The sequence below is a fragment of the Ochotona princeps genome, chromosome 5 (assembly GCF_030435755.1).
Source record: "Ochotona princeps isolate mOchPri1 chromosome 5, mOchPri1.hap1, whole genome shotgun sequence".
Classification (NCBI taxonomy): Eukaryota; Metazoa; Chordata; class Mammalia; order Lagomorpha; family Ochotonidae; genus Ochotona; species Ochotona princeps.
In genome coordinates, this window is record NC_080836.1 from 20519455 (window position 1) to 20622275 (window position 102821).

Here is a 102821-nt window from a genome sequence, read left to right on the forward strand (position 1 = left end):
CTGACATATGCACTCCATCTATGATTTTCAACATGGTTGGGGTTCTGAGTCCAGTTTCTCACCTCTAAGCTACCCAGACTCAGCCTCCTCGTTTACCTACAAGTGCAGGAGCCTGGATGATGGAAGTGCCCCAAAAGTCACTCCTCACCTTTCATGTGAGTCTCCCTCAGTAGTCCTTCCTCCCACACATTTTTCAGACAAGCTTCCCTAAATAATCTGCAGCCTCCATGCCTACTAGCCCACAGACCCTCAAGCCCGGTCTTCCAGCAGTGTGCCGTGGCAGCCTGAACCCTACCTGCTTACCCAGAGCCCACACATGCTTGCATGCATGCCTGTCAGCACCTGCCCCAACATACCTTTAAAAAAAATAGAATAGGCATAGAATAGAATAGAGATTTCTGTGTTTCCTTTTAGTTAAGCATGTGTTGCTTACTCAGTGGCACATTATTTTATCAGGGTGCTACAATTTGTTGTTGATGTTGTTGTTGTTATTGTTGCTGTGATCGATGTGGCTGTTATGAAATGATGTCAATCCGAAAAATAGTAAAAAAAAAAAAAGTAATTTTCTTTGATGGTTTAATCATATTATGTCCCGTTAATAAGAGTATTTTCTTTTTCTTTTTCTTTTTTTTTTTAAAGATTTATTTATTTCATTACAAAGTCAGATATACAGAGAGGAGGAGAGACAGAGAGGAAGATCTTCCATCCGATGATTCACTCCCCAAGTGAGCCGCAACGGCCGGTGCGCGCCAATCCGATGCCGGGAACCAGGAACCTCTTCCGGGTCTCCCACATGGGTGCAGGGTCCCAAAGCTTTGGGCCGTCCTCGACTGCTTTCCCAGGCCACAAGCAGGGAGCTGGATGGGAAGTGGAGCTGCCGGGACTAGAACCGGCGCCCATATGGGATCCCGGGGCTTTCAAGGCGAGGACTTTAGCTGCTAGGCCACGCCACCGGGCCCAAGAGTATTTTCTTTTTTAAAAATGATGTGTTCAAATTGTATGAAAGGCCCTTTCTTTGATGATGATGGTCATGGTTTTTATTTGCCAATTTGGTTATGATAATATTTTTGCTGATTAGATAGGTATTAGAAGATGAACTAACCTTCCATTAAAGGGATATAAAATATATTGTCTTGATGTATAATCATTTTAAGTTTTGCCAGGCAAGACTTAACAATATTTTGTCAAGAATCTTTCTATCTTTATTTATGTGTTAAGCTGCTTTATAATTTTACTTTGTATGTTGCTTCTATCATTTTTGGTATTTGAGGTATAATAATAAAATATGTTAAATAAAAAAAACTTATTCACATTTTTAAAGTCAAAAAAAAATAGAATAGGCAATTATACTGGCACACTGCCACTGGTATAGTTATTATAAATTTTGCATTAGCCAGGCCTAGGATGTCCATTAGCTATTAACTGTTTTTCTCCCAGCAGTGTAATACTTACCTAGGTACGGTGCAACCTAGGCAGTTGCCTATAGTGGGGGTACAGCACTCATTCTTACCATTATTAGTGTTTTCTTGTGTTTTTGTTTACATAAACATTAATACATAATTCTGTCTTCGTATAAAATGTGTTTACAGAGCTGCAGTCATACTGGAACTACAGCTTTGCATCCTACTTCTTTTTCTACAACATATAAAGATGCTCAAAAACATAGTAAATTGCATTATATAATTTCTCTTAAAAAATTATTAGTTTTGCAGAAGGTATTTAGTTTTCAGCTTTCTGAAAAAAGATTTATTTATTTGAAATACAGACAGACAGAGACCGATCTTCCATCTGCTGGTTCACTCCCCAAACTGCTGCAAATGACGTGTGTGGGTGTCTAGCTCCTGGTGTGCCCACAGGGAGACAAACATAGGAGATCAGATATTGTACACAGCACCCTTTTTATTTTCTGGAAACAATGTCTGAGGCTTGAAGGAAGCTTGAAGAGAGCAGGAGATGAAGGTATAGTCCATTTCCCCGTACACTTGATTTCTTCTTCTTAGGAGAGATTTCTGTGGTGTTTAGTCAGGATTTCACCTTCTGAAATTCTGAGACTTAATCAGGCCTACTTCATTTAATTAGGAGGTTCACAGCCCATCAGACAAGCTCAGTACCTGCACATGTCCAGAAGGGCCTGCAGCAGGTCCCTCAGAGGCCTTAGAGAGCTCCCAGTACTGGGGCAATGTGCAGATATTCCCATTTCCACCAGAACTCAAAACCCTTGAGATCCAAGTCATCTCTAACAAGGGAACACAAGGATGGAGGTGTTTTGTGGCCGGCACAGTGGTGAGACAGAAAGCAGGTCTGCGTGACTTCAGAATGTAGTCACAGGGCTCAATTCCTGTTGGTTCTGTTGTGCTTTCTTGCTCTTGGACCTCCTGCAGTACATGTATGACAGACATGCCAGGCCACAGACTCCAAGCAGCACGAGAGCAAAGAGGACGTACAAAGCCGTCTCTGCTTCCGTGGAGATGAGTGACAGCCCCAGGAACTGGACCACATCCTCTGTGCTGGGGCTCTCGGTGGGGCCGGAGTCTAGGACAGGACAACAGAGGGCAGTTAGTGCTCTAGTGCTGAGGCAGGGACCCCTCTCAAGCCCCCTCGAGCACTTGGGGTTCTCAGGGTCAGATTCACACAGATGGGGTGAGGCCTTGCTGAGGTGACGATGCCTGTCCCCTGTTGGCATGTGCCAAGAGCCTCTGAGTGAATTTTTGATTCTAATGGCCCATGAAGCAGTTGGAATATAATATAATATAATATAATATAATATAATATAATATAATATAATATAATATCTGCATAGTCATTTACACTTCCCACCTCTCAGCCCATGTTGGGCCCCTCTCTCTACAGGCCCTCAGTGCACTTTCCCAGTGCTTGTGTTTGCCCCTTCCCACTTCCCAGAGGCATCTGTCTAGTTTTTTCCTTAAGCTCACACAGCAAGTCAGTGGAGAGGGGGGTGACTGGAAGAAGAATCTAGACTTGCTTGTCCCCACTCCAAGGCTCTAGGTTTGGGGCATAACACGAGACCAAGTGTCCACGTTGCATCCCAGCAGTGTCTCAACACTGGTTGAGGGACTGAAGGCGCTGGCGAGGAAGGTAATGAGTTGGAGAAGAGAGGCTGAAAGAAGCCCTCGGCCAGGCCCCTCAGCCTTGGCCTTTTGTCCCTCCCACGGCCCCTTCTCACCTTCTGGCTGCAGGAGACAAGGGTGGGGCCCCTCTGCAGGGTCAGGGAAGCCGTTGCACCGGACTATAGAGGCATATAACTTGGACGACTCTCTGGGGATTCTTGGCAGAGAAGGATCGGTGTAATTCACAAAATGCACACCAAACTTTTCTGTATAGCCATAGGCCCACTCGAAGTTGTCCATCAGAGACCACACTGTGTATCCTCGAAGGTCTACCCCATCCTGCACGGCTGCGCAAACAGAGGCCAGGTGTGAGCTGTCCTTGTCTCTACAGTCTCCTCTGCCAGGCCCCCGGTGTCAGCTCAGCCCAGAGCTGAGAGCTGTCACCCCTTTTTGGATTACAGTGACACCAGCATCTTTCTAGAAACGATTTATCTGGCATGTGAGTCAGGACACAGGTTTACCAAGCTAATCCTTTTGTGTCTTGATTCTGGCAACTGTACGAGAGTGTCAGTGCTTCATCCTACATTAAATATGGTGCCCTAGGGATTGGGGTTGTAGAACCATGAGCTGCAACCTGTGACACTGGCATCTTGTATCACAGCACTGGGTTCCGAAGCCTCTACTCTGCTTCTGACCCGGATCCCTGGTTTGTATCTTTGCAAATCCAACCATGCGGTAGATTCAAATGGAGGTTCAGTATTGAAGGACTGAAGAAGAATGGAAAAAGAGAAGCAAAATGGAAGATATGAAATAAAAGAAAATAGGAAAGAAATGAAAATGAAAGGAAGGATAGAAAGAAGGAAGCAAAGAGGAAGAAGGGAAGGCAGGAATAAGGAAGGACGAAGAAAATGAATTGAAACAAGGAAAGGCAAAAAGGAAATATCCTGCATTTGAAAGAGAAAATTTTCACAGAACAGGGTTTTCTAGCCCCTTCCTTTGCTGGTGTGTGGCTCACAATGTGTACTCAGCTCTGCTTTCGGTCAGCTTACCCTGGGTCACATCCCAAGGTGCTAGTGTTGGGCTAGAGCCCGAAAGCTGTGCTTGGGAACACAAGAAGCTACATGTGAACACCACCCAGCTTATTTCTTCTGACCTCTGCCCAGATCCACCTGAGGTGGAGCCAGGACAGCAGGAGATTCCAGCTGGGAGGAAACACCTGCCTGGTGTGAGGCGGTGGGTTAGAGGAAGGAAAACACCGGGTATGTGTTATGGTGGGTGGGGGTGAGCACTCCCCTCCTGCAGATGCTGGTGTGTGTTTCCAACAGGGAAAGGAGAGTGTAGAGGAAGGGCTGGGCTGGCCTACCTTTGAGTGCCTCATTGATGTAACTGCGCAGGTAGTAGATCCTGCTGGTGTCGTTGAGGTTTGAGTCTTCCCTATGGGACACTCCATTCTCTGTCACATAAATTGGAGGGTTGTTGTACTCCTGCTTTATCCAGTTCAGGATCCTTCTGAAGCCAAAAGGTGTCATCTTCAGCCAGGAGGAGCCAGATTCTGGCCAAGAGCGATCTGCGATGGAGGCAACTCCCCTTCAAGTTCAAAAACTAAAGATTAGGTTTTGCTCTGTTATTTCTAAGACACCCTTTTCCCACAACAGGATTTACTCCAAAGGAGTCTCAAGTTCATTCCAGACTCCGAGTCATAGCACCAAGTTGCCTCAGAGTCTCCTCTTTTCCCTTCCAGTTGCCCTCCTCAGTGCTACTGTAGTTTAGGAAGCCCTGGAAGCTCTCTGTTCTGTGAGCTCTCTGCCTACAGAGGAAGGTCTTGACTGTGGTCCCTGTTCACAGGTGACACTTGACACTAGACGTGAGTGGCTGTGAGTGTCACCAGCTCCAGTCCTCCTGGGGATGCAAGTGCTGTGTCCTCAGAGAAGCAGCTCCCCTGAGTCACCTGTCTGTGAACACCCACACAGGCCACAAGTGGGACCCTCACTTGTGTGATGACCAGCTGCAGAAAGATGGGGGTGTTTAAGTGTCCCTGACACTGAACTCTCCCTCCAGTAACAGACAAAGCAAGAAACACTTACACCACAGGAATGCCTGCTGGCCAGGGTGTGTATAAATATGTGATATCCCAAGTCCCACGGTCCCATTAAGACCAGCCATTTAGCTGCTTCTTACCTCCAGATCACTCAGGAAATGTGTGATCAGTGCCTAGATTGAGCATTCTCAGCTGAACTCAATGAGACTATGAGAAGCTTTTGTAAGGTCACATGGGGTTCCTGGGGAGGGAGGTCCAGGACTGAGAGGCACCAAGTGTTGTGTGGAAGGGAAGATGCAGAACAGGGGTGTTCAGGGGCCTCTCCAGTCTCAGTGAGCCTGACTGGGTTGGTTTCAGGGTATAGTGACGCATGTGGGTATAGAGCCTTATAATGAAAGGATGAACATGGGTAGAACTCAGAGCTACTTATTGGGAAGATGCTTATGAGAAAAGAAAATGAACATACATGGAATTTTTTCAAAATTCTATTGATTTCCATTTTATTTGAAAGGCAAAGAGATATTGGTAGAGACAGACAGAGAATTTTCATCTACTGGTTCTCTTCCCAAATGCATGCAACACCAACAGATAGACTAGGTCAAACCATGGTCCTTGATATCAGTTCAGGTCTTACACATGGGTGGCAGCACATATGTGTTGGACATCTCCTGCTGCCTCCTAGGGTATACAGTAGCAGGAGGCTGGATATGAAGCAGAGAAGCTTGGACTAGAACCAGACACTGTAATACAGAGTGAGAGCATACTGAGCAACATCTTAACCACTGTTGCGTACGCTTGCCTTGCCTATTTTCTGGTGTTTCTATCACAAACATATATATATATATATATATATATATATATATATATATATATATATATATATATATATATAATTTGTATAATAGAAAAACAACAATATGAAAGAAAATAAACAACAACAATAACAACAAAAGTAAGGTTTTTAACCCATTATGTCTCTTCATTGACTATATTAAACATCCAGAAGAGCAAAAATATCACTAAGAATAACTCTGAAGTGACTGTTACGTTGCTGAAATAGTTGCAGAAATTGGGCCCACATTTTAGCACAGCCAATTAAGTAACCACTTGCTACAGCGCATCCCATTTGGTAGCTGGTTTCTGTCTTGGCTCCTTCCCTCCTGATCCCACTCCCTCCTACTGTACCTGAGAAAGCAGTGCAAGATAGCCTAAGCTGTGGGTCTCTGCCACCCATGTAAGAGACCCAGAAGAAGTTTCTGGTTCCTGCCTTCCACCTGGTCTAGCTTTGGCTATTGGACCAATTTGGAGAGGAATTGTGGGTGGAAGGGAAGGTCTTTTTGTATCTCTCCTGCTTTCTCTATAACTGTGCCTTTCAAATAAATAAATAAAATTACAGAATTGAAAACTTGGAGCTTAAGAAGTTAAAAAACGATAAAAGAGGGCTTGGCATTGTTCTGTAGTAGGCAGAGCCACTGCCTGGGGTGCTGGCTTCCCAAATGGAAGCCAGGTGGTTTCCTAGCCGTTATATCACAGATCCAGCTCCTTCTAGGAGCTTGGATCCTACCACCCTTGTGGGAGACACAGACTGTGTTCCAGGCTCTTGGCTTTGGCCTTGCTCACTCTTGGACAACTGGGAAGTAAACTAGTAGATAGAACATCTTTATCTCTGTGTCCTCTCTCTGTGTTACTCTTAAAAACAATCAAAATAATGTGCCTGTGTGATGACACAGAGCATTCAGCCACTGGCATCCTAGATTAGAGTGCTGTTTCAAGTCCTACCTGCTTTGCTTCTGATCCAGATCTTTGTTAATGTGCTTGGGAGAGCAGCATTAGATTTCCCCAAGTACTTAGGTACCTGATAACTGTGTGGGAGATCAAGATGGAGATCTCAAGCTTTTGATTTCAGCCTGACCCAGTCCCAGCCATTATAACCTTTGGGGAATGAACCAGCAGATGGAATATTTCTGTGTCATTCTGCCTTTCAAATGAATAAAATGATTTTTTTTCAAAAAAGAAATACACTTGTTTCTTGTATAATAAATCAAGAGTTAAGAAATTTGGTTTAAAAAAAAAAAGACAACCAACAAAGAAAAGCTGTTTTTTTAAAAATATTTTAAAAAAACCAAGAACATCTGCCTTAACGGAAGTCACTGGGAAATCCTACCATTGTCTCAATGTCAGCTAGGTGGAATATTGGCTGATGAGCATCTTCAAAGCCATTTTGTAAGGCTGTGCAGGCTTCTGTGTAAGAACTGAACTAACGGACACTTTCCTTCTGCTCCTCTCCAAAGTTTGCTCCAAATATTCTATTGGCAGACTTACCTGTCAGCATCAACAGAGGAGGGAGTGATGGGGTAGTCAAGGTTGTAGGCGAGGACAGTGGTGTAGTGATTGAACCCAAAAAAGTCATAGGTACCGTTGATCCTCCTCTTCTCTTCCTCTGTGAACTCTGGGAGCCTGGGCAGAAACAGCCAGTAAGTGGGGCTTCAGGAAGAATCAAACGCTTCAGGTGACAATGTCAGGGGCAGGGTGGGGAAGTGACTGGGGGCCCTGGGAGGAAGGAGGAGGGACCTTTCAGGTAGTGCAGTGTGCACCTGAGGCTCTGTCCACCGATGTGACTAGAGCCTAACTTCCTGTCTGCAAAACGAAACTAAGAGTTGACCTTTGACAACCTCCTCTCCCCAAACACATACACTTTGTAGTTCCTTCCAACACTAAGATACAAAAATCCTGATATTCACCCTCTAAGGAGTATTTTAAAACCACAAACACGTCTTCATGTTCAGAAAGTAATGAGATTTTCTGAGTTCTATTGCAGGTTTTTGCCTTTGTAAGTCCCTCTGGTGCTGGGGGTGATTTGGGCTTCCTTCTCTCCACAGTCCACCCTTCCTAATAAGGGAAGTGTTTGCAAATTGAGTGTCTGATGCTTGGATGCTGTGCTCTCAAGATTTTCCTGAGCTTTGTTTTCTTAATGTGTGGGTGGAGTATGCCCATGAACTCTAAATGAGGAGGTTTTTTTTTTTTTTTTTTCTAAATCTTGCCTATCATACACTTCTGGCATGTCCCATGAGGCACATGTGTGGACAGTAGTCTCTGGTGCTTCTGGTGTAGATGTTAACAGGAACCACCAAGCTTAACTTTTAGGAGAGCAAGGTGTCAGAATAGGGTGAGGACATGTTAAAATTGATGGAGTAGGATTAGTCAAGGAGAAGCAGAGAAGGCATGATCCTGGGAAATAGGAGAGGACAGGCTGACAGCAGAGAGATTTTGGAGACCTGTGGACATGGGGAGACAGTAGAGAGAACAGAATAATGCTGTAGCAAACAGATACCACAACAATGATCAGAGCTCTACTGGGGAGGGAGTAGAGAAATCCCAGACACTATGGAATTGTACCATAAAATTAGAAATGAAATCAAAGGAAAAAAAGAAGAATTGGATGTGGGATGGGCCAGGCCACAACATCCACTAGCACATACAAAGGCTAAGACTGTGGGGGCAGACAATGCCAGATAAGGGCCTAGCATCTGCTGGCATGCATGGCATCTGGGTCTGGGAGTGCGCCTGGTAGGGGAACTTGTAGAACTCTCCTGGTGAACTGTAGCTCTTGCTGGTGAGCATGTGGGTCAGGGCTGGGTTTTGGTCAGCCTAGGCAAGGTTGATCCACTTGTTGGCAGGTGTGTGGGTTGGCTCTTGGAGGAGAGAGGAGCGAACTGGAAAGGGCCAAACCAAACATTAGCATACTGGCATGTGCAGGAGCCAGGATGGATTATTGGCCAAGCTGGGCTAAGCAAATACCTATCTGTTTGCATGAAAGCCAGGGATGGGGGCAGGCTGGGCAGGGTTAAGCTGCAGTACCCACCAATGAGAGTTGGGACTGCAAGTGGGCTGGGCCAGGTCAGGCTGCAGTATCCAATGGCAAACTCCAAGAGGTGGGATGGGCTAAGATGAGCTGAGTCAGAGCAATCAACTGCACACACAAGATCTGTGGCTAGGAATTGGCCTAGTAGGGGATTTAAGGGGACGCTCCAGCTGTTTGTGCTTCCTAGTGGTGAGCACCAGAGCCAGAATGGAGGCAGCAAACTGGGCTGGACATGGCTGCAGTATCCCTTGGCATGGGTGTAGACTGGATCTGGGGTGTGCCAGACTGCACTATGCTCCAGCACCTGCTGGTGCTTGCAAGAGCCAGAGTGTGTGTAGGACAGGCTGACCTAGGTCTCTGCACCCACTGAACCTAGCAAGAGCTGGGTTTAGGGGTGGACCAGACACAGCTGGGCTGCAGAATCCAACACTAAGAGCCAGAAGGGGTATGGGCTGGTTGGGGAAGGCCACTGTACTTTCCATGACAGGAGGTGGGCCATGTCAGGCTGGGCTAAGAACCCAGTGGCAAATGCCAAGGTGAGATAAGAGTATGCCAGAATGGTCCGCAGCCCCCATTAACACATGAAATCCTCAGGGAAGGGGGCTGAGCCTGGTAGAGCGACTGCGGTGGCTCCCTGTTGGGCCAATGTTCCTGCTGCTGAGTGTCGGAGCTGGGACTTAGGGCGGACCAGGCTGGGCAAGGCTACAAAACCTGTTGGCCTGCATGTGAACTATGTTGGGGGAGAGCCAGGTTGGACTAAGCAAACATATTCATTGGTGTATGCATGAGCCAGAGTAAGTGCAGGCTGATTGGATTTTGCTGCAGCATCAGCTTCAAGCTCTGTCAGGCTAGACTGCAGTACCACCTGGAAAGTACAAGATCTTTGGCTGAGTGTGGGCCTGTTAGGGAAACTGTGGTGACCCCTCTGATGGGCTGCAGCTCCCACTGGTGAGCTTGAGAACCAGAGCTGGAGGCTTGCCTGGCCGGACAGCAGTAGCACCCACCAATATGAATGTGGGCTGGGTAGTGGGGTCACTCAGGCTGAACTACACTGTAGAATCTGTTGATGTGTATAAGAGCCAAATGGGTTACAGGATAGACTGGACCAGTTTGCTGCATGTAGCACCATGTGTAGGAACCAGGGCTGGGGGCAGGCCCGGTGAGAGTTTATGGGGGTTGCTCCAACTAGGCTGCAGTTCCCCCTAATGTGTGTGAGTGCCAAGTGTGATGGGCAGGGTTAGGCTGGGCTACAGCATCCATTGGTTTGTATGAGTTAGAGCTGGGGACAGAACTGACCAAACAACTGTAACCACAAGTGTGTGTCTGTAGACTGAAGTGAATCACAGGTTGGGCCAGACCTCACACTGGATGATACATATAGGAGTCAGGCTGGGATCACCTCTAGTGAGGTTTATTTGGGAGTCCCCCCACCTCAAATTGCACCACTGGACTCAAAACTCCAACCATGGGGACAATCACAGGATCTGTTGTCTGACCATAAAGTCAGAAATGGTCCTCCTTGGTTGCTGAAGCCTGGGTAGTGCATGGCTTGCCCAGATGCACATAGGGCATATGACAGATCATTGAGGTCTGCAGAGAACATCTACTACCATGGATGGCAGAACAAATTGGACAACTCTCCAGGTCAAGTTTCAACAGTGAGTATTTGGGCGAGTGGAGACTTTAAGATGGAATATGTCAGCCAATGGACCTTGGAAGGATTTCCTCAACCCTTGATCCACGAAATCAACAGCATCTCAGGACTATTAAAACCACTTAAGCAGTACCCTCAAGCATGTTCCACATCAGAGACCTGAGGATGATATTGAGTGGCCAGCCCATCAGTACCCAATCCAGGGTACTGATGCAGTTAGGCTGCTTGGAGCAGTCCTCTTCCCTTCTCTTCCTCTTACCCCCAGACACAGGAGAAAAAAAATCACAAGCAATTGCCTCACCCACTTTCCCCCATACCTCAACCATTCCCACTCTAATCAATACTCCATGTGGACATACTCCTTCTCAAGTAAGTAAATATCAATCATAAAATAAATTCAACATTTAGGAGGCCAATGCCTTATCCATTAGACCACTGAGGCTTCTTAAATTCAATATTTAAAAAAGTTCTCAAATCAACAGGGGACTCCCAATGAAACAAAGATCTCGTGACAAAATGATACTAGATTTTCTACTATTGACTATAGCTATAATGCCATATTACACTTAAATCACAGAATGTTGGACTTGTGACTGTTGTGTAAGCATTATACTATTGTATTAATATGGAGGGAAGTTGTAGTGGGGAGAATAGGGAGGGAGGCAGGGAAGATGCAGGAAGGAATCTCTGATTCTACAAAACCATAATATGGAAAAAAAAAAGAAGAAAGGACCACCAAGCTGCCAAGTTTAGGCCTCCCACACCTCCATCAGAACTTTCTGTTGCCATTAACTCTCTTCCGGGGTTTCTGAAAAGCTGGAAGGGAAGAAAACCACTGTGCTCATATGCTCCCTACTCCGTGGGGGGGCCAGCAGTGGCCCTCAGGGCCTGTGGCTCAAAGGCCCTCTGGTGCCCAGCTGGTTCTCAGGTGTTGGGCAGCTTGTCCCACATTAGGCTGAACATGTGCCCCTTACTGTTCCCTCCAGGCTGCACGCCTGTTCACACCTTGGATGAAATGAACTCCAGTTCTCTTTATGGTTAAGTCTCAGCTCACCTGATGATCTGCTCTGTCCGTGAGGACTCCTGGTCTGCCCAGCACCCCCTGATCCCACTCTGATGAACTGGGGATTGAATTCTGAGGAGCATTATCCTCCCTGTGCAGCATTAGCCTCCCTGTGCATCTGTCCACAACCTGAAGGAGCCAGACTTGGGTTTGGCTCTGTCCTGGTACACAGTGGGTACTCAGCAGAGGGATGTGGAGCTATCTACTCACCAGCAAGCTAAAACCAGAACCAGCACATCTTGTTCTCAGCTGGATTTGCCTTAACTGCATCAGGATGGGAGTTTAAGGTAGGGATCTGGGTTTTCAATCCTCATGTCTAGGAATTCATACATTCAATGATTTCATCAGAAATCCATATCTTCTGATTTCCTTCAGCACTAAAACATGCTCATATAGGATACTTTTGGGGCCAAGGATGTTCCCACAAACCAGGACTATTGTCTGCACTTGGACCCTTTCCCCCAAAAAACATGTTGAATAACAGCTAGGTGATACACAAACCAGAGTGTGGGCCCTGGAGGCAGACAGCCTAGCTTCAAATCCCAGCTTCATCTCTGACTAGGGCAGGTACTCAAGCCCCAAGCTTACTCATCCTTACATGAGAATACAACAAATACTCACAAACGTGAGCTGTGGATGTTCTCATCTCTTCCTGCATAGGAAGGCCTGGTGAGTCAGGATGGGGGGGTGGGGGGTGGGGGGGGGTGTGTCCTGGTGCACACCATTGCCCCCTACTGCTGAGTGATCAGAAACACATTTCCGGCACTCCGTGGAGGCTCTTTGGATTCCCCAATGAGGGATGAAACTGCCAAGCATGGGCTGGGGAAATCATGCTTGGAGTGGTGGGTGCTCTCAAAACCAATGTCCTGGCTGTACTGCAGCAAGGTAACAGTCAGCAGCTGCCTGTTGTCAGGCACACAGGAGAGCTGGGCGCTGGATACAGCCCTCCACATATGTGACCCTGTTTACCTTCCAGCACACAAAGACACACACACCTCTGACCAACAACCACACATGCCCTGTTTGGTACTGGCACCTTACCGAGACTCAGTAAGGCCTGCAGCCAAGCTCCTTTCTAGAATCCGTGTCTTCATCACTTCGGGGTAGTCTCCATTCTTGAAAATCGGATTTGAAAACCAACCAGCCATGAACTGCAAGGTAAGGATTGGGGGACAGTCAGCCATGGCATCCCAACAAAGCCACCAGGGGACAGTGATGGCCCAGTTCATGAGCTGCTGCTCTCACAACCTCCTGCCTTGCTCTCCTACTTGGGAACATGATCTTGCCTCTCCTCTGTGGCCCTGTGTAGGCTGCAGCCGAGGTACCAGCAGGTCTTACCACCCAGGTCTGCCTGTAAAGCTGCCATCTCACTGAGGGCCCTGTCCTGGTCTCTATGGTTACAGCTGGAGGTGAGAAGACTGGATACTGGCCCTGCACTGCCGTCTTCCTGGGCCTCTGTCAGAAAGAACCTGAGATGCAGAGGAACAGACTGGAAGCTTCTGGCCCCCTGAGTTGCTCTTTTAACCTAGAGCAGCTAAAGTAACAATATGGGTCCTTCCTCATCACGGTATAGGGAGCAACTAGAATTTTCAGGAAATGCCTGAACTGCAATTATTTCCTGGCTTCCCAAGCCCACTATGATACTTCAGTGATATCGTGATGTGACTACAGCATCTCTTTCACAGGAAAAAAACACCATAGGAATGTGAATTCACCCAGCTCACAAAAATCACAGAATCTTAAATATTTGATTCCCAAACTAATTCTATTTGCATTAGACCCTGAAAGGAGTGGAAGAATGGACAAAACTCAAAATGTGCTCAAAGGAAAACAGACCTGAACGTATCTCGTGGCTGCCTCCACGTCCTCTTGATTGGCTGGGTCTCTGGGCTCAGCCCAGTCACTGTTGATGGTGATGGAAATCACACCTCCTTGGCTCGCACGGTACATGTTATTGTACAGATGCCAGGCCTCAGCATGAGCCTTTATCAAGTTGTGGCCAACAATATAGGGGGCAGTGCCAGGGCTTGAGGAGAACCCTGGAAACATGTAGATGATATCAACACAGAATGGATGAGGGGTTGAGTGCTACAGCTCCCAATCGACAGATGTGCCCTGACTGCATGGGAGAATGAGTTCAGGTTTTGGTTTGAGCAAGAGTGGAACTGAAATCCTACTGGTCTTACTACTGGCTGTAAGACACAGCCTTGCAGTGTCTTCCTCAGTGAAATGGCCACAGAGACTGTGTGTAAGAAGAAAATGAAATACAGTGTATGTGCCTGCAATAGAAGCCAGGTGATAGAGTTGGATTGTTGTTCCCTTATACACAAGGATGATTATATATATATATATATATATATATATCTCAGAAAAAATACCTGCATAATGTACCACAGGAGTTAGATCCTAGAACTGCTGGTTGGCCACCCACTGTGAGAATTGAGGTTGGAGAATAAAGCTGACGCTAGCTGAAGCACCTGACACTGAGAATCTAGGAGAGCAAAGGCTGTAAGGGAAGTCACCTCTCATCTGTTGAAAGAATGTAACAGAGGCAGCAACCCAGACAGATAAGAAATGCATCAAATGATGATATAAGCCACATTCCCTGAGGTTGGTCAGTTGCTCATGATCCCGAGGAATGACTTGGTTGAACACAAACCTACTCTCAGAAAGCTGAGAGTGAGAGAAAGGGGAAACCAGATGGCTCCCAAGGGACAAAGACAGGTTCACAACACTTCATTCAGAGCATGTCTGGTGTGATGGGTGTTTGGCCTAGCAGTTTGACTGTCACTTAGGATGGCACATTCCTTGTGAGTGTCTGGATCTGAGTTCCCTGTTCTGCTCACAAATCCAGCATTCTGCTAATGAGCACCCTGAGAGAGAACAGCAATAGTTTAAAAGAGCTGAGTCTCTGCCCCCCATACCAAAGACCTATACTGAGTTCAGGGCTTCCAGTTTGAAAGATTCCAGCTCCCCGGGCACTGTGGACATTTGGGAGGTAAACTGGTAGATGGGACTTCCCTGTGTCTCTGCCTGTCAAAAAAATTAGTATAAAATTTTACAAGAATAAGTAAAAATCACTGTGCTTTTGTTTTAAATAAAAAATTTTAAGAAGCCCTTAGATATGCCTTAGATTTACTTTTTTTGTATTTTATAAAGTAATACTACCTATCATGCCAATAAGGGCTAACACCCTTGCCTGCAACAGGCCTTAGTGCAACACTGCACCTTTGCCACCTGGCACACAGGGGATGTGCAGCGTCATGTTGGGACGTCAGGCTTCATGGTTACTCAATGGGCTCAGTTCAGCTAAATCAATTACTGTTACCTTTGGGATTTTTGGAATTAAGAACACAGAATGTAAACTCACACAGCTCGACCAATTGTCCTTTCCTACATGGGTTCAGTCACTTTCCTGATCTCACACATCTCAGAGGACTTCTGAAGCAAGTCAGAATCACATAGCAAAGAAATGAAGACCTCTTGAGGCACTGAGAGGTGAAATCCATGTTTAGCAAACGTGTCAAAGAGGAACATCCAAACCCTGAGCAAGAGGCAGGCTGTCTGAGGTTCTTCCAGGGGGCTTTCTTGGCCTGCCCCTCCATTGCCACCTAACTTTCATGTCTGTAAGATGCAAAGCACTAAGTAGTCAGGACTGAGACCTTACCTGGGGCATATACTCCATTATTAAAGCCATGGTATGCAATGACAAAGGGTTCATTGAGCGTGATCCAAAACTTCACCTTGTCTCCCAGCCTCTGGAACAGCACGTTGGCATACTCCCTGAACCGCTGCACAATGGTCTCATTCTCCCAGCCTCCAACATCCTGGAGCGCCTGGGGCAGGTCCCAGTGATACAGGGTCACCTGTGAAAAGGTCAGATTTGCAGTTATCCACTGTGCCTTCATGGAAAGCACAAACATCTTCTGCCAAAACTGAGAATGGTTTATAAGACAAAAATTCAAAGACTTTTTTTTTTCCTCTTGGGGTGGAACAATGAGAGGCAGGATAAGTTACTTCAAAGGAAGGGAACTGGTCAGGATGGGGAATAAAACTATTATGTTTATTTAATCCCACAGCATAAAAACTTTTAAAAAATTTTTATCTTTAGTTTTGACAATCTTTACACAGTTAACAAAGGCAAAAAGGTTCAAGGGCTATAGGAAAGTCGGTAAGACTATTATTTCCACATTGTGTTTTTCCTGTACCTGGGGTAAAGGGGGAGATAAAGGGAGAAGCCCCACCCAGTCTTCCATCCATCCCAGGTCCCTGATGTGGGGCATGCTCAGAATTTTAATGATTAAGTGTGAGAGCAGCATTTGGCTTTCAGAGTAAATGTGCTCCTCAGCCCCACAGCCTGTGGACTTCCCTGAGGCCTGGCCAGCGCCCACCCTCACCTGGGGCTGGATGTTGGCAGCCAGCAGTGCATCAATGAGCCGCACATAGTAGTTCAGGCCTGCTTCATTGATGTAGTTGGTCGTTCCATCAGGCAGGATGCGGGACCAGGAGATGGAAAAGCGGTAGTGGGATACGGCCAGGTTCTGCAGGGCGACCACGTCCTCAGTGATCTTGTGGTAACTGTTACAGGCCACATCTGCGATGTCATCATTCTGAATCTTCAATGGTGTGTGACTAAATGTGTCCCAAATACTAAGACCTTTGCCATCTGCTCTCCATGCACCTTCGACCTTAAGATGACAAGACATGGTTAAATTAAATTCTCAATCAAGTCTTCAGAGAGTCCCTTTTCTCTGTGAGTGAGGACCAAGTCAGGATATTTCCCAACCTTACCACCTCGAGAGCCCTTTCTGGTCACTCTTCTCTTTCTGAACTCCCCAGATTTCTACACACCTATAACTCCATTATACTGCATTTCACATTTGTGCATACATAGGTTTACTGTCTTTCAACCTTGTGTCCCAGTGATACATGCTACAGTGTCTGGTGTATAGTTGGTGCTCACCAAGTTACTCAATACCATGTCAATTAATTACATAATGTTGTAAATTGTCGTTTATGTTATGTTGTGGCTTTAAATTGATCAGGATGCTATTCTGCCAGCTCTGCCTTCAGACCAGAGATGGTCTCCACAAGAAACTGTTGAATTTAACTGGACAATAAGATGCTGGACCCTATGCTTGGTATATGCTTGCAATGAAAGAATCTTGATTGAATCTGAATTGTAATACAGCAACAAGGTGCAGGAATCCACCCTAGAGGGGGTATGGGGAGGGGTTGGGGGAATCCCAGAGCCTATGAAACTGTGTCACATAATGCAATGTCCTTGCTCTGACCCACAATCATGCTCAAATGCAATTGAGTGAGAAACAACTGACATTTGTGAGGACATTAGCACCCATATTTATCAACATTTGGAGAAAGGAGATACAAATGTGGAAAATAGGAAGGCTAGCATTAACCCTGTGGAATTGGTCTGGAATAGGATGTATTGGTGTGATTGTGTGGTTTTTAATGTTCATTGATATACTGGTGGGTGTTAAAATACATACATGAATATGTGTGTACATGTGTGTGTATTTGTGTACATGCAGTGAATTTCCTAGATCTTCCCCTTGAGAGAGTTAAAAATAATGACACCATATGTTCAGGAAGCACACTTAGCTAGCACACTTCAATTTTGGCTTCCAATGTTATTCGCAACCAAAAGGATCCAGAATTCAGAGAAGTTGTACAAGTCCAAAGTTGTATCAGAAACAGTCCAGGCCCACAACTAGAACCAATATAAAGAAATTCCTTGCTTGGAAATCAAGATGTCCACTGGAGACTGTTAATATTTGCGTATCTTTGCCCTCATGTCTTGCCCAGGCTTTACTTATTCTAACAGACCCTACATCACCTCTTATGGCAGCCTGTCTAACTCTGCTGGTTGGACCAAATTTGAAGCTATGAAGAAGCCAAACTGTTCAGGAACAGGAATGCCAGACAACACCTTCCAAGAGTTTCTGAAATCCCTGCTCTTGTCTGTGCCATTGCAGCAGCAATCCCGGAGCCTGAGACACAGTAGCTATGCAGTAAGTGGCGTGCACCCCCTGAACTCCTCACCTGATACGCAGCAGTAGCTGCACTCCAGACGAAGCCCTCAGGAAACTGTCCATACACAAACTCATCCTCACTGGGCAGCGGCATGCCATTGTTGGTAATGAGTTCTGTGTAGTACGTGGCTGAGATTCTTGCTGTGCGAGGCCTGTTCTCATTCTCAAAGTCAACATGATACAGGCCAAACTTGACCGTGTAGCCTCGGAGCCACTCAAAGTTGTCCATCAGAGACCAGGCAGAGTAGCCTTGAAGGTTGACCCCATCGAGCCTGTAGGCTGAGAACATTCCAGGGAGAAGAGGAGAGCATTACCCCAGCAGGCAAGAAGCCCAAGAAGCGCAAGAAGCCCAGCAATGTGCTAGTTCCTCCACCCAAAGCAATGCTTCTAAACCATCAACTTGCACACTAAGTGACCTGTGCTGTAAGAGGACTGGAGCATCATTTCTGGTAACTAACTCTTTGCCCTCTCTGATGAGCCCACAGCAAGCCCACACCGAGGAGACATGTTTCAGATTCAAGAGCCCAAGCTTGTTTGAGAGATTAAGCACAGAGGCATAAATTAGAGAAGAGTTTCTTATTGTAGAATATGAGTTCCATGAGGGCAAAAAAGTCTACATTTTATACCCACTGCTAGACTAGCACATGTTACACTGTAGTATTTTAAGAATATGTGGATAGGACCAGCATTGTGGTATAACAAGTAAAACGGTCACCTCCAATGCCAGAATCCCATATGGCCACTGGTTCCAGGTAGGGATGCTCCACTTGTGATTCAGTTCCCTGCTAATAACCTATGTAAAGATACACAAGATGGCACAAGTGCTTGGACTCCTGCCACTAACGTGGGAGACCCAGAAGAAGCTCCTTGCTTTTGGCTTTACTGTTGTCCAACAACGCCATTGCAGTCATTCCAGATGTGAACTAGCAACTGTAAGATTTTCTCTCTCTCCCCCACCTTTACTCTTGCTCCTCCTTTTTTCTCCCCCTCCTTTTCTCTCTCTCCTTTCTTTCTCTCTCTCCTCTCTGTGTAAGTCTGACGTTAAAATAAATAAATTTAAAAACAAGTGAGCAGACAACTAAAATGGTCTGTGGAATTTTGCATTGTGCATTTGTAATCTCTACTAATATACTTTCTTTTTTTTTTTTTTTGAGGGGCGACATCGGTTTAATGCACAAAGAAACTCTTTGCAGCCTTATTGTCAAAAGGTGCCAGAGGAGAAAGAGGCCTCCAGCGCGGTCTTCTTCTGTGGCATCCGGGGTGCAGTCTGTGGTCAGCAGTTTTGGGCGGAACCTGGAGTAATGAGTGGCTTGGCTTTCTCAGGTAAGGGGCTGTTACTGCTTTTGCGCTTGCACTTGCCACTCAGGGCCAAGGCTAAGCCAAGGATGCACAGGAGCCCCACGATGATCATCCCGCCCAACTGCAGGCTTTCCCAGTCATAGTGAAATGGACTGTCCTCATCCTGCAGGTCATTGGCTTCCAAGGCAGGCAGGCTTGATAGTGCCAGGAGAAGGGCCCAGATCCCTCGTTCCATGCCTGGGCTTGCAGGGTGGGGGCTGGGGTCTGCGGCTTCACACTCTCCGCAGGAGGTGGCAGCGCCTGCAGCCGGAGCAACTGGAGCGAAAGCTGAGCCACAGAGGCTGCTTGGGGCAATGGATGACCTACTAATATACTTTCACCCTTAAAGCTTGAAGCGCATTCAGGTCAACATCCAGGTGGTTATAGCTGTCAAGGGGATATTCCCAGCGGCATTGTCTCCCACACCATTCCCTGGTGTGTAAAGTTAACCCAAATACTGGCACATTCGCCATCAGCATTTCAAGACGACCATTGCTTTATTTTAAAGTTTCCTGCCTGAGGAATTCAACCTCCGGGCAGCCGCCTGGCTGCCTGGGGGCCTCGGGATGGCCGCGTCTCAAGCCTGGAATACGCCTGCTACCACGTATGTACATGTGGTGAGCGGCTCCCGGGCGGCCAGTGCGCCATTTGGCGCCAGGTTCCGTCTGCTGGCCGCTTGGCCAGGGAGTTCTGGAATTTTGGTTCTTTGATATGCTGCTTGAGTAGCTCCATGCTGAACCCACAGTGCTCTGGGGATGTGTATCAGTCCTAAAGATTCTCAATGGCAGTGAATCTTCCTCTGAAGAACCTGTAATCACTTTATAATGCAGATTACCGTACACCAGTTCATTCAAAAGCCAAAATTCCGGGCTTGTCCAGCAGGATGTCCCCATTGCCTAATAGGATGAGGGATCAGCAGAGGGGTCACAGTAGGCAGGACCATGACATTGACTGGCATTCGAGAACCATACCCGGGGGTAGAATGTGTCGGGGATGTGTGGGCCAAACCCCGTGGGAATTCTGGCTTGCTTAGGAGGGCTGGCGGAGACAAGGCAGGAGGCATGACAGTCTATGGGGTGTGCTGAGCTGACCCAGAGCAACCACTGGCATACTTAATTAACACTGGCTGGGAAAAGGCCTGGTTGGGGAGCTTGGGGGAGGCCCTGGCTGGGTGGAGTTTCCCACTAAGGGGTGCAGGAGCTGGAAGGGGGCTGAGTTCTGGTCGGGTCACAGTTGTAGTTTCCCTTGACACAAGTGTGGACTGGGACAAGACGCACCGTGCCAGGTTAGACTGCAGCACGGTTTGGTGTTCTGGAGGACCAGGGTAGATGTGGGACAGACTTGGCTAGGTTTCAACCCCAACTGAGCCATATATGAGCTATATGGTATGGACAAGCCGTGGCTGGGCTGAAATTTCCAACAGCAGGAACCAGAATGGGTTGAAGACCAGTTAAGAAAGGCCGCTGCTCCTGCTGGGGCAAGAGACGAAATGAGAGGTGCTGGCCCATGGACCTGCTGGTATGTGCGAAACCTGACACCAGGATGGGGTCTGATGGAGGAACCTGAACAGTTTCTCTGACAGGACACTGACCCTACAAATAAGCACAGGAAGCATGGAGGTAAACAGCCCAGAAGAGGCTATGGAAAGTGTCCCACTTGCATACATTTGGCTCGGGTTGGGGGTGGACCAGGCTGAGTCAGCCTGCGTCATCCACTGGCAAGTATGAGCGCTGGAGCTGGGTGGGGGTCTGGCCAGGTTCGGTTGTGATACAAACAGTACACAACATAAAATGCCAAGGCGAGGCTGCCTGTGCCTGTTAGGAACGCAGCACCCAACCAGCACACCTCCCACTGGTTTAGGTGAGGGCTGAACCAGGATGGACTGCAATACTCATTGGTTCCAGTGGAGGTCAGAGCTGAGAATAGAATCAACCCAGCAGTTGCAACCACCAGCTGATAGGGGTGATGGAATGTGGCGGGCACTGTGCTTGCTAGTATATGTAGGAACCTGGTCCGGGAACACCTCAAAGTTTCTTTGGGGATCCCCTCAATCAAAATGGAGGAATCAGAACATTAACCAAGAGAAGATGGAAGACGGAGTAGATCATCAACCACCTCAGCTGTATGTTGGAAGCGAAATACTGGACAAGGGGAGACTCTATGATGGACTATGTCAATCAGTGGACTCGGCACCAGCCTCATCGTACCTGGATTGTTGCTGATGGTATGTTGGAGCTTCTAATTGATCGGGAGGACACTCTGCTGGCTCTGCCTTCAGACCAGAGAGGGCCTCCCTAAGAGGCCGTTGAACTTGACTGGACAATAGGATGCTGGACTCTAGGTATCGTATATGCTTGCAATGAGGGAATCCCAATGGAACTTAAGCTGTGGTTATGCATCAAGATGGAGGAATCCACCATGGGGGGAGGGTTTGGGGTAAGGGGGAGAGAATCCCAGTACCTATGAAACTGTGTCACATAATACAATGTAATTAATGAATAAATTATAAAAAATTAATAAATAAAGGAAGGAAGGAAACCAAGAAGAAGGAGGAGGTTAAGCAGGGCTAACAATAAAGTCCTCATTCAGATTTTCCTCATGTATTCGCAACCTAAAAAAAGAAGAAAAAAAAAAAAGCTTCCCAAAAGGTAAAGTCTCAAGGCAAACAAAGAGTTAATGAATAGGCCAGCATTGAAGTGAGGAGGGTAAAGCTACTATCTGTGATGCCAACTATGCATTTTATACGAGTCCTGGCAGCTCCACTTAGTCTAGTCCCCAGTTAATGGCTTGGAAAACTAGCAGAAGAGGTCTCAAGCACCTGAACCCATATGGAAGTCACAGAAACTCCTGACTCCTGGCTTTGGATTGCCCCAGCTTTGGCTGTTGTAGTACTTGAGGGATGAACCAGCTGATGGAAAATCACCTTATCACTATTTCTTCCTCTCATATTGTGTAACTCGAATTTTAAATAAACAAATTTAAATAAAAGAAGAGCTATGGAGTGAGCTAAGATATAGATTATTCAATGGTTTGTAAAACACCTTATAAAACATTTCAGACAAATCACATACGGACTGATGGAGTAATTTGTAAGGAAGATCAAAATTTCACTTACCTTTCAAAGCTTCATTGATGTAGGTTTTGTAGTAAAATATCCTCTCAATATCCTCTAGAGCTGGATCTGACAGCCCTGCCCCATTTTCAGTGATATAAATGGGGATGTCACCATACTCTTCCTTGATCCAATTCAGCAGTCTACGCATTCCAAAGGCTGCAGCTCTGGTCATGGCTGTGGTAGGCCATGAGGTATCTTCCTCTTCGCTCAACTCCTGATCGGTTTGGTAGGAGGGTGGGTTGAGTGCAGGTGTGCTGTGCTGTACAATTTTGGAGGAGTAGGTATTGAGGAAGAAGACGTCAGCTGTACCCCTGATGTAGTTCTTCTCTTCCTCAGTGAAGCTTGGCAGGCGAGACGTGGCTAAGTGCTGGAGTTCACTCCTGTTCCCTACTTTCCACTTCATGGCATCAGGATAGTCTCCAGTTTTAAAAATAGGGTGCGCATACCAGCCCAGGGTGAACTGCATCTTGCGGTCAGTAGCTTCCACATCTCTCGGGACATCTGGTGACTTGGGCTCTGCCCATTCTCCAACAAGACTCAAAGAGATGACCCCGTTCTGGCTCTGCCTGTATTTCTCATCATACGTGTGATAGACTCTAGCATGAGCTTTGATGAGGGCATGGCTGATCCTGTAAGGTGCCCAGCCTGGATCACTTACCCCTGGGGGAAATTCCCCTGTGCCATAACTCCACCATGCATAGTAGGTGGGCTCATTAAAGGTGATCCAGAACTTGACTCTGTCACCAAAGGTCCGGAAACAAAAGTCTGCATAGCTGTCAAACAACTCAATCAGGGAAGCGTTCTCCCAGCCTCCTATATCCTGCAGGGCCTGAGGCAGGTCCCAGTGAAACAGGGTCACCATGGGGACGATGTTGCTCGCCAGCAAGCCATCAATCAGCCTGTTATAATAATCAACACCACGACTGTTGATAGAACTGTTTGTCCCAGTTGGGAAAATCCGAGGCCAGGACAGAGAGAAGCGGTAGGTCTGCACCCTCAAAGCTCGAAGCACGTTCAGGTCAGCATCCAGCTGGTTGTAGCTGTCGCAGGCAATGTCCCCAGTGGCATCTTCTGCCACGCCGCTCCCTGGTGTGTGAGTAAAGTTATCCCAGATGCTGGGGCCTTTGCCATCAGCATCCCAAGCTCCCTCAATCTGATAGGCTGAAGAGGACACGCCCCAGAGGAAGTCATCCCGGAAAGTGCCATGATAGAAGAAGTCTCTTTCAAACTTGGTTTGGTTGGAGAACTTCTCCCAAACCACTTTTGCCTGGGAGGGCACCTCTGATGGCAGAGAGGAGGCTCTGGTTCTGGGAGGCAGGCGCACTAAACTCAGTGGCAGCGGCTGCTTTACTGCCTTGGTGAGGAAACCATTCTTTTCAATGATGCTTGTGTAAAAGAAGGCTGATTTCCTGGGTGTCCTGGGCTTGCTGGTGTCGCTGAAGTTGACATGGTACAGCCCGAATCTCTGGCTGTAGCCGGCAGGGCCTTCAAAGCCATCAATGAGGGAAGGAGCGATGTAAGAACGAACGTCCACTGAGTCCTGCTTGATAGCTGAGAGAGTAAAGTTTCTGTTACTGCTGCTGCTTTTACAGTTTTCCTTTCCATATGAAAGTAGTGGGACGACTTGGCTGAGCCCACATCCAACCCTTTTCCCTCTCAGAACAAGGGAGAAATCTTCAAGCCTCCCGTAGCACATCATTTTACTTCTAGGACCATATATCTGAACCCAAAGGAGCACCCTTGTCATAAGAGAAGTACTAGAGAGAATGTGCTCCTTTCTCATGCCTTGGTTTCATATAGAGTATAAAAATCACCCCATTTCTTAATAATTTGAGTTTTCTTTTCATTGTCCATATTGAGCAAATCTGTCCTAAAATCTGTTTCACCTCTGATTTGTCACTCAACGGTTTAGTGAATAAAGCCAGAACCAGAGCTAAAGTAACAATGCAGACTGTGGACTCCAACTTGGCATCTGGCAAAGATTGAACTCCAGAAGTAGAGCCAAGAAATGAATCGGTCTTGATTTTTTTCAAGACTACACAACCTATTAAAAAATATGCTGACTGCATAAGAGGTAGGTAAGGTTGCTCACTCATTCAATAAATAAGTTGCTAAGCACCTACTTTTTTCCATTGTCATGCAAGGCTCTGGGGATACAAAGATGAATCACAGCTTAATGAGTAAAGTGAAGAACTGAGCCAGAAACAGAAAGGCCTTTGGGCCCCTTCTGGTATGGATGGGTGTGCCACTCAAACTTTTACAGTACCCACTTTTATGTTGTCCCATAAAGATAATTCATGCCCTTTAATTTCTGCTCAGGACTGTCTTGAGGATTGCCTGAAATAATGTTTTAAAGAAATTCCAAGGTTATGAAGATCACAAAATTGTAACTGATAGCGAGAGGAGAGCAGGTGGAATATGAAGAGTGTGTCTGAACTCAGGAACAGGTGACAGGTGGTTCTCCATTCCTTACCATAGTGCTGAAGGCAGGCAAATCTCTTTAACCAACTATTTTCTCTTAATGTGTATAAGGCCTTGAAATCTCACCACAGTTTTCTAGGGAGATGGTAAGCAGTTGTTTAAGATTGATCTGTAAGCCAAAACTTTTTTGCCACTATTTCTCACTTGAAGAGTGCAAAAGACACAGAACCAGCACGTTAGTTAAGAATGGAACTATAGCATATATTAACATGAAGAACATGGAGTACAGACTTTATATTTTGCTAAACGATATGTGTGTGGCTAGAGCAGTAAAGCATATTTCCTGTTGGAGAACCATACAAAGAAATTCCACACCACATTTTAATGTCTGTATCATATTTCAATTTTATAGACTAAGTTCCCTATATAAAGGATGATATCTAGCTCTGGTGTGATGCTCAACTGGCTAATCCTCCACCTCCAAGTGTTGGGATCCCATATGGGTACCAGGAAATATCTCAGTTACTCCACTTCCTATCCAGTTCCCTTCTTGTGGCATAGGAAAGCAGTTTAGGATGGCCCAAAGCCTTGGCACTTTGCACTTGTGTGGAAGACCTGCGGAAACTCCTGGCTCAAGGAATGCTCAGCTCTGGCTATTGTTGCCATTTGAGGAGTGAACAAGCAGGTGAAAGATTTTTCTCTCTGACTCTCCATAAATCTGCTTTTACAATCAATCAATCAATCATTTTTAAAAGGATGATGTTTGACATTCATATCCACATAGTCTTGTCCAGTTCAATGGAACATAATAGCCATTCAAGAAAGATTTACAGAATAATGAAGTGTACAAAGGTGAGCTTTCATGGCTTGACAGGATCAGATGGAAAGATGTAGAAAGGAGTAAGAACATGGACTCAAGGATCAGGGCCTTTGAGAAACAGAATTAGGAGATCAAGGTAACAGAATCCCCAGGTCTACTGCTACTATTGCCTTTGTGTCTTCATTTCTCACTAAATAAGTCTCTGAAGACTTGCACAAATACCATCCACCCTCCAGGCAGCACCAGCAGGTGCACGGTTCTTACCCTTGAGCACCTCATTGATGTACTGGCTGAAGTAGTCTACTCTCAAGGAATCATTGAGGAGATTTTCACTCTCCCCTACTGGCATGCCATTCCCAGCCAGGTAGATTGGAACTTTTCCCATTGTGTATTCCAGGGATACAAACTGCAACAGTCTCCTCATGCCCCAGGGCACCACACGAATCCAAGGAGATGAGGTCTGAGGCCATGCAGGGTCCACGTGCTGGGAGAAGCCTCCGATGGTATCATAGCTGGGCATGCAGGTGTCTTCGTGGGCCTTGCTGATGAGGCGGGAGGTGTAATGAGACAGACCCAGAAAATCAGCAGAGCCTTTCAAGAGCTGCTTCTCTGCGTCAGTGAACTCAGGGAGCTGTGCCACAGGACTGTGGCAGCGCTCACTAATTTGTTGGATCTGAGCCCTCATGGCGGCTGGGTAGTCTCCGTCCACAAAGATGGGGTGTGCAAACCAGCCCAGCATGAAGTGCAAGAAGCGCTCAGAGGCTGCCAGGTCCTCAGCACTCTCTGGGGACAGGGGTTCTGCCCAGTCTGAGTTCAGCACAATGCCCACCTGCCCCTGCTGTTGTGGGCGACAGTGGCTGTTGTAGTGGTGCCAAGTCCTGGCATGGGCCTTGAGGACCAAGTGAGCCACCTTGTGTGGAAGAAAGGAGGAAAAACAGTGCTCAGTATCAACAGCAAGGATAGCAACAGGACTAAGAAGCTAATAATAAGCTGACAACAACATAATCAAATTCATACCAATGTCAACAATATTAAGAAACCAGTAAAGATAGCAACTTGTTCAAAGTAGCTACAGCAGCAGCACTAATCAAAAGAGTATCAAGTCATGAACAAGCCAGTGATATCATCAATAATGTCAACCAGACAACCATAAACTGATGCTAGCAATAACAATAAATTAACATCACCTCCACTTTCAACAACATCAATAAGGCAATAACAATCTTAGTAAGACAAATAGTGTCAACAATTTCAATAAATCAACACTATTGACAAATGTCAGCAATTTAACACTGACATCATCCAGAAATTCAACAAATCAACAGGCCAGTAAAATCAACAAATAGCATGATATTAAAAAAAACACATAAAATATTGAGCATCTACTGCTCAGCAAATTCTGTTTTTGTTTTTTTTAATATATGTTCATCTGTGTTTGAATGATTACAAAGTTTAGGCTTGTTTGGCATATGTTTCAGGAGCCAATCAGGAGACCAAATATAATGTCTTCTGGGTTTTGCTTACAAACTTCCTACATCCTTCAAGCCGAGTTGGTATTTCATTAAAACATAACAGTCCTTAGCAGCGTTTTCAACTGGAAGAGAATCAACAATCACTTCAGAAAACGTGAAGCTAGTTTCTCTTTCCTTTGCAGTGAAGTCATTACTCCAATAAAGTGCATTCCTCAGATCATTTGTGCCATGAATTGTTCTTAGACTGTCTGGTTGTGGTTTTTTTTTTGTTGTTGTTGTCTCCAGTATTTTTTTTATTATTTATTATTTGTAATTCATTAATTACATTGTATTATGTGACACAGTTACTTAGGTACTTGGGTTCTCCCCACCCCTCCCCAAACCCTCCCACCATGGTGGATTCCTTCACTTTGTTGCATAACCACAGCTCAAGTTCAGTTGAGATTTCCCCATTGCAAGCGTATACCAAACATAGAGTCCAGCATCTTATTGTCCAGTCAAGTTCAACGGCTTCTTAGGTATACCCTCTCTGGTCTGAAGACAGAGCCAGCAGAGTATCATCCCAGTCAATTGAAAGCTCCAACATACCATCAGCAAAAATTTACATCATTATGGAATTAATTGACATAGTAATGAGTAACCAATATGTTAGAAGTAAATGCGAGTTCCTAGCCACCTTCAGTGACCACCTCACTTATATTTCAATTTTAGTTTATACACAACATATAACATTCATAACATAGTATGTTATACATAACATCATATCATCTTAAATTAAGGCAAACGTGGTATTTAACCTTTTGGGATTGGCTCATTTCCCTTAGCATTATGGTTTCCAGTTTGGCCCATTTGGCCACAAAGAACTGCATTTTGTTTTTTTTAATAGCTGAGTAGTATTCCATGGAGTAGATGAACCATAGCTGTCTTATCCAATCCTCTGTTGATGGGCATTTTGGTTGCTTCCATGTTTTTGCAATTACTGATTGTGCTGCTATGAACATAGGAGTGCATGTTGGTTTCTCGTAAAACAATTGTTCTGGATATATTCCTAGGAGTGCTATTGCTGGATCATACGGTATGTTGATTTTGAGTTGTTTGAATATTCTCCATACTGATTTCCATAGAGGCTGTACCAGCCTGCAGCCCCATCTGGTTGTGTTTTTCTTAGCTACTAAACTATTACTTGGTCCCACAAATTATTTGCAGCAAGAGATAGCTTTATGTCTAGCTAATATCATGGCAACAACAAATGGTCAAGAACTCATGTATGCTGTTAAATTGGGGAAATCTTTCTCCCATACTGTTCCACATAAAAATTACAATATTGTTCAGATCTCATGTGTAGTTTTCTTCTCTAAACAATGGTGAACCTGGATCTGAGAATAATATCTTCTATCACCTCCTCTTTATCACAACAGCTGGCTTGATGATAGCCAAGGGTTTTACTACACATACGTGAGGTTGGGACATAGATAACCTCTATTCTGGTACCTCAGGATGCAAATTCATTTCTTGACAGGTATCAACTCAGTACCCTAAGTGAATTCTTTTATAATTCTCACAACCTCCTCATATGAAATTACACTTAATAGTAGCACTCTAAAGATGAGAAAAGTACAACCTAGAGGTGTGGAAAAACTCTGTAAGGATCATGTTAATCTGTAAAGTGAAAATACAAAATCCAGGCAGTCTTGGTGTCAGATCTGTTGTTGGCATCCACAATGCTGTTCTGCCACTGTGCTTAATAAATAAGTGCTGATTGACCAATTAGTACTTCATGCATAGTATTGTTTTAAGTAACACACAAGGGAGGGGACCACTCTTTCTATCCCACCTGTTCTTCTTTCGAGTGAATGAAATCTTGTTAGAAATATAATAGCCAGTAATCTCTTCATGGACTTAACTCATGGTTTTATAAGCCAACAGCTTTTCTTGGTGGAACATTTCAGGAAAATGTGGGTAAAACAGATCTGTCAAGAATATAACAAGTCTCTTTAAATCAAGCTTGATTTTGCCCCTAACTTGGATTAAAAACTTGGAAAATCTGATCTCAACTTCAGCTTCTTTGCAGGCAGTGACTAAGGATCTGACTGGGATGATCACTGATTAGAGTGTAGATTGTACCACACCACAACCTGGAGTGCAGGAGTAATCCTACTAACTTTTAGCTTGTTTTCCTTTTTTGGCAAATTTCATACCAAAATATGCCTTACAGTAAACTCTGAGTAAAAAACTGAGTCCTTAAACGGATTCTAAACTCCAATGGCAAACTTAGCACCTTTCCAAAAGTCTGGAATACTTTTTTTTTTTTTTGAACTAGTCAGTGTCAGTTTGGGTGCTCTATGGAATATTACACAAGTCATCAGAAACAGTCACTGTGATGTTCAAATATCATCTAAAACTGCTGCTGATACAAAGTCAAGTAAATACTGAGCACTAAATTGAGGTTCATTGGGACAGTGCCTTAAACACAAGACTAAAGTTTACAATAGTTGCCATACACTGAACTGTGTCATTCATTAAAAATCCTATAAAGCCCTAACCTCCAATGTGGTGGTATTTGGAAATGAGGCCTTCTGGAAGTAATTAGCTTTAGATGAGTTCATGAGGTTGTCTCTCTCTTGATGGGCTGCTAAGACCAGAAACTAGAGCATTTGGTTTGTGTCTCTTTTTCCCCTGCTCACCTTCCCCATCATATGAGGAGACAACAAGTAGGTGTCTCCCTACACATCAGGAAAAGGCCTCACCACAACCTGACCAAGCTGGTCCTAAATCTCCAGCTTCACAAACTTCAAGTCTGTGAGAAATAAATATCTGTTGTCTCCAGGATAAGGTATTCTAACAACCTGAGCTAAGGCAATTGTGTTATATTAACCTGATATGAAGGATTCCCAAAAGCTCAAAAGAAAGACATTGGCATATATTTTAAAATTTCTGGCACCAAATAAACTGATTTTTTAATTTCATTTTTCCATTAAATTTTTGAAACATTCTCATAAATAAAAGCAAGAATGAAGTAGAGACATGATAGGACTTTATCACCAAAGCTGTCATAAAAATATTTCAGGATCAGTCAGGGCATATGAAAAACCCCTAAACAAAAAGATTTTGATGAATTTCACCATAAAGGCATAAAAAAAGAAAAGTGTGGGCAGGTGCTGTGGCCTAGTGTCTAAACTCCTTGCCTTGAAAGTGCCAGGATGATCCCATGTGGGCGCCAGTTCTAACCCAGGCAGCTCCACTTCCCATCCAGCTCCCTGCTTGTGGCCTGGGAAAGCAGTTGAGGACAGCCCACAGCATTGGGACCCTTCACCCATGTGGGAGACCTGGAGGAAGTTCCTGGCTCCTGGCTTCGGATTGGCATAGCACTGGCCGTTGCAGTCACTTGGGGAATGAATCATCGGATGGAAGATCTTCCTCTCTGTCTCTCCTCCTCTCTGTATATCTGACTTTCTGATAAAAATAAATAAATCTTAAAAAAAAAGTGAGAGAGAAGTTCAAACCATCCATCAAAAACAACTCTAAGGCCTGGCACTGGCCTAGCAGTCAAAGTTCTTGCCTTATATGTTCCGGGATTCCATATGGGCTGTGGTTTTAATCCTGGCGGCCCTGTTTCCCATCCGCTCCCTGCTTCTGGCCTGGGAAAGCAATAGAGGACATGCCAAAGCCTTGGGACCCTGAACCCATACGGGTAACCTGGGAAAAGTTACTGGCTCCTGGCTTTGGATCAGCTCGGCTCCAGCTGTTGGAGCACTTGGGAAGTGAATCAGCTGATAGATTTTCCTCTCTGTCTCTCCTCCTCTCTGCAATCTGACTTCTCATAAAAGCAAACAAATCTTTAAAAAAAAATCACTCAGTTTTCAGTTTCCTGAAACAATGAATTCTTTCCTTGCTGAGAATCAATTAGGACTGTTGAGCTGTTTTGCCACTTACACCAAAAGTCCCAACTGACATGTGACTCCTGCTTCAGGACCGAGAAGTCTTAGGTTTGGATGCTTGGCTTCTAACTGGTGACCTGCTAGTGTTGTCTCTATGATCACATGGTTTATCCTCCTAGCCCCACCCTTCAGAGTTGTTCTGAGGATGCAAGCATGGCGTCAGGACAAAATAATGTGACCAACAACTTGCGGTTCTTTCCCTCCCTCTGACTGCTTTAAAAACAAGTTAAGACTTGTGGATGGGAAGGGGAAACAGATAACCGACTTTCTTCCAGCCATATACCCCCTCTCCTTGCATGAGTGGAACAGCAGAGATGGAAATACCTGAAATGAAGCAAGTCCTGGGTCCGAGATGCCCGGTGCGTGCTGGCCGGTGCCATAGCCTGCATAGCTCATCACCCACGGCTCGTGGAAGGTCACCCACAGCTTCACACGGTCTCCAAAGGCAGAGAAGCAGAAGGCGGCATAGTCCACAAAGGCATCCACCACACTCTCGTTCTGCCACCCACCCTGATCCTGCAGGGCCTGAGGCAGGTCCCAGTGGAACAGCGTGGCCATGGGCTCGATGTGGGAGTCCAGCAGGCTGTCGATCAGCTTGTTGTAGTAGGCGACACCTCGGGGGCTGGGGCTGCTCCCGCGCCCACTGGGGAAGATCCGCGACCAGGAGATGGAGAACTTGTACACCTGAGCCCGGAGGCCACGCAGCAGGGCCACGTCAGAGGCCCACTTGTAGTAGCTGTCACTGGCCACCTCCGCTGTGGCCCTGTCCTTGGCAGCCTGCTTGAGCCCAAATCCATCCCAGACACTGGGCCCTCTTCCACCCTCAGCCCAGCCTCCTTCCACATTAAAGGCTCCTGTGGAGACGCCCCAGAGGAAGCCTTGGGGGAAAGCATCCTGCAGGAACTCATCCCTTTCTGCCCTGGGCTGCTTAGCAAACATTTCCCACACTCTCTGGTAGGCTGAGCCTGGGGGTGAGGGGCCAGCAGATCTCTTCTGGTGCTGATGCTGCTCAGTCTGAAGGGCCAGGCTGTCAGTCAGAGAGCAAGACATGCTGTGGACAGAAGGGACATAAAGCAACATAGTGATGAATGATCTTGTGAGTGACAAATGTCCCTACACTGATGGACAGTGGCAATGTGATTAAGAAAGATTGCAGAAAAAAGCAGTCAAAAAACACGCCCCAAAATGTCATAGCTGAAAAGTGATTAGTAAATGGAATATTAGAATTATTACTTCTTTTTTTGTCATTACTCTCGTATGAGTAAAAACAGTAACAATGCTTACTGTTCTGTATATCAGATTGCCCTTCAATACTATCTTCAGTTCTGGTGCCATGCTTTATTTTCTTACATTGTTTTCATTATAAAATGTAGCTACTGATGATGATTTCAGGAGCCCATGTTCGCAGCAGTGGTTATTTACTAAGTGAAATATCTACAGCACATGCTGTTGTGCCTGGGTTGAATGAGCGACCACCCCATGTTCAAGCATCCTGCCAATGCACACCCTGGGAGGCAGAAGTAACGGCTGTGGTTGATGAAGTAGTTGGGTCTCTGCCACCTACATGGGAGACCAGATGGAATTCTGGGATTCTGGCTTCAGCTTGTCCCAGGCCTGGTTGTTGTGGGCATTTCGGGTGTTAATCAGTGGATGGGAAGTTTCTGCCCGTGGTCTTTTCTGTCTCTGTTTCTGACTCTGCCTTTCTACTTCTCATATTAATAAAATAAATGATTAAAAAAATTTGAAACATAACGATGACTTCATTTTATTGAATTTTGAACTCTGATCAGAATATGTGTATTATTGAATTTCCACTGTAAATTTCTGATAGACACTTCAACTACTTATCCTTATTCTATTTCACACAAAACAAATTTAAAGAACCAAGTAACATTTGGGCTTTAAGCAATCATCAGCTATTTATTAGCTGGTGCAGGAATATTCCAATATTGAACCTCGGGTCAATTCTACTGGTGAACAGTGAGCTAATATCAGTTCTTGACCACAAGCTCTCCTCTCTAGGCCGCTGGATTTGGGACATAACAACAGGAGCTCAAGCATCTACCTGATTCCATGAAATAGAGGGCTGTTAAGATGAGAAATCAGCAAAATTGGAGCTGCATACCTGATAATTGTGGCTAATTCCCATTGGTCACAAGTTTGAAACTGGTGGAGCCAAGTCTGTACTTTTAATCACCATGCCATCCTCTATGTGTATAGAATAATGATATTTATGTTTATGTACATATAAATAAATATATCTTAAATGAAGCACACAGAAATGTACTACCATTATATACAACATAGTCTGATAATTTCTATTTTATTCTAGTCTGCTTCTCCTGTCTTTTATTTCTGGTTTCTTTCTTTCCTCCTTCTTTTTTTTTTTTTTTTTTTTGCGGGGTGGTGGTATAAGACAGAAATGTTGGTTCCCAGCCTCTAAATTAATTGCACAATCATTAAGTCATGTTCTTGCTTTGTGTAGCCCTGGTTACTGTGAGCATTGAAGAATGAGCCAGCAGTTAGAAAATCTCTCTGTGTTTGTCTCTCATTCTTTGCCCTTCAAATAAAATAAAATTAATTAAATTTTAAAAGTCATATTGTGGCCCTGGAGTGATGGCTCAACTGGCTAATACTCCACCTATAAGCTCCAGCATTCCATATGGGCACCACTTTGAATCCTGGCTGCTCCATTTCTGATCCATGTCCCTGACTGTGGCCTGGAAAGTCAGTACAGGAAAGCTCAAGGCCTTGGGAACCTGGACTCAATGGGAGACCTGGAGGACCTGGAGGAGGTTCCTGTCTCCTGTCTTTGGCACCAGCTCAGCACTGCTGTTGAGGACATCTGGGCAGTGAACCAGGAGATATCTTTCTGTCTCTCTCTCTCCTTTTCTGTGAAATCTGCTTTTCCAATAAAAATAAACAAATCTCTTTTTTTAAGATTTTAAGTCATAGGTGCGGCCTGAGTTGTAGAGTATTACATGAAGTCAATCCTGTGATATCTGCATCTCATATGGTCACAATTTCAAATCCCATATGTTCTACTTAGGATCTCACTCCCTGATAATGTACCTAGGAAAGCAGCAAGTGTTTGGACGCCTGATACTCATGTGACAGACTCAGATGAAGCTTCTGGTTCCTGTCTTTCTTGTTCCTCCCACAGTCATTACAGTCATCTGGGGAGTGAGCCAGCAGAGAGAAGATCCCTCTTCTTCTCCCTCTCTTTTTTCTCTCCCTCTCTCTGCTTCCCTCCTCTCCCTGTAACATCACCTTTCAAATAAAATAAAATAAATGTGAATGATACCCAGTAGACGGCAGCCTTGAGCAGAGGTTAGCAGAAGTGCCTATGTTGGCCAGAAGGTAGCAGTTGGAAAAGAGGCTGGGCACAAGAACATTTCATCAGTGGACTTTAGTGTGATTAGTAAGTGACACACTCAGCTGGTTTTCCAGAGCACAGAAATGGCAAAGTAGCAGGGACAGCACCGAAAAGGAGAGAAGCCCTTTAGGCAGCCTTCCAACCTCAGCCCTTCTGGCTACTCAGCACCACTCCCCACTTCTGCTGGGACAGTGGTAAGGGGAGAAGACTATGGTGTGGCTCATCCAGAACATTCTCACCACCCTGGAGTCTAGCCTGGAGAGTGCGTGCTGCCCCAGCTGTGTGTAACCTCATTCTGAACCAATCCTCAGTCTCTGTCCTTCTGGCTTGGATGAAAAGAGGTCTCAGGACACATATAAACACCTCCTGGGGAAAGAGAACTTGCCATGCAGACACTGGAGTGGGATTCCAGGGTTTGTCTGACTTGGGAAGAGATCTGCCAAAGGAAGCCTCGTGCTCTCTGCCCAGGACTTCCCTCTTTGAGCCTCACAGCATCCCAGGCAGTGCCCTCTTCTTCTGTGGGGCTGCAGTGCTGTGTGTCCCCTGCCACACTCCAGTGTGGGAGTCATTTGAGCCTGCCTCATGTGAAAGGTCCAAAATCCCAAGAGAGAATCGATGTTAGCCTTCTCTGAAGCCCCTCCCTGCTGTGCCTGTGCCCTGCAGGTTGTCCACCGACATCCCCTTAGTAAGGGCCCGTGTGTCACTATCACTGTGAGTCAAGTGGGCCTTGGTGACGCACTGAGGTCAAGGTGATAGAGAGGAATCCCCAGGATGGGTGCCACTTGTAGTTTGTAATCACTGAACTCTCAGAAAACCCATTTTTTCCTGGTTTTCAGTTTCTTTCCTGGGACATAGCCCAGCATCCTTGGCTGGCCCTATGAGTGGGGAGGGGGCAGTTCCAGCTGTGGGTTCACTGCTCTGCTTACACTCCCAGCAAAAAGCCTCAAGAACAGCAGCTGCTCTCAGTCTGCTGTCCAGTCAGAAGAGAGCTGAGAGGACTGAAGGTGGAGAAGAGCCAGCTACCACAAGAAAATTACCACAGGAACAAAGGTGGCAGTTGTGGCAGTCATGTTGCTACACACCAGAGAGTCTGGAAATTGAGTGATGGTCTCCAGTGTTCACCCCACCTTAATGCCTCCTGTGTGACATTTATGTGTACAACATGTGCTCCCTGACTGCTGAGGTTCTATCTCTGCTCTGACTCCTCTTGGGGATAAGGATGACATCCCCAAGAACTCAAGTCACATAACTTAGGCAGAGTTGTCAGATTCGTCTCTAACCTGGCCTTTTCTCCACATGCTTGCACTTCCTCGAAGAGCATCTTTTTGTTGTTGTTGCTGTTTCCATCTCCGGTTATTTGAGACAGGAGGTGGGGAGGGAGAGACACACAAGGAGAGAGTTATGTCTTCAATCTGCTGCTTCATTCTCTAAATGTTTACAACAACCAAGCAGGGCCAGGCTGAAACTAGGAGCCCATGCGGGTGGCAGGGACTCAAGCATTTGAGCACTTGTCTATTGCTGCTCAGTATCTGTAATAACAGTAAACTGAAATTGGAAGTGGAGATTAGACCTAAATCTTGTGACTCCGATATGGGTGTGAGTGTCCCAGAAGAATGTTAACAATGATGCCAAATGCCTGCCTCACTTTAACAGGATCTGAAACTAAAAGACAGAGATTCAAATTCCAGCTCTTTTAGTTGTGTACAGCTTGGTGAATATAAAGGTAAGAAAGCCATTCTGTTTGAGGCCCAGAGTAGACACAGTAAGAGATAGATTTTTCTCACTTCCCATCTGAGCTTTTATTTGTCTTCTGCTGAGTGGTTATAATAAACTAACTAGCTTAAGAGGTGATTACAGCAGTCCAATGAGATCACATGTGTGAAAGAAGAGCAGTGTATCAGACAAATATCAGTTACTGACAGTTACTATTACCTTTTTTTAGAATTTGATGAACAGTTCAGAATTGCACTGATGTCAAACCCAATGGTGAGCACTTGTTCTTTATTTATGGCTGTAAGAGAAGACGTTTGGTTAATCTGAAGCTCAAGCAAGAACGTGCACATTTGAAGTAATACAACATAACCAAATACCAAGCATTGGCTCAAGTGCCCCTGGAAAATCTCATAGGTTCAGGGTTTGGGAATTCAGATGTTCTCCTTTCTAGGACTTGAAACAGTGAGTCTCGCACTTTAGTGTAAATCATCATCATTGACAGAGTTTGTGCAGACAAAGGCTGAGAAGCCCTTCTTAAAACCATGTCTGCAATTGGTACCAGGAAGATGCATTTTCAAAAAGTTCCCATGTGATGATGATGGTGCAGATGCTGGTAACCAAAACTAGGAGGACAATCAATTTAGAAAAAACTCAAACATGAGGGAGGGGCAGACATATCAAAAACTTGGGGTAAATACAGCAGGTTAGTCTCCTGCTCCACAGCCTGCCAATCAGATTCACTCTCAAGAAGAATCGAAACAGACGCTGAGAGGAAGGCTCCTGAGCTGTCAGTTGCAGATCTGCAGTTTCTTAGCATCCTGGTCATCAGCTTGTCAGAGTTAAGGTAATGAGGACATCAGCCAAGGGTAAGCAGTGGGCTGGCTATAGACAGAAAAGCACCAAGCAGCCCTGCCAGGAGGGGCAGAAATGAAGGGATCTTCCAGGGAAAGTCAGTTGAAACGGTTATGCAGGCAAAACAACTGCTGTGCTTAAAACTCACAATTGAGTCTTAGTGCTTCCATATGAAACATCCCGGGCATACTTAACAGGAACCTCTCCTCTTTCTTGGCCCTGGAGAGCTGGCTTTAAGGCACCATCAACAGAAGGGCAGGAGACACCAAACTCACAGATGAGCTCCCACACCAGCCTCTACCCTTAGGACCCTCAGACTGTCAAGACTGCTACCTACCAAGCCAGTGCACCAAATGTCACTCAGCACCTCTCCCCCAGTGGTCCTCTCACCTTCAAGAAGGCTGAAGAGCAGCTTGCCTGGGTCCTTCCTGGTGGAGGGGCAGTCCTGGAGTTTCAGAGTGAAGATGAAAACCTTCATTTTTGGCTCAATGGTCTGAAAAGATAAGGACCAGAACCCCAGTTCATTTCATGTATAGCCAAAACATTAAATGTCTAATATGCTGTCTGGGAATGTTATCATTAATCATTGACATAAAAAGCTCTCAAATTACCTGCAAGTTGCTCAGCTTCTCTGGTAGGCTCACCTCACTTTGGCATTCATAAGACAACTCAAGAGAGAAGAAATCAACTGAGTCCTAGAAATAAACAAGTCATTACAGCATAAAAATTTTCAAGACAAACATCTTCTTGATAGAATTCTTTTCCATTTTCCTTCTTATTATGAACATGTGTAGTCCAAAATGGTATTGTGTGTGTGTGTGTGTGTGTGTGTGTGTGTGTGGCATTGCCTGTGTGTTGTTGGGAATATACCACCCATGTGATCAGCACAGAAACAAACATAAAGCACTCAATGAGACGTGTATGATGAAAGTGATGAGTGACATCATTTAGTCTCTCCTTCTCACATGCACTGTCCCTATGACGACACCTGCTAAAGGGATGGATGGACTGATTTGTATGTGAACTAAATAAAGCTGTTTCCCTCCACCATTAAAAAAAAGTGATGAGTGAGTGAGTGAATATGTATAAAATATGTAGGTTCTCACCAGTGCAGAAGAATGCCAGGAGAGAGTATTGGAGGTAAGAACAGCCCCTGGGGAACATACCCTCTCGGTCCTCAACCAGGAAAGGGGCAGTACAGCCCTGGAGAACCCATGGCCTCTACAGTGATCTCCACTGACATCCTGGCTTCTGTTTTAATGTTAGGACAAATTTTAATGTCTGATCAGTTAACCCTGACCCAGCCCATTCTATTAGCCCGGACACCGCCATCATTATCCCAGTCCTCCACATGCACATCCACACTGATTAAGGACCTATTCCCTTGCCTTATTACTGGCCTGCACGTGGTCAAAGAACACCAGACTCACAGAATCAAAACATGTGAGGGACAGTGGATAATGGCATCTGGTGAGAATTGGGTGTACCGTGCTTTAGAACTCATTCCCTGTGGCTGCCTACCGCTTTCTTAATCAAGTTATCAGTGTTCACTGAAGACTCATGGCCTTGCTTCATGCTGGGAACTATCACTTGAGTATTCACCTACCCAGCTTCTTGGATCTCGCTTCTGTGTGTCAGTTTAGTGGAACAGACAATAATTGAATTCCAATTTCTTCAAGTCACTGTGCTGGGTGCAATGGATGGAGACTTTCATTAAAAGATGAATGAGATCCACAGAAGAATACAAGTTAATAGACAGCTTGGTAAAAGTACCAGCTAATAAGAAAAAAAAAAGCAGAAAGTCAGAAAAGGCCCACACCAGTGATTCTCAAACTTTTATGGGAATTAGACTCACTTGGGAACCTAGGAAAGCCCAGATCGCTCCCAGTATTGTCAGCTGTGGTCTGTACCCTTTACTTTATCCCAATGTAATGATTACACACACAGAATCTTGGGAATCTCTGGTCTGACAAATGGCTGAAGGTGAGGAAAGGGGATCTCTGATTGAGAGAGGAATTATTATTGAGAGGCATCCTAAAGGATCATGTTCACATGGACATAAATAATGGGTGGGATTGGGCCTGGCGCAATAGCTTACTAGTTAAAGTCCTCGCCTTGCACGTGCAGGGATGCCATATGGGCACAGGTTCTAATCCTGGTGGCCCTGCTTCCTATCCAGCTCCCTGCTTTAGGCCTGGGAAAGCAGTCGAGGACGACCCAAAGCCTTGGGACCCTGCACCTGCATGCAAGAACCGGAAGAGCTCCTGGCTCCTGGTTTCGGATTGGCTTAGCTAAAGCCATTGCAGCCACTTGGGGAGTGAACCTTTGGATGGAAGCTTACTCTCTGTCTCTTCTCCTCTCTGTATATCCGCCTTTCTAAGTAAAATAAATAAATCTTAAAAAAAATAATGGGTAGGATTTTTCTGGAAAATTAGTGGAAGGATGGAAGTCAGCAAAACGTTATCAGGTAGAGAGTGCAAGAGAGCAGGAAGCAAACAGCACATACACTGAGTATGATAGCAAGTGGAGGACACACACACACACACACACAGGAAGGCTTTGAGATTGGTACCCATTTGAGTGAGTGGCCATAGAATCACTGCACGACATGGAAGAGGCATAGAAACCAGTTCAAAGGCTACTGCAAGATAAGCATTTTTCTAATCAGCGCTCAAGTCTCATGAAACTGTGTTAAGCAGCTATTATCACCTGGTACAAAGTAATTTACATGACATTTAGCCATGTAACTTTCCTGGAAGTTGGTTACCTAGACCTTATCACAAGTGAACCAGTGAATCTAAAGACTGGACCCTGACAGGTGGGGACCCCAAAAGAGTCCAGATTCATGATGGCATCAATAACACCTTGTCAGTGTCACCGGACTACAGAAATCAGCAATTTTTCTGATTTTTTTTCACATTTTCCCACAGTCAGACTGGAGACCAAGCTATTGCTGTCTTAGATTTTTCCATTAAAAAAAAATCAGTGCAAGACATATGTGGACACTGGGCTGAGTACTCTAGAGAGCACATTTTACAAACTCTTTTATCACAATACATATTTTGCTGTATACTGATCTCTCCTCTAGGAAACCAATTTGGACTCCTTTAATTAAAAACATCAGAGCAAGCAGAGGCATCTCGTCTCTTCATGTGGGCATGGTGACGTGGGACCCAGCAAGAGCTGGAACTACAACAAATGAGATTTTGTTTTGAAAGTGATCATGCATCCAGAGAATGTACACCACTCAGAAGAGGCATTGGCAAGACTGCCAAACCCAAAGACAAAATCCTCCCTCTGTCCTTAACACTCAACCACCACTTCCTTGGCTGTCACCAATGCCCCCTGCAGACTATTCTCACCTTGGCCAGTGCAGTTGTGGATGGTTCTAGCAGCAGCTCCGAGATCTCATCAACCTGGAGGACGATGGACACCTTTCCTCCTGAAAGCAAGAAGAGGAAAGGACAGTAGTTAAGTGAGGGCAGGAGGCTCTGACTGTGGAGGCACTGGGGTGGGGGTGTGCAATTCTTTTCCAGTTGAAATTCAACAGCTTCCTAGTGTCTTTTTTCTTAAGTTTTATTTTATTTTTCTTTAATGGGAAAGTCATATATACAGAGAGGAGGAGAGACAGAGAGGAATATCGTCTGTCCGTTGATTCACTCCCCAAGTGGCTGCAACAGTTGGAGCTGAGCCAATCTGAATCGAGGAGCCAGGAGCCTCTTCTGGGTCTCCCACGTGGGTGCAGAGACCCAAGGCTTTGGACTGTCCTTGACTGCTTTCCTAAGCCACAAATAGGCAGCTGGATGGGAAGCAGGGCTGCTGGGATTAAAACTGGCGCCCAGGGCCTAGCAGCTAAATTCCTCGCCTTGGACGAGCGAGGATCCCATATGGGCATATGTTCTAATCCCGGCAGCTCCACTTCCCATCCAGCCCCCTGAGTGTGGCCAGGGAGGACAGTCGAGGATGGCCCAGGGCCTTGGGACCCTGCATCCGTGTGGGAGACCTGGAGGAAGTTCCTGGCTCCTAGCTCCTAGTTCCTAGCTCCTAGTTTCTAGCTCCGGATTGGCACAGCACAGGCTGTTGTGCTCACTTGGGGAGTGAATCATCGGACGGAGGATCTTCCTCTCTGTATGTCCTCCTGTCTGTGTATCTGACTTTGCAAAAAATAAAAATAAATAAATCTTACAATAAAAAAAAACTGGTGCCCATATGGAATCCCGGGCATGCAAGGTGAGGACTACAGGGTACCGCACTGGGCCCCCCATGGTGTTCATGAAGAAATAATTACATGACTTTACTACAGAGTAGTGATGCTAGAAAATTAGATGACTTTCAAAATAATGTTCCTTAGAGAATCTCTTACACCAATCAATACTACAAAATGTAGAGCATCTAGAAAAGTCCCTTAAATGAAGCAGCTGCCTTGCTCTGCCACCAGCAAGACGAGAGAGGCAAAGAGAGAAATCTTATCTAAACTTCTTTAAAGGCAGGATGCTCGAGGAAATTGCTGGTCCCTGGTCCCTGTTCTCTTATGGATGCACAAACATCAGTAGAGTCCCTACTGTGCACCTGGGAGGAGACATTTGAACTAGACATGTGTGGTTCGTACCCATCTGTTTTGGCACTACGTGACGTAGTAGTCATACTCAAACTTCTGTGTGCATCAGAATCAATGCCCGTGTCCAGGTCCTCCCTCAGTGGTTCAGAGCCAGGAGGCAGCGGTGGGCCCAGGAATGTGCATTTTCACACACTTCTTGGGTAATTCTGGTGCAGACCATAATCACTGCTGGAAGTTGTGAATCCTCATTTATTCTGTGTTACTGTTTAACAGAAATCTTTACCCACATCAGATTGTAATGATTCCTGAGGAACTTAACCATTTCTTCAGTTTCCTCAAGTATCAAACTAGGGCTGAATCTGTAGAAATACCTATGATATGGAACCACTAAAGAAAAATTGAATAAATAAGCTAGATTCAAGACTGGAATTTGACTGAAATCTATTTCATCCAAAAATTGGCTACCAGCAGACAATATTCAGCTAATGAAGGCATTTGGATTTACAGGAATGCTTACTGTGATAAATATAATGGAATTTTAAAAATCTCTGATCAGGAGATACTCAGACCTCACTTCAATAAGGTAACAGAATGCAGGTGTCCCATAAGGTTTCTTTTTTTTTTTTTTTTTTTTTTTTTTTTTTAATATATAATCCATTTTATTGTATTGTTGTTGACAATCTTTACATAGTTAACTATAGTTGAAGGAAAATCAAGAAAGAGAAGGAAAAAAAAAAAAAGGTTCAGGGGGATAGGGAGGTGGGCAATGCTATTATGTCCATATTGTTTCCATCATGTATCTGAGGTAAAAGGGGATATTGAGGGAGAAGCCCCACCCGGTTTCCCGCCCACCCCAAGTCCCATATGTGGGGCATGCTCTGAGATATGTGCTCAAGTGGAGTTAATAGTTCTCCAGTTATGAGTCACTGCCAGGTTCGCTCGATGAGGTGGTCCACTGATTGATATGGTCCATCATGAAGTCTCCATTTGTCCCATATTTCGCTGCCAACATGTAGCTGAGATGAATGATTGTCCTATTCTGTCTTCTGTCTTTTCTTGGTTAGAATTCTGAGTCCAGCAGTTCAAGTGGGGAGATCTCCAAAGATACTTTGAGGTATTCCCAGACCAGATTCTCGTATGTTCTAGCAAGCACAGGGCCCGGCACAGTCCATCACCCTGATCAGCTGGTGGTTGCAATTGCTGTGTTGGTTCTGTTTTCAGTCCCGAGTTGCACTGGAACCAATGGGTGTTGCAGTCCAGTCTGGTTCGGCCCTTACATCAACCAGTGGGAGCTGCAGCCTAGTCGGGGCGACCCACAATAACCCCCACCAAGCCTGCCCCCTACCCTGGTTTGCCAATTTGTGTAGCAGAAGACCAGTCTGTCCCCCATCCCATTTGGCTCTGGTACTTGTCAATGGGTATTAAAGCTTAGTTCTATCTAATCGACTCAACCATCCAGCCCTCACAGATGTTGTTGAGTGCCTCTGTCTAGCCATCCCAGCCCCCGTCCTAGTTTTCATGCCCTCCCACGGGAATAGTGACCCAAGAAGGGGGAACCCACTTTTTCCCTCCCAGGTCTCTCTGTCCCGGTTTATGCACTCTTTAGGTGGTCCTGTGATTTGACTCGACAGAATTAGTCCCCAGTGCCAGCTTCTGCCAGCTGATGCTGTGGCCCTGATCTTGTCCACATGCAGCGCACAGGTGTTGTAGCCTTGCTTAGTTGTGTCTGTCTCTATCCCAGCCAACACTCTCCAGTGGGAGTGGTTGTCCAGCGAGGGGACCAGCCCCTTAACCCCCCCCGCCAGCTCTGCCCCTCCCTTCCTGGATCTCACGTGTGCTGGATGGGTGTTGCATTCATATCCAGTACAGGCAACCACGCCCTGGCGTTCCAGAATGTGTACTGGTTTTGTCGCAACCAAACCCGGCCCATTCCACACTCTGTTCTGGTGATCGGATTTGCCAGAGGATGACATGAACTGATTCAGCCTGGCCTGCTCCTGACCCATGCCGAATGCATGCCAGTGGGAAACTTTCCATGGCCTATTCTGGGCTGTTTCCAATCATGCTTCTCGCGCTTACCTGCAGGGACTGTGTCCTGCCAGAGGAGTTGCCCAGGCTCCTCCATCAGAACCCCTCCCAATGCCAGATTTTGCGCTTGCCAGGGGGTTCTTGAGCCAACCCTACTCAGTTCACCTCCTGTCCTAGCAGGAACAGTGGCTTTTCCTGGCTGGCTTTCACCCCATTCTGACTCTTGTTGTTGGATGTTTCAGCCCAGCCATGGCTCGTCCATACCCACATACAGCTCACACATGGCTCAGAAGGGGATTGAGACCCAGCCTAGTCAGTCCCACATCTACCCTGTTTCTCCATAACACCAGATGGTGCTGGGATCTGAACCGGCCTGGTGCATCCAATCCCAGCCCACACTAGTGCCTCGGGTGACTACAACTGTTTCCTAGATAGAACGCAGCCCCCATTCCAGCACATACACCCCTTGGTGGGAACCTCATCCCAGCTGTGGCTTCCCAGATTGGGACCGTTCCTAGCTGTAAATCACGCACCTGCACGTGGTTGCTCCGAGGACCATTAGGTGCCAGCCTGCTAGACAAGCCGGAGCTTATCTTTTACTTGATAGGTGTTCAAAGCTCAGCATTATTAAGGGATTGGAAGTTCTTCAAAGGAAGAGTTACTGGCATTGGGAATCTTTAGGATTGACTCAGATCCCAGAAACAGTGGGGTCACTCTAGAGCTATCTCAGCAGCGATTCAGATGTCCAATACCCCAGAGCTCCCCGGCCGGGCGGCCAGTAGGCACAGCCTGGCGCCAAATGGCGCACTGGCCGCCCTGGCCCAGCCCGCCATGAGCCATGGGCACATGGCGGACTGGGTTCGGGATCCGAGCTAGACGTCCCCTCCCGCAGCCCTCGGCTCGCCTCTGGCAGCCGGAAGTTAAATCCTGCAGGCCCGAGGTTGCGCCCCTCCCCAATCCCGTTCACCCACCACCCAATGAGGGTGTTGGGTGGGTCCCGGACATGCCCAGTCACGGAGGCCTCCCCCCTCGGCGTACTCACCCCAGAAGGAAGCAGGCCGCACCCAGGCATGTCCGGGCCCAGCCCGCCATGAGCCATGGGCACATGGCGGACTGGGTTCGGGATCCGAGCTAGACGTCCCCTCCCGCAGCCCTCGGCTCGCCTCTGGCAGCCGGAAGTTAAATCCTGCAGGCCCGAGGTTGCGCCCCTCCCCAATCCCGTTCACCCACCACCCAATGAGGGTGTTGGGTGGGTCCCGGACATGCCCAGTCACGGAGGCCTCCCCCCTCGGCGTACTCACCCCAGAAGGAAGCAGGCCGCACCCAGGCATGTCCGGGCCCAGCCCGCCATGAGCCATGGGCACATGGCGGACTGGGTTCGGGATCCGAGCTAGACGTCCCCTCCCGCAGCCCTCCCCATAAGGTTTCTAACCGTTCAGTCAAATACCTGTACCCATAAAAAAATTTCTGAATATGTTTATTATGGGAGCACAACTTCCTACTTTTTAAGTGTGATCTTTGCACAGTGAGTTCTTTCTTAAGGGTATAGTGTGGAGACTAAACATTAACTTTTCAGTGGAGAAACTGGGTAACAACTACCTTAGCCAATTAATTAATCAAAAGTTACAAATCAAGGAAATGATATAAACTTTTGATATGATGGGATGAAAAAGGTACTTACTTCTGTAATCACAAATAATGAATGTCTGGGACAGGTGCTTGGCCTAGCCATTAATATGCATGATAAGGTGCCATTTTCTCATTTCAAAGGGCCTGTGCTCAACTCCTGGCTCTGCTTCTGATGTCATGCCAAATTCCTGCTAATGCTTACTCTGGGAGGCAGAAGTGATGGCTCAAATAGCTGCTCAAATAAGCAGATCTAGATTGCATTCCCAGTTCCTGGCTTCGGACCAACTGAGTCCCAGCCAATGCAGCATTTTGGGAATGAACCATTTTCTTATTCTGTGTCTCTTTCTTCTCACCCTCTCACTCTCTCCTCCCTTATTAAATAAGTAAATACACAAACTATCTTAACACAGAGATCCTAATCAAACATGCAAACCAAATATAAAGTGTAGTCTGTACAGGGTACAGGGATGGCAAAAGCATATTAAAGATAAGCTAAGGAATATTGGTTCAGTAACTGTAGCAAATGTATTAAACTAATGTAAGATGCTAATATATAGGAAACACTGTGGGTAGAAAGTGTCTTATGGGAATATTATACTGTTTACTCAATTTTTCTGTAAAACTGTTTTAAAACATAAAGTCCATTAATTTTTAAAAGTTTGGTTAAAAGGAAAAACACTTTTAAACTGAGTATAGTTTTTAACTTTTCAGATTATCTTTCACCTCTGAATGATTTTCCCTCAATCACACACAGAAAAATTCATAGCATTAAGAAAATGAGTCTTGGGTCCGGCATGATAGCATAGCAGTTGAAGTCCTTGCCTTGAATGCGCCAGGATCCCATATGGGCACCGGTTCTGGTTCTGGCGGCCCCACTTACCATCCAGTTCCCTGTGTGTGGCCCAGGAAAGCAGTGGAGGTTGACCCAAGGCTTTGGGACCCTGCACCCACGTGGGAGACCCAGAAGAGGCTCCTGGATCCTGGCTCCTGGCTTTGGTTTGGTACAGCTCCAGCCATTGCGGCCACTTGGGGAGTGAACCATTGGATGGAAGATCTTTCTCTCTGTCTCTCCTCTTCTCTGTGTATCTGTCTTCCCAATAAAAATAAATAAATCTTAAAAAAAAAAGAAGATGAGTCTTCCAAGACTGGGTACAGACAAGTTGCACATTATATAAGCACTTACAGATTCATAGGACCCGGGGGAGTACGGGAGAGAAATTAATATATTTGGAAATTGTCCAAAAACATTTGGGTATTTTAAATAAAGAAAACATCACTTCAAGCAACAGTGACAGGTACTATTAAAGAGCAGCTGATGTCAAAGCATGGTGGGTTAAGCTGCAGCCTGTAATGTTAACACCCCATATCTGCACTGGCTTATTTCTCAGTTGGTAAACCATTGGAGGAAATAGTCTATATTATCTCTCAAAACTACACAAGAGAAATTCTTACAAACTGACAGAAACAAACATGTACAGAAATACCAACAGCAGCTATGTTCATAAAAGCAGAACCTGAAGCCAATTCAGATGTCTATAAACAAGAGAATGTACTAATAAAATGTGGCTTAGGCATACAATGGAAAACAAAAGCAGCCTATTCAATAATGTCAGAAAGTCGTGGGGATGTTTGCTCTTCATCTTTACGCTTGGACTCAGCAGACACTTCCCACCTCAAGGGGTTTGCATTCTTCCCATGCCTGGAATCCCTTCTCCAAATCTGGCTTGCTTGCTCCAATCACTCCAATCTGTTCAAATGGTAGCTCAAGACCAGTCTTCCCTGCAACTCCATTTAACATACATCCATCTACCCTTATACTCTATCTTCCCATATTCTGCCTACCCCATTTTCTTTTAATGGAAATAAAATGCACATAACATAAACTTTACCATCCCAAACATTTTTCAGGAGTGTTTATATTCACACTACGTACAATCTATTTTCAACTTACTCATATTACAAAATGGGAATTCTACACACATTGAACCACTCTGCATCTTTCTCTCCCCCAATACTTTTTTGGGAAGATTTACTTTTACTTGAATGGTAGCACTACAGAGCGACAGATAAAGAGAGAGAGATATCTTCCATCCTCTGGTATAGTCCTCAAATGACCACAAAAACCTAGGTTGGGCCAAGCTGAAGCCAGGAACTTATTCCCAGTTTCCCACGTCAGTGGCAAAGGTCCAAGGACTTGTGCCATCTTCTGCTGCTTTCCCAGGCTCACTTGCAGGGACCTGGGTCAGAAGTTAAGCAGTGGGACTTGAACCAAGGTTCATATGGGATGCTGGCACCATGGACAGTGGCTTAACATGAGGCATCACAGCAATGTCTCTCAAAGCAGAACTAGCAACCCCCACCTTTTTTTTTTTTTAAAGATTTACATTACTCATTTGAAAGGCAGTTACAGAGAAGAGAGAGAGAGAGAAGAAGGGACAGAAAAAGATCTTAATCTGCTGGTTTACTTTCCAAAAAGTGGCAACTGCTGGGGCTGGACCAGGCTAAAGCCAGTAGCTAAAGTCAGGGGCCTAAGACACAGATCATCTTCTGCTGCTATCCCAGTTGTATTAGCAGGGAGCTGGATTGGAAGTGGAGTGGCTGGGACTAGATCAATACCATATGGAGATGCCAGTTTTGCAGGTGTTAACTTAACCCATTATGCAACAATGCCAGCCCCTATCACCATGAAGTTGACTACTCTCTCTATAAGCATGTAAGTGGAATCATACAGTACTTGTGTGTGTGTGTGTGTGTGTGTGTGTGTGTGAGAGAGAGAGAGAGAGAGAGAGAGAGAGAGAGAGAGAGAGAGAGAGAGAGACTGGCTCATTTTACCTAGGGAAAACATTCTTATGGTTTATTCATATTGTATCGCATGATAGAATTTCATGTAAGTAGTAGGTTAAGCCTCCACCAGTAATGCCTGTGTCCTATATGGGTGCTGGTTCAAGTTCCAGCTGCTTCACTTCCAACCTGCCTCTCTGCTTATGTCTGGGAAAGTAATGCAAGAACCCAAGTCCCTGGGACCCTGCACCCATGTGGGGGGCCAGGATGCAGCTCTCAGCTGTTGGTTTCAATTTGATCCAGAACCAGCCACTGGGGCCAAATCGGGAGTAAGCAAGAGGATGGAAAATTCTTTGTCTCTCCACTCTGTAACTCTGACTTACAAATAAATAAAAATGAATAAATCTTTAGAAAGAAATTTGCTGGGGTTGTGATGTGATGTGGTGAGTTAAGCTTCCACTTGAGATGCCTGCAGCCAGTATGACCATTGGTTTGAATCCTGGCTGCTCTGTGTTTGATCAAGCTCTTTGCCAATGTGCTTGGGAAAGTAGTGAAGAATTGCCCAAATGCTCAGGCCCTTTAATTAACAAAGGAGATGATAATCAAGCTCCTGGCTTCAGCCTGGCCCTGTTCTGGTTGTTGAGGTCATCTGGGAAATGAGCCAGTGGATGGAAGATAGACCTTTCTCCCTCTCTCTGCAACTCTATTTTTTCAAATAAAATCCTTAAATCTTTTTATTAAAAGATGATAATGCCTGTAAATTTTTTAAAAATGTTAACCATTGCACCTAAAATTCACCTCAACACTTATTTCTCAAAGAAAATGTTGAGCGTCAGACAACATAGTCAAATGTCCTATTTCCACTACAAGGTCAAAACAATATTATTTCTTCAGTAACATATAAGTTTGAAGAAACATGAATGGGAAGAAATACCAGTCCCACCTTAAGGAAGATGAGGGAAAATGGGTAATGAAAGCTGAGGGTTAATCAGCCGTCAGAAAAAAATGCACTCACCCTGCAGAGCGTATTTCTGGTGGTAAATCTCATAGGCTTTTCGGTGGGCCTCGGTGACAAGCTGGAGGCGTGCAGCTCTGGATTCCTCGTGAGGAAGCTCCCTCACCACGGCCTCCAAGTCACTGAAGGTGAACCAGATCCCCACCATGTCCCCAAAGGCACGGAAGGCAAAGGCCGCATACTCAGCAAACAGGTCAGCAAAGCCATCCCTTCTCGGCCCCAGGCTGGCAGGGAGGGTCCCCTGGTGCAGGATGACCATGGGCTCAAGCTGCGCTGCCCTGAGGGTCTCCAGGAGCTGCCGGTAGCACCGCACCACCTTCTCATCAGGCTCCCTGGAGCTCCCTGCTGGCAGCAGCTGAGCCCATGACAGAAACACCTTATAATGGCTGACCTCACTGGCACCAAGACTGCTGAAATACTCTGGCAGGGAAGCGGGCAGTGGCTGGCAACAGACAACAATGTCCTCGTGCCCTGCTGCAGACCCAGAACTCTGCTTTCCCGGTGGACAGTTCAGGCTGGGCAGCAGGTCAGTGGTTAGAGGACCAGCAGCTGAGATGAAACTGCTGTCAGATCCCCAGTCTGACCCCTGGCAGGACAAACTGAGGAGCACGGTAAAGACCGCACTCCAAAACATCTCCATTTCCAAGGAGCTGTCAGAAGGCTTGTGGAAGGACCCCTGACTTTATAGCTGCAGCTAGTGTTGTAAAATACTAATATTTAACTGGGTCATCTAGGATAAAGAAATCAGTACTTGGTTCACCAAAGTAACATATAGAACTATTAAAGGGCTATAAAAGATAACACAGAAAGTTCAAACTTTACACACAAGCCTTATATATGACATTAAAATTTGTTGGCATAATAGATAATGAATTTCTTGTTAAACTGCTTTTCTCCTTCAAAAAATGGTCCATAACACATTTTCTAAAATATTCCAACACTACAGAAACATTTTTCAAAAATTTGCAAATTCTTCTTTGCCCACTGCCCTTGCCTCTGTAAGATAAGCACCTGCAACGATGGTCTTCCTTCCAGTTTTCTTTCTCTGTGTGGCTTAATGATTACTTCGGAATCAGAATGTCGGAGTTTAAACATCACCTAGTAAAAGCTACCTCTCTGTGCCTACAACCTCACTCACAGAAAAGATAATTGGGGCAGGTGTTGTAGTACCATAGGATGAACCATTACTTGGGATGTCTGCACCACATCGCTGTCAGTTGTATCTCAGCTCTTGCCTTGTCAATCCAGATTCCTGATGATGGGTCCAGGAAAGCAGTGGATGGTGGTTCAAGTAAGTAAGTACCACTCCCAAAGGTGAGGAACCAGAATGGAGGCATCTGGGAAATGTACCAGCAGGCAATGAGACGCCTTATGTTTTTCCCTTTTTCTCTGTCATTCTGCCTTTAAAATAAATCTTTCTGAGAGAGAGAGAGAGAGAGAGAGAGAGAGAGTGAGTGTTGGGCTGAAGTTGTGGTTGCCAGGGGCAACACCCAGAGCTGTGGGAGCCTAGAGGGGCAGAGCGGGGCTGCCTGGAGCCAGGGGAGTGATTGCAGCGAGCCAGCTGGTTCTTATGAACCCTGACTGCAAGGAAGGCGCTGCCACTCACAGATGATGACTGTCCCAGACCTTTCATCTCCATGGATCTCCTCTAGGCTATTTGGCAGCCCAGTATCAGTGAGGAGATCCAGATGGCCTTCAACACATACATGAAGTTCTTGCAGAAGGCAGCACTGACTTGGGAGACAACACTGGGGAAGAGGTGCATGTGGAACAGCTGATCCAGGAGCCCTGTTGTTGCTGCTGAGAGCAGGATAAAGCATTGTTTTCAGATGGAGAAAGGTAATACCCAGATTGACCCATAAACTTGCAGAAATAAAGCAGGGCTAGCAGGCAGAGAAGGAATGTGCCCATGGAGGAAGTCTCATTCTCCCAAAGAGGAAAGAACAGCCACCTAGACACATCCTGTCCAGTGACTAGGCAGCTGATGACATGGTGTGGAAGCCAAAATCCTGTGATGCTATTCTCTGGAAAGGCTTCAAATGGGACCCAGCCAAGCTGAATGAAGCTATCACTTTTGAATTGGGATCTCAAACTAACAAGATCCTGGGGATCAGGGAAACCAGAGGGCAAACCTATCTACATCAAGCACCTGTATCTCTTTAAGTATACAGCTGACCCTCAGATAAGCACTGGTTGGCTAAGCAGCATCACATACGGACAACAGGAGGGAAGATGGCCTACCTTCTCTTTGAAGTGGACATCTGAGACCCTGCTTGTCAGTGATGATTACAGAAAAATGCCTGGACCTAAAGTTGGAGGAGCTAAAATCGTTAGTTCTATCCTGGGTGGTTGAGAAGATGTGAATGTACATGGAACCATACAGACAGAAATGAGCATCATGATATCAAAGGTCCCGTGCAGAATCAAGGCCTAGTGTCCTGGCTACTCTAGGCAGCCCAGCTCCAAGGCCCTCTTCCCTATATGACAGGCCATCAACTGATGCATCTCAGCAGCATCAAGTGCAGGATAGTTCATAGTAATTCACTGCAGAGCACCCCTAGACTGGAATGTGGCTCTACATTGGAAAGCTATTAGTATAAGTCAACAAAATACAACAAACACACACACAAGAAAATGAGTAATTAATGACAGGAAATTAAATGGGTCATTTTCCTAGCACATTTAAACAATGTAATTCAGGAATAATCATTACTGACATACAGATGCAAGCTTATAATATTTAATTTCTATAACATAAATTAACTCATACAGGATCACCTTATATATACATCCCTCAACTTTCTTTTTCCTACTCAATAGCTCTTGGAGCTTTGCATATATCATGGCATATAATTACACAGCCTTCCACAAGGATTGCCCATATTAAACAACAGTTCCTTGTAAGTTTTGAGTTCTAATGTATGGCAAACAATGCTGCAAATGAATGTTCTTATGTATATCTTTCTTTGTCCACTTATCCACTGTTTAAAAGATTCTTGAAAATTGCAAACTTAACATGGCATGCCCATTTACATTTTTATCAAAAATATAAATTTTTTTTGGGCCTGGCACCGTGGCCTAGTGGCTAAAGTCCGCACCTTGAACATGCCGGGATCCCATATGGGCACAGGTTCTAATCTTGGCAGCCCCACTTCCCATCCAGCTCCCTGCTTTTGGCCTGGGAAAGCAGTCAAAGATGGACCAAAGCCTTGGGATCCTGCGCCCATGTGGGAGACCTGGAGGAATTTCCTGGCTCCTGGCTTTGGATCAGCGCAGTCACTTGGGGAGTGAATCATTGGATGGAAGCTATTTCTCTCTGTCTCTCCTCCTCTCTATATATCTGCCTTTCCAATAAAAATAAATAAATCTTAAAAAAAAATAGAACTTGAAAAATTCAATTAAAATTTTTTTAATTTTAAAAAGTTTTAAAAATTTTAATGTAAATAGTTTTTGCAAGGCAAAAAAATTTCCAAAGTAGGCTCAGATCTTACCTACAGTGAGAAGCATGTCTCAATCTCTCAGCCTGGTTAAGTTACAAATTTCCTGTTGTGGTGAAGGTTGGGGGCTGGCACAATGATTCAATGGGCTGATCCTTCTCCTTCAGGGGTTGGGATCTCATGTGGGCACCAGTTCATGTCTCAGCTGCTCCACTACCATTCAGCTCCCTGCTTGCGGCCTGGGAGGACAGAGGAGGATGGTTCAAGACCTTGGGATCTTGTGCTTTAAAATAAAGATTTACTTATTTTTGTTGGAAAGGCATATCCACAGAGAGGAGAGACAAAATGATCCTCCATCTGCTGGTCTACTCCCCAAGAGGTCACAACAGCCAGAGCTGAGCCAATCCAAAGTCAGGAGCCAGGAGTTTCTTCTGGGTTTCCCATACGGGTACAGGGTCCCAAAGCTTTGGGCCATCCTCTACTGCTTTCCTAGGCCATTAGCAGGGAGCTAGATGGGGAGTGGAGCAGCCAGGGCATGAATTGGTGCTCGTATGGGATTCTGGTGCTTGCAAGGTGAGGACATTAGTCACTAGGCTATTGTGCCGGACCCAAAATAAATAAATCTTTAAAATTTTTTTCCTGACTTTTTTTTTTAAACTTACCCTACACTGATAACCTAGAAGTAAAGCTGTTTTCATTAAATTTTGTTAAATGGCCATTTGTTTTCCTTCTAAGGTCTGTGTTTATATAATTTCTTAATTTTTATTTTAGCTTACTACTAATACAAAAACATTCAACAGAGTTTGGATATAACATATTAAAACTTGATACAGAAAATTTTCTCCATCTTTTTGAGTTGGTTGATGTCTTTCAAGATACAAGACCTGGTTTAAAGCTCCATGTCAAACCTATTTAAGTATTTCTATGTTTTCGTTTTCAGTCTTAGCACTTCACCACTGCGACTTCTGTGCATGTTGTGTGGCAGGTCAATTTTTAACATGCTGTTGAATTCACCACTCTTCCCCCACTATTTGGAATGCTACCTTATCAGTAATGGAAAATATATATGTAGATGTTTCTGGACTTTGATTAATTTATCTATTCCTGTACCAGTACCATACAATCTTAATTGCTATAGTGCTGTAAGTACTTTTGGTTTTCTGATAGGACAAGGCCTTTCCTATCTTGTTTTTCCCCTGAATTGTCTTGGTTATATTTGTGTATTTTCTTTTCATGTGACCTGGATGTATTTCCATCTCAGAACATCTAGTTCTACTTTGGTCTTATATCTATCCCACAGTTTAGCTATGCCAACATTTATGTAATACTTTCACTATGGATAGACATCTGTTGGGATTTGACTAGTATTTACAGACCAGTTGACAACCTAAAATATTCAAACTTTCCCATTCTGGAACATTGCATCTATTTCCTTATCTGAACCATTTACCTAATTGTCTTCATAAAGATCTCATACATGTTAGTGTAGGCAGACAGGCAGATAGGAGTGGAGCAAGATGTCCTGGGAAGTCTCCAGGACTTTCTTTATCATAACAACTCAGAATCTACAGGGCTGGAAAATCACCATACTGCCATCCATATAGAGACCCTAATTAATTCTAGGTTCATAAAAATATTAGCATTGTGGTTTCAGCTGCCACATGAAAACAGAATTGCCATGACACATCTGAAAGGACCTCACTTGGAAAGAAAATAGATGGTACATCTGTTCCAGCAAAGCCTCATCTATCCCCAAACCTCTTCTCTATCCCATGAATATTCTTGCCCCATGATTAAAGTGAAAATAATGATATTAAAAACCCTCACACCCTCTGGGCAAATGTTCCAGCTCAAGTCTACCTGCTTGTCTACTCTGGAGTGTGTGCCTCCATTTACAATAAACTACTTGGTTGCTCATTTTATTCAAACCTGTCCAGCCCCAGACTTTTTTCTTGAGACAGCGTCAAGGACCTGGATATATCCTCTGGGGACACATTCCTGACAAGTATGTGTGGAGAAGGTGGGGTTGGCATCCCGTATCACAGCACAGGTTCAACCCTTGGATGCTCCACTTTTAATCCTAACAATGTATCTGGGAAAGCAGTGGGAGATGGCCTAAGTACTGAGGTCCCCACTATGCATATTAAAGACCCAGATGGAGTTCTGGCCTTCTGGCTTTGACTTGGACCAGCTCTGACCCCCGTGGCCACTTGGAGAGTGAACCAGCAGATGGAAGATTTCGCTGTCTCTCCCTATCACTGTGTTTTTCATATAAATAAAATGTATCTTTAAATGTGTGTGGAAATGTAAATATATACATTCAAACGTGCAAAATGGACTTTATTTGCCATAACAACCTCACCTTGCTCTGAAAGTGTCATTGACGTAAATGACAGGACAGGGGAGAAGATGACAAATTCACCAGAAATGCGGATATTTTTTCTGGGCTTAAAATTTTCCTTTGGGTAAATACTTGGTTGATGAGAAGTTTAAGTTCCAGTTGTGTTTTTTCAGGATCTTCCAATACCATTTTTCTTATAAAGTTGCAATCAGAGAAGGGAGAGGCTCATCCAAATAGGATATGGTTTCTTGCTTGTCTTTGGAATTTTCACTAGAATGCTTGTGGCTTATGCGAGCACCCTGTAGGAGACTGAGATCCTGCATCTCCAGGTTCCTTTGTTCATTGTCAAGGCCTTTCTCAGCCTCTATAATCAGGAACAGACCCGGCTGGAGCATGTGCACTGTAAGTATTATCCAACTTCTCCATCCGTTTTCAGTCTCCCTTGCTCTTCTGTTTTTCTGTCTTTGAAGTCTGAAGTTGCTGTTTGTAACTCATAGTGGAGGCATATGTTCCCTAACTGGCCCTGCAGGCCCCAGGAAGGCCTCACCTGTTAAAGGTTGCTACAGTTAGAACTGCTGCCGAGTCTTGGGAATTGCTAGTCTCAGCAACTGTTGGTATAGTAAACAGTAGTATTTCCACTGGAAGAAAGTCATAAAATGTAGGGATAGCTTGTGATACAGAAAATTACACATTTTTTTCCTTTAAAAAGTGAAAGCAATTTGAAAACAACTTTTAGAAATTTCTTTTAGGGCATATAAAAAAGTTATTCAAGTATAATGAATCCAAGTGTAATTCAGCTAAAGGAATATCAAGCATCACCCCTCTTTGGTAAGGTGATAGAATTAGTGGCTGGAATGCACTGGCCCCTGTTGCGCAGTTTTAACAAAGCATATGCATAATTTATTATCCCCACCACATTACCAGCAATGGAAGCAAAGCTTTCTCACTCATCTTTTATCTCATTCAAGTGCCAATAAAAAATTAGGTAGGTCAAATAAATCTAAACAGGCTAGTGTGAAAGAGGTTCATCATGAGCGCAACACCATTTAGCAAAGAATTTTAAACAAACAACAACAGAAATTTTTAGCTAAAAAAATCATTTGGGATAAAAATTGTGTTTGGAATCAGAATAATAGTCATTACTGGGGAAGAGGGCTAAGCCTGGAAAGGGGCACCAGGAACTTTCTGAGATGATGGAAACATTTTGTATCTTGTGTTGACTGGTAACAAGAGATGCTCATATATATGACAGTATTTGTATAAATAATGATGTATTTTACTAAATCATAATACATTATACATACAGAATTACACACATACATACATACATATACATATATATCACAGCTTTATTCTAGCAATGTTTATAGAAAATGCACAGAACACTGTGCAGTTTGAAATTCACTCTTCCTGGGGTAGTACAATGGCTCAATTGGCTAATCCTCAGCCTGCAAGTATTGGCATCCCATATGAGTGCCAATTCATGTCCCAGCAGCTCCACTTCCCATCCAGCTCCCTGTTTGTGCCCTAGGAAGCACCCTTGGAGGATGGCCCAAAGCCAGTGGGGAGGATGGCCTACCTGAATGGGAGATATGGAGAAGCTCCTGAATTCAGATGGGCCCAGCTCTGGCCTTTGAGGCCATTTGGGGAATAAACCAGCAGATGGAAGATCTTTTTCTCAGTTTCTCCTTCTCTGTAATCTGCCTTTCTGATAAAAATAAATAAATCTAAAACAAAAAAAATGTGACCTTGGGCCTGGCACGGAATAGCCTAGCAGCCTAAGTCCTTGCCTTGCACATGCGGGAATCCTATGTGGGTGCTTGTTCTAATCCTGATGGTCCCCCTGCTCCTTTCTTGTGGCATGGGAAAGCAGTCAAAGATGGCCCAAAGCCTTGGGATCCTGCACCCACATGGAAGACCTGGAAGAAGCTCCTGGCTCCTGGCTTTGTGTTGGCTCAATTCTGGCCATTGTGGTCACTTAGGGAGTGAATCAGCAGATAGAATAACTTCCTCTGTGTCTGTCCTTCTCTCTGTATATCTGATTTTCCAATAAAAATAAATAAATCTAAAAAAATTTTTGATCTTCCCAGATTTTGTTTTAATCATCTGTATCTCAGAATTTAAACAAATTAGATGTCTTCTGCATGGGCTGTGTCAGAAGATACTTTGCATATTTTCTGCATTGCATCAGCATCTTACAAAAAATGTGAAATAAAAGGATTATTCTACACTGAAATGTTTACATATGTCTGAAAACACAAGGTGGTACTCACTGTTGAAGGTCTTCCCGTCTGTCCTGGTTTTGTCTCTGCCATCTGCCATCAGTGTTTTCTGGGTGAGAAGCAAATATAACAGTTATAAATAATATTTTCAAAAACTGAATAGTTAAGCTCTTGTTCCTGTTGTTCCAGAACACTATCAGATTCATTCTAACAACCAGAGTGATTGTTTAATAAAAAAACAAAAACCAAAAAAACAAAACACAACCACAGGAAAGAAATCTCATGCTAGAAAGCCATCTCATTTTGACACTTTTGCCTCATATCTTACTGGATCATCTTTGTTTCCTGGCATTTTTCCCCTCCAATCTCTTTCCTCAAGTTGCTGTTATAAATTAATCTGCTGAGTGTGGATGCCGCTGTACCCATTAAAGCAGTTCTGGAGTTTGAAGTAGCTAAAGCAGCTATAGAACAGAAAACTTTCACAGTTACAGAAAACATGATTGATAGAGGATTGTGCTTTTCAATGGTTTCTTTTTAAAGAGGTTTAAATTATGCAGAAAAAATTCCAGTGATTGTGTAGATATTGGTTCCTACACTATCCTAAGGAAAACTTATGAGAGTTTTTCAAGTAGACAAGCAAAAATTGGGATCTTAAAGTATTAATATATTATATAATGTGTAATATATAATAATATAAAGTGTTAATATATACCATTGAGTATCAAAGTTCTAAAAGTAGAACTCATTTCCTGCAACAAATATAGGCAAAATACTATTGTTTTTTTTAAATGAAGAAAAACTTTGCTTATGGTTTGTGTACTTGGATTGGAGTAAATCTGAATGATATTAAACCTGCAGTAAAGCTGGTGCTTGCCAGTACTTAGCTTCTGGTTGAAATTTGTAAAAATGGAAACCTAAATAAAGCACATAAACAAAATAAAAAACTTAGCAAGATTTAAACTGATTTAAAAAGTAACTACAAGTTATTTTCATATAATCTATTAATTTTCATTCTGCTTCAACATACATACTATGCTTTACACCAGTACCTAAGGGTAAGTACCTAGGGTTTAAACTCTCTTACAAAGATAGCTCTTGTTATCAGCCAGGGAATAGACATTATTCAATGCAGCCTTCAATTCTTTTTTTTTTAAGACTTATTTATTTTTATTGCAAAGTCAGATATACAGAAAGGAGGAGAGACAGAGAGGAAGATCTTCCGTCCAATGATTCATTCCCCAAGTGACTGCAATGGCTGGTACTGCGCTGATCTGAAGCCAGGAGCTCTTCCAGCTCTCCCACATGGGCGCAGGATCCCAAGGCTCTGGGCCATCCTCGACTCCTTTCCCAGGCCACAAGCAGGGAGCTGGATGGGAAGCGGGGCCTCTGGGATTAGAACCTGTGCCCATATGGGATCCCGCGCGTTCAAGGCGAGGACATTAGTTGCTAGGCCACGCCGCTGGGCCCAGTCTTCAATTCTTGAATACACATCAGCTATATTCCTGATGATAACATAATCAGTAACCTAATTTAAAATAAAATCACTGATCAGTCATTAGATCACTTGAAATTGTCTCAGTAAATAAGAAATGATTCATTGCTAAAAATGAGCTCTAAAATTCCACTGAAAGAAACAGTAATAGATATGATTTTGAGAAAAGGTTGGTAATAAGTTTGATTTGCCTCATTCTACATCTACATAACTTTAATAACTGAATATATATATAGGTCCTCAGTATATGCATATGTAGAATTATTAATTCATTTTTTTCTTCACAAAACCTTACTAGGTAAGTGTTATGTTTTTAAAATATGCATTTATTTGAAAGGCAGAGTTAGAGAGGGAGAAAAAGTGAGATCTTTAATTCAATGGCTCACTCCTCAAATGGCTGTGATGGCTAGGCTGAAACCAAGAGCTTCCTCTAGGTCTCCCATGTGAGTAGTAGTGGCCCAAGTACTTGGGCCATTTTCTGCTTTCTCAGGTGCGTTAGCAGGGAGTTGGATCAGAAGTAGAGCAGTTGGGATTAAAATGGGTACCAACATGGGATGTTGGCTTTGGAGGCAGTGGCTTAACCTGTTACAATACAATATTAGCCCTATTTTTCATATGAGAAAGTTTAAGTCCAGAAATATTAGGTAATTTTTCCAAGGTCATACTGAATAGTGTAGCTTTAGTGCCTGTGCTCTCAATTACCTGTCTTTGCCTATGCTTACCATTCATTAAGTTGTGTTTTTACAATCATGGTCTTTGGTTGTAACTTATGGTATTATTCTTGGGTTATAAACATGTTATGTTCATGTAGGTATCTGAGGCAAACTGGGAATTGAAGTTTTAAATTCCATTTTCCAAGTTCATCAACATGTTGTTATGTTTCTTTTGTTGTTAATTTATTAGTTATTAACGGCTTCAATGTAGTTTGTAGATACATTTTTTTGTTAGTGGAGAATTCTTTAATTTACTTTTTTTAAAGATTTATTTATTTTTAGTACAAAGTCAGATATACAGAGAGGAGGAGAGACAGAGAGGAAGATCCTCCGTTCGATGATTCACTCCCCAAGTGACGCAATGGCTGTGCTGTGCCAATCCGGAGCCAGGAGCCAGGAACTTCCTCCAGGTCTCCCACATGCGTGCAGGATCCCAAGGCTTTGGATCATCCTCGACTGCCCTCCCAGGCCACAAGGAGGGAGCTGATGGGAAGTGGAGCTGCCGGGATTAGAACCTGTGCCCATATGGGAATCCTGGCACATTCAAGGCGAGGACTTCAGCTGCTAGGCCATGCCGCAGGGCCCGAGAATTTTACGTTTTTCCAACTTTCATCCAAACACACTCCTTTCTGAAAAAAACATAAAGGCATGCACATTGATAGCATTCTAATAAAGAAAAACTAAGTAACAACTAATCTGCAAATCGACATAAGACACTAAGAACCTTAAATGGTATTATGAAAAACATTTCTAGGTAGGCATACAGCTCTCAATTTTAGAAAATAATTCAAGTCAAAATTAACACAGATTAAAGGAAAGCTTCTCATTTTCCAGACTTCAACTACTATACTTTATAGATCTTTTGTGAGAAGAACGTAAGTACAAGCCTAAGAAACATGGCATTCACGTGCTCTACAGGTCATGTTTCCTGTCAAAATTAGTTGTAACTCATACAATTCCAATGGTTCTTTTAAAATTTAGATTTAGAATACATCCACGACACTAAGAAGTTCTAAAACTTCTTATTTTCTTGTAGAAAACAAGTTCTAAATTTAGGACTCTTTTAAAAATGTATTTAAACTAAGACATGTGATCAAACTAAACTTCACTTTACAAGAAACAGAAAATTATAATTCGGCATTCAGAGCTCTTCATGAATTTCACCCCGTTTCCATGCATAATTAGGCCAATTCTATCCCTGGGAATACACATATATGGGTGTGTACAAACATAACAACAGAAGATGGAAACCAATTCACACCACATGACTCTTCAATTGTTTGCTTCAAATAGCTTATTCTTTGGTTCTGAATAAGCAGTATAGCAAAGTCAGAAAAAAATTTCCCTTTTTAAAAATTTTAATATGATTTAATTGGTGAGATTCATCTGGGCCACTGGTATTATTTTTTTTTGTTTTTATTTTTTATTTATTTTTTACTTCTTTTTATTCATTGATTACATTGTATTATGTGATACAGTTTTGTTGGAACTGGGAATCACCCCACCCCTCCCCTCGCCCTCCCCCCATGTGGAATAGTCCACCTTGTTGCATATCCACTGATCAAGTACAGTTGAGATTCCCTCTTTGCAAGCATAAACTAAACATAGAGTCCAACATCTTATAGTCCAATCTAGTTCCTCAGCTTCCTGGGGAGACCCTGACCGGTCCGAGGGCAGAACCATCAGATTATCAACCTGATCAATTAAAGGCTCCAACATACCCTCAGCAACAATTAACTTCATTGTGTAACTACTAGTTATAGTATTGAGTAACCAATATGTTAAAACAATCGCGATTTCTTAACCATCTTCTGTGATCACCTCATTGTCAATTCAGTTTTAGTTTATACACAACATATAACATAATATACATAAAATAACATGTTTTACATAACATCATGTCCTCTTAAATTAACGCAAACATGTGGTATCTGACCTTTTGGGATTGGCTCATTTCCCTTAGCATTATGGTTTCCAGTTTGGCCCATTTGGATAGAGACCCCCGCAGTGTGCAACACTGGTATTATTTTGTAACAAAATCAGCTAGCAGTGAGCAGCAATGTTATCTAAAAGGACCAGCAGGCCACCAAGTTCAAAGGGTAATATAAGAATAGAGCAGCTCACACGTAATGCGTCATCTTCCATGGACATAACATTCTACGCCTGTGAACTATATGTGGTTCCTGCAACACTGCTCCTGTCCTCAGGTGGTACATTTAACCGAGCTCCGTTCAAAGTAATGGGAAATGCCAAGTTTATTCATGAAATCTATCTGTCAGAGGCATGAAGAAGGTGTATATTTCTTGACACAAGACAAACCTCCAATGCCTCTGCAGTAGCTGGGGAAGCGTTCAGAGTTTACCTTGTACCAAGGCCCACTGGCTGGGTCTGCGGTTCCTCTGAGTCCACTGGGCCAGTCCTGCGCAGCACCACTCCGGGAATCCACCGGACAAGGACTAGAGCACAAGGGGAAGTTTACCATGGTAACGCAGCACTCACTTTGGATTACAGATTCTGTTTAGGCTTTAATAACAACCAACAGGAAGCCAAGGAGGCTTCCATATATCCATGTGTTGACATACAGCTTCCTTCTAGTGTCGCTCATAAACATGCCAACAGTCAGACCATTCAAGATCAATACTGACAGTAAAGTCTTCTTGAGACTTGAGACTTGAACACTTCTTTTTTTTAAAAGATTTATTTATTTTATTACACAGTCAGATATACAGAGAGGAGGAGAGACAGAGAGGAAGATCTTCAGTCCGATGATTCACTCCCCAAGTGAGCCACAACGGGCCAGTGTGCGCCGATCCAAAGCTGGGAACCAGGAACCTCTTCCAGGTCTCCCACGCGGGTGCAGTGTCCCAATGCATTGGGCCATCCTCAACTGCTTTCCCAGGCCACAAGCAGGGAGCTGGATGGGAAGTGGAGCTGCTGGGATTAGAACCGGCGCCCATATGGGATCCCGGTGCGCTCAAGGTGAGGACTTTAGCTGCTAGGCCACGGTGCTGGGCCCAAGAAACTTGAACACTTCTTGAGACTTGAACACTTTTCCCAGGAAATCTCTCTTCTTTCAAGATCTGGTGAATCATAAATTCTAAAATCAACTTATCTTCGATCTCTAAATGTTCCTGGAGCCACCTTTTCATATAAGCCTCTTCTTCTGGGACATCTTTTTTGTCTATACGATCTATGTGTGCATGAATTGTTGGACATTCCTTGCAGAGAAATTCAGTCAAGGAGGGTGATTCTTTCTCCTGCCCTAATCAGTCTTCCTCTTAAAAACGACTGTAACATCATAAAGTGCCGCTAAGTAATTATTTGGGGAATCAAAAGTGGTATGAGTTGGCTTTATTCTTGTTGTTAGCACATGTTTTAATACTGGGAGACCTTGCTGAGCAGCAAAGCTTGACTAGCTAAAAGGACTTCACTTTGTTCTGGATTATATCTTCTTCCCTTTCGAAAAATCACAAGATACATTGGAGTTCCTGCATCCACATGGCTCTGCAGCTTGCTTCTCATCTCTTCTTCACTGAATTTGGCACTTTTCTTTACATAGGTTCCTCCATGCTGAAACAAGTAGGACCCATACAATGGAAGTCATTTCAGCCCATCTTTCAGCATATACCACACACATGTCCAAGAGCATTCTGCCTGATGGCGAACATATCAGCAATGATCCAGTCAACTGTGCTTCGATGATTTGAGATATATATATATATATATATATATATATATAAATCTCCATATGGGATTATCTGTACCCCGGTGTAGTTTTTGAAGCAGAGCACCATGCTCTGGTAGACGCAGTAGAGCCGGTCGTCCATCCACAGGTAGAAGCGTGAGGGTAGGAAGGCAGACATCAGCCGCAGGAACTCCCTGGCCAGCACGTAGGTGGACGCCGTGCCCAACAGCATGATGTCCAGCAACAACAAGTACGAATGGAGCACCAGCAACAGCAGCATGTCCTGGAGACCCACGGTTCTGCCTGCTCTCCCGAGCCCTCCGCCGGCCCCCTCCTCCACCCCGAGCTGCCTCAGCGTGCTCCCGGCAGTCAGGTAAGGGGACACCGCTGCCGCAGCCCACCAGGGCTGGCTCCTTAGCATCACCTCAACAACCCGTGACCCTGGCTGTAGATACAATTCTAAAAATATGATATTACCTTTCGACTTCCTCTTTCTCCCACACTCCCTCCCAATCCCCTCATTAATATTTTAGTTTTGAGATAATATACTTAAAATTTACATTATAATAAAGGCTTAATACTGAATGAAATAAGTTTATTAAGTATAAAGCAAAAAGACCCTAGCTTAATGAGAACCAGGACTGGGACAGGTATGGTTAGACAGAGAGTGGCACCCACATGTGTGGGCTGGATAGTGGGGCTGGTTAGGTTGAACTAGGCTTCAATGCCCATTGACATGTATAAGAGCTGAATGGAATGTGGGATAGACAGTACCAGTCTGCTCTACATACTGGCAAACATGGGAACCAGGGCAGGGGGTGGGCCTGGTGGGGGTTATTGCAGGTAACCCTAACTAGGCTGCATATCCTACTGGTTTGTATGGGAGCTGAGTGTGCGGTGGGCAGGATGGGGCTGGACTTCAATACCCATTAGTTTACATAGAAGACAGGGCTGGAGACAGAACTGAGCCAGTAATTGCAACTAACAGTGTGCCTGTAGTCCGATTTGGGTGGCAGACTGTGCTGGACCCTGTATCAGCATATACACATAAGAATCAGGTCTGGTATCACCTCAGATGAAGTTTCTTTGGAAATCTGCCCAACTGAACTGTGTACTTGGAACCCATGGTCTGACCGTGGAATGCATGAGTCAGAGTTGGGCCTCTTTAGTGACTTAGACGGAACAGTGGACAGCATGTCCAGATGCACATGGAGGATATGGCAGTACACTGGAGCCTGCAGAGGACACCTGGTACCAGAACAGAGGATGGAGGACAGAACAAATCAATCAACTACACCAGCAAAGAGTTAGCAGTGAATACCTGGGCAAACAGAGTCTCAAAGGTGGACTATGTCAGCCAGTGGAGCCTGGAGATTTCATCGCAACTGGAGTGGCAAGATCAGCAGCAATACAGAACTGTTGAACTATCAAAACCACTTGAGCAGGACCCTTAGAGCCTGCCTCATATTGGGGACCCAGGTATGGTTGGGAGACTGGGTGTGGCTTCCTCCCTTATCTCTCCCCTCCCCCCAGACATAGGAAGGAAAAAAGAAAATGTCGAAACAATGCTCTCCCCCACTTTCCTCTAGCCCTTGACCCTTTGCACCCTAATCAAATATGTAAAAATTATCAAAAATAAAATTTATACCAAAAAACCAGTTAAAAAATAAGAAGAAAAATAAATAAAAATACCCTAGCTTAGTGGGAATATAGGCAATGGCTATAAAAAAATAACTGAATGGAAAATGACCATTTCATTCATATATATTTTAAAGTGATTAAAGTAATCACTTTACATTTTATTTTTAAATTTTATTTTATTTTAAAATTTTAAAGTGATTAAAGTAATCAGATCATTAAAACTATAGTAATATAAAATTCTTTTTAAAAGAAATTTGTTTTATTTTGATGATATTTGTGCAATTGAGAAGGATGTATGTCCATATGGACCATCAATCAAGGTAGGAAGGGTCAAGGAATGAGGAAAAGTGGATGAGACAATTGTTTCCAATTTTGACTTCTTTCTTCCTGTATCTTGGGGAAGGAGAGAAAGAAGGGGTGCAGGCCATTCCCAGCAGCCCACCTGCATCAGCACCTAGGAATGGGAGACAGCCATCCAATGTCATCCTAGGGTCTCAGATGTGGGGTATGTTCCGAGGGTACTACTTAAGTGGTTTTGATAGTTCTGAGATGCTGATTTTGTTGCTCCAAGGCTGAGCAGATCTGCCCAAGGTCCATTGGCTGACATATTCCACCTTAAAGTCTCCACTTGTCTAGATACTCGCTGTCAAAGCTTGGCCAAGAGCTGTCCAATTTGTTTTACCCTCCATGGTACTAGACGTCCTCTGCAGGCCTCAATGATCTGTTGTGTCTCCCATGTACATCTGGGCATGCTATCCACAATACAGGCTTCAGCAACTGAGGAGGCCCAGTTCTGACAGATGTGCTATATGGTCAGACAACAGATCCTGTAATTTTCTCCATGGTTGGAGTTTTAAACTTAGTAGTCTAGTTGGTAGGGTCCCCAAAGAAAGCTCCTCTGAGGTGACCCCAGACCTGACTCTTATGTGTGCCAGCCAGTAAAGGGTTTGGCTCAGTCTGTCACCCACATCAGCCTACACACACACTGGTCACTTGCAGTCACACTGCAGTCACCTGGTCAGTTCTGTCTCCAGTCCCATCTCATACACAAATCAATGGATACTGAGGTCCAGTCTAACTCTGCCCACCACACACTTAGCCCTCACACATACCAGCAGGAACTGCAGTCTAGTTGGAGCAACCCACAGTAACCTCCACCAGGCCCACTCCCAACCCCAGTGCCTGCATATGTTGGTGTGTGCAGTAGACTAGTCCTGTCTGTCCTGTCTGGCTTTCCTAACATCAATGGGTGTTGCAGTCTAGCTCAATCTGACTAACACCACTATCACGCTTAAACTTATGCTGGCAGGGGCTACCTTCTGTCCAGCCAGTCCCACCCCAAGCACTGATCTCATGCTAACTGGTGGGAGCTGCAGCCCATTAAAGGGGTGCCCAGTTTCCCTACTAGGCCCACTCCAAGCCCCAGATCTTGCATTTTTCAGGTGGTACTGTGGTCTAGCCTGACCAGGCTTGCCCCCATTCCAAGCACTTGCCAGCTGATGCTGTGGCAAAGCCTGAGCAGCCTGCACTTACTCTGGCTTATGCATGCACCAGTGGATACAGTCATTTAGCCCAACCTAGCTCTCCCCCTAACCTAACTCACATGGAATCCAATGGTTTTTTTTTTTAAGATTTATTTATTATTTTTATTGGAAAGGCAAATATACAGAGAGGAGGAGAGACAGAGAGGAAGATCTTCCATCGATGGTTCACTCCCCAAGCGGCCGCAACAGCTGGAGCTGAGTCAATCCGAAGCCTAGCCCAGTGCTGGAGCCTAGTCCAGTCTGGCACACCCTAGATCCAGTCCACACCCATGCTGAGGGACATTGCAGTTATGTTCTGCTCAGTTCACCACCACATTCTGACTCTTGCATTCACCAGTGGGAACTGCAGTCAAGCTGAGGCATCCCCTTCACTCCTCAAGCAAGCCTGTTCCCAGCCACATATCATGCGCCAGTGGTTGCTCTGACCCACCCTACCATAGCCCAACCCCCATCTTGGTCTTTGCCATCAAATGCTGCAGCCTGGTTTGGCCCAGCCCACCTCTAGTCCCAACTCTCACTGGTGGGTGTTAAAGCCTAGCTCTGTCCAGCCTGCCCCATCCTTTGCTTTCATACAAACAGGTAGGTGTGATAGCCTAGCCGCCCAACATGGCCAATACTCTATCCTGGCTCCCATGCATGCCACTGTGCCAGTGTTTGACCTGGCCCTGTCCAGTTCATTCTTCCGCATCCCATCCCCCCGCTCCCCTCCAAAACCATCCCACATTCTTGCCTGGCCTGACCAACACCCAGCCCTAACCCATGTGCTCACCAGCAGGAGCTACGGCTCACCAGGGAAGTTCACCAAGTTCCCCCAACAGGCCCATTCCTAGATCCAGATTGCTCTGGCCTACTGGTCAATCCACAGTCTCCAGAGCTGCAAGCACAAGGTTTCCCAGCTCAGCCTCTGTCGGGGTGGCATGCAGCCCTGCCTACCCACCTGGGACCCCAGATCCAATCTTCCAGCACATGTGCTGGCCTGAGATCCTATCCCTCTGCCAACTGGGATCCAAGCATGTTACTAATGAGTCCCCAAGCTCAGTCTACCAGCACAGCATGCCAGCATGCCAGCCTGGGACCCTAGCACCCGCCCCTATCCTCCCTCCCACTTGCCTGGGACTCAAACATATGCAGAAGTTCCCATGTCTGCTCCATTCCACTGGCTCCAAGTGTGAGTCCCAAGGCCCCTGGAGGCTGATTTCAGCATGCAGGACCCCAGCGAAAGGAAGGAACCCGTACCATGCTATTTTAATTTCTATACCTTTGTAGTATGCTTTGAAGTCAGGTATTGTGGTACCTCCAGCTGCCAAACTACATCAGTACCTGGGAATGGGGGATGTGCACTTGATGTTATCATTAGGTTCCCCAATATGGAGAAGAGTGTTCTGAGGTTATTGTCTGAATAGTTTTGAGACTTCTGAGACATTGTTGGTTTCACTGCTCTAAGTCTGAGAAAATCCTTCTGAGGTCCATTGGCTGACAGAGTCCACCTTAGCCAGGAGAGTTATCCAACCTGTTCTGCTCTCCATCTTCTTACAAGGCACTTGACATCCTCTGCAGGCCCAAATGAATTTGCCATCATGTTCCCCAAATGCACCTGGGTATGTTGTCCACTGACAGGCATCAACAATTAAGGAAGCCCAGTCTCGAAACATTCATTGCAAGGCTGGACCACAAATCCTGATTCTCCCTATGGCCAATTTTGTGCGCAGTGGTCCAGCTGGGGATCCCCCCAGGAAGCCTCACCTACGGTGCCAGTACTACTGAAAGTAGTGAAAGTAGATGCACTTTTCTTGTTCCAGAGGAGAAATGCTTTCAGTTTTTCTCCATTCAGGATGATATTGGCTGTTCATTTATCATATAAAGGTCCTTATAATTTTGTGATATGTTCCTTCTATACTTAATTTATAGAGAATTTTATCATGAATGGGTGTTGAATCTTATCAAATGTGTTCTCAGCATCTACTGAGATAAACATATGGTTTTTATTTTATTGATGTAATTTATATTTATTGATTCACAAATGTTGACCTCCCTTACACTTTTAGGATAAATCCTACTTGATCATGATGAATGATCTTTTTGATATGATCTTGGATTCAAATTGCAAACATTTTTTGAGGATCTGCATCTATCCTCATTAAGTATACAGGTCTGTAGTTTTCTCTTTGCGTAATGTCTTTGTTTTTAGTAACAGAGTAATGCTCACCTCATAGAAGGAGTTTGGCAGAGTTCCATCCTGTTCAAAATTTTGGAATAGTTTTGAAAATGTTGGAGTTACTTCCTTTTTGAATATTTTGTAAAATTCAGTAGTGAAGTCATTAGGTCCTGGACTTTTACTTAATGGAAGACTTTTCATTACAATTTCAGTCTCAAGGCTTGTTACGGGTCTGATTAGATTGCCTGCATCTTATTGATCTATTATTGGTAGATTATAGATATTAATAACATACTTTACTTATCAGTTTCTGAAAGGTTTTCCACCAGTTTATTGGCATATAGTTCTTCATAGCAGTTTCTTAAGCTCTTTAGTATTTCATTGTTATCACTTATAATGTCTCTTTAAGTCTAATTCTGTTAATTTATTTGAGTTTGTTTTAGTATGGCTAGAGGCTTATCTATTTTGTTCATCTTTAAAAATTTAGTTTTCATTTTCTTGATCTTTGGTAATTTTTTTCCTTTCAACTTCATTTATTTCTGTTCTGATCCTTATTACTTCTTGCCTCCTGCATATTTTTCAATTTGGTTGTTCTTATTTTTCTACGTCTGTGAGGTGCATGATAAGATTTTTTTAAGATATTCCTCTTTTTTTAATGTAAGCATGCAGTGCTATAAACTTCCCTCTTAATACTACTTTTTCTGTATCCCAGAAGGTTTTTATAAAAAAAGATTTATTCATTTTTATTGCAAGGACAGATTTACAGAAAGAAGGAGATCTTCCATCTGCCAGTTCACTCCCCAAATGGCTGTAGTGGCTAGAGCTGAGCCAACCTGAAGCTAGCAGCCAAGGAGCTTCCTCCAGGTCTCCCACATGGCTGCAGGGTTCCAAGGCTTTTGGTCGTTCTCAACTGCTTTCCCAGGCCACAAGCAAGGAGCTGGATGGGAAGTGGAGCAGTCAAGACTCAAACTGGTGCCCATATGAGGTCTCAGTGCCTAAAGGGGGAGGATTCGCCAATTGAGCCATTCTACTGGGACCATCCTAGAAGTTTTGATATGTTGTGTTTTAATTTTCATTTATTCAAGAAACTTTTCTTTTTTTAGATTTATTTATTTTTATTAGGAAGTCAGAAGAGACTTCCTAATAAAAAGGAAAAGAGACAGAGAGGAAGATTTTCCATCTGATGATTCACTCTCCAAGTGACTGCAACAGTTGGAGCTGCGCCAATCTGAAGCCAGGAGCCAGGAGCTCTTCCAGGTCTCCCAAGGAGGTGCAGAGTCCCACGGCTTTGGGCCGTCCTCGACTGCTTTCCCAGACCACAAGCAGGGAGCTGGATGGGAAGCAGGGCTGCCGGGATTAGATTTGGCTTCCATATGGGGTTGCAGCGCATTCAAGGCAAGGACTTTAGCACTTAGGCCACTGTGTCGGCCCCTTATTTTCTCTTTAATGTCTTTGATGATATATTGATACTCAGTAGCATGTTGTTTAATTTCTAAATATTTATGAATGTCCTTTTATTCTTGTTGATCTTTAGTGTCATCCCTTTCTGGTCTGAGAAGATACATGGTATGATTTCAGTCTTTAAAATTGCTGAGACTTGATTTGTGGGCTAATATGTGATTTATCATTGAACATGTTCCATATACTAATGAAAACAATGCTTAGTGTGCAGCTGTTGGGTGAAATGCCCAGTAAAAGCTGATAGGTGCATTTGCTTGATAGATACTTCAATTTTAATATTTTTGTTGATTTTCTGTATGGATGAACTGTCCACTGATGATAGTCAAGTACTGAAGTCACATAGTATCATTGTTTTGCAGTCTGTTTTTCCCTTTAGGCCTGATAGCATTTGCTATGTATATCTGGGTGCTCTTTTGCTGGGGGCATATGCTTCAAAATACAATTCCTTTGTCCTTTTTGTAGTTTTGGATTTAAAGCTTTTCTGATATTAGGGTAAATACTCTTGCTCATTTTTGGTTTCCATTTTCAAGTTATGTCTTTTTCCATCTGTTCATTTTCAATTTGTGTGTATCTTTGTGAAACGAGTTTTTGATAGATAGGATATAGCAGAGTCTTGTTTATTGTTTTTTGATCCATTCAGCCAACCTATATCTTGTGACTGAAGAATTTAATCCACTTACATTTTTTAAAAAAGATTTATTCAGTTTATTACAAAGTCAGATATACAGAGAGGAAGGAGAGACAGAGAGGAAGATCTTCCATCTGATGATTCACTCCCCAAGTGAGCCACAAGGGGCCGGTACGCGCCGATCCGAAGCCAGGAACCAGGAACCTCTTCCAGGTCTCCCACGCGGGTGCAGGGTCCCAAAGCATTGGGCCATCCTCGACTGCTTTCCCAGGCCACAAGCAGGGAGCTGGATGGGAAGTGGAGCTGCCGGGATTAGAACCTGCACCCATATGGGATCCCGGTGCGTTCAAGGCGAGGACTTTAGCTGCTAGGCCACGGTGCTGGGCCAATCCACTTACATTTAAGATAGTATTCATAAGAAAAAAAAAGATAGTATTCATAGAAAGGAATTAAGACAGAGGGCCAGTGCATTGGCTCAGCGAGCTAATCCTCCACCTCCAAGCCCTGGCATCCCATATAGGCAGCAGTTCATGTTCCAGCTGCCTCACTTCCAATCCAGCTCCCTTATTGTGGCCTGGGAAAGCAATTGAGGATGGTCCAATGCTTTGGAACCTTGCAACTGCGTGGGAGACCCAAAAGAGACTCCTGATTCCTGATTGGCTCAGCTCCAGCTATTGCAGCCATCTGGGGAGTGAGCCAGTGGATGGAGGATCTTTCTCTCTGTCTCCCTTCATCTCTGTAAAACCTGCCTTTCCAATAAAAATAAATAAATCTTTAAAAAATATTTTGTTAATTGGATACTGAATCTACCTGCTGTGTTAGGGAATTTTGAGGCATCATGTGGTTTCATGGTACTTATTTCTAATGCAGGATACCCTTCAGGATTTCTATAGTGTTTTCAAACCATGAGTATCTTAATGCTGACAAGTGGATTGAGGACATTACACCCTTCTCTGTTACTATGAATGCTCTGGTTATGTTTTTTGAATTTATAGACATGTGCAGAAGATATGCTTTACATTGCTGTCTCCAAAATATGCTTGCCAGTGATGGATCAGAGTGTCTGCATTAGTACCCCAGTTTTGCTTCCTACTCCAGCTTCCTGCATATGTGCACTCTGGTAGGCAGTGGGTGATGGCACAAGCAGTTGGATCCCTGCCACCAAAGTGGGAGGCCTGAATTAAGTTCTGGGCCTCTGGCTTCAAGATGGTCCAACCCAAACTGTTCCAAGAATTTAGTGAGTTAACCAGTGGATGAAACATTTCTCTCTGCCCATTTCTGTTTCTCAGCCTTTCAAATAAGACAAAGTCATGTGATAGAAGATCCAGGGATAACACAGTAGGTAGCAAGGGGGATGTTTAAATGTGTGGAGCTGAGTATGGAACAAATGATATCTCTTCATGTTAATGGTGTCTACCCAATGAGTATAAAGTATACAGAAAGTCATTTTTGAATGGCAAGTTTGAGAAAAGACCCAAATGATATGTGTGGCTGTTTAGCTCTGGTGTGCCCAACTTATCACAGACTTATCAATATTAGGAGACTTATCACAACTTATCACAATATTTGGAGACTGGACAGAGTGCTTTCACTTCCTGGTAAAAACCAAGAATGAGGCTAGAGGGGCGCTTGAAGAGAGCAGGAGATGAAGTATAGCCCATTATCCCAGTACACTTGATTTCTTCTTCTTATGAGAGGATTTCTGTGGTTTTTTACTCAGGATTTCACCTTTTGAAATTCTAACACTTACACCAGCCTGCTTAACTCAATTAGGTGGTTCAGAGCCCACTGGACCAGTTGAGTACCTGCACATTTCCTTTTTTTTTTGGATGTTATACATTTTTTTGAATTTTTACTTTGAATTTTTGAATTTTACATTAAAATTTCAAAGGGTCTGGGATTCCCCCATACCTCTCCCGAATGATTTTTGCACTTCCATCAGACTGTTATTTAAGTGTGCTCCAACATTGCTGGTATAATGTCAGACAGTCCAACATCCCATTGTCTACACATGTCCAAGTACCTGCACATGTCCAGAAGGGCCTGCAGCAGGTCCCTCAGAGGCCTTAGAGAGCTCCCAGTACTGGGGCAATGTGCAGACATTCCCATTTCCACCAGAACTCAAAACCCTTGAGATCCAAGTCATCTCTAACAAGGGAACACAAGGATGGAGGTGTTTTGTGGCCGGCACAGTGGTGAGACAGAAAGCAGGTCTGCGTGACTTCAGAATGTAGTCACAGGGCTCAATTCCTGTTGGTTCTGTTGTGCTTTCTTGCTCTTGGACCTCCTGCAGTACATGTATGACAGACATGCCAGGCCACAGACTCCAAGCAGCACGAGAGCAAAGAGGACGTACAAAGCCGTCTCTGCTTCCGTGGAGATGAGTGACAGCCCCAGGAACTGGACCACATCCTCTGTGCTGGGGCTCTCGGTGGGGCCGGAGTCTAGGACAGGACAACAGAGGGCAGTTAGTGCTCTAGTGCTGAGGCAGGGACCCCTCTCAAGCCCCCTCGAGCACTTGGGGTTCTCAGGGTGAGATTCACACAGACGGGGTGAGGCCTTGCTGAGGTGACGATGCCTGTCCCCTGTTGGCATGTGCCAAGAGCCTCTGAGTGAATTTTTGATTCTAATGGCCCATGAAGCAGTTATACTATACTATACTATACTATACTATACTATACTATAATATCTGCATAGTCATTTACACTTCCCACCTCTCAGCCCATGTTGGGCCCCTCTCTCTACAGGCCCTCAGTGCACTTTCCCAGTGCTTGTGTTTGCCCCTTCCCACTTCCCAGAGGCATCTGTCTAGTTTTTTCCTTAAGCTCACACAGCAAGTCAGTGGAGAGGGGGGTGACTGGAAGAAGAATCTAGACCTGCTTGTCCCCACTCCAAGGCTCTAGGTTTGGGGCATAACACGAGACCAAGTGTCCACGTTGCATCCCAGCAGTGTCTCAACACTGGTTGAGGGACTGAAGGCACTGGCGAGGAAGGTAATGAGTTGGAGAAGAGAGGCTGAAAGAAGCCCTCGGCCAGGCCCCTCAGCCTTGGCCTTTTGTCCCTCCCACGGCCCCTTCTCACCTTCTGGCTGCAGGAGACAAGGGTGGGGCCCCTCTGCAGGGTCAGGGAAGCCGTTGCACCGGACTATAGAGGCATATAACTTGGACGACTCTCTGGGGATCCTTGGCAGAGAAGGATCAGTGTAGTTCACAAAATGCAGACCAAACTTATCGGAGTAGCCTGTGTACCACTCGAAGTTGTCCATCAGAGTCCAGACTGTGTATCCTCGAAGGTCTACCCCATCCTGCACAGCTGCGCAAACAGGGGCCAGGTGTGAGCTGTCCTTGTCTCTACAGTCTGCCCTTCAAGGCTCCTGCTGCCAGCTCAGTGCACAGTTGTCCCCACTGTGGGTGGAGGTGAACTTTGGGCTTGGCTCTTGGTGACAACTGTGTGCACTTTACTGTAACTAGTATCTTTTTTAAAAAGGTTCCTTCATTTTTGTTAGAAAGGCAGATTTACAGAGAGAAATAGAGACAGAGATAAAGATCTTCTGTCTGCTGATTAACTTCTCAGTGGTTGCAACAGCTAGAGCTGAGCCAATCTGAATATAGGTTCCAGGAGCTTCTTCCTGGTCTCCCATGCAGGTACAGAGTCCCAAGGTTTTGGGCTGTCCTCCATTGCTTTCTCAGGCCACAAGCAGGGAGCAGGAAGGGAAGTGAAGCAGCCGGATATGAACTTGTGCCCAGCTAAAACCCGGCACATTCAAGACAAGGATTTTAGCCACTAGGCTATCACACCAGGCCCATCCAGTATCTTTCTATAAAGGCTCAACCCTGAATGGGAGTCACCACACAGGCACAATGAACTAATCCCATTGAATGATCTGTATTCTTCTTCCCCTCTAAACTGCAAGACATTAATCTCATGCCTTAGAATGTTTGTGATCTCTCCTATGGAAAATAAAGGCTCCCATGGGGTGATATTACAGCACACTGAGCAACGTTTTCAACTGTAAATGCCTCTATTCTGTACTGGAGCTCTGTTTCCAATCCATCGTGCTCTTGTTCTGATTCAGCTTCCTGCTCATGATCCAGGGAAGGCAACTGAAAAGTTGGAAGCATTTAGGTCCCTAAAACACATGGCAGAGATCCAGTTTGAGCTCTGGTCTCCTGATCAGAACCAGCCACTGCAGCCATTGGAGGAGTGAATCTGGGACTTACAATTGCCTTTTGGCCTGGCGCTATAGCGCAGTAGTTAAAGTCCTCACCTTGCACACGCCAGGATCCCATATGGTCGCCGGTTCTGATCCTGGCAGCCCTGCTTCCCATCCAGCTCCCTGCTTGTGGCTTGGGAAAGCAGTTGAGCATGGCCCAAAGCCTTGGGACCCAGCACCCACGTGAGAGACCCAGATGAGACTCCTGGCTCCTGGCTTCAGGATCGGAGCTGTTGTGACTGCTTGGGGAGGAAGCGGCCACAACTGTATATCTGACTAATAAAAATAAATAAATCTTTTTTTAAAAACTGCCTTTCAAATAAAACATCTTAGAAAAGAAAAAAAACAGAGTTAGGACTGGTATGATTTTTCAATTGGCTAATCCTCTGCCGGCAAGTGTTGGCATCCCATATGGGTGCTGGTTTGTGTCCTAACTGCTTCACTTCCAATCCAGCTCTCTGCTTATGACCTGGGAAAACATCAGAAGATGGCCCAAATCTTGAACCCTGCCACCCACACAGGAGACCCAGAAGAAGCTCCTGGTTCCAGCCTTCGGAGCAGCTCAGTTCCAGTCATAGGGGCCACTGAGGAAATAATCAGAAGATTGAAGATCTGTCTTTCTGTCTCTCCTTCTTTCTGCAAATCTGCCTTTCCAATAAAAATAAATAAATCTCAAATTTAATACATTCAGATGAAGTATATGTTAGCTTAGACAGGATTTTGTAGCTATTTCCTTTATCTGGTATATAGTTTACCTTTTCTGTTTACTCAGCATTACTATCCCCTACTCTTACTGAAAGTCCTATTCCAAATTGTTAGGGCTGGGTCAAGAATCTTAAAATTTAATTTGGGGAATAGAATATCTTACATGTAGCAAACTGCCCAGCCTATTCTTCCCGTCCTCTGTCTAGTCTGGCTTCTAAAAGGCACTGATAACTGGAAACACCAGATCTCACAGAGTGGCTAGGACAGCAGATGTCTCAGGCCAGGATGAAACACCTTCTTGTTATTGTGTAATGGGTTGGCATGCTAAGCTTAGAGGAAGGAAAACACCAGGCATGTGTTATGGTGGGTGGGCGTGAGCACTCCCCTCCTGCAGATGCTGGTGTGTGTTTCCAACAGGGAAAGGAGAGTGTAGAGGAAGGGCTGGGCTGGCCTACCTTTGAGTGCCTCATTGATGTAACTGCGCAGGTAGTAGACCCTGCTGGTGTCGTTGAGGTATGAGTCTCCCCGATGAGACACCCCGTTCTCTGTCACATAAATTGGAGGGTTGTTGTACTCCTCCTTTATCCAGTTCAGGATCCTTCTGAAGCCAAAAGGTGTCATCTTCAGCCAGAAGGAGCCAGAGTCTGGCCAAGAGCGATCTGCAATGGAGGCAACTCCCCTTCAAGTTCAAAAACTAAAGATTAGGTTTTGCTCTGTTAATTCTAAGACACCCTTTTCCCACAACAGGATTTACTCCAAAGGAGTCTCAAGTTCATTCCAGACTCCGAGTCATAGCACCAAGTTGCCTCAGAGTCTCCTCTTTTCCCTTCCAGTTGCCCTCCCCAGTGCTACTGTAGTTTAGGAAGCCCTGGAAGCTCTCTGTTCTGCGAGCTCTCTGCCTGTGCAGAGGAAGGTCTTGACTGTGGTCCCTGTTCACAGGTGACACTTGACACTAGACGTGAGTGGCTGTGAGTGTCACCAGCTCCAGTCCTCCTGGGGATGCAAGTGCTGTGTCCTCAGAGAAGCAGCTCCCCTGGGTCACCTGTCTGTGAACACCCACACAGGCCACAAGTGGGACCCTCACTTGTGTGATGACCAGCTGCAGAAAGATGGGGGTGTTTAAGTGTCCCTGACACTGAACTCTCCCTCCAGTAACAGACAAAGCAAGAAACACTTACACCACAGGAATGCCTGCTGGCCAGGGTGTGTATAAATATGTGATATCCCAAGTCCCACGGTCCCATTAAGACCAGCCATTTAGCTGCTTCTTACCTCCAGATCACTCAGGAAATGTGTGATCAGTGCCTAGACTGAGCATTCTCAGCTGAACTCAATGAGACTATGAGAAGCTTTTGTAAGGTCACATGGGGTTCCTGGGGAGGGAGGTCCAGGACTGAGAGGCACCAAGTGTTGTGTGGGGAGGAAGATGCAGAACAAACAGGGATACTTTGTTTTCTGCAGTCTCTCAGTGAGCCTGACTGGGGTGGTTTCAGGGTGCAGTGAAGGTGTGCGAGTGTAGGATCTTATTTTGAAAGAACGAACTGATAGATTCAGAGCTACTGAGTGAAAATCTTCTTGTGAAAAAAATCCACATATATGTGTACATATTCTTTTTTAAACAAATTTGTTGTATATTTTCATTTAATGTTGAAAGCAGGGAAACAGAGGTAGATAGAGATCTTCCATCTGTTCTTTCATTCCCTTAACGTTCATACCACCAAAAACTGAACCAAGCTGAAGCCAGAAGCCCAGGGCCCATCCTCGATCTCCCATGGGGGTGGCAGGACACAATAATTGAGCCATCACCTGCTGCTTCCAATGGTGCACAATAAGAAGATGAACCTGAAGCAGAGAAGCTGGGACTAGAAGCAGGCAGTGTAACATGGGATGAGGAAATCCTGGGCAACATCTTTACCACTGCTCCAAATGCTTACCCCAGGCCTGTTCTCTGATGCTCCCATCAGAAACACATATTATTTGTATAATACAAAAAAGAACACTATGGTCTTTCCTTAACCCATTATGTCCCCTCATTCTCTATATAGCAAACCCATAAAGACTTAAATTGACCAGTACATATATCACCTTAAAGTAAGTATTACATTGTTAAAACATTTGCAGAATAAATCTTATATGTAGCGTGGCTGGTTAAGTTGTAACTTTCTATATTGGTATTCTACATGAGCATTAGTTTGTGTTCCGATTCCTCTACTTTAGATCCAGCTTCCTGCTAATAAGCCTAGAAAATCAGTGGATAATGGACAAAGTACTTGGGCCCCTACCAGACACTTGGGTAACCAAGAAGAAGCTCATGACTTCAGCATGATCCAGTCCTAGCTACTGCAGTGACTTGGGAAGTGAACCAGTATATGAAAGATCTCTCTTGCTTTTGGAATCAGTAGATGAAAGATCTCTCTCTCTTTCTCTTTCTTCTCCTCTCTCCCTAACTCTGCCTTTCCCCCTCTCTTCCTAACTCTGTCTCTCAAAATAAATAATTCATTTAAAAAATTACAGAATTGAAAATTCGGGACTCAATGGACCAAAATCAGAAGAAGGAAAGGTCAGTGTTACGATACAGTGGCTTAAGCTGCTGGCATCCATCGCATATCAGGGCATTGTTTCAGGTTCTGGGTATTCTACTTCTGATCTAACTATGTGCAATAGGAAAGCAACAGAAGATGCTCAACATACTTGGGCCCCAGCCACCTACATGATATACCAAGATAGAGTCAAGGTTCTTCGCTTTAGCCTGGACCAACACAAGACAAGGCAGCCATTTGGGGAAGCAGCAAGTGAGGATATATTTCTCTACCTCTCTTTCTTCACTCTGTATTTCAAATGAGTAAACTTTTTAAAAGAAAAAAGAAAGAACTAATGTTGACTAAAACACATTAGAAAAATGAAGACAATTTGGAAAAAAAAAAAAAACAGGAAGACCAGGGAAAGAAAATGTTTTATTGGAACTACTTTTTTAAAACCAAACACATATGCCCTAAGAGGAGGCTCTGAAACACCCTAGCACTGTATCAGTGTTAGGCTGCTGGATATTTCAACTGAGATACTGGCTGATGAGCATCTTCAAAACAATTTGTGAAGCAATACAGGCATCTGCATAAAGAGTAGGACTAAAGAGCAACTTCCTGCCCTCTCCAAAGTTTGCTCCAGGTGCCCTGTTAGAAGACTTACCTGTCTGCATCAACAGAGGCAAAGGCTGTGGGGTAGTCATAGTTGTAGGCGAGGACAGTGGTGTAGTGATTGAACCCAAAAAAGTCATAGGTACCGTTGATCCTCCTCTTCTCTTCCTCTGTGAACTCTGGGAGCCTGGGCAGAAACAGCCAGTAAATGGGGCTTCAGGAAGAATCAAACGCTTCAGGTGACAATGTCAGGGGCAGGGTGGGGAAGTGACTGGGGGCCCTGGGAGGAAGGAGGAGGGATCTTTCAGGTAGTGCAGTGTGCACTTGAGGCTCCGCCCACCGATGTGACTAGAGCCTAACTTCCTGTCTGCAAAATGAAACTAAGAGTTGACCTTTACCACATACCACAAACATACTTTGTATTTCCTTCTAACACTAACATATTTACCCTGTAAGAAGTATTTCAAAACCACAAGCATGTCTTCTGGGATGGCTCCATCATTTTCAGACAGAAATGAGAGCCTTTACTATTTCTATTGCTGCATTCTCCCCCTCTGAGTCCTTCTGGTGCTGGGGGTGGTTTGGGTTTCCTCCTCTCCTGAGTCCACACTTGCTAGTGAGGGAATCCAGGACCCTTGACAGTGCCTTGGACACTTTCACAAACCACACCCCAAATACAAACGAACTGATCTCAAACCAGAGTATAGGCCCTGGAGTCAGTTTCAAATCCCAGCTCCATCTCTGACTATGGCAGGTACTCAAGCCCCAAGCTTACTCATCCTTACATGAGAATACAACAGAACACTCACAAATGTGAGCTGTGGATGTTCTCATCTCTTCCTGCACAGGAAGGCCTGGTGAGTCAGGAAGGGGGTGTCCTGGTACACACCATTGCCCCCTGCTGCTGAGTGATCAGAAACACTTTTCTGGCACTCCCTGGAGGCTCTTTGGATTCCCCGATGAGGGATGAAACTGCCAAGCATGGGCTGGGGAAATCATGCTTGGAGTGAGGTAGTAAGTAAGGCTGTTAAGAGGTGGGTGCTCTCAAGACCAATGTCCTGGCTGTTCTGCAGCAAGGTAACAGTTAGCAGCTGCCTGTTGTCAGGCACACAGGAGAGCTGGGCGCTGGATACAGCCCTCCACATATGTGACCCTGTTTACCTTCCAGCACACAAAGACACACACACCTCTGACCAACAACCACACATGCCCTGTTTGGTACTGGCACCTTACCGAGACTCAGTAAGGCCTGCAGCCAAGCTCCTTTCTAGGATCCGTGTCTTCATCACCTCGGGGTAGTCTCCATTCTTGTAAATCGGATTTGAAAACCAACCAGCCATGAACTGCAAGGTAAGGATTGGGGGACAGTCAGCCATTGCATCCCAACAAAGCCACCAGGGGACAGTGATGGCCCAGTTCACGAGCTGCTGCTCTCACAACCTCCTGCCTTGCTCTCCAACTTGGGAACATGATGTTGCCTCTCCTCTGTGGCCCTGTGCAGGCTGCAGCCAAGGTACCAGCAGGTCTTACCACCCAGGTCTGCCTGTAAAGCTGCCATCTCACTGAGGGCCCTGTCCTGGTCTCTATGGTTACAGCTGGAGGTGAGAAGACTGGGTACTGGCCCTGCACTGCCATCTTCCTGGGCCTCTGTCAGAAAGAACCTGAGATGCAGAGGAACAGACTGGAAGCTTCTGGCCCCCTGAGTTGCTCTTTTAACCTAGAGCAGCTAAAGTAACAATATGGGTCCTTCCTCATCACGGTATAGGGAGCAACTAGAATTTTCAGGAAATGCCTGAACTGGAATTATTTCCTCTTTTCCCAGCCAAAGGATGACTCTTCAGTGGCTTTGGGCTCATAACCCCACAGTGTAGAACCTATTTCCCGATTTGAGATCAGGGCCATCCTTATCCTGGGGTACACAGCACCCGAACACTACCTGAGAAGCTGGTATCTAGAATGTGCGGTGAGGAGAACCTCCACTCCAGGCAGCAGTGAGACCCCAGAGCACACACTGCCTAGCACAAGAGGCTCAAATGTGCTTCACGGCTTTCTGTGGAAGAAGGGTTCTACCAGCAGTTATGTCTGTCATGGTCCTGGACCACACTGTCACAGTCCACCAGTCAGGTGCTCAATGTAATAACAGCACAGACTGATGTCTCCTGAGGGCTGGGGTTTTGATTTTGGAAGAAAACAGAATAGCTTTAATTCACCATATCTGGGATGTGAAATGTGGAATGTGCTCTTTTTGCTGCAGCACATCCCAGCTGACTAGCATCGTAGAAAGTTCTTATTAGTGTTGTCTCACTAATCTGTTGAGCTCTCCTGGGAAGTGTTTGGCAAAACAAAGCTCTAGGAGTTTCCCTGAAAGGGTCACAAATTCTACAATTTGCAGGTTCCTCAGGAGAACCAAAAGCACAAAGTGATCTTGTAAAGAGAGACCCTTCTTTTTTTTTTTTTTTTTTAAAGATTTATTCATTTTATTACAGCCAGATATATACAGAGGAGAGACAGAGAGGAAGATCTTCCGTCCGATGATTCACTCCCCAAGTGAGCCGCAACGGGCCGATGCGCGCCGATCCGAAGCCGGGAACCCGGAACCTCCCCCGGGTCTCCCACGCGGGTGCAGTGTCCCAATGCATTGGGCCGTCCTCAACTGCTTTCCCAGGCCACAAGCAGGGAGCTGGATGGGAAGTGGAGCTGCCGGGACTAGAACCAGCGCCCATATGGGATCCCGGGGCTTTCAAGGCGAGGACTTTAGCCGCTAGGCCACGCCGCTGGGCCCAAGAGAGACCCTTCTTAGTGTCTCTGCTTCCAGGGGCAAAATTACACAAGCAGAAGAGATGTATGCTTATTTTAAGTTCATGAAATTGGTAAAATAGGGGACTATCATGTAATAGAATCCCAAGCCTTGTTTTAAGAAATTCTTAGGTTGGAGCACATGAAATTAGATCATGACACCTAGTGGTGCCTTTTGTCACTGCAGTCAAGAGTAGTGGATCTTGACTAGTAGTAACTAGTAGCCAAAGCAGAGATAGAACAGATGGACTTTCCATTACTTCAGACCAATGTTACATTTGCTGCAGAGTTACACATACACATAATTTGTCAAGACTTCAATCATAAGCCCAATGAATTTACTGCTTGCATTACAACAAACCAAGAACCTTATTTGAAGAAAAAAAAAAAAAGGTAATACGATTTTGCCCAACTCAACAAAATTATAGTCCTGAACAATTGATTCTCAGTCACATTATATCTTCCATTAGACACTTAAAGGAAGGGGAAATGGACAAGAGTAAGAGTAGCACCCAGTGGAAAAACAGACCTGAACGTATCTCGTGGCTGCCTCCACATCCTCTTGATTGGCTGGGTCTCTGGGCTCAGCCCATTCACTGTTGATGGTGATGGAAATCACACCTCCTTGGCTCGCCCGGTACCTGTCATTGTACAGATGCCAGGCCTCAGCATGAGCCTTTATTAAGTTGTGGCCAGCAAGGTAGGGAGCAGTGCCAGACCTATAGAAAATCCCTGAAAACACATACATAGATGTCAACATTGAATGGATGGAGCCAAACAGTAACTCTTTGCCTAAGGCCTGAGACCCTTACCTGGGGCATATAGCCCAGTGCCATATCCATGGTAGGCCATGACAAAGGGCTCATTGAGCGTGATCCAAAACTTCACCTTGTCTCCCAGCCTTTGGAACACCACATTGGCATACTCCCTGAACCGCTGCACAATGGTCTCATTCTCCCAGCCTCCAACATCCTGGAGCGCCTGGGGCAGGTCCCAATGATATAGGGTCACCTGTGAAAAGGTCAGATCTGCAGCTATCCACTGTGCCTTCATGGGAAGCACAAATAACTTCTGGCAAAACTGAGAATGAATTATGAGACAAAAATGCAAAGGCTTTTTTTTTCCCTCTTGGGGTGGAACAAGGAGAGGTAGGATAAATTACTTCAAAGGAAGGGAACTGGTCAGGATGGGGAATAAAACTCAAGAATAAACTTATTCTTGCTTAATTCTGTGCCATAGGAAATTAATGGCAATCGAATCATTAAGTGTGAGAGCAGCATTTGGCTTTCAGAGTAAATTTGCTCCTCAGCCCCACAGCCTGTGGACTTCCCTGAGGCCTTGCCAGTGCCCACCCTCACCTGAGGCTGGATGTTGGCAGCCAGCAGTGCATCAATGAACTGCTCGTAGTGTTTCAGGCCTGCTTCATTGATGTAGTTGGTCGTTCCATCAGGCAGGATGCGGGGCCAGGAGATGGAAAAGCGGTAGTGGGATACGGCCAGGTTCTGCAGGGCGACCACGTCCTCAGCGATCTTGTGGTAACTGTCACAGGCCACATCTGCGATGTCATCATTCTCAATCCTCAGTGCTGTATGACTGAATGTGTCCCAAATACTAATGCCTTTGCCATCTTCTCTCCATGCACCTTCAATCTTAAAGATGACAAGACATGATCAAATTAAGTCATCAAGTCAAGCCCTTAGACAGTCCTTTCTTTCTGTGAGTGAGTGCCACGTCAGGATATTTCCCAGCCTCACCACCTCAGGAGTCTTCTCTGGCCATCCCTTTCTGAGATCCCCCATCTTTCTACACACCTGTTGCCTCATCACACTGTGCTTCACAGTTGTGAATGTCTAGGCTTTCCCAGTGATGCATGCAGCAGTGTCTGGTATATAGTTGGCACTCACTAAAGGTTAGAATAAACAAAATCTTGAATCCACACTTTTCCCTCCCAGAAACATGTTCAAATAAATTGCAATCATGCATAGCATGAAAGCTGAATTTCTCATCAAGATAAAAGATTTCTATGCAGGATCCATGTTACTGTTTTAGAATTTCCTCTTTTAATCCCTCTGTTTGCCACAAGCCACTAGAATAATATTGACCTCTCAATTTACACAGTCTGACAGTACAACTTCTGTATTTTACTTTGAAACAATTAAGCATATGTGGAGTGGCATGTGGCTGGATACAGCCCAGTGACAGCACTTTAAAGTTATTGTACATGGTGGCCACGAGGGTGGCAGGGCTCCCAGCAAGGTTATCTGGGCTGAAGAGGAGACTTGACTGGTTGGGAGATTAGTTAATGCAGAGAAGTTGGTCAGATAAATGGCCAGAGTGAATACCTTAATAGCCATATTTCTCACTATGAGAGGAAGGAAATGTAAATGTGACAAATACGTGGGTTAGAATTAACCTGTGAGAAAAATTAACATGTGAGAAAACCTGTTTCAATAACTTGTATGTGTACACACATGTGAAAGTACTTCACAAAGCTTATAGAAAATTAAACTAAAATATTCATTTATTTTGTGTAAAGATTTTCACATCCATGAAGATTCATTGTCTATGAACGTTGTGAAGACACACAGAGAGAAAAACGTAAGGCAAATACAGTAAAATGTTGTAGAGTTGAAGAGTGTGATGGGGATATACAGAAGTGTCCTGTACTATTTGTGTGACTTTTTTCTGAAAAGAGTCACAAATAAATGTATTCTAAAAACACACAAACACACACATAATCATGAGGGATCAGTTGGCACTCTAACCAGGAAACCTACGCGATAATCACTTCATTCAATTCTAATTCCTGTTCCATACTTTGCTACTTAGAACATTCCATGTCACTATACTGAGAATTATACTTGTTGATTGTCATGATGAACAGACATGAGTGCTCACTGATGACAACTTAAAAATTCAACCTTTTAGTCAGCTAAAATATTTTTAGATATGCACCTGCATGGTGGGTACCCATGAGCCCTGGGGGTGTGCAGTCCAGTAGGACCTGGGTCACCAGACCTGGGTTCTTTGGCTCGCCTGTGTAGTAGGTGCCAGGTCCATCAGCCAGCCTGCGAGAGCTGGTCCTCCTCAGTGGAAAAGATGGAGCAGTGGACGGTAGCCCCTTATGCACATGGGGGATATGGTAGCCCATTGGGGCCTGAGAGGACATCTGGTACCAATGACAGCAATCATCTGGTCAAATGGAGACTGTAAGGTCAACTCTGTCAGCCAATGGACATTGGAAGGGTTTCCTCATCTTTGCATTGGCAAGATTGAGAGCTTCAGAACTACTGAAACCACTTGTGCAGAACCCTCAGAGAGTGCACCACATTGGGATCCTAGGTTGTTATCGGGTGGCCTTTCCCCATCCCTGGGTGCTGGTGCGGTTGGGAGGCTGGGCATGGCTCATCTCATTACCTCCTCCCTTCCCCCAGAAACAGGAAGAAGTATAAAAATTGGAAACAAAAATTATGCCCACTTTTCCCTAACCCTTGATCCTTCCCACCCTGATCAACTTTGTAGCCATCATTAAAAATAAAATTAAAAAACAAACAATATATAGATATATATACATAGATATAGACATAGATATATAGATATAGATATGCCATGCCCTTAGGATGGGCAGAGTTGAAGACTCTAACAGTGGGGCAAGCATTATGCATAGTACTTTACATATATATATTTTAAAGATTTGTTTATTTTTATTACAAAGTCAGATATACAGAGAGGAGGAGAGACAGAGAGGAAGATCTTCCGTTCAATGATTCACTCCCCAAGTGAGTGCAACGGCCAGTGCTGCGCCGATCCGAAGCCGGGAACCAGGAACCTCTTCCAGGTCTCCCACATGGGTGCAGTGTCCCAAAGCTTTGGGCCATCCTCCACTGCTTTCCCAGGCCACAAGCAGGGAGCTGGATGGGAAGTGGAGCTGCCGGGATTAGAACCGACACCCATATGGGATCCCGGTGCGTTCAAGGCGAGGACTTTAGCTGCTAGGCCACGGTGCTGGGCCAGTGCATAGTACTTTAAGTGACTGCCTGCAACAACATTATCCTATGGGGAAGGGTTGGTTCAAATCCAAGCTATTTCTTTTCTTTGTATCTTTCTTTTCCTTCTTTTAATTTAAGATTTATTCATTTTTATTTGAAAGGCAAATTTCAACAGAGAGAAAAGGAGAGATTGAAAGAGGTGTCTTCTCTCTGCTGGAAAGCAGTTGAGGATGGCCCAAAACCTTGGGACCCTGCACCCCCATGGGAGACCCTGAGGGGAGGCTCTGGGTTCCTGGCTTAGCATTGGCTTAGCGCCAGATATTGTGGCCACTTGGGAAGTGAACCAGTGAATGGAAGATCTTTCTTTCTGTCTCTCCTCCTCTTTGTATATCGAACTTTCCAATAAAAATAAACCTTAAAAAAACACACATAACACATGAATAGTATTTATATTTTACTGCTACTTGATTTTCTGTCAATAACTATCTGTATAGGGCAGAATTTGATATACAACTTTCATGATAACCTGGTAATGTGGTTGTATGCGAGTAGGTACCCATATCTACATCTTTGGCCACTATGGCCAATGAGAAAAACCTATGGGCGTAGAACACCCTGAGTCAGTTCAGCTCAGACCACCAGCCCTGCCCTGGCTCCAGAAGCAGCATACACAGCCCACTGTTGCATCAGTAAAGATAAATGGAGGTAGGAAATGCACATAGCTCCCCACTGATCTTTGCCATACAAGAAACTCTCTACTAGGAGGGAAATCAATGTGTCCATTTGAGACTATTCACATTTGCATGTCTTTGTTCTTATGCTTTTGTCTAGGCCTTACCTGTTTCACCAGGAACTATAACGAATCTCAAGACAGCAAATCTAACTGTGCTGGTTGGACTAAATTTGGGGATAAAAAGAAGAGAGACTATCCATAAAAAGAAATGGCAGACCTCCTTGGCAGAGGCGGTTACAAGAGATGTAGAGATGCCTATTCTTGTTGCGCCAACCGCAGCAGCAAGCAGGAGCCTGGGACACAGTGGCTAATCAGTAAACAGTGTGCACTGCCCCGAAAACCTCACCTGAAATGCAGCAGTAGACGCACTCCAGACGAAGCCCTCAGGAAACTGTCCGTACACAAACTCATCCTCACTGGGCAGCGGCATGCCATTGTTGGTAATGAGTTCTGTGTAGTACGCGGCTGAGATTCTTGCTGTGCGAGGCCTGTTCTCATTCTCAAAGTCAACATGATACAGGCCAAACTTGACCGTGTAGCCTCGGAGCCACTCAAAGTTGTCCATCAGAGACCAGGCAGAGTAGCCTTGAAGGTTGACCCCATCGAGCCTGTAGGCTGAGAACATTCCAGGGAGAAGAGAGCATTACCCCAGCAGGCAAGAAGCCTAAGAAGCCCAGCAATGTGCTGGCTCTTCCACCCAAAGCAATGCTTCTAAACCATCAACTTGCACATTAAGTGACCTGTGCTGTAAGAGGACTGGAGCATCATTTTGATTTTACTCTTTGCCTTCTCTGATGAGCCCACACCAAGTATTGTGGACTAATCTTCACAAAATTAACTTTTTTAATGATAGAGACATGTTTCAAGTTCAAGAGCCTAGGTCTACTGGAGAGAGTAAGCACAGAGGCATAGAGGAGAGTTTTTTATTCTAGCGTACAGAGAACCCTCTAGAATATGAGTTACATGAGGGCAAAGCAGCTTGTATTTTACCTCTAGGATTAGACCAGAATATGTTACATGGCAGTACCACAAGAATGAGGGAAAGACTGAAAAAATTGATGCTGGGATTGCTTAATGGTTCATAAAGAATATTGCTAAAGCATTTCACACATGATACAGAATGTTGGAAGATTCCGTAAGGGAGACTGAAACCTCACATACCTTTCAAAGCTTCATTGATGTAGGTTTTGTAATAAAATATCCTCTCAATATCCTCTAGTCTTGAATTTGCCAACCCTGCCCCATTTTCAGTGATATAAATGGGGATGTCACCATACTCTTCCTTGATCCAATTCAGCAGTCTACGCATTCCAAAGGCTGCAGCTCTGGTCATGGCTGTGGTAGGCCATGAGGTATCTTCCTCTTCGCTCAACTCCTGATCGGTTTGGTAGGAGGGTGGGTTGAGTGCAGGTGTGCTGTGCTGTACAATTTTGGAGGAGTAGGTATTGAGGAAGAAGACGTCAGCTGTACCCCTGATGTAGTTCTTCTCTTCCTCAGTGAAGCTTGGCAGGCGGGACATGGCTAAGTGCTGCAGTTCACTCCTGTTCCCTACTTTCCACTTCATGGCATCAGGATAGTCTCCAGTTTTAAAAATAGGGTGCGCATACCAGCCCAAGGTGAACTGCATCTTGCGGTCAGTGGCTTCCACATCTCTCGGGACATCTGGTGACTTGGGCTCTGCCCATTCTCCAACAAGACTCAAAGAGATGACCCCGTTCTGGCTCTGCCTGTATTTCTCATCATACGTGTGATAGACTCTAGCATGAGCTTTGATGAGGGCATGGCTGATCCTGTAAGGTGCCCAGCCTGGATCACTTACCCCTGGGGGAAATTCCCCTGTGCCATAACTCCACCATGCATAGTAGGTGGGCTCATTAAAGGTGATCCAGAACTTGACTCTGTCACCAAAGGTCCGGAAACAAAAGTCTGCATAGCTGTCAAACAACTCAATCAGGGAAGCGTTCTCCCAGCCTCCTATATCCTGCAGGGCCTGAGGCAGGTCCCAGTGAAACAGGGTCACCATGGGGACGATGTTGCTCGCCAGCAAGCCATCAATCAGCCTGTTATAATAATCAACACCACGACTGTTGATAGAACTGTTTGTCCCAGTTGGGAAAATCCGAGGCCAGGACAGAGAGAAGCGGTAGGTCTGCACCCTCAAAGCTCGAAGTATGTTCAGGTCAGCATCCAGCTGGTTGTAGCTGTCACAGGCAATGTCCCCAGTGGCATTTTCTGCCACGCCGCTCCCTGGTGTGTGAGTAAAGTTATCCCAGATGCTGGGGCCTTTGCCATCAGCATCCCAAGCTCCCTCAATCTGATAGGCTGAAGAGGACACGCCCCAGAGGAAGTCATCCCGGAAAGTGCCATGATAGAAGAAGTCTCTTTCAAACTTGGTTTGGTTGGAGAACTTCTCCCAAACCACTTTTGCCTGGGAGGGTACCTCTGATGGCAGAGAGGAGGCTCTGGTTCTGGGAGGCAGGCGCACTAAACTCAGTGGCAGCGGCTGCTTTACTGCCTTGGTGAGGAAACCATTCTTTTCAATGATGTTTGTGTAAAAGAAGGCTGATTTCCTGGGTGTCCTGGGCTTGCTGGTGTCGCTGAAGTTGACATGGTACAGCCCGAATCTCTGGCTGTAGCCGGCAGGGCCTTCAAAGCCATCAATGAGGGAACGAGCGATGTAAGAACGAACGTCCACTGAGTCCTGCTTGATAGCTGAGAGAGTAAAGTTTCTGTTATTTCTGGTTTACTACCCAAAGTAATCCTTACTTATCAAGATAATAAAGGAAAATCCACAAGGCTCCCACAACACATCAGTTTACTTCAAGAGCTATAATCCTTAACTCAAAGAAGCATCCTGGTCATAAAAGAAGTATCAGAAGGGATGTGCTCCCTTCTTGTGCCTTTGTCTCATATAGACTACATAAATCACTTCCTTTGTAATGCAATTTTGTTTTTCCTTATTTACATTTGGTAACTCTGACATCAAATAATGACATATTCCCTATTAAAAAGTAAATAAAATCTAACAAAACATCTTTCCAGAGGCAGTGAGCTGCACAGTACGTTTGTTTCTTCAAGAGACTTGTGTGATATTTCAATACTTTATCTCCATTTTCTTACCCAATGTCTGGAACATAATAGCAATTCAAGAAAGATTTACAGAATAATGAATTGTCAAATGTGAGCTTTCATGGCTTGACAGGATCAGATGGAAAGATGTAGAAAGGAGTAAGAACATGGACTCAAGGATCAGGGCCTTTGAGAAACAGAATTAGGAGATCAAGGTAACAGAATCCCCAGGTCTACTGCTACTATTGCCTTTGTGTCTTCATTTCTCACTAAACAAGTCTCTGAAGACTTGCACAAATACCATCCACCCTCCAGGCAGTACCAGCAGGTGCACGGTTCTTACCCTTGAGCACCTCATTGATGTACTGGCTGAAGTAGTCTACTCTCAAGGAATCATTGAGGAGATTTTCACTCTCCCCTACTGGCATGCCATTCCCAGCCAGGTAGATTGGAACTTTTCCCATTGTGTATTCCAGGGATACAAACTGCAACAGTCTCCTCATGCCCCAGGGCACCACACGAATCCAAGGAGATGAGGTCTGAGGCCATGCAGGGTCCACGTGCTGGGAGAAGCCTCCGATGGTATCATAGCTGGGCATGCAGGTGTCTTCGTGGGCCTTGCTGATGAGGCGGGAGGTGTAATGAGACAGACCCAGAAAATCAGCAGAGCCTTTCAAGAGCTGCTTCTCTGCGTCAGTGAACTCAGGGAGCTGTGCCACAGGACTGTGGCAGCGCTCACTAATTTGTTGGATCTGAGCCCTCATGGCGGCTGGGTAGTCTCCGTCCACAAAGATGGGGTGTGCAAACCAGCCCAGCATGAAGTGCAAGAAGCGCTCAGAGGCTGCCAGGTCCTCAGCACTCTCTGGGGACAGGGGTTCTGCCCAGTCTGAGTTCAGCACAATGCCCACCTGCCCCTGCTGTTGTGGGCGACAGTGGCTGTTGTAGTGGTGCCAAGTCCTGGCATGGGCCTTGAGGACCAAGTGAGCCACCTTGTGTGGAAGAAAGGAGGAAAAACAGTGCTCAGTATCAACAGCAAGGATAGCAACAGGACTAAGAAGCTAATAATAAGCTGACAACAACATAATCAAATTCATACCAATGTCAACAATATTAAGAAACCAGTAAAGATAGCAACTTGTTCAAAGTATCTACAGCAGCAGCACTAATCAAAAGAGTATCAAGTCATGAACAAGCCAGTGATATCATCAATAATGTCAACCAGACAACCATAAACTGATGCTAGCAATAACAATAAATTAACATCACCTCCACTTTCAACAACATCAATAAGGCAATAACAATCTTAGTAAGACAAATAGTGTCAACAATTTCAATAAATCAACACTATTGACAAATGTCAGCAATTTAACACTGACATCATCCAGAAATTCAACAAATCAACAGGCCAGTAAAATCAACAAATAGCATGATATTAAAAAAAACACATAAAATATTGAGCATCTACTGCTCAGCAAATTCTGTTTTTGTTTTTTTTAATATATGTTCATCTGTGTTTGAACGATTACAAAGTTTAGGCTTGTTTGGCATATGTTTCAGGAGCCAATCAGGAGACCAAATATAATGTCTTCTGGGTTTTGCTTACAAACTTCCTACATCCTTCAAGCCGAGTTGGTATTTCATTAAAACATAACAGTCCTTAGCAGCGTTTTCAACTGGAAGAGAATCAACAATCACTTCAGAAAACGTGAAGCTAGTTTCTCTTTCCTTTGCAGTGAAGTCATTACTCCAATAAAGTGCATTCCTCAGATCATTTGTGCCATGAATTGTTCTTAGACTGTCTGGTTGTGGTTTTTTTTTTGTTGTTGTTGTTGTCTCCAGTATTTTTTTTGTTATTTATTATTTGTAATTCATTAATTACATTGTATTATGTGACACAGTTACTTAGGTACTTGGGTTCTCCCCACCCCTCCCCAAACCCTCCCACCATGGTGGATTCCTTCACTTTGTTGCATAACCACAGCTCAAGTTCAGTTGAGATTTCCCCATTGCAAGCGTATACCAAACATAGAGTCCAGCATCTTATTGTCCAGTCAAGTTCAACGGCTTCTTAGGTATACCCTCTCTGGTCTGAAGACAGAGCCAGCAGAGTATCATCCCAGTCAATTGAAAGCTCCAACATACCATCAGCAAAAATTTACATCATTATGGAATTAATTGACATAGTAATGAGTAACCAATATGTTAGAAGTAAATGCGAGTTCCTAGCCACCTTCAGTGACCACCTCACTTATATTTCAATTTTAGTTTATACACAACATATAACATTCATAACATAGTATGTTATACATAACATCATATCATCTTAAATTAAGGCAAACGTGGTATTTAACCTTTTGGGATTGGCTCATTTCCCTTAGCATTATGGTTTCCAGTTTGGCCCATTTGGCCACAAAGAACTGCATTTTGTTTTTTTTTAATAGCTGAGTAGTATTCCATGGAGTAGATGAACCATAGCTGTCTTATCCAATCCTCTGTTGATGGGCATTTTGGTTGCTTCCATGTTTTTGCAATTACTGATTGTGCTGCTATGAACATAGGAGTGCATGTTGGTTTCTCGTAAAACAATTGTTCTGGATATATTCCTAGGAGTGCTATTGCTGGATCATACGGTATGTTGATTTTGAGTTGTTTGAATATTCTCCATACTGATTTCCATAGAGGCTGTACCAGCCTGCAGCCCCATCTGGTTGTGTTTTTCTTAGCTACTAAACTATTACTTGGTCCCACAAATTATTTGCAGCAAGAGATAGCTTTATGTCTAGCTAATATCATGGCAACAACAAATGGTCAAGAACTCATGTATGCTGTTAAATTGGGGAAATCTTTCTCCCATACTGTTCCACATAAAAATTACAATATTGTTCAGATCTCATGTGTAGTTTTCTTCTCTAAACAATGGTGAACCTGGATCTGAGAATAATATCTTCTATCACCTCCTCTTTATCACAACAGCTGGCTTGATGATAGCCAAGGGTTTTACTACACATACGTGAGGTTGGGACATAGATAACCTCTATTCTGGTACCTCAGGATGCAAATTCATTTCTTGACAGGTATCAACTCAGTACCCTAAGTGAATTCTTTTATAATTCTCACAACCTCCTCATATGAAATTACACTTAATAGTAGCACTCTAAAGATGAGAAAAGTACAACCTAGAGGTGTGGAAAAACTCTGTAAGGATCATGTTAATCTGTAAAGTGAAAATACAAAATCCAGGCAGTCTTGGTGTCAGATCTGTTGTTGGCATCCACAATGCTGTTCTGCCACTGTGCTTAATAAATAAGTGCTGATTGACCAATTAGTACTTCATGCATAGTATTGTTTTAAGTAACACACAAGGGAGGGGACCACTCTTTCTATCCCACCTGTTCTTCTTTCGAGTGAATGAAATCTTGTTAGAAATATAATAGCCAGTAATCTCTTCATGGACTTAACTCATGGTTTTATAAGCCAACAGCTTTTCTTGGTGGAACATTTCAGGAAAATGTGGGTAAAACAGATCTGTCAAGAATATAACAAGTCTCTTTAAATCAAGCTTGATTTTGCCCCTAACTTGGATTAAAAACTTGGAAAATCTGATCTCAACTTCAGCTTCTTTGCAGGCAGTGACTAAGGATCTGACTGGGATGATCACTGATTAGAGTGTAGATTGTACCACACCACAACCTGGAGTGCAGGAGTAATCCTACTAACTTTTAGCTTGTTTTCCTTTTTTGGCAAATTTCATACCAAAATATGCCTTACAGTAAACTCTGAGTAAAAAACTGAGTCCTTAAACGGATTCTAAACTCCAATGGCAAACTTAGCACCTTTCCAAAAGTCTGGAATACTTTTTTTTTTTTTTTGAACTAGTCAGTGTCAGTTTGGGTGCTCTATGGAATATTACACAAGTCATCAGAAACAGTCACTGTGATGTTCAAATATCATCTAAAACTGCTGCTGATACAAAGTCAAGTAAATACTGAGCACTAAATTGAGGTTCATTGGGACAGTGCCTTAAACACAAGACTAAAGTTTACAATAGTTGTCATTCATTAAAAATCCTATAAAGCCCTAACCTCCAATGTGGTGGTATTTGGAAACGAGGCCTTCTGGAAGTAATTAGCTTTAGATGAGTTCATGAGGTTGTCTCTCTCTTGATGGGCTGCTAAGACCAGAAACTAGAGCATTTGGTTTGTGTCTCTTTTTCCCCTGCTCACCTTCCCCATCATATGAGGAGACAACAAGTAGGTGTCTCCCTACACATCAGGAAAAGGCCTCACCACAACCTGACCAAGCTGGTCCTAAATCTCCAGCTTCACAAACTTCAAGTCTGTGAGAAATAAATATCTGTTGTCTCCAGGATAAGGTATTCTAACAACCTGAGCTAAGGCAATTGTGTTATATTAACCTGATATGAAGGATTCCCAAAAGCTCAAAAGAAAGACATTGGCATATATTTTAAAATTTCTGGCACCAAATAAACTGATTTTTTAATTTCATTTTTCCATTAAATTTTTGAAACATTCTCATAAATAAAAGCAAGAATGAAGTAGAGACATGATAGGACTTTATCACCAAAGCTGTCATAAAAATATTTCAGGATCAGTCAGGGCATATGAAAAACCCCTAAACAAAAAGATTTTGATGAATTTCACCATAAAGGCATAAAAAAAGAAAAGTGTGGGCAGGTGCTGTGGCCTAGTGTCTAAACTCCTTGCCTTGAAAGTGCCAGGATGATCCCATGTGGGCGCCAGTTCTAACCCAGGCAGCTCCACTTCCCATCCAGCTCCCTGCTTGTGGCCTGGGAAAGCAGTTGAGGACAGCCCACAGCATTGGGACCCTTCACCCATGTGGGAGACCTGGAGGAAGTTCCTGGCTCCTGGCTTCGGATTGGCATAGCACTGGCCGTTGCAGTCACTTGGGGAGTGAATCATCGGATGGAAGATCTTCCTCTCTGTCTCTCCTCCTCTCTGTATATCTGACTTTCTGATAAAAATAAATAAATCTTAAAAAAAAAGTGAGAGAGAAGTTCAAACCATCCATCAAAAACAACTCTAAGGCCTGGCACTGGCCTAGCAGTCAAAGTTCTTGCCTTATATGTTCCGGGATTCCATATGGGCTGTGGTTTTAATCCTGGCGGCCCTGTTTCCCATCCAGCTCCCTGCTTCTGGCCTGGGAAAGCAATAGAGGACATGCCAAAGCCTTGGGACCCTGAACCCATACGGGTAACCTGGGAAAAGTTACTGGCTCCTGGCTTTGGATCAGCTCGGCTCCAGCTGTTGGAGCACTTGGGAAGTGAATCAGCTGATAGATTTTCCTCTCTGTCTCTCCTCCTCTCTGCAATCTGACTTCTCATAAAAGCAAACAAATCTTTAAAAAAAAATCACTCAGTTTTCAGTTTCCTGAAACAATGAATTCTTTCCTTGCTGAGAATCAATTAGGACTGTTGAGCTGTTTTGCCACTTACACCAAAAGTCCCAACTGACATGTGACTCCTGCTTCAGGACCGAGAAGTCTTAGGTTTGGATGCTTGTCTTCTAAATGGTGACCTGCTAGTGTTGTCTCTATGATCACATGGTTTATTCTCCTAGCCCCACCCTTCAGAGTTGTTCTGAGGATGCAAGCATGGCGTCAGGACAAAATAATGTGACCAACAACTTGCGGTTCTTTCCCTCCCTCTGACTGCTTTAAAAACAAGTTAAGACTTGTGGATGGGAAGGGGAAACAGATAACCGACTTTCTTCCAGCCATATACCCCCTCTCCTTGCATGAGTGGAACAGCAGAGATGGAAATACCTGAAATGAAGCAAGTCCTGGGTCCGAGATGCCCGGTGCGTGCTGGCCGGTGCCATAGCCTGCGTAGCTCATCACCCACGGCTCGTGGAAGGTCACCCACAGCTTCACACGGTCTCCAAAGGCAGAGAAGCAGAAGGCGGCATAGTCCACAAAGGCATCCACCACACTCTCGTTCTGCCACCCACCCTGATCCTGCAGGGCCTGAGGCAGGTCCCAGTGGAACAGCGTGGCCATGGGCTCGATGTGGGAGTCCAGCAGGCTGTCGATCAGCTTGTTGTAGTAGGCGACACCTCGGGAGCTGGGGCTGCTCCCGCGCCCACTGGGGAAGATCCGCGACCAGGAGATGGAGAACTTGTACACCTGAGCCCGGAGGCCACGCAGCAGGGCCACGTCAGAGGCCCACTTGTAGTAGCTGTCACTGGCCACCTCCGCTGTGGCCCTGTCCTTGGCAGCCTGCTTGAGCCCAAATCCATCCCAGACACTGGGCCCTCTTCCACCCTCAGCCCAGCCTCCTTCCACATTAAAGGCTCCTGTGGAGACGCCCCAGAGGAAGCCTTGGGGGAAAGCATCCTGCAGGAACTCATCCCTTTCTGCCCTGGGCTGCTTAGCAAACATTTCCCACACTCTCTGGTAGGCTGAGCCTGGGGGTGAGGGGCCAGCAGATCTCTTCTGGTGCTGATGCTGCTCAGTCTGAAGGGCCAGGCTGTCAGTCAGAGAGCAAGACATGCTGTGGACAGAAGGTACATAAAGCAACATAGTGATGAATGATCTTGTGAGTGACAAATGTCCCTACACTGATGGACAGTGGCAATGTGATTAAGAAAGATTGCAGAAAAAAGCAGTCAAAAAACACGCCCCAAAATGTCATAGCTGGAAAGTGATTAGTAAATGGAATATTAGAATTATTACTTCTTTTTTTGTCATTACTCTCGTATGAGTAAAAACAGTAACAATGCTTACTGTTCTGTATATCAGATTGCCCTTCAATACTATCTTCAGTTCTGGTGCCATGCTTTATTTTCTTACATTGTTTTCATTATAAAATGTAGCTACTGATGATGATTTCAGGAGCCCATGTTCGCAGCAGTGGTTATTTACTAAGTGAAATATCTACAGCACATGCTGTTGTGCCTGGGTTGAATGAGCGACCACCCCATGTTCAAGCATCCTGCCAATGCACACCCTGGGAGGCAGAAGTAACGGCTGTGGTTGATGAAGTAGTTGGGTCTCTGCCACCTACATGGGAGACCAGATGGAATTCTGGGATTCTGGCTTCAGCTTGTCCCAGGCCTGGTTGTTGTGGGCATTTCGGGTGTTAATCAGTGGATGGGAAGTTTCTGCCCGTGGCCTTTTCTGTCTCTGTTTCTGACTCTGCCTTTCTACTTCTCATATTAATAAAATAAATGATTAAAAAAATTTGAAACATAACGATGACTTCATTTTATTGAATTTTGAACTCTGATCAGAATATGTGTATTATTGAATTTCCACTGTAAATTTCTGATAGACACTTCAACTACTTATCCTTATTCTATTTCACACAAAACAAATTTAAAGAACCAAGTAACATTTGGGCTTTAAGCAATCATCAGCTATTTATTAGCTGGTGCAGGAATATTCCAATATTGAACCTCGGGTCAATTCTACTGGTGAACAGTGAGCTAATATCAGTTCTTGACCACAAGCTCTCCTCTCTAGGCCGCTGGATTTGGGACATAACAACAGGAGCTCAAGCATCTACCTGATTCCATGAAATAGAGGGCTGTTAAGATGAGAAATCAGCAAAATTGGAGCTGCATACCTGATAATTGTGGCTAATTCCCATTGGTCACAAGTTTGAAACTGGTGGAGCCAAGTCTGTACTTTTAATCACCATGCCATCCTCTATGTGTATAGAATAATGATATTTATGTTTATGTACATATAAATAAATATATCTTAAATGAAGCACACAGAAATGTACTACCATTATATACAACATAGTCTGATAATTTCTATTTTATTCTAGTCTGCTTCTCCTGTCTTTTATTTCTGGTTTCTTTCTTTCCCCCTTCTTTTTTTTTTTTTTTTTTGCGGGGTGGTGGTATAAGACAGAAATGTTGGCTCCCAGCCTCTAAATTAATTGCACAATCATTAAGTCATGTTCTTGCTTTGTGTAGCCCTGGTTACTATGAGCATTGAAGAATGAGCCAGCAGTTAGAAAATCTCTCTGTGTTTGTCTCTCATTCTTTGCCCTTCAAATAAAATAAAATTAATTAAATTTTAAGTCATATTGTGGCCCTGGAGTGATGGCTCAACTGGCTAATACTCCACCTATAAGCTCCAGCATTCCATATGGGCACCACTTTGAATCCTGGCTGCTCCATTTCTGATCCAGGTCCCTGACTGTGGCCTGGGAAGTCAGTACAGGAAAGCTCAAGGCCTTGGGAACCTGGACTCAATGGGAGACCTGGAGGACCTGGAGGAGGTTCCTGTCTCCTGTCTTTGGCACCAGCTCAGCACTGCTGTTGAGGACATCTGGGCAGTGAACCAGGAGATGGAAGATATATCTTTCTGTCTCTCTCTCTCCTTTTCTGTGAAATCTGCTTTTCCAATAAAAATAAACAAATCTCTTTTTTTAAGATTTTAAGTCATAGGTGCGGCCTGAGTTGTAGAGTATTACATGAAGTCAATCCTGTGATATCTGCATCTCATATGGTCACAATTTCAAATCCCATATGTTCCACTTAGGATCTCACTCCCTGATAATGTACCTAGGAAAGCAGCAAGTGTTTGGACGCCTGATACTCATGTGACAGACTCAGATGAAGCTTCTGGTTCCTGTCTTTCTTGTTCCTCCCACAGTCATTACAGTCATCTGGGGAGTGAGCCAGCAGAGAGAAGATCCCTCTTCTTCTCCCTCTCTTTTTTCTCTCCCTCTCTCTGCTTCCCTCCTCTCCCTGTAACATCACCTTTCAAATAAAATAAAATAAATGTGAATGATACCCAGTAGACGGCAGCCTTGAGCAGAGGTTAGCAGAAGTGCCTATGTTGGCCAGAAGGTAGCAGTTGGAAAAGAGGCTGGGCACAAGAACATTTCATCAGTGGACTTCAGTGTGATTAGTAAGTGACACACTCAGCTGGTTTTCCAGAGCACAGAAATGGCAAAATAGCAGGGACAGCACTGAAAAGGAGAGAAGCCCTTTAGGCAGCCTTCCAACCTCAGCCCTTCTGGCTACTCAGCACCACTCCCCACTTCTGCTGGGACAGTGGTAAGGGGAGAAGACTATGGTGTGGCTCATCCAGAACATTCTCACCACCATGGAGTCTAGCCTGGAGAGTGCGTGCTGCCCCAGCTGTGTGTAACCTCATTCTGACCCAATCCTCAGTCTCTGTCCTTCTGGCTTGGATGAAAAGAGGTCTCAGGACACATATAAACACCTCCTGGGGAAAGAGAACTTGCCATGCAGACACTGGAGTGGGATTCCAGGGTTTGTCTGACTTGGGAAGAGATCTGCCAAAGGAAGCCTCGTGCTCTCTGCCCAGGACTTCCCTCTTTGAGCCTCACAGCATCCCAGGCAGTGCCCTCTTCTTCTGTGGGGCTGCAGTGCTGTGTGTCCCCTGCCACACTCCAGTGTGGGAGTCAATTGAGCCTGCCTCATGTGAAAGGTCCAAAATCCCAAGGGAGGGGCCGGCGGTGTGGTCTAGCAGCATGGCCTAGCCGCCAAAGTCCTCGCCTTGCACGCGCCAGGAGCTCAATTGTGCCCCGGTTCTAATCCCGGCAGCTCCCCTGCTTCCCATCCAGCTCCCTGTTTGTGGCCTGGGAAAGCAGTCGAGGACAGCCCAAAGCTTTGGGACCCCGCACCCGCGTGGGAGGCCCAGAAGAGGTTCCAGGTTCCTGGCTCTGGGTCGGCGCAGCGCAGCACCGGCAGTTGCGCTCACTTGGGGAGTGAATCATTGGACAGAAGATCTTCCTCTCTGTCTCTCTCTGTATATCTGACTTTGTAATATAAATAAATCTTAAAAAAAATCCCTAGGGAGAAATCGATGTTAGCCTTCTCTGAAGCCCCTCCCTGCTGTGCCTGTGCCCTGCAGGTTGTCCACCAACATCCCCTTAGTAAGGGCCTGTGTGTCACTATCACTGTGAGTCAAGTGGGCCTTGGTGATGCACTGAGTTCAAGGTGATAGAGAGGGATCCCCAGGATGGGTGCCACTTGTAGTTTTTAATCACTGAACTCTCAGAAAACCCATTTTTTTCTGGTTTTCAGTTTCTTTCCTGGGACATAGCCCAGCATCCTTGGCTGGCCCTATGAGTGGGGAGGGGGCAGTTCCAGCTTGGGTTCACTGCTCTGCTTACACTCCCAGCAAAAAGCCTCAAGAACAGCAGCTGCTCTCAGTCTGCTATCCAGTCAGAAGGAAACTGAGAGGACTGAAGGTGGAGAAGAGCCAGCTACCACAAGAAAATTACCACAGGAACAAAGGTGGCAGTTGTGGCAGTCATGTTGCTACACACCAGAGGTGTATGATAGAAAAGTTCTAGCTGAGAGTCTGGAAATTGAGTGATGGTCTCCAGTGTTCACCCCGCCTTAATGCCTCCTTTGTGTCGTGCACATGTATATCACATACTTGGTGAATGCTAAGGTTCTACAAATCATACCACACTTTTCTCGCCTGCTTTAAAAGTATATCAGGTTTTCCTGGCGGCCCTTCTTCCCATCCAGCTCCCTGCTTGTGGCCTGGGAAACAGTTCAGGCCGGCCCAAGGCCTTGGAACATTGCACCCGCGTGGGAGACCTGGAGGAGCTCCTGGCTCCTGGCTTTGGATTGGCTCAGCTACAGCCATTGCGCTCACTTGGGAAGTGAACCATCAGAAGGATGATCTTCCTCTGTGTCTCTCCTCTCCGTATATCTGGCTTTCCAATGAAAATGAGTAAATCTTTGAAGAAAAAAAGTATATCAGGTTCTCACTGCTTCAATTTGATATAATTGTGCGGATAACCTCAAATATGCTTAAATGTTCTAAAAAGCATATCACTTGAGTCATTGAGACATTTGTCATTTACTAAGAAATCATTTGTAGCTCACCATCGATTAAAATCTCTTTCACAAGAACACTGTCATGTGACGCTTCTATAGCAGCTGGCTTTCCTCGCTACTCTGTCTCCTAACAGAGACAACATGTCACATCGAAAGTGCAGAGAGCATGGGACTGGTTTTGTGGTGTAGTAGATGAATCTGCTGCTACAATGCTGAATCCCATATGGATACCAGTTCACAGGTGCTCCACTTTTGATCCAGCTCCCTGCTAACAGTCTGGGAAAAACAGTTAGGATAGCCAAAGTGCTTGGGCCCCTGGAAACCAACTGGGAAGCCTGACTGACACTCCTAACTTTGGTCTGGCTTAGCTCTGGCCATTATGGCCACTTGGTGAGTGAACCAGGTGATGGAAGACATCTCTTTTCTCTCCCCCTAGCACTGATGTTCAAAACAATCAAATAAATAAATAAAATGTAAAATCTTGACAGAACTCATGTCTTCTGATTTCAGTCATATCTGTCTCTAACCTGGCCTTTCTTCCTCATGTGCATACCTCCAAGAGTATCTTTCTTCTTCTTCCCTCTCTCTTTTTTAAGATTTACGTATTTATTATTGGAAAGGTAGATTTAGAGAAAGAGACAGATACAGAAAGAAAGATCTATCTGCTGGTTCACTCCCCAAGTGGTTAGAACATTTGGAGCTAATCTGATCCAATCTAAAGCCAGGAGCCAGGAGTTCCTTCTGGGTCTCCCACAAAGGTGCAGGCTCCAAGGACTTAGGCTAACCTCTGTTGCTTTCCCAGGCCATAGGCAGAGAGCTGGATGGAAAGTAGAGCAGCTGGAACAAGGAACATGAAACAGTGTTCATATGGGATCCCAGCTGTTGCAAGGCAAGGATTTAGCCACTGGTTACTGCGCCAAGCCCAAGAGTATCTTTCTAAAAAAAAAATATTGTTGTTTATTTGAAAGACAAGAAGCAGGGAAGAGGACAACCTTTAATCTGCTGCTTTATGGTCTCAACGCTTGAACCAGGCAGGGCTGGGAAAGGCTGAAGCCATAAGACAAACTCAACTCAGATCTCCAGTGTGGATGATAAGGATCCAGTGGATCCAAGAATTTGAACTATCATCTGCTGCCTCTCTGGGTATGCATTAACAATAAGCTGGAACTGGAAATGGAGTCCTAATTCAAATCCCAGGATTCCAGTATGGGATGTTGGGTTCCCAAGAAACGTGTTAATCATGACACCAAACACTTGGCCACTTTAAAAGGATCTTAACTGGAATGGGTTCAAATTCTAGCCCTGCTAGTTTTGTGCTGCTAGGTGAGAAAGCCAGACTGTATAGGTCCCAGAGTAGGACTCATGGAGAAACAGATTCTCCTTACTGTCACTCTGAGCCTTCCTTTTTATTTCCTAGTGAGTGACTACAACAAACCCACTGGTCTAAGAGGCAATGACACCATTCCTAGGAGATTATGGAGCTGAAATAACAGCAGTTTTATACTAATATAACATTACCTTTTTATGGAAGGTGATGAGCAGCTCAGAAATTCATTAATATCAAATCCAATAGTGAGTACTTGGTCTTTATTTATGGCTATAAGAGAAAAAGCTTGATGAATCTGAAAGCTCATTAAGAACATATATGTCTGAAATAAAAAAAAAAAAAACTGCCTCACTCATATAACACAACCAAACACTAAGGAATGGCTCCAAGCCCCTATGGAAAATACCTTGGGCTAAAAGTTATAGTGGTCAGACATAATTTCTCCTTTGTATGACTTGAAACAGTGTGTCTCACACATCAGCATAAATCAACATCACCCACAGAGCTTGTTCTGGCACAGGCTACAGAGCCCACTTTAAGCTTCTGATGCACCAGATAAGAGGTGGGATCTAGGAAGGTGGACTTGTTACAAATTCCCAGGTGATGCTAATGGTGCAGTTGATGCTGGTGCCCACACTTGCAGCACAATTAATATAAAAGGATTCAAATGCTGGAAACAAGCAGATATTTTTAAAATCTGTGGTAAGATATGCACAATCATAAATAATTATTTGGCCATTGAATATGAGTAGTATTTTCTTATTTTTAAGATTTATTTCATTATTATTTGAAAGGAAGAATTAAAGAGAGGAAAGAGAGAGAAAGAGATGGAGACAGGGACAGAGAGAGACAAAGAGAGATTGAGAGATTGTCCATCCACTGATTCATTATCCAAATGGTGGCAATGACTAGAGCTGAGCCAAACCAAAGCCAGTAGTCAGCAGCTTCCTCTGGATCTTCCAGGTGGGTAAATGGGCCCAAGGACTTGAGCCATCTTCTGCTGCTTTCCCAGTGCATAAACAGGAAACTGGAATCAAAGTGCAGCAGCTAGACACAAATTGCAGCCATTGGGATCCTGGCTTGGCTATGTCATGACACTGGCCCCATGAGTGGGATAACTGACACACACACACACACACAGAGAAAGAAAGAGAGAGAAAGAGAGAGAGAATGAACTGGTTATGCTGTCAAAACTGAGTTAGGGTGAGGGCTGCTGACTGGGATCTGTGGATGTTGGCCAGGAGGCTTGGTGCCATCCAACGCCAGAAGGGGTTACAGTGTGGGGAAGAACACCATGGACTTCTTGCCTGTGAATAGGGTGACAGGATTGAATATCAGTTTTCAGTCATCCTGGGCATACTTAACAGAAACCTCTCCTCTTTCTTGGCCCTGGAGAGCTGGCTTCAAGGCACCATCAACAGAAGGGCAGGAGACACCAAACCCACAGATGAGCTCCCACACCAGCCTCCACCCTTAGGACCCTCAGACTGTCAAGACTGCTACCTATCAAGCCAGTGCACCAAATGTCACTCAGCACCTCTCCCCCAGTGGTCCTCTCACCTTCAAGAAGGCTGAAGAGCAGCTTGCCTGGGTCCTTCCTGGTGGAGGGGCAGTCCTGGAGCTTCAGAGTGAAGATGAAAACATTCATTTTTGGCTCAATGGTCTGAAAAAGATAAAGGTACAAAAGTGAACCAAAATTGCCTAGGAAATATCTTCTGATACCAGGTAAACTTCCAAGATAAAAAGCTACAATGCTTTGGAAACGACTTCTACCTATCTTAGCTAATCAAGGGAGCTAATAATAGACTCCCATGTAGTTGGGACACATGGAGCGAGGGTGTGACTAGCACCACTCCTAAGTAAGCAAGGCTATCTGGAGTTTCTGGCTGCGTGACAAGGCCTGGCAGAATGTCCCTAATTACCTC

The 102821-nt window shown here is 44.8% G+C and overlaps 2 protein-coding genes and 3 pseudogenes across 4 annotated transcripts; 1 reads left to right on the forward strand and 4 right to left on the reverse strand.

Moving 5' to 3' along the window:
* Positions 1–2283: 2283 nt before the first annotated feature.
* LOC101519868 (lactase/phlorizin hydrolase) lies at positions 2284–75899 on the reverse strand. 3 transcript variants are annotated; one of them, XM_058664441.1, is made up of 19 exons: positions 75487–75899; positions 57603–57708; positions 56846–56902; positions 40146–40225; positions 37395–37478; positions 37174–37276; positions 36151–36229; positions 31167–31893; positions 25697–26342; positions 22192–23742; positions 17749–18017; positions 16083–16373; positions 15353–15551; positions 13522–13724; positions 12727–12836; positions 7429–7563; positions 4432–4655; positions 3185–3415; positions 2284–2532 (listed from the first exon to the last, which is right to left on the reverse strand). In XM_058664441.1, the coding sequence occupies exons 1-19, from the start codon at positions 75499–75501 to the stop codon at positions 2312–2314; spliced, it is 5331 nt and encodes a 1776-aa protein (XP_058520424.1). In that variant the 5' UTR covers positions 75502–75899; the 3' UTR covers positions 2284–2311. The 3 variants fall into 3 exon arrangements, with proteins under 3 accessions (XP_058520424.1, XP_058520425.1, XP_058520426.1); XM_058664442.1 differs by lacking the exons at positions 57603–57708; positions 75487–75899 and adding an exon at positions 73195–73332 and having other exon boundaries at positions 56846–56903; XM_058664443.1 differs by lacking the exons at positions 40146–40225; positions 56846–56902; positions 57603–57708; positions 75487–75899 and adding an exon at positions 38390–38526.
* On the reverse strand, positions 18928–19393 carry LOC131480360 (FXYD domain-containing ion transport regulator 4-like). Its single transcript, XM_058664448.1, has one exon. The coding sequence runs from the start codon at positions 19270–19272 to the stop codon at positions 19012–19014; it is 261 nt and encodes an 86-aa protein (XP_058520431.1). The 5' UTR covers positions 19273–19393; the 3' UTR covers positions 18928–19011.
* On the reverse strand, positions 26815–28374 carry LOC118757850 (nucleoside diphosphate kinase homolog 5-like; annotated as a pseudogene).
* LOC101520108 (deoxynucleotidyltransferase terminal-interacting protein 1-like) lies at positions 49971–51187 on the forward strand (annotated as a pseudogene).
* Positions 61518–62964, reverse strand: LOC101531822 (1-acyl-sn-glycerol-3-phosphate acyltransferase epsilon-like; annotated as a pseudogene).
* Positions 75900–102821: the final 26922 nt, after the last annotated feature.

Coding starts and splice junctions, on each gene's coding strand:
- LOC131480360 (XM_058664448.1), bottom strand. CDS start 19,272: ATGGAACGAGGGATCTGGGCCCTTCTCCTGGCACTATCAAGCCTGCCT.
- LOC101519868 (XM_058664441.1), bottom strand. Junction 23,743..25,696: donor CATCAATGAGGTGCTCAAGG/GTAAGAACCGTG, acceptor TTACTCTCTCAG/CTATCAAGCAGGACTCAGTG. Junction 12,837..13,521: donor CAGCCACGAGATACGTTCAG/GTCTGTTTTCCT, acceptor CTTACCTTGCAG/TTCATGGCTGGTTGGTTTTC.